This window comes from Diadema antillarum, unplaced genomic scaffold (genome assembly GCF_040938485.1).
Source record: "Diadema antillarum isolate AM-2024a unplaced genomic scaffold, OU_Dant_1.0 seq00001076_RagTag, whole genome shotgun sequence".
Lineage (NCBI taxonomy): Eukaryota > Metazoa > Echinodermata > Echinoidea > Diadematoida > Diadematidae > Diadema > Diadema antillarum.
In genome coordinates, this window is record NW_027271899.1 from 1,438,647 (window position 1) to 1,582,825 (window position 144,179).

The 144,179-nt window shown below is 37.8% G+C and overlaps 5 protein-coding genes across 5 annotated transcripts; all 5 read left to right on the forward strand.

The window, feature by feature from the left end:
• Positions 1–15,031: 15,031 nt before the first annotated feature.
• LOC139743406 (uncharacterized) lies at positions 15,032–21,422 on the forward strand. Its single transcript, XM_071653891.1, has 5 exons — positions 15,032–15,249; positions 17,782–17,889; positions 18,523–18,596; positions 19,597–19,734; positions 21,320–21,422. The coding sequence occupies exons 1-5, from the start codon at positions 15,139–15,141 to the stop codon at positions 21,420–21,422; spliced, it is 534 nt and encodes a 177-aa protein (XP_071509992.1). The 5' UTR covers positions 15,032–15,138.
• A 5,575-nt stretch (positions 21,423–26,997) lies between these two features.
• On the forward strand, positions 26,998–45,187 carry LOC139743407 (acid-sensing ion channel 1C-like). Its single transcript, XM_071653892.1, has 10 exons — positions 26,998–27,254; positions 28,332–28,499; positions 29,410–29,568; positions 32,123–32,244; positions 34,878–35,065; positions 35,578–35,668; positions 36,628–36,795; positions 42,422–42,569; positions 43,797–43,888; positions 45,066–45,187. The coding sequence occupies exons 1-10, from the start codon at positions 26,998–27,000 to the stop codon at positions 45,185–45,187; spliced, it is 1,515 nt and encodes a 504-aa protein (XP_071509993.1).
• A 4,310-nt stretch (positions 45,188–49,497) lies between these two features.
• Positions 49,498–69,244, forward strand: LOC139743408 (acid-sensing ion channel 1C-like). The gene is made up of 11 exons (XM_071653893.1): positions 49,498–49,519; positions 50,311–50,596; positions 53,242–53,409; positions 54,360–54,521; positions 55,852–55,973; positions 58,309–58,496; positions 61,467–61,611; positions 61,982–62,053; positions 63,252–63,399; positions 67,382–67,473; positions 69,123–69,244. Exons 1-11 carry the CDS (start codon positions 49,498–49,500, stop codon positions 69,242–69,244), a joined length of 1,527 nt encoding a protein of 508 aa, XP_071509994.1.
• Positions 69,245–79,155: 9,911 nt separating this feature from the next.
• On the forward strand, positions 79,156–93,536 carry LOC139743379 (acid-sensing ion channel 1C-like). Its single transcript, XM_071653863.1, has 10 exons — positions 79,156–79,409; positions 80,484–80,651; positions 84,102–84,275; positions 84,932–85,056; positions 88,398–88,588; positions 89,142–89,286; positions 89,798–89,854; positions 91,721–91,892; positions 92,589–92,680; positions 93,185–93,536. The coding sequence occupies exons 1-10, from the start codon at positions 79,156–79,158 to the stop codon at positions 93,325–93,327; spliced, it is 1,521 nt and encodes a 506-aa protein (XP_071509964.1). The 3' UTR covers positions 93,328–93,536.
• Positions 93,537–101,362: 7,826 nt separating this feature from the next.
• On the forward strand, positions 101,363–113,765 carry LOC139743409 (acid-sensing ion channel 1B-like). The gene is made up of 10 exons (XM_071653894.1): positions 101,363–101,610; positions 102,169–102,336; positions 103,076–103,258; positions 103,587–103,711; positions 105,943–106,133; positions 107,532–107,676; positions 110,736–110,792; positions 111,396–111,570; positions 112,101–112,192; positions 113,656–113,765. Exons 1-10 carry the CDS (start codon positions 101,363–101,365, stop codon positions 113,763–113,765), a joined length of 1,494 nt encoding a protein of 497 aa, XP_071509995.1.
• Positions 113,766–144,179: the final 30,414 nt, after the last annotated feature.

Sequence of the window (144,179 nt, forward strand, 5' to 3'; positions counted from 1 at the left end):
CATCAAAAATCGGGACAGATGTTGAGAATGGAGAAAGGGAGAAGAAAAGAGAGAGGAAAAATATGTGGCAGAGTCGTTCAGATGCCTGGAACAGGCAATGGCTTCATGATTTAAGAACAAAACTTCATGAATACTAATTATAACAATCCAGAATTACTCGCCTACATTCAAATTTTTATCTATACAATTGCAAAAATATCCACTTCAATTTTCCTTTAATTAACTAATAATGGGACATTTTTGATATTATTACTTAACGCATTCCACATTTCAGACCGTCGTAATACAAACGAATTGTGCTAACGTGGACCACAACAAAGGAAAATGATACTATTCGGACCGTCTGGTGAAGTAACAAATACATAGTGCAGTGAAAAAAAAAATCACTGAACAAAACTTCGAGTGGAGATTATCTGGGTAATGTTTACGTATAAAAACCAGGAAAATATCGGGGCTTGCATGAAAGCAAGCTTGATTGGCTGCTGTACCCGTTGCATATACTTGATGTGGGATTACGGTGATTCTAGACAATCATCCTGACAATCATATAACTTTTCAACTACCAAACTTTCCCTAAAATATGTAGGGGTTCTTAATGGGTGGGTTGGAGTAAGGTTTGTATTTGACAGTCTAACAAACATTGAAGAAGCACAAAAGTTATTGACAGTGAGATTGACAATAAATGTCGGATACCGGTGCAAGCAGGTCAAAAAATCAGAGGACGGAATGCCATTTAATATAGACTTAGACCAAGGTCCAAAGCACTATCTAAACTGGCAAAATATGCATATCAACGTACATGTCTATGGCCTTCGTTTCGCCGTATATAGTTTCATATTTATAGCGTTCTGTATGAACAACAACCGAGCTCTCCGTGCATGGTATATCGAACTTCTCGATGATAAAGCAGCCTTCCTAAACAGTCATCGTTCCTAATTTGGAGTTTCTCTGTGGACAGTAAATTTTCCTCAACATGGCATTGTGCAACTGCGTGACTCTGCTGGTAGAGAACCTGTTACTTCTCGCAGCCCTTGGGGCCTCCCTGGTTACCGGTATCACCGTTAGCCTTCTCGTGGTGAGTATAGGCACGAGACATGACATATCATATAGCTTTCATACGTGATCAAACGAGACCGACACTGCGTAGGGCCTACATTAAGCTCCGTGATGTAATGAGTGTCGGACTCGTGGGCCCTGTTTGCGTACTGTATGTCGGACTCGTGTTAGGCTTCTTTACCTATAGTGTCGAGCTCGTACGCTGTATGACTCGTGGATGTCAGACTCGTGACATGCACCCCTTCAATGAAAGTGATGCCACAAGGTTAAGAACATGTCACTCTCTTTTAGTTAGTCCGGTCAATTTAAACACACTAATTAATGAATCACAATCATTGTAATAACGTTCAACAACATCTAGGTCGATGTGGCATATTTAAATTTATTGGACATTAACAGTAAACCTCGTGTGTAGACATGCACAAGTGTTCTTTGTCTGTGCGTCTATTAATAGAATTGCAACATGAGAGACTGCATTAAAGTATTAAACGAAGATAATAATCACACCAAGTGCATGACTTTGTATTGAAATGGTATTGCATTACAGGGCCTACATGATGAAATTTTATGAAAGCCGAATATCACTTAATTAAATCAGAAATGCACTTCAGATAACCCTTATGTTTTGCTCCTCGACAGCACGACTTTAATGGAGATTGCCCACTTTTCCCGACCATCACTTCAAATGCCATCGTCCTCAATTTCAAGGCAAATGACGTCATCAACTGCAAGTTCGTCTTGGCATTGAACGTGAGTACGATCAATATGCCAGCTAGTCTTCATTCAAGACGTTTGAATGAATGAAGGAATTTTTGTATGTACATTTATCTAATAAGAGCATTTTATTCAATAAACAACTCGACACTGAACCAATGCATGACACAGACTAAAAAAATCCATGTTCAATATACTTCACGTGATATTGGAAAGAAATGAAGTGTGAATAGATAATTGAAAATTATTATTCCCGATTTGCCTTCGAATTAAATTGAGAATAATTGCAGCAATGAAGATCGAGATGTGAATTAAAATGGCATACTCCATGTACAAACGACTCATATAGTGTTTATCATACCAAGTGATATTAGCTGAAATGTTTCAAAGGAGTTTTCTCCTAATTTCTGTTGGGATTTCCTCTAAAGCCCTTCTTTCACGGAATAAAAGAGGACATTGGAAAATGCAATGCGTTCTAATTCTTCAAATTCAATATTGACTATTATGACATCATAGAAAACGATTTGTCAGAAAGAAGAAAATGCGTGACCTAATCTAAATTTCATTAAGTTTTGACACTATTCCATTTTCTTTTCCTTTTTTGAATATGAGCAAACAAAATTTTGGAATGTAACATTATAATGAGTAAGGGAGGAAGAGAGAGAGAGAAAAAAAAATGTCTTATTTCATGTACTTTGTATTTGGAGAGAGTATCCACTATCAGAGAAAGTTTAATTCACTATCATTATAAAGTAAGGAAAATCCCGTTCACAAAGATTTAAAAAACAAACAAACATGCTTTCATACGCGATCAAGAATTGGCTAATTCATGGACAAGATTATTACCTTTGTGACTTTCGACCACCCGGAAATTTAACATTTTGCAATGAATATTACTCTTGTGAAACTCTTTGCAGTATGTTACAGCTGGAAATGCAGTCCTGGCCATGGTCGTGTTGACTATCAGGTTCATACGAAAGAAAGTTGTGCTGTAAGTATTGGTTGTCACTGTAAAAAAAATAAATCAGCTAAATATTAAATTATTACCTTTTTTTAATCAAAAGAATACTTAGAACGAAAGAGTTAAAGGAGGATATTCGCCAATTTTGCAAGCACACGTATTAATTTTCATATGAAAATGTAACAGTTCAGTAATCCTTCTCCTCAGCTACAGTATGTTATTTGGTGTGTCACTTTTTCACATTCAAATTCAAAGGTTTTATTTTCACTTCTTTCAACAGAATGTACAAAAAGTATAAATTCGACATCCGTTTGAAAGAATGATACATTATATTAGATAGCAAAGAATAACATTTGTCAGTAGTCATACAAAGTGAGGCATTTTTGGTACAAACATATTTATACATTCTGCGAAAAAAGTGGAGGTACCCACTCAAAAGACTGTGCTTGTACCATGTGGGCACCTCACAGGGAAAAAATAGGTGAATAACTTAACTACAAGTGTGCGGGAAATGAGAAAAGAAGTGGAAAAGGGAGAGAGAGAGAGGGGGGGGGGGAAAACAGAAATAGCAGTAAAGAGACGAGACAACTAAAAACAAAAAAGCCTAGATCAATCGATACATTAAAGATCATGCCAACAGAGACTATAAGCCATATTAGAAGTGTAGAGCGTTGAAAGCGACCGAGAAAGTAACATAATGGAATTACTGACAGCGGAATGTGTTATCTGTTCTGTGAAGGCACGTATAAAAGTATACAAATTCGCAATAGAATAAGCATGGGATGTGATGTGGAATGCCGCGAAAGATGCGACCTAACATGCCTAAAGAAGAATCAATAGCATAATGCTTACAAAATAAAACCTACATGCTTAAAAAAGATAAACAAACAAACTTAGTTTCTTTCTGTTAAATCATAAGACTTAAGGAGGAATAATTTCAATCTTTTTTTAAACGAATACAATGAAGGAACATTTTTTATGTCTGGACTAAGGGAGTTCCAGAATCTTGGACCTGTATAAATAAATGTCTGCTGAGCTAACACAGTTCTAAGCAAGGACAAATGAAATTCATTTGACTGTCTTATTGGGTAACTACGGTATGTCAGGTTACGAGAAAACATGGAATCAAATATAAACGGGAGACAGTTATTATTATAACTATACATAAATTGTCCTAAATGAAATAAAATCAAATCTGTTTTTTTTCAAAATCTTTTTTTTTTTCAAAATCTTATTTTTAAAAAACAAAAAAGGTGTATGAGAGCAAGGAGCTTAGCGGCATTACAAATGATTCGAAGTGCCTTCTTTTGTAACAGTAAAACTCTATCTGATAATGTTTGATGCGCGTTTCCCCATGCTAAAATTCCTTAATTTAAATAAGGTAGTATCAAAGACAAATACAGTATGAATAATGAGTGTTGGGAAGAAAAAAAAAACAATTTAAGCCCATTAATAACACCTATATATTAGGTGAAATAATTTTACAAACATTATCTATGTGAAATTTCCAAGAAAGTTTATTATCTACTGTAATTCCAAGAAATTTTGTGTATGTAACACTTTCCAAAACAGTATCATCAAAATAAATAAATATCCATATTTAGATTACCAAGAGTGTTACTGAAAAACATATACTTGGTTTTATTGATATTCAGGGACAGCTTATTAGCTCGTATCCAATCACGTAAATTTTGTATCTCAGAATTTACCGTGTGCACAAGAATATTTGGATCTTCATGTGAAAAAACACATTTGAGTCATCGGCGTATGAATGATAACACTTGGGAGGAAGCACAAAAATCATTAATATAAACAATAAACAACAGGTGACCCAATAAACTACTTTGTGGCGCGCCACTTTAATTCTCTCATATCAGAGTTATAATTGTTTATAGAAACATATTGTTTGCGATCAGTTAGATAACTCCTGAACCACTCCAAGGCCTTCCCATGTATACCATAGTGGGACAAATTATAAAGCAATGTATTATAATTTATAGTGTCGAAGGCCTTGGAGAAGTCCAGGAAGATACCGATCAAATAAAATACACACACAAAGAAAAAAAAAACACGCTCACCAGCAACACATACCATGTTTTGCTTTGTTTTGTTTTGTGGGATTTTTTGCCCGTTCGAGCTACGAAAATCATCAGATTTCAATATTTTTTTTGTGGACCGCCAAGGACGTGAATGTTTGTGTTATGATAAAGTGTTTCAAATACCACGTATTGAGATTAAGATCACCATTAGTGGACTTATACATACACCAAGATGTTCTACGCACTCACAGTTTCTTGGCGGCCAGATCGCGCCCCTAGATTTAATATTTCTGAATTCATAGCCCGACATCAATTTCTATACATGGTTACTATGTAAGTGTGTGTTTGTCAATAGGAGAAAATCCCTCTTGCCGCTCTTGGCCCTATCGATCTTTGCTATCACCGGGCTCCTCGTCGCTGCCTCGGCCATTATCGTCTCGATGGGTTTCAAACAGCTTTGTGACGGATTGGAGAACAGCGGACTACTTTCTCTCTGGAGGTAAGAGTAACCATTGAGAAAATAATGTATACGTATGAAATTCAGTGGCTCAATGAAGCCTCGAATGAATATCGGTAAGTAGGCCTACAATGCATTTGACTTCTGTTTGAGAAACTATCAAGACTATAGGCTAATTTATACATTTACGTAATACTATTATTTGAATATCCATTATGTAAATTCTTGGAATAAACAAATAGGCTTCTATCTGGAATTTCAAAGTCTAACCTGGAAATTACCCCGTCTTTGAAGATATCATTTTCATATAATTATGATTATGTATTTGTCTATTCCCTTTCTGTTCCGTTGCTGCATTGTCAAAGACGTTCTCGCATTCGTTCGTTTATTGGTCTTACATAATCCCTACAACTGCGTTTGCCTCAGTGACCATCAAACCTCTTTAGTGTGTGTGTGTCAGTGTGTGGCAGGAGGGGGTATGATGCTAGTGGTTGGGTGAAGGGACAATTTCCCTCCCCCTCCCCCTCCCCCTCCCCCTCCCCCTCCCCCCCCCCCCCCCCCCCATTTGGTGGGGCGAATCTCGGGGAGGAATAGTAAGATGTTTTGCTGTTGCTTTTCTTGCGTTTATTCGATTTTTTCCGGTACCTTTATTAATCCTCCAACCCCCCCCCACCCCACCTTCCCCGAATGTGGGTCCCTGTGCCTTTTATAAGAATGGAAGTAGCTGACATTAAGCCCTAAACGTTCAGGGTGTGAAGTGTTTCGTTTTTTTTTTCCCCTATCTGATATTCCATGATGTGTAGCTGCTCTGATTGGCAAGAATATGTTGGATGGGATTTATTCAACTACAATGGTTCTCACTTCTATGACTACTTGTTCATCGCACAGGTATGAGCGCCTTTGATATTGTTTAGTTAAAAAAAAAAAAAAAACTCCGTAAATTCAAATAATACGTATTCAGTCTGAAAGAAGAAGATAAAGAAAAAATATGACAAAATGTTGTAAGAGCTGAATATTGTTGGCAGTATTAACCAAAATAAAGATAAAATTTTGTTGAGAGATAACAAACAGATTGGCTTGCATATCTTTTGTTTTTATCATGGGGTGCTATGTAGGCCTACATTGACCAAGAGTAAGTGAAGCCTCTGATAATGATATCTTTGGAAAAAGAATATTATCATCTAGCTTTTGATAAACAAATTGTCTCTTAAAAATACGTTGGCCTTTCTGGCATTAGAAGTAACTGAGACTGTAGTAAGAATTTTTTACAATCAGTTCTCATAAAAACAACAACAACAAAAATACCGATTTCGACTGCATAGGGCCTTAAGTTAGAACTCGTGGACGAGAAGCCATTCGTTACAAAGGAACTTATACAGTTGAGTAAAGGGAAAAATATAATGAGGACATGAAAGAATGATTACACTGATAAAATTTATGTACATGTTATCATTATGATTACCGGAATGAATACTCAAATTTATGACATCATTCACGTTATCTTCCAATCTTGAATAGAACGAGTGTTAAAAGCTCGCCCTCTTTTGTCCTGATTTTGTTCACTCAGATCACCGTGTGGCTGAACGCCGTACTATGGATCATTCTGGCAGTGGTAACGGCGATTGTATGGAGATGTCTCCCTCAGGTGGAACAAGATGGCGATGACACTCAGCGCATTGTTTACTAAAATACTGAGGACAGTATTAAGCGAAGTGGGCAAGGCATCAACTCTAGATTGTACATGTAACCAGGTGGTTCCACCTCCCTGATGTAACTACACCTGCTTCTTTCAGTTTGCGATTTCTGTTTTGTGCAAACACACTTATACACATACACCCACACCCATACATACACACACCTTCTCTTCCTCTTTCTCAAGTGCACACACACACACACACACACACATGTATATAATCGCGAGCATCATGCTCATTTTACCGACGGGGAGGGGGGGGGGGGGGAAGTATGACAGTAGAATACCCCCTCCGTTGGTAGAGCCTTTCACACCGCCCCCCCCCCCCAAAAAAAAAAAAAAAAAAAAGTGCTACATTTTACATTTTCATCAGGATTAAACGAACAAAATCCGGACACATGCGCCTTTGAAATAGATGTAGCAATAAGCCACTTCGTATAGTTCGACTTTGAACATGAGCAGAAAAAAGGCAATTTCTCATATACAACAGGTATATTGATTTAGATTCGCTGAGATAAGCATCTGTGATTGATGAATACTTATGTACTCAGTGCTTGCACTTGGCAACATGGCAACAGACATAACAGAGTGTTTGATAAAAACCAGGTGATAAGAGGAATATTTTGTTACGGGATACAACGCATATGAAATTGATGCTTCTCCGCTTGCTGATTAAGAGTCTTCTCTGATCACGTGGTCTATGCAAATTCATTCTTTGTTTGAACATGAATTTAATAAGTTGTGACTGTCGGGAAACATCATGCATTATATCTATTTGAAACAAGTGAAGTGCCTAAAAGCAACTGAGAAAAAAAAGGATGGTCATTTTCAGAAAAGTACACAGAGCTAATTACGAAACGTTTATCCCAGTCTCTCTGCATATTATCTCTATATAACCCATATTTAAATGACAAAGCGGAGCTGTGTGCCTTAAAGCCTGCCATCTGAAATTTTGGTAAGTTAGGGATGCACATGACTAACTTGTTCATTTGAAGTACAGTACTTTAGAATTATGCTTTGTAATAGAGACGTTAATTATCTATATCATTGTATATGCCCTAAGTATATATGCAAAGCCTCGGGAAATAGAGCACTTAAATACTGATGGGGCTAACCTGTTTCCTTGAAGGGTACAATGAATTCAAGACACAATCAACCTATCAACCATTTGGTAAAACAAATGTAGACATTTTGACGAAAGAATAAAAAAAAGCAGGGAAAGAACTCGAAATGAACAGTGATTGATAGATAAGAATATTAATTAGCTGATATGTATCATTTCTACCATTCTTTATAACTTACTGTTTCTATAGATTTTGTCTTTTGATAAGGTCAAATTCTAATATATAATATAAAATAGACATGTAAATACAGAATATCTGATGATCTAACACGATCCCGAAGTTCGATTCAAACATTCAAGAAATGATCTAGCTCACAAGAGATGTAAAAGATATTGTTCTGCGAGCTATACTCAGAGAGATATAATAGTGTGCGCATAACTTACGGTAAACATGTAACCCACTGTCAGGAGTTCAGTAGCAAAATGGATTAAAGCGCCATTTTTAAGCATTACAGAGTTAACACATCATCAAATAGAGCGAAGCAAACCCTTTCCAATTATAAGTTACTTGTTCGATGAAAAAGGAATGCTCTTCATGTTATGATTGATAATCATATTTTATTTTTACTTTTTGTATTAAAGGGTGTGTACAGTTCTGGTTGAGGTGAAGATTTAGCTTTTGCGAGATATTCAGAAACCACTCTAGAAGATGTCAAAGAGCATTCAGTTCTAAGGGGTATCAAAAGTTTATTCGATGAAAATCGGTTTTGAAATGGCGAAGATATCAAAAAACAAGGTGAAACAAAGAGATCATAATAAAGTTGTGGCATGTCACCTTTAATTATTAGCACTTTTTGGGATGTCTCAGCCATTTGAAAACCAATTTTCATCAAATAAACGTTGAATCCTTCTTAAAATTACATGCTCTTTCATATTTCATAAGAGGCTTTTCATTATCTCACTTAGGAATGTTCAAAACCTGAATTGCTACCTCAACCAGTACTGTACAGTCCCTTTAACTTTAGCTGGTTTCTAAAATATCTAAAATTAACAAGAGGATTGCGATCACACTCTGCGTATGATACATTATAATTCCTTTATAGATAACCGGAGATAACTATCTGTTGTGCATCTCTTGTCATCCTTGTAAACTTGAAGAATGTATTATAGCAAACAAATTTAATTTTCGTTTCCTTTTTTTCATTCTTATGCTTATTTTATCTTTATATGCGCTCATTAATCTACATGTACCTACTTTTTGCATTCTGAACTTTGTTTCTGCACCATTTTCTTTCATACATATCGCTGATATCGTTTACATATTGTGATATCATAATTTATGTCCATTGCAAGGGAGTGCTGTATTAGCAGAAGGTCAATTATCATTCCTCTACTTTTTTAAAATAAATTTTATTGATATATTTGACTGTTTCGAATTCAATTCAAATAAGTGAGGCAAAGAATTGTGAAGCAAAACAAAAGCAGAATACAATTAACGTATGTATTTGAACTACATGTAATGTAGATGACGGGTCTGGCATATACAAATAAACGAAAAGAGTTTTCATAGTAGTACGCATGTCAGTTTATTTATTTGTATTTTTTGTTCGACTTACAAATTAGGATATAATTGACTATTCTTATATTATGGAGGCCTATACATAAAATATAATTATGAATGTTAACAAATTATGTAAAGTTTTTGAAGTCGTCATTGGCTCGCCATGATCGTGATTTTAAACTTTAAAAGTTAGAGATCCTTAGAGACTGGTGTGGCCCTTGAGATAGGGTGTGAGACACGCTATATCCCGCCGTCATGGTGGATTGTGTGCTCTGCCCAACAGGTGAAACCACGGTACTCAAAAATGGTTCTGTGGTTGAAACACGGAACTATACAGATAGAATGCCCAAGCCCATTCACAACACAAGCGTAGCGTTATAGCCACTTGCGTGCACACGCCGCCATCTTGGTGAGTCCTGCTCAAAGAGACTTGACCATAATTACACACATGCCTCTGTAAATTTCTATTCCGATATTTTGATAACTCTGAAAGGCCATGCTTCAAAACTGACGTTTGACCGAGAGAATAGTTTGATCCACAAGTAAAAACCAAACAAAAAAGCAAGCAGAGGACTCGCCAAGATGGCGGAGATCACGAGCGAGCGCTGGCTATACTTTGAGACCCAATTCGAGCCTTTTAGGGCTCACACCCGTAAATACAATGGAATGTCCCAGACTCCTTCACAAATTCGTACCAAAGATACCAAAATAAATGAAGGAAAATATTGATTAAAAATCAATGATGTAGTTTGGCAAAAATCTGAATAGCTGTAGATATTAAGCATGAATTCCTCTACAAACTGCATTTTGGTTGGAAGATGAAAGCTTTTCTGATGGAATTTGAGGGGACTATGTTTCATTGGGTACGTGTAAGGAAAATATGTGATTTTTTGAGTGACAAGAACTCGTAGTCTGGCTTTGCGGACCCCTGGACAGAATTTGGACTGAAGAATCCACCACGAAAATTTGATGGATGAAAGGGTATATCTCACTTATCCAGGTTAGTGAAGTTAAAATTCCTAATTTCTCCCAGCTATTTTACAGAATTTTTTTTGAAATTTGATTTTTAACACACATCCCTATGGGGAAATATTTATGGGTGTGAGCCATATATGTGTGTATTTCTGTAGGTTGAAAGGATTCGACAGCGCATGCGTATATCGATGACGTAAAGCCACCAGGGTAACTAGATCTTGTCGCACATCCTTCACTGCAGCTCGAGATTGAGCAGTTACAGGTAGCGTAAAACCTCAAAGCCTTGATCTTATAACCCGCACACTGAATTAAGAGTGTGCTGCTGTACAATATTATAGTCACGAGATACACGAGAATCGTATTCAAATTTGTCAAGAAGATTTACAGCAGGGAGGCGGTTATACTCGAAGTGTGAGCTGAATTATGTGTACTGTGTACAGATTGACGGATGGACGAAATTATCCGCAGTATCCTAGGTCATGATAAATATCTCGACGGTAAATCGAGAACAATTACATTATTGGTTACAATTTCCACGTTCATATTACGTACGTCATACGATTTCACAATGCTGTGTCTCCTCGCGAAAATAGAGAGAAAACCCCTAGTGGTATTAAATTAGAACAATTTCTTTTTAAAAGGACACCAGACTAGTGAGCATAAACGAGGAGCAAAGGGAAAAAAAAAACTGAAAAAGAAGCTAAGTTGATCCCAAAGTAGTGTACATATACATAAGGAATGTTGCTCATGTAGTAGAAGTATGTGAGTGCAATTATCTTAACAAGCTGTTACAATAATCTAGAAATTCCTGTATTGCTTAATTTACGTCATGTCATTTCAAACAGAAGCACAAAAATGTTAATTGCAAAACAAAACGCTTAAAATCTTATCAGCTGAACATACCTCGGAAAAATCAAAACTAGCTAATTAACAAACAAACAATCGATCACACACAAACACACAAAACAGTCTATTTCGTGTGTAGAAAGCAGAGGAAATGCACAATTTCCTAAATGCCTTTTCTGCCCTTGACAAGGTCATCAATACGAAGCTGTCATAGAACAGTGTGAATAAGCAAGACAGGAGATACAGCACATGATACAACGAAACTCTCGATGGCATAATTTATGCCTATTATTCGTTAGAGCAAGAGTCACTTTCTTGGTATAAGTTAGCTCAGTTAGGCGGTGAGTTAGCTCAGTCGGTAGCGCGTCTGCCTCACGATCCTAAGGGCCCCGGTTCGATTCCCGGGTCCCACTGAGCAATCGATGTTGTGTGTTATCATACCGTCGTCTCCTCTAGTAAGAGGGAAAACACTCTGTCCCTGGGATAGGACATGGAAATGTGGAGGTCCCGTGTGTGAGAGAATCACAACTCATACACGTGAAAGATCCCGCTTCATCCCGCAAAGAGCAGGGTGTTTAACCAGGTGAAGTGGTCCCGCCTTACATCCAACTGGACCCCATGGAAGATCTGCTATTGCAGCTGAATATGGGCTTTCCAGCCGTCTTCTCAGTGGAAACAAACAAAACACACTTTGTGGATGTCTTTTGTACTCGTCAGGAGATCATTACGTCTATCGGTACTGATGACAACAATGTCTAATTTGGACAAGCATATTCATAATAACAATAATGTTTCAATTAATTCTTATCCAAGCTGACTTCGTCATAGTACAAGATCTTTGAGAGTGAATTTGCTTTCATTTTTATCCAAAAATTGCCATGTCTCCATCTGTGTGTACTTGTTAAAGTGGTGCCTTATTTTGAAACATCTTGCCCAAAAATGACAGAATGAGAACCCAGAGGCTCCTATTCAAGTGGCCCGAGCCCTTGTTGTTCCGTTTTCACCATAATTGCCCATTGCTCCTATATCAATGAACGTCAAATGAGATCAAGCTTTTATTTGTTTAAGGTATAAAATTGCAGTTTGATTTGACCAAAACTGATGTGGTGCAGAGGAGTGTAAAGAGGAAACGGGTCAGCTGTTCATTCGCGTCAAGTTGTGATTGCTTACCCATGCATGGCGAGATTATGAATAATACGGTATAGTTCATATACTGTAGGTACTATAACAACCCTGACGATTTCTGTTCCTCCGAAACCCAAAGATAGCTTTCCTTAGCAGTTCAATAGCGAAATTCTAATGATCGTATTTTAGCAAAATAACCTTAGGTCTGGTTTCTTTGGAAGAAAGGACTCCCTCAGTAAATCATCAGTGAAAGCTGTAATTTCAGGCCTTTCGAAATACGTCATAATTTATCAATATAGAGGTCTGTATCCCAATGGTGATTTCACATTCAATTCCCCATTTCATGTGCAGGTTTTCAACATAATATGCAACAACAATTGGATATTTCATGCAAGACACTTGCAAGAAAAAAAGAGGGGTGTTAATGGACATGGTTTGGAAGGTAGATCTATATTCACGACGTTTGTCAGTAGCATATGCCGGAGATTTAAAGAAAAACCAATAACCATAAAACAATACTTGAGAGTATCTTTGAATTCAGTCGAATAAACTTCATGCTTTTTCTGTTTGTTTGTTTGTTTGTTTATTTGTTTGTTTGAGGGTAGAGCGAAATGTTGGTATTGTATCATAGGTACGGCAGGAGAGAAAGAAAAGGAAACTAGTCTAGACAGAATAGACTGATAAAACCATGGAGCACAGCACAAAAGTCATCGAAACAACGACCACGCACAACGCACTATTAACTACTGAATTGAATTGAATTGAATTGAATTGAAATTGAACCATGAGGTTGTGTTTCGGTCTCAGTGAATGAAACGCTCGTACATCAAACCCAAATCACACGCAAAACTTACTTGTGACTCGTTGCTTGTCTTTAACTCTTTCTTAACTACAGTGTATATAGGGACTCCAAACATTACACCATGACTGCCAAAAGTTATGACAATAACATATCAACGTGTCAGCAGGTGAACTGGGAAATGATAGAAATAGACTATGCTTTCTATTATGTTTAACGGGATCATACAGCTTTGGTTGAAACCTAACATCAGGTTTCTAGCATTTCTGGGTGAGATAATGAGAAACCGCTTATGAAATGTGAAAGAGCATGTAATTTCAAGAGGAATTCAACGTTTATTACATGGAAATTGGTTTCGAAATGCCCTTGATACCCAAAATAGAGCAATCGTAGTAAAAGGCGGGACCCACCTTTTATTATGATCACTTTATTTAACTTTATTTTTGGATGTCTCAGCCATTCCAAAACTGATTTTCATCAAATAAACTTTGAATTCGTCTTAGAATGGTATGCTCTGTTCTATTTCATAAGTGGTTTCTTGGTATCTCACAAGAAATTAAAAACCTAATCTTCGCCTCCACCAATACTGTACCATCCCTTTAACCTTTTGGTCGGATGGAAATAAACTATGACTTGATTGAAAGTGAAAAGAATTGAACTGCATATTGATTTCGTACACATTCATTCGTATTCATTGTTATACGTTTTCAAACCTGATCGAATATTTCGCAATAGAAAATAAGTCGACTTTTTTTTCAATTCAATTCAATTCAATTCAATTCAATCATAGTTTATTTCCAATCATCGAAAATCAAAAAAACATAGTACAAAGTATACATGTGATGAAATAATATTGTTCAAACGTTTGCAAAAGGTTCGAGACAAATTATAGAACAACATATAACATGTACAATATTTAGGAAAAACACTGTATAAATACTTCGTGGGTGAGCGGAAAATAAATTCGATTATGGAAAATAGTGATCCACTAAAAAGCAAAGCGTGTCGGACGTGGATCGCTAGATAAATAATGAGTAAATGATACACTATTCTATAACAATATACATGTAATTATTTTGAGATACACCGGTTGGGAAAAAAATATAGAATACCAATGCTAGTGCCCGGACACTGCTCACTGAACCACGTGTACCGGGAAAATATGACATTGATTAATAAAAACCTTTACTTCCTTCCCAAGTCAAGTTGTACCTTTATAGTTCCACATATTTGCATTTTTCTTTTGTTTTCATAAAGAAATTGTAGAGATCAATTAATGAACTGAAAGTAAATCTAATGAAGATCTACTTAAATGGTTTGTGGGGAAAAGAGTAATGTTGCCTCAGCGAACATAAGAAGACTCTCTATACTTGAAGCTGAACCTCATCCCATCGGTTTATAAAAACTGATCAATACGTCGAAGGGACCCGGTATACATTGTATAAGCTCGAAAGACTTTGGATCATTATTATGTATCTTAAAAAAATATGTTCAATCATGCAAAGCCTTCTTTGCAACAAACAAGGCAGCGTTCTGCTTGGATAATCTCACAAACATTGAGGTTGCGGAAACGACTTGAAATTAATGTTATGCGCCCACCCTATTATATGCACTGCATGACTTTTGGAATATTGCCACGATTATTGATATTATAATCTGCATAACACTCATGCATCCACATGTATCAAAATACAACGGACACAAATTACACAGGCACACAGGGACATGCGTCGACATGCCGTTTGTGCGATTGGCTGCCTGCGACAACTCACTGAGCAAGAATTGGAAATCTGGTGAACCGCGGGTGAAAAATTGCAATCAGTGGTGAAATTCCCACCAATCACAAAACATGGCGATCGGTGTTCTCGGGGGCTACCTCTGCCGTTTGATAGAATTTGTGCTGCTAGCTGTGAGCATTACACTCTCTGTGACCACAGCACTACTCGTGATTGGTGTGAAGGTAAGTTCTTCTTTATTACCAAGGTGTGCAGCTAATCAGCGATGTAAAAGGTGTAGTTAAAGTGAAGTGGGAGTGGGATCTTCTTTGCGTTCATCCTTACGTTTGTCAGGTTGGGGATAGTCCGCTTGAATACGATCGGTTCGATGGGTTTACCCGTAACGTTTTTGTTAAGCAAAGGGAAATATACCATATACTCGGGGTCTCGCTATTTCAATCTATGCATTAATTCAGGTCCCGCAACTTATACACGTGCTAACGCTTGCTGTAACACGATGTTAAGCTCCTGTGTTTTTGGTTTTGGTTTCGTTGTTTGCTTGTGTGTGTAAGTGTGTGTAACAAACGAGTACGTCGAACGTGTCAAACACACGCTTTATCAAAACAGACTGTGTAGGGATGATGAACGAAATGAAAGTGTACGGTGGCAGCCGATATTTGTTTTTTGTTTTGTTTTGTTTTGTTTTTTGTTTTTGTTGGGGATGGGAGGTGGGTTTAAATGCAATATTCCGCTCCGTGTTCATTATGTTGTCATTGATAAATAGAAGAACATCAACATGCAGACGGTGAAAATTCAATTAAGATTTAGAGAGTTAAGAAATATCAAAGTTCTAAATGTTTTACGAAATACAGCGATGTGTGTCTCATCCGCATGCACGCTGTTTCGGAAACTGTCTGCAGTGGATTTTACTCATTTTATGACTATCAACTGTAAACAGAATAATGTTTCCCTTTAATATCGTTGACCTTGCCAGCCCCGTCGCCGGGGCAGGTGTATCAACTTACAATACTTTAAGTGTGACGTGAAACCACGAAAATCAGAGCAACCGGAAGTTCGCTTCACGCTGGATATGGGATATAATTGATATTGACGTAGTCACGTATAAAGAAGACCAAGGCGACCAAAAGTGTACTCTGACCCTATCTGCAGTCTAATTTAGTGTTTACTGCTTGACGTAGCCTACAACAGCAACTCTTGTCGTACGTTGATAACTGGCGCCTATGCGTATAAACAATGCAGCCTCCCCCCCCCCCCCCCCCGGAAAAAAAAATAGTACCGGTACAAATACAGGTTCTTCTGAACATTGTACCATGGTGAGGGTGGGGGTGACGCTACTATGATATGCATGAGTGTGATTCGCGAAGCTCGAGTGACATGGCCTGCATTCTAAGTTTCAAAAGAGTCCTCAAGCCAGGCATCAGGAAGGATAGAAAGGTGTAGACACAGAGAATCCATCCGTAGTGGTTCTCGATCCGATAGTCGGCATAAATAACCTTTGATCTCTCATAAAACTCACTGTACAGCCAGGGTAACTATAGAAACGTTACCCTGTAATCGTTCTGGACTAGCAAAGTGACTGCTTTTTATAAGCAACGAAACGGCAACAGAGAAACATGCTCTATATCTCGGCACCTCAGCCATTGAGATGGTTAAATGTAGCATGCTTTAGACCTTTGACCTAACATGAAATAGGCAGAAATGGAAACAGAAGGAGAGGCGGAATCATTGTGACGTCATGAGTTCATTATTTAAGCCCCCATTGATATTTATTTTGTTTAAAGCCATCGTAAAAGATAAAATGGCACTTAACAAAAGGGCTCTGCGTGAATGCATGCAGAGGAAGGGGGGGGGGGCGTGGAGGAGGAAAAACGAACCATAAGAGGGGCGTTTATTGAATAGTTATATCTGTTATGTATATCTGTGGAATTTTAGGGCTAATAAATTGAAAAGCTAAAGTCAGGAAGAACAAACAGGATGGTTTATATTTGTGTTCATTTAAACCGTATAAAGTAAGAAAACTACGGAATTCCACTATTTCACATGTTTTCATCCAAGAAGCATACTGGCAATGATGTGGCAAACACATTGGTAAATTACATGAGACAAATATATCCTATTGTATTTACTATGCCATTGATGGATGATTAGCATGACGTTTTGTGCAGTCTTTAAGACATTTGTTAGCAAAGTACGTTTCTAGGAGAAAGAGCTTGTATCTTCCCAACGACATCCGACATCTGTTCTTAATCAACCAATCAGAGACTTAGATGTCGTGATGAAATCATTTTTACTGTTACAAGTTGTCTCCTCTCCCATGCATACTGTTGCAACGTATCAATCACTACTTTGTGAAATAATCTACGTAGAATTTTAGAGTTCCATAACTTTGTTTATATCATCTGTCTGGCTTCGAAGAATCTACAACAACAAGAATATCATTTGATATTACTCAATGTGCTAAAATTGATTTAAATATAAAGTGGATTTCCCTTCAATCTTAATTGTATTCTGCTTAATAGCTCAACTATATCTATATTCTAGAGGAAACGTTGAAACATGCAGTCTTGTTCCCCCGAGAAAGGATTACAATATGTTGTTTGATGACAGTAGCACTAAATTTGTAAGATACTGTACCTACTGGCATTAAGATTCCTGCTCTCCGATAAATGTTCACTGAAATGGTGCTTTCACATCTGTACAGCACCGATACTAACTGTAAAATATTTTCTCTTCTTCTTTGAATATTTCTTGACCAGTCTGATTTCAAAGGGAACTGTCCTCTGTTCCCGACCGTCCCAGACTGGAACTTTTTCGCCATATTTTTCAACGATGTCTCCAACTGCAACTACATCATCGGCATTAGTGTAAGTAGCGTGTCATTGCAAGAGTCATCAACATTTAGGATTGTGGAAGCAACAGCGTTCCACTGGGAAAGTTGGAATTTTTTGTTGAATTCGTTTTGTTCGTTTTTTCGTCATTAATACGTTCACACGTGTATGAAGTGTCTGTATGAAACCGGTGAATTACCACATGAATGAAATCTCTTGTGAATGAGAGTACTATACTTACCATATAACTGTAAAATTGAACATCATACAACTTCTTATGAAGAAGTTGATAACACAAAAGCATTTCAAACTATAGGGCTGAAAAAAAAAAACAACGAAAGGGAAACTACGATCTATAGGGAAACTGAATACATCGATTACATTTTGAAATAGTGGGCAGAAAGCTCAAGAGAATAAGGACATGAATAAAAAAAAAAACCCGGATACGACACGAAAGAAAATCGATCTTGGTATACGCTTGGCAGTTTTCATCCACATGCATATTTTCGTATTCTTTACCTGTCTCCGGTCTTTTAAAGATGTATTCAGCATAATGTTCATAAAATGTATATCCAAGCACTGTAATTATTATGAAAAAAAAAAGCTATTTGAATCATACCAGTCTTTAATTTCTCTAAAATGCAAGCTTCCTTGTTTATCTTTTACCAGGGCGTGGGAGCAATCGTTGCCGCCATAGCCGGGATCTATGTTTTGATAGAATGCATTCGAGGGAAGCATATTTTGTAAGTATATTAGAATGCTACTAGCATTGACAGGGGTATCGTAGCCAAAGGGGCAAGTCAGTAATGGTCACAGCGGGTTGCGCTTAAATTAATGTCATTGGAATTAGGGTTTGAATTCGTTCTCTTTTTTAAAGAAGGGAATGAATTCAGACTAGCGAACTTTGTCAATGGAGAATAAAGCAGGACCAGAGTTTGTCGTTACGCTATGAGCATGAGCACAAAAGAATACATCCATATCTTTTAGAGATCTATTAAACAACACTGAAGTTGATAAGGGCCTTCTGAAAAGTGTCCATGCTGCAAGTCGGGACCAAGTACCTGTCGATATGTTTAGACCTTTGTAAACCACAAAGAGGGGCAGATATTATTCAGTTGATTATTCAACACAGCAGACTATAACTCTTTAGCAACTGAAGATTCCGTACATAGCTTTTTGATCCCTGGAAGATAAAGCAATATCACTCTTATTTCAAAAAAATTCTAAATTATGCAACATACCTCACTGCATGTTTATTTCTGTCTACTATAAGTTAGGCTTATTTGAAAGCCTATTAAGACTTTGCCAAGAGAATGATGTGTCACAGAGGTAATTTTGGCATGGTTTTGTTGACCTTTGACTTCTTTCAAATTACTTCATTATATGAAGAGCTTGCTTCCAAAAGGCACTAAATCCATTGGAAATGATGGATTTAACGCCTTTTCGAAGCAAGCTCTTCATATATCTTATATAGAAAACAATAAAAATGGTAAAGCATAAAACAATATAAAAAAAACGAACGGGCGGTTTAGTTACTGATGGATAAAGTCGAATTCTGTGTTATGATCTTCCTCTTTATTTCCATTAAATGGTATTTTAGATGTCTTTACTAGTGTTTACTACCAGCTTTTACGTCTTTGCAAATATAACCTGGAAAGACAATTTGTGCTTTGTTACAAAGTATTTTTCTGCATTGACTCTCTATCTCATAATCATTGTTCCCCTATACACTTGCTTTGGCAGTTGGGCTGTACCTTTCGTCCAGATGATCGTTTACGCTCTCTTCGGAATGATGATTGGGGGCGCTGCAGCAATTCTCACTGCCGGCTTCAAAGATCTTTGCAACGATCTACTGATGGGTGAATTCAGAACCCATGACAAGTAAGCCACCGTCTTGCAAGTTCCTGTATACCACGTGATATCATACACTGTTAGTATGTTTTGGAATCATCTGAATTATCAGTTCTCTAGGACGTTTCGATGACTCTAGTAAGGAATATCAATAATGCTGAATTAACCCCGTTGGTACCTCCGGCTCCTGTTTGTATCACAGTTATGTTTTATGTTTGTGTTTTTTGAGGCCTTGATTAAAAACAAACAAAACGTTAACTCGAATGCGCATGTCCAGGTTTGCAGTACACTTTCACACACTTAAACCCTTCATCTTCGAATGCATACAGTGAACCTTTGGCGGCAGGCAGTGCCACGCGATGCATGTAGTAATACTTTTAGAGAGGACAGATCTGCAACTAAAGATTTTTAGCAGTCCCCTCCCTCTCCAACAGCCTACTAAATTACCCATTATGTAATATAACGTAATTTTATTCAGTGTTATGACTTTGTTCACTTACAGTATATTACTTTATCATAAACAATTCACAAATTGATGCAGATGTAAATATTTGATATACTTTTTGTTTATACAATCAAGTTGTGCTTACGATTATGTATAATTTTTGATGGAAATATAGAATATAAATGAAATGAATTATAGTTGATTATACACAAAGCAAAATGTGTAGGTAGATATATTTTCTACGTTTTGTACACAGTCATGACAGTCATGTATTAATACAACTAAGGCATCAGATATCTTTTTGTATCGACAGTTGCAAAGCTTGGCAAAACGACTACAGATGGAAACAACAACATCTGGATGGGTCGCGTTTCTACAATTATTTGTTACTCGCTGAGGTAAGATTATAGGTTTATAAGATACAGACAGACAGAGAGGGAGAGAAAGAGTATTGTATCGGTGAATGTCCACTTCTTGTTTGTTATCTGTAATATCTGAAGATCGTTATCAGTGAGAATTTGTAGGGAAAGGAAAGAAAGCTGTGGAATCTTCGAGCTGTACACGTTTCCCCCAGAATAATGATACAAGTTACAGTCACATGATATGCAAATTAGGTGAGATAACAATGAGGTCGTGCTCTATCAATGCAGCCACTCGTCTCTGCTATCAATCTCCCTTTTTAAACTTCAAATAGTTTTAGGAGAAATGGTACACTTCGTAAGTTTTTTTTTTTTTAGTATATACATTTTTTTTTAGTATATACATTTACGTATTATACAAAAATTAGCAACGATTGATTTATGATTGTAGAAGGTTTAATGAAGTATCGACAAGAATAATTTCACTTATGTTCCGTTATGCACCATTCATGGTCGTCCTACTGGTTTCCTTTTTCTTTAAATTAATCTTTTTTTTTTTGGTTTTTCTTTTAGTATACGAAATCTGATTGAATCTGGAGGTACAAATATTTCAATTTAGATAAGATTGACATCTTATCTGTATGAATTCAAGTAATTACTTATTAAGTACTTTATTCAAACCATAGTTACTCACGTTTCTGTCTTGATTTATTTCGATAATGGATAATAATATGAAAGAAAAAGAAATGTCATTCTTAGGAGGTTGTTTCCCCCACAAGGTAAAACTCTTGCATTCTTTTCCCTCGAGCAGGTGTTTTCATGGGCCGGATGCTTCGTTTGGGTCGTTCTGGCTGTCGCCATCGGCGTTAAGAAGAAATTCTGCTCGACTGAGCGACGCGCTGAAGACGATGTGAACCTTATTTTCTAGCTGGTTGAGGAAGAGGATCGCGACAGAGACCATCACAGTGTGAGGGCGCGCTGTGACGTAACGGCCGGATAAGACTCTGGACTTTCCATCCAAGGCCCCGACTTCGAATCCCGTCGTGTGCCTAGATGGACAAGATGCTCTTACCCACCATGTCCCTCTCGATCCAAGTATATGAAAGGGCACCTGGCAAAGCTATAGAGTAATAATAATGGAAGGGCCCTGTGGTATAGATCACTGGCAACGCGGAAGAGGCTACCGCATATAGAGAAGATTTTTGTGTTATTGTTATTGTCATTATTATCATTATTATTATTCCTATTATTATTGCTACTATCATTGTTATTATTATCATCATTATTGTTATTATTATTATTACTATTTTTATCATTATTATTATTGTTATCATCATCATTATTATTATAATTATAGTACAATATTAGTAGTAGTAGTCAAGTAGTAGTATCTCATTGCCATCACCTAATCGCTCTTCAAACGAATACATGTTAAACTATACACAAGACAGAACATTTCAAACAAAACTCGTCAAATCTTGCAAAAAGAAAATGAATTGAAGCACCCTTACATCACAAGGTTAACGACAAAACAATGTACAGGGTATGGAGATAATCATATTATTTATGAACACGTGCACCTCGCACGTTCGTGTATGCTATAGACTATGATTATTACAGTCTCTCTTTAGGGCCCCGCTTCTTCATATCCTAAGGTCGGGGACAAAATTTAATGCAGGGTATATTAACCATTCCTTACGAAATTGTGAGATGTCCATATTCTTTCTGTAGGGTTTCCAAGGGTCCTTGTTGGAAATGGGTTAAAGATTGTATGAAAATCATATGCAATGTATAAGATGAGTGTTACTTCATGTCAGCACGTTACTTCGTATTACAACGTATCTCAAAATCTCTATGGTAAGATAATGGATATACTACTAGTAGCTCTAAGGTCAGATGTCTTACATCAAGGTTTTTACGTTTTGATAATAGTATGTAGCTACAGTTGAGAACTATACTGGCTCAGATATCTGTTCCTGATTCCAAGGTCTATCAGCAGTATGATTAGATATTAGCCCAAGCAAAGGTTTGCAAATGAAAATGTACAGATTTGTGGGGTCATGAAGACGTTGTTATTTAAACTGGAAACCCCCCCAAAAAATATCTAAAAAAAATAAAAAAATAAAGATAATGCAGCAGTGGGCTGAAACCACGTTCCCCTATTAATTGGACGAAGTTGTTTTAGCATGAATAACTATCATCCAAGGGGAAATCTATCTTTTGAGAAAACTGTACTGTATCTGGGACCTACAGTAGAATCATTCTCTCGGTGGATATCTGCTGAAATAGTCGTTACACAATGTATATATGCTGGTTGTTTGTTAAATTGATGTCGTGCATCGCTCAAAGTACATACGATTTTAGGTTTTTTTAAGACATATTTGATTTCTTTTTTTTGGTCATATCTAACACGAACACAGGATCACGCGGAATTGTGTATACAGGGCTCGACATTGGCGATGGTCCGGTGGTCTGGTGGCCCGGTGGCCCGGTGGCCCGGTGGCCCGAAGCCACTAAAATTGGTGTCAGGCCACCAAACTTTCAAGAATCATATCTTTGGGTGGTCCGATCGTGCAACTATACTTGAAAATATATTGCTTTATTTACTTTTATGTAGGTATACAAGTTCAGTACGTTGATAGTGGAGTTGCAGGTCCCTCTTGGGCGTTCACAAAGTTGTGTAACATACACTCGGTTGCACCTTATGCATGTTACACCATTGTGAGTACCCTCGAGTGCACTGAATCTCTACTAACGCCCTCACCGGTGCATTATTTGTTTACTAACCCAAGTCAGAATCTCTGTGTAGTAATTTAATCATGCAAGCTACTTTGTACTACCTAGGTGAGATATTTAAAAATTCTCTCCATACATTGTAGAAAAAGTATAGGTAAACATTTTCACAGTGATGTGTGCACATTGATTATCTTTATTTCATTTTATATTATCTCCAGTTGATTGAACGCACATCAGTGTAACATCCCTGTGAAATGACGATCACTGCAATTAGATAAAGTGCAATTAGAAATCATGTGTTGCATTTACATGTGTTTCTAGTCGTGTGAGCGTTACAACTACGATATTATATTTTACACCTATCCATGCCTTTATGTGACAATTTCGTTTTTGTTTTTTTTTTTAAATCCACTACTACTGGCTTTCATTTTAAACAGCTGATATCATGCATGTGATATGATAAAGTCAGGGCTACCCAACCACGGTCATGCTTGTATCATTGATGTTCATTGTGTTTAAGTACACTGTAGCTGCTTCATTAAATTTCTAATGGAAATTGCTCACAATCACTGATACGTTTTGTATTCGTGGAGAGTATTTATCCCGGGTAATTATATTGGTTACAGCTCGTTATTCCGAAGATTCATTATTCCGAAGGTTCTTTATCCGAAGGTTCGTTATTCCGAAGGTTCGTTAATCCGAAAATGAAACAAAGCTCTTTACTCCGAAGGTTCGTTACGGACCCTATATCATTTCGGATTAACGAACCTTCGGAATAACGAACCCTATTTCATTTTCGGATTATCGAACCTTCGGAATAACGAACCCTCTTTCATTTTCGGATGAACGAGCCTTCGGAATAGCGAACCCTATTTCATTTTCGGATTAACGAACCTTCGAAATAACGAGCCTTCGGAATAGCGAACCTTCGGAATAAAGACCAGCACCCATTCTATTGATAGGAACAGTGTCATCACGCTTTGTTATGCAGTTGTCATGCGTTTATTGGCCATGATCATTCAAGCTACGAATTGTTGTCTACCCTTTGAAAGATAGCCACGTATTGGCACGAAATGTTTGTTTGTTTGTTTGTTTGTTTTTGATGAAAATGGGGCCCCTTGGCTTCTTGCATAATATTTTTTTTTCTTTGTGGTTCAGCAGAATAAACTTAAAAAAAATCAATTCATTTACGGTCACTCATTGCATCAGAGTGAATATAGTGACAACGAAAAGAAAACCAAGAAAGACATTTTTTTTAAAATGCAGCTACTGCTCTGCGTTGGAGTTACGACATATTGATTTCGGCGTTAATACTCTATTGTTAACATCATTGTAATTCACCGCCTTCCGTGAAACAGGCCTATCAATAAGGTACGTACAATAGGAAGAAACAAAACAGCGATTTAAACTTACTAAGTTACATAGCACGCAGGAGAGTGCTTCTATACAGTGTACCAGCACAATGCATTAACGCGGTCACGTTTTTATTAATATGACCACTTTGTTCGACGAGTGGTAATTAGCTATATGCAACCAGCGACAGAGAGAGAGAGAGAGAGAGAGAGAGAGAGAGAGAGAGAGAGAGACGAGGAGGGAGAGATGATATCGCCTTGTCAACGAATTCTCTTAGATGTCATTTACAAACTCACGCGCTAAAAAAGTCATATAGCACGACACTTTCCGACTGAAAGTATTTTATCATTTCCATGACCGTAGGCGTAATGAGATGAATAAACAACAAAGGAACTGGGAAAAGTGTCTTGCATGACGGTAATGATGTGCAGCTTCTTCTGTTGCCGAGATATAAGAAAGACTTGTACAGCAGAATAGGCCTACATCGATCCCAACCAATAAAGCAAAGGTATTTAACATGTTTAACGAACAATATCAGTCACTACTTGTGTGAATAGAAAGAAAAAGATTGAATATACTTTTCTGAAAGTACATGTATAGGCAGGGAACAACGTTAAGGTGACAATGTTACCATTGTTTTGCGTAGGAACCAAATATCTTAGACTTAAAAAGCATCAGAATAAAAGTAAACTTTGTAATATACCCCTCATGAACATATCTACTAACATTTCTTTATAGACAAAAGAAGACTTCGCTTGCACTTGCACTGTGCAAAGTTAAAGGGAGGACATAATTTTGGTTGAGATGGGGCTTCAGGTTTCCAACTTATTTTTGTGAGATAATGAGAAGCCTCTTCTTTAAGTAAAACAAAGTGGTCCTGGTAAAAGGTGGACCCCATCTTTTATTCTGACCTTTTTATTGTTTTTGGATATCTCAGCCCTTTCAAAACCAATTTTCATCAAATAAACTTTGAACTGCTCTTAGAATTGTATGCTCTTTCATATTTCACAAGAGGTATCTCATTATCTCACAAAATAAGTTGGAAACCTGAAACCTGAAGCCTCACCTCAACCAAAACTGTTTTTTATACCATCCCTTTAACTTCGATCAGGGGCCCGCTGCAGCATAGCTAACCGATCTTGCCCAGTTACGGGAACTGTCGTCACGGCGTTTATGGGATCATAATTTGCTTGACCGTAAGCGAACAAAATCTCGACTAAGGTAAGTTGGGGAAAGCCACACCCAAGGTCAGACATTTTTGAGAGTTTGTCAGACATTTTCAAGTTATAGAAATGCGTGCTATCATTGCCAATATTTTGTTAAAAATGGTAATAGGCCTGTCATACTTCACTTAACCTGGAATCATCAGCCTGTGATCATTTTATTCGAGGCAGTTATACCAAGGAGGTACTAGGCAAGCTTGCCTAGTACCTCCTTGGTTATACAGTCATTAGTTTGTGTAATTTGTTATTGTGTGCGTTTGTGTGTGTGTGCGCGCGCGCACGTGTGTGAGTATGCATGTTTATTCTTGTGAATAAACATACATAATTTTGGGCACGCTCCCTGGTTCTGTTCTGTTAAAGGAAGACATCCAAGTTTGCCTCGTGTATGTTGGTGTTGGTCTAGGGCGAAAGCAATAAGAGTTGTGAGGAACAGGAGGATGTCTTCATATTGCGAGAAACCCTGGGTGTCGCTCACCTCACAATTCCCTCATCATGGCAGTCGAAATATAAGTTACAGCAAAAAAAAAAAAAAAAAAAAAATCATTTGTCACCATTTTGTTCGATAGCAGTTTGATATGATTACATTCAAGTGGAGTAAACTCAGAAATCTCTTATCTTTTAGTACATTAATACAAGTGGTCTGCTGTTATGGTCTCACTCTCGCTCTAATGTAAGAGGTTGAAGGTACCATGCACACATCCCTGTATACTGCAATGCCTGTCAAACGCCTCAGCGTATTATTTGGAATTGTCTCAAAATGGGATAGCCCCGTACAAAGATTGAGGTTTGGGAAGGATGTCAAAGTGGAGAAAGACAACATTTGTACAAGTGAAGAATCTCTCCGATTTGTAGAATAATACGATGATGGAAATGGTGGTAGTGGGGGAGGAGGGAGCGGTCACTATGAGGACGAATTCAATAGAGAATCATCGATGTTGGATCTTGTTCACGACCAAATGCTTTCTTGATGTTGCACGTAAAAATATACTATGCTTGATTGAACTGTGAGATTTTACTTCTGTTTCCTTTTATTTCCTTATTTCATGCAGATGCTTGAATGTATAGGGTATTTTCATTCCTTTCAGTGAATTTTTGTTGTGCTGTGAACCTAGAACATTGGTTTGTGTCAAATTATGAACATTTTGCAGCGGACATCGCCCTGAGATCGAACTCCATCATGCCGGTCAATAAGATCGTCGTTGAACCCCTCGACGCGACGAAGACAGACGACCTTCCCAAGACAAGTATGGCGTTGGCCACCGTGAGCGCGTCGACGGACAAGGCGGCCCTGCACCCGAGCAAGCCTCCCGCCTATAGCACCACCTATCGCGATAAAATGTCCTGGCTCGCCATCTTCTACAAGTCTGTCCCCAATGGTATAGGTCTGGCTGGTATTAAGTACGCCTTTAACCCAGCTGAAGTCAGATGGAGGAGGTAGGGATCACATTACACACCGTGATTATTATGTCCATATCTATTCCAAAAACAAACAAATAAACAAACAAACACACAATCACACATCGTACACGCCACATAACTACAAATAAGACTTTTTTCACAAGCAATTAATGCGTTTCATGATAGTTCTCAATTATCACAACATCGTTTATGTATTTTGTGAAGTGAGGTGCAAGGTAAAATTAAAAACATAACTATAATGCCATTCATGCCAAAAAACAAACAAACAAACCTAAAACAAAACAAAACAAAACAAGCCATTCATTCTGCTTCCCAGCCGGTGAAAAGTACAACGACCTGTTCCCTTCCATTCAACAGAAGTGATTATTGACAACATTAGCATCCGCACAATGAACGATGGAAGCAAAACTAATGAGGGTCTTCGTCAAGAGAATTCAGAAGATATTGAATGTCACGTTAGTATTTTACCTTCTTGCAAGTGGGAAACATTCGGAGATGGCGTCTAATGACACATATTGACACATATATGTATTTATGACACATATATGTACTTATGTTTTGTGTGAGGAAAAAATGTATTTTCAAGTTCTGTTGGAGATGAAAAAATGAATGAATGAATGAACGAATGAATGACAGAAGCATCGTATTTAAAACCTAATTTTGCGTCATAACGTGTTTATAATCTGTAGGTGTGTGTCTACGGACACCTGACGGATATGTTTATCAAAATAAACATTTATACGTATGATATGTGTTGAGGCTGCTGAAGTTCTGTTCATTATCGTCTTAAGGAGTCCTATCGAAAACATAGCAGTAGGCCAGTCAGGCAAATCCGAGTTCAGATGCCTTATTCCATAGACTTTTTTTTTCTTCAAAACGTTTTAAAGATACAGAAGAACGTTAAGAAATATCTACATTACGGCTACCACTTGGATGAAGGTACGAGGTATAGTTCTTGATGGATTTTATAAGTGGATCTTTTCTCAGAAATCGCATTATTGATTTATGTATCTGATTACTTACTTGCATATCGGGTTTTAATAAGATAGAATGTTTACAAATCAGATTTTTCTTTTCTTCTTATCTTGGTAGGATGTTTTGGCTGCTTCTTGTTTCCGCCGGATCTGGTGTTCTCTGCTACCAAATCACCGACAGGTGTATATATTACTCCACGTACCCAAAGAATGTCGACGTCTCTGTCGAGTACGTGGATGAGCTCGCATTTCCTACAGTGGCCTTCTGCAATTATAACGCCTTCAGGTGACCGCAACAATCATGAATTTGTTTATATATTTAAAGTGCGATTGTATTGAGATCTCTACATGAATGACATCGTTTCCCTTAAATATTTAACAAATCTGTACGAGTGTATGGACATATTTTGATCGACGATATCAGAATATCTTTGAAAATACCTCTGTACAAGCGAAACGGGAATTACAAAAAAACAAACAAACAAAGAAACACAACATTTACTACCTTTCGGTATCACAGCTATCATGTAGGCCCACTTAATCAAAAGGACTGTATATGGAGTCGGACGCGCAGTTGTTACTGCTCTTTCCCAGCCACCTCCCATATTTCAACAAGGATACCTTCAATAATAGATTTTCTCCCCCCCCCCCAAAAAAAAAAAAATAGGCCTAAATTCTATAGGTTCCATTTCAAATGCGTTTAAGTATAGATAATGGGACGATAAACTTCACTCCACTATACTACTCATTTTGAGAGTAATCTTGATAATGACTGCAACGTTTGGCCTAACTTAACTTTATGTAGGCTTTTACTTTTGGCATTAAAGAAGAAAAAAAAACACACAGAAAAGATGTAATGTTAATTTCACAACAAAAGCCATGACATGAAAATTCCGAAGATTCTTTCAGGGGGAGGGGCAGGGAGGGGAGGCGGTAATACTTGACACTTGATGTCCCCTCGTCCTCAGCCTCCCCTTCTTCTTAAAAAAAAAAAGAAAAAGAAAAAAAATACAACGTTACGCGGCCCTCACACAGAAACGTATCAAATCTTCCCTACGAGTACATACATCAATGCTAGTCTCTATATATCATAGACGTTTTCTCACGTCTAACTTGCTTTAGGGAGCCGTATATTTTACAATTGTAAATGAACAATTTGCAATGACGTACAACCATTTTTATCTCACAAACTATAGGTTTTCACAGATTAATGGAACAGATCTGGACATATTCTTTAACGACATGTACTTCGGTCCCACCTTCAACATGTCCAGCTATTACTCCTACTTGACGTCGGTCAACCTGACTGATCTCTACAACGACTACGGCCACAAAGTCGAGACTTCTGTTTACCGGTAAGTTTGTGATTTTGTTTTGATATCCTTTGAATTTAATTTTAGTCTTCCAGAAAGAGGGCTTGCTAGACACTGACAACTTGATATATGGGATCCTTTTTGACATGATATACTGGCTGAAGGGCTGCCAAAATGATGAAACGAATATGAAATGGATATATCATAGCGAAGAATTTAAATCGTCACATAAGCAATCCTGAAATCTACATTATCCGACCTTTTAAGGATGTACTTCCAAGACTTGTGGAGTACCTTGGTGTAACTGTAACACCTGACTTCCGCTTGGAGTACACACTGCCGTATGCTGAATACTGCCATCATATTCGAAGGAAGTGACGTCCGGAACTCACACCACATCGGTTAGGCCTAAACTGGGGTATGCCTTTGAGGTGTGCAACCCTAACACCTTGACGTCCATTAACAGCCTCGAGCAACCGCAGTAGACAGCGGTTCGGTTTGTTGCTTGTGACTATATAGATGGCATAATATGTCATCTACCCATTTGGTGTCGACACACGGATGGAACACGTTTAACACCACTCCTGGACAAATTATCACTTTGAAAGAGAATACAAAATCCACTGCGGACTGGTAAGCCTAGCAATGTCTTCAGCAGTTAACCCAGCAACTTGCCCTGCAAGGCAGGATCATGACCTGAAGTATATTATGCCTAACACATCCACTGATGCGTTCAAATACGCGTTTTTCTCAAGCACAAATTGGATCTGGAACTGCCTACCTAAGTCAACTTACCAACTCTGGCAGTGACAACATTCAGAGAGGCTGCTCTCCTCACTCTTACAACATTGCCATTTTCTCCTGTGGATCTCTTAATATTCTGTAAAGAAAGATGTTTCCATATTTTACTTGCACAGCACACACTCTTTTAATGTAGAAATAGGTCATCACTGTCACACCTCCCCGCGACACATGTCACGTAGTTTATCCCAGTGTAACTTTATGTAGCTGAGAGAGGGATTTTCTTGTCAAGTATCAAGTCACGTGACCAATCTATCAATGGAAGGGAAAAGGATAGATTGTACACTGTGTTTTTATATTCCACACAATGTTCAAGTCTGATTTGACAATTTGAATGGAATTTGAAAATTTGTATAAGTTTCATCAAAATCGTACTAGAAGTAAGAAGGTCATGAAATCTTAAAACTTGATATTCATTTAATAAACAGTACATAAAACAGATCACTAAATTTTACTTCCGACATGCAATGAAAATAACTCTACCAAGACATATCATGAAACCCTTCACTAAATGCTCATACCTCGGACAAAGCAATTTCAAATTGATGGGACATAGTTTTTTTTTTCTGTGTGTGTGACTCACTCTGTATAATGTCATAATGTACAATGTCATTATGTACAAGTATAGCAACAATTTGCTTCCGTCCATTTTTGATGCTATGTTCCTCAAAAATCAATCATTTCATGAATATCCCACTAGGCGTTCCAATGAATTTCATTTACCCCTTTTACGAACGATCCTTGCTAAAAACACACTCATTCATATAGGCCCAAATTATTGGAATTCTTTGAATCATGATATAAAAAACGCCCCATCCATATATTCTTTCAGGAGACTGAAGTCCTTTCTATTGCAATCGTATGACTCTTTAGCACTGAACTAGCCATTTGGTCTTCTTTCTCACACACTGACTTACTCACTTTTTCTCCTCTTTGAAGAATAAATTGTAATCTTTTGGATGTCTGTTGATGTGATGATCTATGCTATTGCTCAATGTCAAGAGTTGAATTTCCGTCTGTTACTACTGTTCATACGTCCCTCTATTTCATTGTGGTTTTTTTTCTCTTTTCAGGCATTACAATATCACTTTTTTTTTTCTCCACAGCTATCATCTGTTTCTCTTGGCATGCTTCTGCCGAAGATCGCTGTCTCCGTTGCGCGTTTTTGTTTGCTATTTTGTCTTCTGTCTGTTAGTCTTGTCCATTCCGTTTTGTTCCGTACAGCATTTCCTTCAGTAGTTGTTTTGTTGTCTATTCCTGTTTCATGCTTGTTCGCGTTTGTTAGTCTTGTCCATTCCGTTTTGTCCCGTACAGCCTTTTCTTCAGCAGCTGCTTTGTTGTCTAGTCCTGTATCATGTTTGTTCGCGTCTATGAGAGTAAGTGTATTTAGCTGTGAATCTAATTCTCAGTGGGCTTCCGATTTCTTCCTCTTCTTCCTTCTTTCCTTTTGTATTTATGATGCTCCAATTAATCTTCCCATCGATGTTTTTTTTTTCCAGAGGGGCCCACATTCTACAAGCTCTGTCTTTTTAGTGGGTCTCTCCATTTCCGCACTTTAAGCAAGGTTATACATGTACTTCATTTCGACCACTTCTGTTTCTTTTTTTTTCTACAATGTATAATTACTATAAGGTCCTCAATCATTGTACAGTTTTTTCATTGCATAATGCTCTGTTTACCTTATTCTCTGTTGTAAAAGAAGTGTAACACATATTTTGTCGAAAAATGAAATAAACTTGAATTGAATTGAATTGAATAATTGGTTATCTGTTTCTTTCCTCTCGTATTTACAAAGAGTGAGCATGAATCAGGTAGTTCTTCCTATTCAAAATATAACGAGGAAACTCTTCGATTGGGGAACCTGTTTTGTGTTCAACGATGCTGATGGTTCGCCGGGATTCACCGTCAGAGCTGCTGGTAAAATCAATTTTATCTCAATGATTGGTGTGAAAGACAATTATATGTGATTCTGTATGTTCGTTCATTTGTTTTTTTTTACTAGCTTATTTCAATTTTTTCAGCGAAAGGTTAAAATCAAATACGTGTACTAGGCTTGATATCAACGATTTTCCACTCTTCAGTAGAAGCAGTAGAAGCTGTGTTGATATTATATAATTATATGAATAAATAAATGAATGAATGAATAAATGAATGAATATATATATATATTAGATGGCTTAGACAGTTTCTGGTACGTGATTGGTCGAGAGCTCATCACGTGATGCTGTTTGCGAGGATCGCAACTGTTATATTTTCCCAGCTCGTTATATTGACCAACTGGTCAACTGAATATATTTTTTCCATGTGTGTCGCCCTCTTACGGTTGAAAAACAAACAATTACACCAATATAAGGATGTGGGACCACGTCGGTAACTGGGAGGAGCAAACGATTACTATCGATAACTGCAGTCTGGATCGATATAATCTTCTCCCACTCACCCCCCCCCCCCCATCACCACGCACACACACACACACACATACACACACGATGCGCGAGAGAGTAGACTAGACGGCGCGGCGCGGAGTAGCGTCATGCGCTAGGCCTGCCTGGTATACCGTGTACGTGTGGATGGAATTCGGGAAGCTAAACGTTACGTACAGTGAAACATGCTACATAGTAGGCTACCCAATGGGTGATTTCAAGTTCGGTGCTAGTGCTAGTGCTAGTGCTAGTGCTATCTCAGCACTAGCACCGGCAATAAAACCGAACTTGAAATCACGTCGGTGTTGGGAGTTGACCTCAAAATTATGACGTATTTCCGGTTGCTGGTGCTGGGCTTGGTGTTGAATGTCGTCTGCTGAACCGAGCTCCGCCGATTGTGTTAGCGATTTACGTGCTTTTTCGCCATTGACTAACACTAGCCCCTAGGGATTAACATTTTCGTCATTTCAAGTTTGGTGCTGGTGTTAGCGTTGCCGTGCGAGACTCAAATTCACGTCCATAATAGATGCACGTTTTACGTGCAAAGTCTATGCTAATGCAGTGGTCGCCCACGTAACGTACACGAACACTCTCGACATGGCTTCATAAATCTGAGCTTGGGAGCAAAATTAAGATAGTTGTATTTTGGGGAGTGGATGAAATTTGTGGCATTTTAATATTTCTTCCCTACTATGTCCCTAAAACTAAGCAATTTTGGCTACATCTTTTAATATTTAACTGTAATCACGCGCAATCACTTTTTTCGTCGCGCAATTCCCGCGGAGCTCGCGGTGCTGTGATTCCAACACCTAGTGCTGGTGATCGATAATTTTGATCGGTATCGCGTCGTTAATCTGACCGTCGGTGTTGGAGCTCGATTTAACGCTGTTATTCGGGGGCTAGCACTAGCACTAGCACTAGCACCGAACTTGAAATCACCCATTCATTCGGCCCGCGAAGTTTGGATTCACACTTCAAAATGGAGCCCCGTTTTGTCTATAATAAACGACGACGAGGATTTTGGAGGATAAGGAAAACATGGCCCAAACCAAGCGAGTTAATAGTCTAGAGACATTTTGTTCAGTTCAGTTCGTAGAACGAGGGCAATTCATGCATCTTTGTATTGACGTAACTTAACGACGAGTTAGACTTACGTTAGATCCAGGCCTAACGTTACATCGAACAAACCACGGTTGTGGAGGACTATAAACTGTACGACACCGAGCAGACTGGTTTGCAAATCACTGTGTTTCTACAATGTTCATCTCTGCAACAGAGGGGAAAAAAGACTGATTTTGAAATTGCTGCAGATTCCTGATGACAGAAGGTAACGTTAGGCCTACTCTATTACAGTTATAATAGAGTCTATCTAGTGGGCCCTATAACATTTAACAAACATGTAGAGCCTAACTGCTAGTTGTCTAGAAGGTTCTATGTGTTAGACTCAGAGCTAATTAACGTTAGAATCTAGACATAGATAACGTTAGGGCCTACCTGTAGAAACAAAATGTCAAATGATAAAGATTGGCCAGTAGGCCATAACGTTTAAGGCCTAAAGTTAGATTTGCTTTGTGAGTAGACCCTAAAACATCTTTTGGACCTGAGCCTAATTTAACTATATAGGGCCCTAAAGCGTCGTTACTTTGAGCCTAACGTTAACGTTAGTAGACCCTAGGGCCTCTTGTCGTTTATAGAGGACATGAGCCTAGCAACTACACAGTCCAGTCGCCGCTTTACAACTACCAAATCGCGACAGTCTGCGCGCATACAGCGTCTGGTCAGGCTGACATGAGCGTATAATAAACGGTTAGGCTATACGTCGTTAGTGTAGGCTCTTCTGCAAAGCACAATGGAGGGCAAGGCCATCTAATATAATATAATCTAATATAACAGATATCGACTGGTAGGGGGTGGAATGTAACAATCTGCGCGCTTCGGGAAAATATAATCCCTTGGGAAAATATAACTCCCTGGCGGTCCAAAGAATGTTATATTCCACACCGTACCAGTCAATATGAAATGAATTTATATATTATCGTTATCGTTACATTAAACATTTTCGAGTGTCTTGTCCACATGATCAATAAATCGTATCTCGGATCACAATATAATTATTATTGATCCCAGGTAAAAACTACGGTCTGGAAATTGCCATGAGCGTGGAGCAGTACGAGTATTTTTTGGAGCCGAATTATCGCAACACGGCTGGTTTCCATGTTGCTGTGTACGACAGAGAGACCTTCCCCCTCATGGAAGAGACAGGATTCGCCGTACACCCTGGCACACATACACTCGTGGGAATGGACATGCAAGAGGTAATATATGTCCGTCATCACCCTCCTTTTTTATTTTGTTTTGATTTAATGCACAACTAATGATATCGTGTATGTCACATGTCACGTAAAAACCATCCCTTGATTTGATTTGATTTGATATGACTCAGTTTTCAACGAGTTAAAGCGATCCTTCGTGCCATTCCAGGATGACAAATGAACGATATTTTAGATTATCTGTACATACGAGGCGATAGCAAAGCAGGTTTATAGGTCACTGTCATTTAACCTATTTGAAGCAAGCCGAGTTCGAGTTTTGACGTGACTGTGACTTAACAACTGCAGGAAAGAAATCGAAGAGAAAAAAAAGGGGGAGAGACAGCCCAGACATACAGAAAAATGAGTGGAAGACGAAGAAGGAAAAAAGGAGAGGAAAAGAATACACTTTACGATTCAGGATGCACGGAACGTTTGAAAGTTTCGTGTGTGTGTGTGTGTGTGTTTGTTGTGGTTGTTGTTGTTGTTATTGTTGTTGCTCCTGCTTTAATTCTAAGAACCTTCTTCTTCTCGAGTCACTGCACAAGTCCTGTCCAGTGCAGAGCGCAGGATCTGGCTTTGGTGGTGAAAGTCTCCAGATCATTGACGGTGCATTGCTCTGGTAGGAGGGGGCAGACCAAAAGATGTTGCATTGTCTGATCCTGCCCGCAGTTTCAAGCAGTTTCTCCATCCCTATTGTAGCCCCATTTCTGCATGAGGACTTTGCATCGTCCTATTCCTGTCCGTAGGCGATTCAGGCATGACCAGGTGGGTCATGCCTCACTTGAACCCGGAGGGAGTGATTCACTTGGTCCATCCTTCGACCGTGGGCGGTGACATCAAGGGATTCGGTTGAATGGAGAAAACTGCGTCTGGATTTGAGTCTCCTTTTAGCAGGTTCACGATTGTAGAGTGGGTGGCGAGGGTTAACTTCTTGCTTGGTTTTCTCCATCTGTGCTGAGACCTCTCGCCTGATGTGTGGTGGGGCAATACCACACAGTAAGTAAAGGTCATCTACTCTTGTTGGTCGCAGATATCCAGAGATAGCTCTGCAAGCTGCATTCAGGACTGGGTCGATCTTTGCAGCATGAGATGACCTACACCAGACAGGGGCTGCATACTCGGCAGTGGAGAAGCATAGAGCAAGAGCTGTGGTGCGGATAGTTTTGGCATCTGTTCCCCATCTTGTATTAGCAAGCTTCTTCAGTATGCTGTTCCTTGCTCCAGCTTTTGCCTTTGTCTTGGCAATGTGCTCCTTGTAAGTAAGGGAACGATCCAGTGTGACGCCTAGATAGATCGGCTTATTGGTGTGTTTAAGCCATTTTCCATGCCATCTGACCCTCAGTTGTCGGTTAGCATCTCTGTTCTTAGAGGTGGAAGACGCTAAGTTGAGTCTTTTCAGGATTTGCACGTAGGTGATTTGCGGCATAGTAAGGAGTTAGACCTGCCAGCGAACCACTGAGTGTTTTTCCATCTCTTCAAAGGATTGCTTCTGTGAGGCAATGCAGAGATCATCAGCATACAGGTAGCTCCTTGTACTTGGATGGATTGGTTGGTCATTCGTGTAGATGTTGAAAAGAAGCGGGGCAAGGACGCTTCCTTGCGGGAGACCGTTTTTCTGTCTCCGCCATCTCCTGCGGGTACCATTCAGATTCACGTAGAACCGCCGGTTCGAAAGCAGGTTCTGGATCAATTGTGTCAGCTTGACATCCTTGGTCATCTCAAAGACTTTCCTTGTAAGAATCCTATGGTTCACTGTATCGTAGGCCGCAGAGAGGTCAACAAAAGCTGCTCCAGTTATCAGCCCTTCCTCAAACCCATCTTCGATGTACTGTGTGAGATTCAACAGTTGGCCAGTACAGGACTTTCCTGGCCTGAAGCCTGCTTGCTCGGGAATGAGGAGCTCATCTACAAAGGAGGCGATACGGTTGAGTAAGAGCCTTTCAAAGAGCTTGTATGTGTGGCAGAGCAGGGAGATAGGTCTGTAACTCTTTGGGCTGGCTGGGTCTTTGCCTGGTTTGAGTAAGGCGACTACTCTGGATTTCCTCCATAGCTTTGGCAAGGTGTTGTCACTCAGACATTTGTTCAGCATGTCAAGCAGCCACTGGAGTGCAACAGGTCCAAGATGTTTGATCTGCTCACAGAGGATATCATCTAATCCAGCTGCCTTATTACTCTTCATTGCTTTGGTAGCACCACACAGATCATTCATGGTGAAAGGTCTTGTGAAGTCAGATGGCCCTTGGGAAGCTGTCTCAGCATTTTGGGGGAGCTTGGCTCTTCTTGGTTGATGGTTAGGGTTACCCTGGCTGTTCACAAGGAGTTGGGAGCGACTTGGTCAGCAGTAACTTGAGGCCTTGGTTGGGATTTCGTAAAGTCGTTCCCAAGGATCCGAATCGTTTTCCAAGCTTTCCTGCTGCTGTGGGTCATATCTGTTGATTCAATGAATTCAATGAACACTACACAACTACTAGTACATTCTAAGAACCAAAAGTGTGTGTATGTGGGCGGGGTGGCAGTCCAGCGGTTTCCCAGCCCGAATGATCAACATCATGTACTATCCGTTGGTATTTGAAGTGTTTATAATGCAGTGAGTCGGGGAGCAGGAAAGTATGTACGAAAACCTCAAACGCGAGCAGAAACTAAAGTGTACTGATTCTAAACAGAAGTAAAACTGAAGGTAAAAGCAATTTATGTAATGGCGAACTTTGAATCTTGAACAACCTCACGGGCAGTGCAAGAACAAGACGCTAAGATACTTTGATTATTATGGCCACATGGAATGCAAGGCGGAATGTCAGACTGACTTCTTCGTGGATACTTGCGGATGCAAATTTCTCGCAATGCCCGGTAAATAAACTCAGTTCCATTCTGTTGTCGACGTTTAATTCCACTCTTCCCGACATTTGATTTCGTTACGTTCAGACGACAAGCCTTAACCTCGAGCTTAGGAAACATTGAGGTTAAGCTCGTAGTTAGGGACCGTGTAGACACACTCGTAGTTAGCTAACCTCGGGGTTAGCTCGATTTTATAGAAGAGCCACGAGATATCTGAGGGTTAGCGCTCTAACAACGAGCCATGGGGGTCCCCATTCGTAGTTAAGCACCGTGTGGACACAAAAATCAACGAACTCAAAGAGGCAGGAGTTTAACCTCGAGGTTAAGCTTCGTCTAGTGGACACAGGTCGAAATTAGGGGGCAAGAGCTTAACCTCGAAGTTTCCTGACCTCGAGGTTAGGGCTTGTCGTCTGAACGTAACTATTGATAACAGGACAGTTAGAGATACGAGTCAAAACGTTTTTTCATCAATTAGTTATCGTGGCTGTCAATTCCGATACTTACTTACAATTGTCATTATGAGCCACATCGTTGCCATTATCTCTCCTGTAATCATCTTAACTATCATCATCATTATCCTAGTTTCTTTTCCAATCACTTGAAAAACATTTTGAAGGGACTATCATTTGTACTGGTTGCTAAATATTTTTCAGGTGATGCACGGGAATGTACGGCCTGGGCATACTTCACCTGCATACTACCTAATTATTGTAAGTATAAATGCGGTCGTCTTTCTTTTTTTTTTATTTCAATGGATGGGTATGCTCATCCTGATTAAAAAAATTGTCGGGTATACAGTGTGCTCCCGAAAGATAATGAAGTAAAATTCGTCTTGTAATGCCATGAAGCTATAAATTGAATATTTGTGGTATATGGCGCCTGATAATGGAGATGATAATGATGACGATAATAATGATAATAATAATAACAATAATAATAATAATTATTATTATTATTATTATTATCATTATTATTACTATATATTATAACTATTACTGATAAATGATAATGATTGATTTGATTTGATTTGTTTTTATTTCTGCATTCAATCAGGTACAATTTGTATACAAATTTCAATAAGTACAAAGACAAAGAATAGCAAGTGCAGTGAAATGAATCGATAACAGTACACAAATAGATACACATAGGTGATTTCATTGAGCAGTGTACATACACAAAAACATAAAATAAGATATACAGTATTTTTCAGTAAATAACAGCGACCATTGAATGCAGGAGACCACCATCGTAAGCGATTAAGCTTGAAATTGATGGAGGCCTCATGATGATGATGATAATAATAATTTGATAATGATAATAATAATAATTATGGTCATGATGATAATACACTGTATTAGTGGTAACACTGATAACAATAATGATAATAATTGTAGGAAAATTAGTAATACTGGTACTACTAATAATAGATACTTCTTTATCCAGGGTTGCCTCTTTAACGTTGACAATGTTCCACCAGAAGGCATTACATTACTATTCTTATTAATACGGTACTCATTATCACTACTGCCAATATAATCTTTTCATATTTATATGATCACAGCAATGAAAAAAAAATTTCTCTGATTGAATGAAAAAGCTTCAGGTAGCATTTATTTGTAACTTTTTTGGGATTTTGGCATCTTTGACACTCCAGGGGTCGCGGAACATTTTAAGGATGGGGGGGGGGGGGGGGCTTAGGGTCAATGATTACCCCCCACCCCCATCCTACCCCGAACTCAGCAAATGATGCTCAGGTTTAATAACGTGACGTTGATGGAGGCAATGTCGTGCGTGCATGCTGCACCCTGTTAATACTCTCGAGTATGAGGCGCCAGGCGTAGCACCGATAATTCCGTTACGAAATCGCTGCTGTCGCATAAAGCTGGTATCTCACTGAGCGGCGAACGTTTGCGAACGTAGCGAATTTGAGATTCGCCAACTTTTCTGACGAATGTTTGCGAAAAATCAAAGTTCGCTTCTGCCATTAGCGACAGTTAGCGACTTTTAGCGATGTTTAGCGACAATTAGCAACACTTTAGCGAATGTTTGCGAAAGTGTTTGCGAACACAGGTGGCAAATATTAGCGAATGTTAGCAAATGTTAGCGACAATTTTGCAAATGTTAGCGACAATTTTGCAAATGTTAGCAACTGTTTGCAAATCCTTTGCGACAATTTTGCGAATGTTCTTGGACCTAGAAAAGTACCAGGCGATTGTGTATAGTAATACCCATAAAACGACATAAAACCTTCCACTGAATTCAGATCTCTTGTGACAACCGTTCAAGATGGATTTCCAGGATATGGAAATAAATTTCTGCCAAGAAGAGGCTCAAGGTGTTGCTAACCTTGAAGAGCTGCTTTGTCAGGCTGCTGCTACAGATATGTATTGTGCAGCATAAGAGAAATAAAATAAAGAAAAACAAGAAAGGAAGAAGAAAAGAAAGAGAGTCAGAGAGTGCTTGTTGCAGAGGACAGACTTTAGTCATTATGAAAAGCTTTTGAAGCAATTACAATCATGATGGAGATGTCAAGAGCTTCAAGAACTTTCTTAGAGTGGAACCTTGTCTGTTTCAGAAGCTTTTATATAGGAACCATGCGGTTACTTGTTCGCTAGCAGTGGCGAATCATATAAAAATGTTAGCGACACCGTATTACGACCGTTTGCGAATTCTTACGAGTGTTTTGCGAATGTTTGCGAATGTTTGCAACTGTTAGCGAAAATACAAATTCGCAAAGGTTCGCAAAGAAATTTTGAACATGTTCAAAATTTCTTTGCGACAAGAAAAACCGTTTGCGAACTTTCTTGCGAATGTTAACGAACGTTTTGCAACCGTTTACGAACCCTGGCGAATTCCCAAATTCGCTACGTTCGTAAACGTTCGCCGCTCAGTGAGATACCCCCTTAAGGGATTCTGTCACGAAGTCAACCGCTGTAAATAATTTTGTCATGAAATCAATATCTGTATTTCAGTTCGTCACGAAATGAACTACTGCAAGTCAGGAAATGAAATACTAGTAATAATTTGATCAGGAAAACAAATCCTGCCATTCATTTCGTCACGAAATAAACTTCTGCATTTCATTGCATCACGAATTTTACTACTGCAAAAAAAAAAAAAATCGTCATGAAATTGACCTTTGCAAGTCGTTTCATCACAAAATGATATCTGCAAATAATTTAACCATGAAATGAAATACTGCAAATAGATTTGTGCGTGAATTAAAACAAGCGATACACTACCTTAGCGCTGACGTATACCGATACATACAGCGCTACCGTTTTCCCCATTCTCAAGTACACGTAGATTTCGTAAAGAATGAGATTGATTTCCAGACCGATTGAATAAGGGATGTTGATTTCGTGACGTAATCACTTGTGCGACACTTAGTGCCCCATAATCAAGTGCCCTGCATCTCCACTAATGCACCCACACTTGGGTGTTATCCGAACACAGCCACACATGGGCTCAAATTTCACAATATACACAATTACATTTTTATATCATCTGGTCCTGTCACATAATTATGGACACTTTGCGGGCATTCTCACATGGAAGTTAAAGGAGACCTCCGGATGATTTTCAAATTTTTACATTTGAACATATATAAATTAGTTATACTGGGTACAGAGTTTCAGGATTTATAATGATTGGGATGAAAAATATGAATGTTTTCGAAGTTTATAACAAATTGCAATGAACAAAGATGATGACATGGCAGCCTCACCATAAGAATGCATGAGATGTGGCTCAAGGAAGCAGCACAAAAGAAGAAGGCATGCATAGATTACACACAGGTGAGCTTGCAAGCATGCGGTATTGTAATGGAAGGACACTGCTACATTCCTGAGATATGTGAGGCTCCTGTGTCATCATCTTTGTTCAGTGTAATTTGTTTAAGGTTTTTGAAAGTACTGTTTCTCTGCTCAAGAACCACAATAAATTCTACAAATCAATACATGAAGCTGTTGATTTATGTACTACCTGATGTGAAATTATGAAAATCGTCCGGAATGCCCCTTTAATTCATGTCAACCACGTGCACAAACTCACCTGCATAACACACACACATACACACACACACACACAATACCTTCATAAAATAATTATTTATGGTACAGAATTGGAAATAAAAAAAAAATCTCTCTGCATATCAACATGTTTGTATTGAGATCGATCGCCATCCAAGTCAATTCTGCTTATGATTTAGGTTTCAATACCTTAGTGCTTTAAGCCCCTTGTGGCATGCGATATTGTATTTGTGTTATCCAATATGAGGCATAATGATATCAGTCACAGTGCTCACCATGATTTGTAATGTTACAAATTTCCTTTGATTACATACTAAGTATTCATTTTATTTGTTGCTATTCCTGGAGAAAATATAAAGAGAAATTAAACCCAAAACAACAAAAAATTTTCAATCATGATGCTACATTCTGAAATCGATGTCCAACTGCTAACTACTAAAGTGTGACCAACGAAAATTGACTTTTCTACTTAATGGTGTCTATTGCTTTACAGACGTCTTTATCCTGGACATCAAATGTGATTGTCCAGTACCTTGTGCAAGCCGGAACTACGATACGTTTCTCTCATCCGCCATGTACCCTTCCAACTATCATGCGTCCGTACTCGAATTAGAGTATGGTGATGACTCTTCCCTATTTCAGTGAGTGCCCACCGATCCCTCCCTTGTTACCCGTTCCATCTGAGACATATTTTCCCAAGCAGATTTAGATACATTGCAAAACCAGTTCCCGTAAGGTAAATGGATTAATGACCACATTTCAAAAGGATTGAAGAGCGAAAGCGCCGTGCCAATTAGATCCTGCATATAACGACTTCAAGGAGTACAACGTATTAGGCGAACTCTTGAATAGATGCTCTCTTCACTACATTCTATTCAACAATTGAATTCCCGATTACAGAATCAAGGCATTATAAGCCATAATCTATAGCTATCACATTACTTTAAGCTTTTAAATCATTTCTGACTGAGATACGTACACTGTATTGTCCTTCCATTCAAGAATGTCCGGTTTTCTTGCGCATCGTGAAATTTCAGCATCATTAACTCCGTTTTGCTCCGTAGGCATACGTTTTGCTCAAACTCTGAGAGACCAAAATCATATTATGGTGATCATGACTGCATATATGCTTTATCAGATAGCTGAATGTGCATTTTTATTCTCAGATTTTCTCAGATTTTTATTGTATCAATATGCAATCATTATTTTGGAATGCACAGTTAAGGCTTATTTCATAAAAGCTGAAATCGGAAAACTATCACGACTACATTATTACCAATACACTCTCATCATCACGGTAATCACAAGGAGTGGCATTTATTTCATTCATATATTTACTACTAAGTGTGTATCAAATTGATTTTTGACTGAATATATCTTTAACGTTATGGCTAGGCGAGATTATCTAATAGGATTTTTTTCTTTATTCTTGCTGTGATTCCTAGCGCCACCCCTGATATATATATATATATATATATATATATATATAGAGAGAGAGAGAGAGAGAGAGAGAGAGAGAGGAGAGAGAGAGAGAGAGAGATGTATACGTACATTTATAATGAAATCAAACAAAGGGATAATGATTTATTAGTGACAACTTTGAGCAAAGAAAATGGGATTCAAACCCGAGACCTCCAGAATGCTAGACCGGTGCTCTACCAACTGAGCTATATAAAAAGCCCTAGTACAATGTTCGTCCCCTAAACCCTTGATTTTCAGTGCTCGTGCGGTCAGAAGCCATATTATATATATATATATATATATATATATATATATATATATATATAATATATCTATCACGTATCACTGAGAGAGGTTTTTGTTTTTCATTGTGGACACTGATTTTTAATATATTCCCATGTTTACAGAGAAAACATCATCGTGGTAAGCATCTACTTTCGAGATATGAGCGTCCAGAAAATCTCCCAACAAGTCGCCTACAGTTTCTTCAGCTTACTATGTAAGAGCTAGATTATATATCCTCGTTTGTTTTGCTTTTTGTAGAAATTACCCAAAAAATATTTCACTACGCTCTAGATTACACCAACTGTCACAGAATTAAACGAGTTAAATTGGTCAACAGGTGCACTAATTCACAAAAATCTCAACTAATCATAGAGAGAGCAAAAGCATGCTTTCTGTTTGTTTCTATAATATGAAAAAAAAAATGAAAGCCCGAAGGTTTAATGCGTCAGAAACGTTTCTTTCAATTCAATTCAATTCAATCATAGTTTATTTCCAATCAACGAAAATCAAAACATAGCACAAAGTACAAATGTCATGAAATGATATTGTTCAAACATTTGCAGAAGATTAATGTAGTATACAAGTTAAGTTATATAACAGCAACAATAATTAGGAGGAACAATGCATATATACTTCGTGGGCATGCGGAAAATAAATTCGATTATGGAAAATAGTGATCCGCTAAAAAGCAAAGCTTGTTGGACGTGGATCGCTAGATAATTGATGAGTAAACTATGTATCATTCAAGATTCATTATAACTATTGTACCTAATATAAGTTACTCAGTATTTAAGTCATCTGTAAAGATATACATATAGTTATTTTAAGATACGCAGGTCGGGAAAATAAAAAACAAAAATAAAAATAAAGTATCAATGCTAATGCCGAGACACTGTTCATTGAACCGCGTGTACCGGGAAAATATGACAAGGGCAACACACTCGTACACACATTCAATTACCCACACACATATAAGACGCGAAACACTACCGAGAAGAGAGAAGAAGATAACATTACAAGTCTACGAAGAACAAAAGACAGGAAAGGAAGAGGAGAGAAGAAGGAATAGAGGTCTGCATACAGAACACGCCAAGTGCTGCGACATCAGGACAGGTGAAAACTGTTAGCAGAATCAAGGGTTGTAACGAATGCAGGAACACACAGAGTTGTAACTCAGTATTCCTGGATAATTCCTATCATTCTTATTCCAAAGAATTACAATTTTTCAAAAGATAAGGTTTTCTGTGATTAATGCACTTTTTCTTGTTCTTCGAGGTTTTCAAAGAGAAAAAGATAGTAACAGATTTGAAATAATGTTTCATAATAAGCAACATTGGTCGCGCTTAACCTGCTGTGCCAGAGTTAACTTGCCCTTTGACCTTATTTTCTAGGTGACATTGGTGGCGCCCTTGGATTGTGGCTGGGAGGCAGCATTCTTACCGTGTTCGAGGTTTTCGACCTCTTTGGACACTCCGCGTACGTTTTCTTCAGGCGAGGTACGAGACGGAGGTAGCCGCAACCCTGCAGCTCGTCACTTTATTGAAGTTTTAAAGGGACACTTATAATGTTTCTTGTGGTATTGTGCTACCAAGTGTGACCTTTTACATGGCAAACTTAAGCTCTCCTGGGTTATGTAGGCCCGTGTCAAATATGTAGATTTTTCTCCTAAGGATCTTGTTTAGAGCGATTCAGTTTACTTATTCCTTGTTTACACATCTCAATTCATCTTGGACACATTTACGTATATTAAACATCGCAATGTAAAAGATTCGAGACTTATGCACGTAAGGCACACTGTATTCGTGAAATGTAAGTCTCTTCATATGACGGCAACTATCATAAGCTGATGTGGCTTTGAAATTTGGCTGTATGTTTATGCTTCACGAATCAGCATCACTATTCTCTTGCAAGAAATGAAGAGTACGTTTTCAAAAACAGATAAATCCATATTTGCCAAATGGAGATATTTGCGATTAAAGGTCAAGAAAAATAAAGAGAATAATAAGAAAATTTTTGCTTCTTTTGACCATAACTTCAAAAATGTACCTCTATATTATGTAGTGACCAATATATCATTTAAAAGGTATTATTTTGTACTTTTTTGACACAGATCGTACTTCAAAATCTTCAAAAATGGACTTATCGGTTTTTGCGAGCAAACCCTTCAAATATTTACTTATTGTTAAAATGTCAGTTACAAATACGACCAGCAAAAAAAATATTTGTTTTTATTCAATGTTGCGGTAAGACAAATTTCTCTGTAAATAATTACATAACATAGATTTTCTATACTGTATTATATTTATTGATAATATGTACTGTAAACTTACTATTAGTGTATATAGGATACCACTTTTGCGTGAGAACAAGTTCAAGACCGTCCTGTGTGAATTTCTACTATTGATGATCTCATGTTTGTTCACACGCACATTCTGTATGACTTGCCCTATTCCTTCCTTCCCTTCTTGTCTGCTTTCAGTAATTTGTAAGCAAATATTTATGATCATGTTATGGTCAATATGTTGCTCCTATATAAAATATGGATGAAATAAATCTATGTACACATAAAAATGTCCAATGTCGGTATTATTTACCTGACGAGTTTAATTCAGAATTTTCTAGCAACGAACATTCTCTCAGTATATTACACGTTAATGCTCGCAGTCTTCAAAGAAATTTTGAAAATATGCAATTATTGTTGTCTACGATAAATATGAAATTTTCAGTTATTGGTGTCACAGAAACATGGCTTAACGACAAATCTCCCCCTTTATATAACACAAGGATCCATATTGGGACCGTTATTATTTCTAGTGTATGTAAATGATATTTCAAACTCATCTAAGTCACTGCAATATATTATGTTTGCTGATGACACCAATGTATTTTGTTCCCATTCTGATTTTCATTCGCTCCTAAGAACTCTTAACACTGAATTACCGAAATTATCTATGTGGTTTAAGAGTAATAGATTATCACTTAATCTGAAAAAGACAAATTGTATGTATTTCTATAACAAGAAGCACAACAATGAAATGCAACATTTAAATATTATATTGGATGGTGTATTATTGGAACAAAAACAGAGTATTAAATTCCTCGGAATATATATAAATGAAAATATGAAATGGAATGTTCATGTACAATATATCTCTGATAAAGTATCTCGTAATGTTGGTATACTTCAAAAGTTAAAGTATTATGTCCCTCAGAATATTTTATTTATGTTATATAATTCATTGATATTATCGCACATTTCTTATTGCAACATTGTATGGGCAACATCAAAAAGCCACATTGATAGTATATTACTTTTGCAAAAGAAAGCAATACGTATATGCACCAACTCAGGTTATCGAGACCATTCAGATCCTTTATTCGCAGAATTAAGAACACTTAAGGTAAATGACATTAATTTTTTGCAAAACTCACTCTTTATGTTCCGCTTACATAATGGTCAGTTGCCATCTTCTTTTTACTCATTATTTCAATTAAATAAGGAAATACATTCTTATCCAACAAGACAATCTGATAAGTTTCACTTGCACAATCCCAAAACAGTGATGGCTCTGAAATCTGTCAGACACACCGGACCCGATGTTTGGAATTCTCTTCCTTCTGAAATTCGAAGTTTAAAGTCCACGTATTCTTTTAGGAAGGCTGTAAAAACGATGTTGTTATCTGAATGTCAGTAATTCCATTGTCATTGTTATATACACGAAATTCTTTCGTACAAATATCGACATAATTAATATATTATGTAATAATGATTATGTAACCGACCATGACCTGTATCAACTGTCCACCTGTACCTCGTTGAAGAAATATTTTGTCATGTCTTGCTAATCAGTGATACAGGTGATTTTATTTTGTATAAACCTTTAGTGAAAGCAGACAAGCCTCTCCCTTCCCTTTCTCCTTTCAACTATCCTATCTCTATGCAAGTCATCCCTCCCTCCTATTCTCCTTCCGATGTACATTATATATTATGTTATGCTACGGGGGCTGCACGCAAATCAAGCTACGCTTATGCTGTAGCCCCTCTGTATTATTCATTGTAGTATGTTTTGTTGTACTTTTGCTGTACATTGTACACAGGCAATGAACAAGAAAATACTTATATATATTGTGATATTTGTGTTTGTACATGAATGTGTATATGTACAATGATGATACAGAAACCAATAAATCAAATCAAATCAAATCAATGTTTATGCATGAACATATCTACAACTAAATAAAGTGACGAAAATGATAATCATGCATCCAATAATCATTACGTGATGTTTACCTATTACTAAGTAACCTTTAATCACGGCAAAACAATAATTCGATGTCCATTATTATGCATTTAGCGACCACTTACGTTTAGGCTTTCACCTCTTCTTCAATAATTATTACAGCTTATGACCCACTTCGCTTAACAAGTGGTAATTAGCTACATGTCATCATGGACAGACAGACAGAGAGAGAGGGAGAGAGAGAGGGGGGAGGGGGGGGGGGGACAGAGATGATCTTGCCCTGTCAACGGATTCGAATGGATGCCATTAACAAACCTAAACACTGGACGTTCGTATTAGGATCTCGGTCTCGACTAATTAATAGTCATATAGCACGATCGATACTTTCCGACTAATAGTATTGAGTCTTTTCCATAACTGTAGGCCCGACAGATGAATACACACACAAAAAAACCCAAACAAACCAAACGGAACTGGTAAAAAGTGGTTTGCATGGCCTTAATGAGTCGGAGCTGCTTTGGTTGCCTCGAATAAAGGAAGATTATATTGTGCAACAAACGGTGTCAGGCTTCGGTGTCGCCGACAAATAAAGTATTCTACGAACAATTCAGACACTATTATTTTGTGTTGATCTGTTGATTGAGTGACTCAATGTAGGTCTACTTTTCTTAAAGTAGGCAGAACTCAATTTGATGATATTGGTATTGCTAGGAACCAGAGACTTAAAACCATAAAAACCACTACATAATGAGATGTAGACTCTCTAATATGTCATGCAATACGATTCTTCGTAGATGACGATGACTTTGCCTGTAATTTTACCAGAAGCGCTCTCCCAAGGCTTGTACACCATTATGACGTCACAATCTTATTTCGTCACGGTAAAAGCTAACTTCGATCCAGCGCCCGCAGTAGGGTGGCAGGGTGGCAAACCGCTGCTATGCTGCTGAGACCAGTCAACTATGCGCGCAAACGCACAAAACCCCTACATCTACGACAGATCACGCAGGGCGCTTGAGAGTGGACAACCGCTTACACAGTAACATGAACTGTCGTCACGGCGTGGCGGAGATCATTATTTGCTTAGCCATTCTGTCAACCTCAAAAACTTTCACAAGCTAACAAAATCTCGACTGCGGTAAGTTTGCAGAGAAAGCCACTCCAATGGTCAGACATTTTCAAGAACTTGTCAGACATTCATTTTATTAACGTTATGAAAATATGTAGTATTTCATCTACGATGTTTGTTGGAAAGGATATACCTCACTCAACCCTGAATCATTCAGTCTGTGATTTCGAGACTCATTAAATGGTTTGCGTCATTGCTTTTTGTGCTTGTGTGTGTGTGTGTGTGTGTGTGTCCTTGTTTGTGTCTGTTTATTCTTGTAAAAGAATACGGGCATGCACTCTGATTTCGTTCTATAGAAAGAAGACAAGCAAGTTTGTCTTTGTAAAGTGTGTCAGTGTTTGACCAGAGCAATAACAGTCGCGTAGAACAGTTGAGAGTCATCTTAGTGGGCACTGGGCGAAAGCCTTGGTGTCACTTTTCATGTAGAACGCTCAATAGAGCTCACATCACATCATGGAAGTCGACGGCTCGATACGTAAGTTACCGTAAAATTTCTGTTAATGTGTGTTTCTTTTGTCATCATGTTTTTCGATAGCAGTTTGATGCGATTACATTCGTTTGGAGTAAGCTCAAAATCATTTGCGTTTCTTTTTGATGAAAGACATGCCATTCAATGTTATGTTTTCACTCTCGCTCTCGTTCTAGTGTAGGAGCATGGAGCTACTAACTTTAGTAGCTCCATGGTAGGAGGCGGGAGATACCATGAACATATATTCCTGTGCTGTATCTTTTGACAAACGCGTCAGAGTAGACACGGAATTGGCTCTTAAAATGGGATAGCCGCGGGCAAGGATTGAGGCTGGGAAAGAATGATGAAGTGGAGAACAATGATAGTTGAGAAGGTGAAGAATCTAATCGATTTACAAGGTAAAATAGGAAGCAGTGATGGTAATGGTGGCGGGGGGGGGGGGGAGAGGGTGGAGTGGGGCGATGATCAGATGTGAAAGAATAAACGGAGGATCATTAGTACTTATAGCGTGTTCAAATCTAGTGTTTTCATAATTTTGTAGCATTTTTCCTTTTATATTCTTATATCATGCCGTCCTGAAATATGTGAAGGTATATCCTATACATTGTGAATATTACTGTACTGTTGGTTGTTGGGTCAGTACAAGATTAGATAGTTTTAATGCATGTATGCATTCACATGACTCGTTTGACCAGAAAGGCAAAAAGAATCAACAAATCGTAGTATAAATTTGGTAAATTTATGAGTTTATGTCCTATTGGTTATTATTTATCGATTTATCTATTTTTTTTTGGCAGCGGGCGTCGCCCTGAAGTCGAACTACGTCATGCCGATAAATAAGATCGTCGTTGAATCCCTCGACGAGACCAACATGGACGACCTTCCCAAGAAAGATATGGCGTTGCCCACCGTGAGCGCGTCGACGGACAAGGCAGCCCTGCACCCGAGCAAGCCACCCGCCTATAGCACCACTTACCGCGATAAAATGTCCTTGCTCGCCATCTTCTACAAGTCTGTCCCCGATGGTATCGGTCTGGCTGGTATAAAGTACGCCTTTAACCCAGCTGAAGTCAGGTGGAGGAGGTAAGTATCACGTTGAAAACATGATTATCATGGATCGATACACATGATTGTACATGTAATATCTTGTCCATATTGTTCTCCTTTAGAAAACACACTCGTATATACACACACATTGATCTACATACTTATAGGAACATTAATTATCTTTCACTGATGTGTTTTATTAATGTGCTGCATTCGTTATTTATTGTATTATTTATATAGGTGATCTTGTTCTTTCAGTTTGTATATGCATACAATAATACCTGCTCGTCTTAATTTTGTATTTTTAGGGAATGATGTATTCTGATTAATCCTTAACCTGCTTCAACTCTTAGAGTCAAACAATTATTTACTCAGTTCCTTTCTTCACTTGACTTCCTTTTACATACATATGAATGAAGAAACAATGTAATAATAAACCCAATCAATTAATCAATCAATCAATCAGAATTAACAGTTTCCCTATGTAATATTGAATGGGTATGCGTATTCAAAACATAATTAAATGTCATTCAATGTCAGATAATAAATTGCGCTCTAAAAGGAAGAGAAAGCAGAACCTGGATTTTCCCTATTTCTGAACCCCCTCCGGTATTTCGTTGAATCCCGGTATTTTCCAATGCTAACATTGATACATTTCTTCACTTGATCGTAAAACATGTATAGGCCCTAAGATTTCCTCCTATACGAATAGGCAAGTTTCTTTTTATTAGTAGAACTCAAACTCCTATTCAAACCAAAAGTGGCAGTAAGAAGGAACAAATCATCAAGAGCCTTGGCGTAATTGTTACGAAGCTGGTGAGGGTGAAAATGTATCTTAAATCCATTGCACACAACACGATCAGACCGGTCGCACGACTAGAGAGGCGAGACGGGTCATACGACCAGTCGCACGACTCGACACCGCACACTGTACGATCAGACAAGACGGCTATTAAATCTGTGAGACAGTTCTGGCTTCAGTACGTTACACTGTAGCGTGATTTGCTGAAATTCCCCGACCGGTCGTGAAAATTCGACATGTCAAATCTCTACGACTGGCACAATGTTAGATCCAGTCTCACAACAGGAAACTAGCAATGCTGGTGACGTCACACTTCCAGTCTTGAGGTCGTATGACCGGGAAATCGTGGCAAAGTCGTGGTGGATGCGGTGATCTGAAGCAAACCAAAGAGGTACTCGCTCGACAAGTACCTCCTTACTATAAGCGTATTAGTGCTTATAAGTCATGAAGACCTTGTGGCTGTTACCTCATTGTGTTTAACGTTGGGATCAACAGATGTATAGTCAGAAACGAGACCAGGGTCCCGTTTCATAAAACTCATTATCAGCGATAACTGCCACATTTCTGTGACAAGTTTGTTCTTATCCAATCAGATGCAAGGATTTCAGTGGCTTATGACAACTATGCCAACTTGTCACTGATGACAAGTTTTATGAAACGGGGCCCAGATTCAGCTTGATGATTTTTACAACAAAATCTTACCGTTGTCTTATCTCGGATGGATTTTTTTAAGGGGGTGGGGGTGATCACAATTGAAATCTTCTGGAAAGTCCATGAGTTTAAAGTCGTCACCATTAGCTCATCCTTTATAATGAATGCAGCACGGACCAGAAGTACAAACAACATGCCGTACTTCGACTTACTCAAAAATTGTAGGTTCATCTGCGCTCTGAACATTGCATAATACACGATGAGACATAAGTGTGCTCAGGTGCTGTTTAATCCTCCCGCCTCGAGTTTTAAAGGAAGATCGAAACTTTCGAGAGAGCGTTAAGAACAGGTAGAGTAAACAACCAAGCCACATACCCTGAGGGGTAAACCGGCCAACTGTACAAAGACCTGCTCCGTTCCGAGAGAGGTGATTATTGATAACAATAGCGTCCGAACAATGGGAGGGAACTTGGAGGGCATTTGGCCAGAATAATGGGAGAATTCGGGAGATATTGAATGTAACGTCTCTTCGAGAAATCTGCATGACATTCAGAAAAGGCTGCGGATGTAAAAATCTAATTGGTATTGCATTGTGTTCATAGTGTGTATAGTATGTATCTTTATGGATGTATGTACGTGTAATATGTTTTGAGACTGTCTGAGTTTATTAAGTTATAATTTGTTATGAGTGCTAAGAAAACAGAACAGAAAGTCTTTGCCAGTATGAATTCTGATGCCATATACCACAAATTGTGTTCAAAATGTTTTAAAAATAAGCAAAATACGGCATTTTACACAATTAATTTAATTGAACAAAAAGACACTGTCCAGACCTTGACGACTTGATCTAATCCCTGAAAGCAAAATAATAAGTACGCTTTCTTGGACATGAAACGACTTTGATAACAGAAAAAAAGTGATTTATAACAAAAAAAAAAGATCTTCATAATTGCGCACTATGGTAATCAATGAATACGCGTGAGACCATGGAGAAATTTAACACTAATTCGAACGTTTCAATGAAGGTTCAGAGAATATGAACCACTTTTTATGAGTGAACATTTTCTGATAACTCTATCAGTCATTGCTGCAATAATCGGTGTGCAAGGATATATTTCTTGAATGAATCCTATTAAATACATGCTTGACGTGTCTGATTGCTTATTTGCATATAGGGTTTTTAATTAGATCAACATTTATAAACAATGTTATTCTTTTTTCTTGGTAGAACGTTTTGGCTGCTTCTTGTCTCGGCCGGGTTTGGTGTTCTCTGCTACCAAGTCACCGACAGGTGTATATATTACTCCACCTACCCAAAGAGTCTCGACGTCTCCGTCGAGTACGTGGACGAGCTCACTTTCCCCACAGTGGCCTTCTGCAACTATAACTCCTTCAGGTGACTGTAACAATCATGACTTTGGTTGATTACTACTGCATTGCAATCCTTACATGAATGACATCGTTTTCCTCATATCACATATTAAGCAAACCTGTTCGAGTGCATTTCTTTTTGGACATAAGAGCAACACTTTCATTCCTTTCTTAGAAAATATTGCTGTTATAAGTACAATGGGATTGCATAAAACGTATGTGACTTTACCGATCATTTTGTTATCTCACAATTTTCTATTGATCGTGTACACAAACACACACACATACATACACAAGACAAGAATTCAATGCTTCTGTTATCAGAGCGAAATGCGAAAACATGATGTTATTCCTGGTTGAATAACTTCAGAATGATAGATCGGTCAAATACAGTCTGATATCAGTATTTGACATTGGGGCGTAATTGCGATTGATTGAACAACTTGAAATGTAAAAATGTTATGAATTTGGCAAGTTTTCAATGGATGATATCAATAATCAATTTGCATATTCATATCAACTGTTCTAAAACTGTTTCCTGAAGAATAAGTGAAACTTCAAAATGTCATGACTTCCTTATCTTTCTTCCGATTATGATAAAAGATGTTCATCGTTGTGCTAAAAGAAATTTTCCCTTTTCAGACTGACTTTCAATTGCATTGATGTTTCTCCCCTTGAATTGCACTCATATTATGGTAAAAATTGACCTCATTACATTACGTCAGTTGTTTATTTTCATACGGTCGAAACCACTGACTTTTTTCCCAGTTGAAAGCATTGAGCACTTCAATAACCCATATTGTTCTGATTTGAATGAAACTATTGCTGTTCTATTTATTTAATGTCACATTCTAATCTATCAATCAATTTTGGGGTCAGCAGAATTATACTTTTTTTTTGTTCAAGGAAGTGTTCGAAATTTCGACATGATTATTATTTACAATGACTTAAGACAATTTCTGTTTCACACAATAGGTTGTCGCAGATTTATGGGACGGGAATGGATGTATTCTTTGAGGACATGTTCTACACTCCAACCACCTTTAATATGTCTAGCTATTACTCCAACTTGACAGCCGTCAATATGACTGACCTTTACGACGACTTTGGCCACGTAGTCGCGACTTCTGTTTTCCAGTAAGTTTGTCTATGTCTTTCAATTATTTATTCATTTATTCATTTATTCATTCATTCATCTATTTTCCAGTACGCATGACAATTTTTGAGGACGGATAAGGATTTGGGCAAGTTTCGCATGCGTCACCTGCTGGACCCGTTCTATTTACGTTTAACTTCCGTGTGACCTGCGTGCCAGGCGCGTGGGTGGCGAATGAGGGGTGACAACTCGGTGAAGGAATTCCTCTGAAGGAATTGCAGGAGTCCCACAGAATGTCATTATCTTGGTCGCATACGGGGACTGCGAAGTACCTGCCTGGGAGTTGCTTGCGAGGTGCTGCCGCTAAGGGCCTTCTACTAACGTTCTGCGTGGACCTCTGCGGGCAATCCCCGTGACTCATTAAGAAAAAGTTTTGGTCACGCTCAAAACTTTGTTGCGGGTAAATCGAACTTGCGCACCTCCTGGCAACTACGTGCGAGATACGCGCTAGGTTTTGTCAGGTGCGGACCAACTGCTGGGAGGTCCGGGTAGCATTTTTTTTCCCGCAAGTGAATCCACAAGGCTTCCCCAGACACGATGTGACAAGGTCTTGATCATGCTCAAAACTCGTGAGTCGCGGGGTTTGCCCGCAGAGTTTCACTCAGAACACCAGCAGGAGGCCCTTATAGCGACAGAACCTCGTTGGCAACTCCCACGCAGGTACATGGCAGCTGTAACGCAGGTACTTTGCTGTCACCGTATGTCGCTCGTAGCTGAAAATGCTCTCACGCAGGTCACACGGAATACGTCCACGCAAGTAGCAGGAAAATAGCGCGCGTCTAGCCATAAGACGCAAGTGCGTAACTCACCACCATCCTCGTCCGCCCGCAGAAAATTCTCTTGCGTGCTGGAAAACCTCTACTCGCAACAAGCCCGCGTAACTTGCACGGAAAGGTGTGACAGGGCCTTTAGGAATCGCTTGCAACATGTATAGTGCATGAGTGGAAGTGTGCGATGGGGATATTGATGCCACTGGCAGTCTGTTTCTTACTGTACATGTAGTCAATGCCAATTTGAGATGGAAGGGCCTATAAGATTTTAACGACATACACATAAGGGTAGTTTATTCTCAGAATTAGTACTTTTTTATGTGGTTACTGTTGAGTTTTTAGTGTCTTAGAAGGACATAAACACAACATAGATATCATGTTAGGTAAAACCCATGAATACATTTTATACTAGAACAGACTTACCTACACTGTATCTCCTTTGGTATAAAAAAGCTGTGTCATTATTTGATAACACGTTCTACAGTCAATTATTAACTTGATATGATTGTTTACTTGTTTCTTTCCTCTTGTATTTACAAAGAGTGAGAATGAATCAGGTAATACTCCCTCTTCAAAATGTGACGAGGAAAATCTTCGATTGGGGGGCCTGTTTTGTGTTCAACGATGCTGATGGTTCGCCGGGATTCACCGTCAGAGCTGCTGGTAAAAACAAAAAAAATCAATCGCATCTGAATGATTTATGTAAATAATTGTTTTATGTGAGCATGTGTGTGCGTATGCGTATGTGTTTGTGTGTGTGTGTGTGTGTGTGCGTGCGCGCGTGTGTGTGTGTTATAGGTGTGTGGCAATGATGTACTCTCTTAAGAAAAAAACGAGTGAAAACGTTCTCTTTTGAAGGAGTGAATAATAAAATTGAGTGACTTTAAAGTGATTAATTGGAGTGAATTCTGAGTCAAATCATTTATTTTCGCTAAATTTGGATTGACCTCAGGGATCACTTAAAGATTTTTTTAAGTGGTCCTTGAGGTCACTCCAAAATAAGTGAAAAAACAAACAAACATATTTTCACTCCAAATTCAGAACGATTTCACTCGAAATTCAGTATTTTCTAAAATTCACTCTTTCGTGAGTGAACGTTTCCGCTTGTCAGTATGTGGTACGACTGGGTGATTGCGTTTACTATAAGTGCAGAAGTAAGCATTAATTAGATACGTAAAACTTAGTCATCGTTGTGCTTTTTGCACAATTTGAAGTGGAATTACCCAAACCTATAACGGACATTGAATTTTATACTTAAAATGCGTATATTCTGGGAGGCCGCATTCAGAGTCGGTGTCTAAAATTAGTAATGGAAAAGACCTGAGATCTATTGAGTTAACTTAGAGACTTTACATAGTGTGCCAAACAAAGACGAACAAGCGCTACCTGTTTGTACGAGTTGGAAACAACAAGCATAGTAGGAACTGTGTCATCTGTGTCGTAGCTGTATGTAACTGCATCATTCATCATTTGCATTCTGGAAAACTCAAACCTTCTGCTCAAGAACGTGAAAATAAGAAGAAATTTTCATCGTCAACCATGTCATTATAAATCGAGAGCACCTTCTAGAAATGGCGCAGCGAACGATCACGGTTTAGTACAGTCCTTGATAGATTAAACTATGAGATACATCCCACTAATGATTTTAAAAAAAATCATATGCCACTATAAATTTCTTATGCGATGAACTGCTTTGGATTATTGCCGTGTCATGCTGTGATATCCAAATATTTTTAGCACCTGCTGTATGTGTTCAACAAGTGATCATTTCGCCGTTTTGTTTGCCCTTTCTCCGTTCATTCTTGTTTTTTCTTCTTCTGACTTTGGCTGTCCCCTCCGTCTTGTCAGAGAAAAGTTGGCATTAAACACTACACAAAATATCAACGACTTTCCACTCTTAGAAACAGTAGAAGCGTTGGTTATGCTGTGTGTCAGGTTCACAAGATCAATAGGTCATATTCAATATCATAATATGCACTCTGCAAAAAAAAGAAGAAAGTAAACACTTTTTAAAGTTTATATTTCTCATAGAATATTTAAGTAAAAGTTAATGTTTATGTATCATATGAAAGGTAATTTAATTGGCTATCATCCTGGTAGGTCCATAAAAAAGTATAAACTTTATGCACGAGTGAACAGCTTCGTGTTTCTCTTTAAAGGCATTAAAGTAAAAATTGCAAAAATTAACAAGTTGTCATTAATGCGTGCTCTTCATGAGTGCTCTTCCATGTTACAATCAGAACAGAAGACAAATTTAACACAAAAACATTGATTAAGTTGCAAAAAATAAAGGGCTATGATCTTCATAATATCTTTGAAGCCCAAAAGATAAAAAAGGCTAAAATGATAGAGCAAAATTAAGAATCTTCTGTCAAATCTAAATTCAAATGAAATGAGAGAAGAAGCAATATTATCAAAAAAAATTATAGAAATTTGAATTGATTTCTCAAATAGGAATATTGTAAATCATACTTGATTCTTAAATTTTCTCATGAATTCTTAAATTACTACATCAAAAAAATAAATAAAGATATTCTGTTCATTTATTTATCTTTGTGCCCTTGCTCCCAATGTCATCTGAAATTTGAGTTGACAGAAAATTCTGATTTTGCTCCTTTAGTTTTTCAACTTTGATTTCGTTCGAGGTTATAAACAGATAAAGGGAACAAAAACTTCATTCATGTCTCCCACTGCATTAAAGTGATCTTTTGCTATCATTGCTATCTTGAAAGGAATTTCAAAATGAAAGATAACATGTCAATTTCTGCAATTTTTACTTTAATGTGCCTGGAAGACAAAAACAAATGCGTTCATTCATGTGTAAAGTTTCCTTTTTTTATGGACCTGCTATAGTTTGATAGCCAATTGAATTACCTTTAATTTAGTATACAATACATGGATTGTCATCAAAATCTCCTATAAAAATATCAACTCGAAAAAGTGTTTACTTTCTTTTATCATCTTTTGCTAAGTGTATTATATCATACATTTACCCCAGGTAAAAGCTACGGTCTAGAGATCATGTTGAGCGTGGAGCAGTACGAGTATTTTTTGGAGCCAAGGCAACGCAACACGGCTGGTTTCCACGTTGCTGTGTACGACAGAGGGACCTTCCCACTCATCGAGGAGGCAGGCTTTGTGGTACACCCTGGCACACATACACTTGTTGGAATGGACATGCGAGAGGTAATATGTCCAGAATCACCCTCCTTTTTTAATCTTGTATTGATTTGATAATCAGCTAATGATATCGATTATTTCAAAATGCATGTTAGATTGCATCCCTTCATATCACTTGATTTTATTTAATGCGACTTATTTTCCGACAAGCTAAACCAATCCTTCGTTTTAATCAAGGAGAACAAAATTATTGAATGACATTTAGGCTTTTCTGTATAAGAAGCGAATGCAAAGAGAGATTCAGATCATCTATCCATTAATTATCTATTTATCTATTTAGCAACAGTAATTGAATGTTTTCAAAATTTATAACAAATCACAGTGAAGAAGGATGATGGCAGCTTCGCAAAAGAATGCATAATTGCTTGCTCAAGACGCAGAACAAAAGAAGAAAGCATATATAAGTTCTACACAGGAGAACTTGTTAAAGACCTAATAAAATGGTTTAGGCATTTTTTTCTCAATGATGTTATAATATTAAATGTTAAATTCTAAGTAATTCTATGGTTGTGCGGGGTTTTTTACTGTTCTGAATTTTGTTCTATATTTGTTAACATAATGGAGGCAATTTCCTCGGTTTTGGAAAACTTGCTATACTTTCGCCGCATGCGGCGCACTATCACTTCTAAATTGTGATGACGTCTAAGAACGGAGTCGTTCACGACCAGTCTAGCCGTAGCCAGCGAGCTGGCAAGGCTATGCTAGCGCAGCGCAGCGACAGCCGGCCGGCGGCTGCACTGGCTAGCGCTGGCGGGGGAGCGAGCTAGCGAGCGCATAGCAGGTGCTGCGCTGCACTATTGTCATTGGCTAAGCCTTTAGACAAAAGAATATTTAATGAACTGTATCGGATTTAATACCGCCAATAATACAGATTACAACTGTGGTACGCTTGGATATCCATTATTTTCGGCAAACTCGTGAAATAGGCCCCACCACTGCGTGTCTGTACTATTAATAGTAATACTACGGCGACTCGCCTGTTTCAGCCCCACCGTGTGGCGTTCATCTCGGTAGGTAAGCACGGCGGTGGGGCTGCCTTCCACAGTGAATACTCGTGAATGCGGCGAAAATGACTTCATAATATGGCCCTCGACTAATTTAACGGCCAATTTAACCATAAATACAACCCTACCTAACCCTAAACCCAAGGAGGACCTACCCTTGCTTGCTATAAACGCACGGGTACGGTGCACGCGCACTGCGGTGGGGCCTATTTCACGATAGCCCCACCACCACTGCGTGTCTGTACTAATACTACGGCGACTCGCCTGCTTTATAGGCCTAGACCTACTCGTGAATCCAGCCCCACCGTGGCATTCATCGGTAGATAAGCACGGCGTTTGGGCTTCCTTCCACAGTATGATTTTTAGCATAAAACAAAAACTACTCGACCAAAATTGACGATAATTCTTGGTATCGTTTTTCTTAGAAAATGGCGCATCTAAATTACTGATAACAAATATTGCAGAAACTGACTATGGGAAACTGGTTAGGCCTTTTTTTTTTGAGCCACGACCCACCCTGTAACAACATATCCCCCTTTAAACCGTTAGGCGTTAGAGTGTAGCCTCTGTACTACAATGTACTACCAAAGAACTACCAAAGATTCTGCTATTACTACTTGCTAGTCTATACTAGACCTAGTGCCGTAGTGGTAATAGTACTACTACTAGTAGTAGTACTAGTAGACTACTACTACTAGTAGACTACTATAACTACCAGTAGACTGCTACTAGATCTACTAGACTACTACTGGTAGTTTAACTTGTAAGCGAAGGCTGACGGGCCAGGCCACGGCCGGGACGCTCCCGCTTGCTTGCTGCGGCCGAAGTAGCCGCTCACTTTGTGAGCGAGCTGGGCCTGTTCTTCTAATCTACTTACTAGACAAACAGTTACAACTTACAATGTCAATCATGTAGAATACAGTATATCCTTTCTAAGGTTAAACTATATGGGGGCATACCAGACATACCACTCTGTATTTCCCAGGCGATCGTTTCCGTGAGGTCTATTCTCGGGCTTGGTGCCATGTTCATACGCTCATGCACTGGCAGCGGGGGAGATGCAGCTGGTTCATATCGGTAAGGAGCAGCCCCACGATAACGTTCTGGTTCATCGGCTGCCTCTCCCTCCCCATCTTCCCCTTCAACTTCATGTGCCTCCTCTTCTTCTCCGCTATCGTCAGAGCTGCAGTCTTCATCATCATCATCAATGTCGAAGTTTACCCATATAGGGGAAGACATTATGCTCGAGGTACCAGGTATCTGTGCAAGCTAACTTAGTGATATTTGTACGTGGTAATGCGTACATGTCGACAGTCAGTGGGTCGACCGGGAGCGCACATCCCGCGGGGCCCGGGCCTGGCCGGGCTAGCTATCGTGTACGCGCGTGTACCAAGCTAGTAATCTGAGTGCTTGTGCTGAGCGGCGTCTGCTAACTGAGCACAACTCCGTGCTTATACGTCATCAATCGGTTCAGGGGTGTTGGTCACGTGACTATCTTTTTCGCAAAAGCTGCAACGGGGTCCTCCAAAAATGTGATATTTGGGGGAGTTTCTAGAAGCGATAAAAACCGGAACGACACTGACAACATATTTACATTGATAATCATGACATATATTTTACATTTCTTTTGCATATTAAAACATTTTACAAGCATTTTATTAGGTCTTTAAGAAAGTGGTATTGTAATGAAATTACATGGCTCAATTCCTGAAATATGTGAACCTCTATGTCATCATCCTCGTTCAGTGTAATTTTTCATGGCTTTTTTTAGGGTAATTGTTTATCTGCTCAAGGACCATTAAAAAAAAATCCAAAGTGTATACATGGAGCTGCCGATTTATGTACTACACAATTTGAAATTATGAAGAATGTCTCAACTTCCCCTATAACAAAGATAGTCGTAATAGTAGTCAAGGTAATAAGAAGCCATGCAATAACGAGCTTTTTTTTTTTTTTTTTTTTTACTTTATAGGTGACAAATCTCGAACCACCACACGGGGAGTGCAAGAACAAAACGCTGAATTACTTTGATTATTATGGCCACATGGAATGCAGGGCGGAATGTCAGCTCGATTTCTTCGTGAATACTTGCGGCTGCAAAGTGCTCGCAGAGCTCGGTGAGCAGCCTAGACCCAATATCATGCTGTTGTTGACTCTTCCCCCTTTTCATTGATGCATAAACGTTGATGAAATTAATCATGATGGCATTTTTGTATGTTGAAAAGTACAATTAGAGATGATAGTAAAAAACCTTTCAACTGTTATGATGAATGTCAATTTCGATACTCCTTTGCAATCGTCATTATGATACGCCTAATTGTCTTTTTTATTTGTTTTTGCAATAAGTATCTTTACCCTCATTGTCACCATTATTCTATTTTTTTTTCAATTCCCCCAATCGTTGATGGGCAAAAAGCTTTTTCGTCATTTTAATCAAAAAAGCATTTCGAAGGGACCATCATTTGAACTGATCTGCTGATTTTGCAGGTAATGCACGGGAATGTACGGCTTGGGAATACTTCACCTGCATAATACCGAATTTTTGTGAGTATAAATGCGGTTTTCTCTCTCCCTCACACACACACACACACACACACACTCTCTTTAAGGATGGGTATACTGATCATGATTAGACGATTTGTCGTGTATACAGTATGTTCTTGACAACAAGTGTAACACAAGTTATCTTGTTAAGTCATGAATTTCCAGAAATTATATCTGCGGTTTGAAATTTTATCATGATTTTATCACATTTTGGTCACAAAATTCATCCTCTCTTTCATTTCATTTCATGTCATTTATTTTTCGTTGTCAACATAGACTGTCAGTGTACAAAATACGGCATGAAGAAAAGCATTTTACATATTTTACATGCATCGAAATATAACATTGTAAACACAATGAATTGAGAAGACAATAAATTGGTGTATTTACTGCATAATTTTGAAAATATTGAAAATGGAAGGGAAGATAGAAAGGCAGAGATTGTAATATAAATTCCCCTTAAAACCATTATTAATAAGGCACAAAAAAAACCTTATTACCATAAATGGGCAGCGAAAGTATAGATATAGTGACTACAACACATGAGACATTGACAATTTGCTCCTTACCTATCTGTTGGATAGTGATTAAGTGAACTTGAATAAATCTCCACGTCATGATAGGTAATTTCAACTATTTCAGAACGTTGGGAACTTTGACCTTTCACACTTTAATCGTTTGTTTGTTTTTCCTTCTTCTTGTTGTTTGTGTGTTGTTGTTGTTTTTTTTCCTCTTTTTTTTTTTTGGGGGGGGGGGGGGGGTAGGGGGCTGCGGGATCAATACGTAGTACTCCTCCACCCCCCCCCCCCCCACGTGATGTAAGTGGAGATGCCGCGCATTGGCTGGTATTCGCGATTTCGTGCATGTTACACCATTGTAGAAAAATCCTCCAGTGCCATGCATCTCCACTAACGCATTCGCACCTGTGCAAAAATGATTCATATTTGCATGCTATTGAACACAGGCACACAGACGCAAATTTCACATCTTACGCTATCAACTGTTTGCCGGATTTCCTTTGATTGCATATTTTGTATCTTATTTCCTACTGCGCCTGGAGGAAGATATAAGAAGAATAAAGCCTCAAACAATTAAATACTCAATGGAATTTCAATCAAAACGCTGCATTCAAAAATCCATTTGCCGCTTCTTACTTTAAAGTGTGACCAAAGAAAATTGACATTTCTTCTTCATGATTTATATTGCTTTACAGACGTATTTATTCTGGACACCAAATGTGATTGTCCAGTACCATGTGCAAGTCGAAACTACGATCCGTTTCTTTCAGTGGCCAGGTACCCTTCCAACTATTATTCGTCGGTGCTGGCATCCCAGTATAACGTGGACGCCACCCTGTTTCAGTGAGTGCCAATGGATCCCTTTTTTTTTAGGGGGGGGGGGGGTGCACGTCACGAGCTCGGCACCCAGAAGTCATACACCCCACGAGTTATGTAGCTTACGAGTCAGAGCCCTCGAATCATACAGCCCATGTGCTAGACATTAAAATGAACAAGGCCAATGAGTTCGACATCATGGCCACTAGCTATTCGGTCCACCAGCTCGACATTAGACAAACAAGGCCCACGAACTTGACAATAGGCGAAAAAGGCCCACGAAACCGGCATTTATCGAGGGGCTTAGTTTGCGCAGTATCGGTCTCGTGGGCCCTGTTAGCCTAGTGTCGAGCTTGTCGGTCTATCATTTCATGTAATTATTTCTTTTTGTTTCCACTTGGTATTTTCCTTATTTTCCTGGTGTCGAGCTCATAAGCCTTTGAATTGGCCTTGTGCTGAGTTCATTGACCTTATTTGCCAAGCGTTGATGGTGATGGGCTGTATGACTTGTGGGTGTCGGATGACGCCTTTTTTAGCCCATTTCATCTAAGACTGCGCTTCTCAACCTTTTTCAGCTCGAGGATCACTTTGGCTCCTACAAGCCGTTTGGAAGCCCATTGTTACATATGACATGATTCTTCAAGATAATGAATTTCTTCTATTCAATTTTTAGCCGATGTGGCTGCCCAACGGTTAAGAAGGACGGATCTTTGATATGAATCCCCGATGATCTAAATACATGTACATTGCAAACCCAGTCAAGGTATGGATTAATGGGAACATTTCAAAAGGACTTAAAAACATGACTTGCTCATAACAGCCTCATAAGCTCCACGAACGACTTCAACTAGCATAATCGAGGTGAACTCTGAATAATTGCTCTCGTCAAGACATAAAATAATTGAATTTACGATCACAGAATAACAGCATACTAAGCCATAAACTAGCTGTCACAGCAAGCTTTTAAAAAGTTCAAACAGTTACTAATGACGCCTTTAACATTAGGGCAAAACTAGATTATCTACTTGGATTGCTTGGTGATGCTGTTATTCCTAGGGCAACTAACGGTACGCACATATGTACAGAGCTACCAAGTCTCACGCATTCTGCGTAAGACTCAAGCATTTAGGGGCCATCTCACGATCTCACGCATGACACCCATTCTTCTCACGCATCGGCGAAGTCTGCAACTTGGGCCTATAATGATGAGCATAGCTCAAAGATTAAAGTGATTGTTGCAATTGAAGGTATATTTCCCTTTTGTCTTTCAAAATAAGGTAAAAGTTGTCACTTAAGTATGCTAAAAATTGAAAAAGCTCCCTACCGTGAGAGGCCACAGGGGTGAAAAAACCCTCCCACACCCTTGCTCGCGCGCACATTCGCATGCCGAGATGCCGAGTCATAAAAATCTCACTCATACATTTTTTTTTTGAACTTGGCATCCCTGCATGTAACAAAATCTTAAGGCCGTGTCACACCTTTCCGGGCAAGCCTTGCGTGCGACTTGCAAAGATCAATTTTGACTACCCGGAGGTCCCCGTAGATGAGCCGCACATTACAGTACTTAGCACGTATCTCACCCGTAGTCGCCCGGAGGTGCGCACGCAAAACGCTTTACCCGCAACCATGTTTAGGTCCTGTCACACCTTTCCGGGCATGCTACACGGGCTTGTCGTGTGTTGGGATTTCGAGGATACCGGAAATTTCCGAGGACGCACAAGGATTTGGGCGAGTCAGTGCATGTGTCTTACTTGCCGGACGTGTTCTACTTTAATTCTACTTGCGGGTATACTGTGTGACCTGTGTATCAGTCGCGTGGGTGCTGACAACTCAGTGAAGGAATTCCTCTGAAGGAATGGCAGAAATCCCACTGAATGTCATTATCTTGGCTGCATACGGGGTGTCAGGGGGAACTTACTGCGCTCATTCCTACTCTAGTATAAACCACGTAAATAACACAGCGTGAAGATTTTTGTGTTGGATTCAAAATGCAATAAACAGAAATTTAGTTCCTCTGCGGGTTCTATGTTTTCTGACAAATCTCATCATAACGCAATGCAACATAAATAAATTATCTGCTTATATACTTAAATCAAATATTCCACTGAATTCATTAGATTAAATCGACCTCATCAAACTCCCTGTTACAATTACACTACACTTGTACTACTGCCTACGGAGCTCCTGTAACTATCAACTGTCAGGCGTTTTCTTGCCGAGTTCTGTGTCCTATGACGTCGCTGGAGGGCGCCCTCGTGCGTCTTGTAGATCGCTAGGGTGCAGCGTCGGTGCCGACGTCGACCAGTCTGGCCCGGCCAGTGATGACAGCGTCTCTGTTGACGACCGTGACTGTGTCACCGAGCAGCGGCTGGTCCCGGACTCAGCTCGTAGTAGTGCGGCTGTCTCAGCTCGTAGCAATACAAGGATGCAGAGTTATTTCTGCCCTGCACCCGCGCGGAGAGTTGCCGTCTGCCCTCGGAGTGGTCGTCCAGTACCCAGTCTGCCAATTCAGCAGCAGCAGGAATACTTTAGACTCGGAGTATCACAGTTTCAATTTCTCTCTCGTTTTCTCCCTCACAGCCTTTTAGCTCGGATCTCAGCGGAGTCTTATCCTGGATTCCCTCCTATTTCGACGAGCCTGGACCCTTCCTAATGGGCACAAACGGTCTTTCCTCTCTCGCGTCGGATTAGCTTCTCCTCTCTTATTCCTCCTTCACAGCTATTTATCTTCTCTCCCGCTCCCTCTCTCGCTCTTAACCTTGCATACATTATCACTCGCCAATCAGTGCGATTCCCTTAATTCTAACCTTTCACTCCCATACCAATACAATAATAATTAACCTGTAATCTGACTACTCACTGTCACTTACATTCTCTTTATTCAAATACCGGGGTGCGGCCTTTATTGATAACCAAATGAATCATAACAAAATTCGCGGGAAACCCAGCCAAGCATTTCTTACCGTGCTGCGAGAAGGGTGCAGCTTGCAAACCCTCGATCTCGCCAGCTGTTGGCCTAAAAATTCTTTCTACCCAGACAGTAGCCCACCGTAAACAAGAGGGTAGGAGAAAAGGAGAGAGAGAGAGAAAAAAAAAAACTTCCGTGCCGTTTACCTCTGACACGGGGACTGCGAGGTACATGACTATGTGTGGGAGTTGCCTACGAGGTGCTGCCGCTACGGACCTCCTACTGGCGTTGTGCGTGGACCTCTCCGGGCATTCCCGCGACTCACCCGGAACAAAAAAAAATTGGTCAAGCTCAAAACTTGGCTGCGGTTAAATGGGACTTGCGTGGGCACCTCCGGGCAACTACAGGCGAGATACGCGCTAGGTACTGTCAGGTGCGGACCAACTGCGGAGAGCTCCTGGTAACAAATTCGTCAAGCCGCAAAAATTCCCCAGATACAGTATGACAATGCCTTGAGCATGCTTAAAACTTGTTCCGAGTGAGTCGTGGGGTTCGCGCGCAGAGGTACACGCATAACACTAGGAGGAGACCCTTACCGGCAGCACCTCGCAGGCAACTTCAACTTAGGTACTTCTCAGTACCCGTACGTCGTTCGTAACAGAAAACGGATCGGTTTCAAGGCTATCACGCAGGTCATATGGAATACACGCAAGTAGAATGTAAGTAGCACGAGTCTAGCAGGTAAGACACAAGTGCGAAACTCGCAAACGTTCTTGTACGCACGCGGAAAATTATCCTTCGTGCTGGAAAACCCTTCTCGCAACAAGCCCGTGTAGCTTGCCCGGAAAGGTGTGACACGGCCTTTACGGTCTTACAGAGAACGTAAAGAAAGTAGAGTTTCATATTACAAACTCTTTTCAAATAAGCGTTAAAGTTTTGACTCATGTTTTTCCTCATTATATGTAATGTGAATATGTATATGTTTATATGTATGTTCGTGTATATATATTGCACGTCTCATAAACAGTAGGCCCTATATAAAGTGATGGAGTTTTTTTTGTCATCATTGACACTGGTTTGAATTTAATTCCATGTGTACAGAGATAACATCGTATTGGTCAGCATCTTCTTTCGAGATATGAGCGTCCAGAAGGTCTCCCAACAAATTGCCTACAGCTTCTTCAGCTTACTATGTAAGTTTTATCGTGTTATGATTGCTTCTTTACTCTCTCTTATAAAAGAAAAATCAAATAAACACATTTTCCAAAACGGCTCTAGATTTCAACAAAGATTAGATAAATAACAGTGCTGTATTGATCAATGATTGCACTGATTTGCCACAGTTTCGACGTCGTAAAAAGTGAGAAAAAAAAGTGACTCCTACTTGTCGCTCACGAAAAAAAAGAGAAAAAACTAGAAATGTCGCTATGGCGACTGGTATGCCTCCGCCATAATTAACGATTCTTCTAACAGGTCTATAGTACATGTGGACAATGTGTGATTACATTTTCACCAAATTTTCAAAATGTTAAAATGACATGTTTGTCACAAATGTATTGAATGTTCACCTTCCTTGACCTACATGTATGTTTAATTGGATGAATAGGAGAGTATGTATTTGGGGACTTAAGAACTTTAACTTGACTTTGACCCTTTCATAAGTTTATGCACTGAGCAATTTTCAAGGTATGGAGAAAAGTGCAATTTATGTATTGAACAGTAAATTATCATTTCCATCTGGCCTTTGATTTATAAGAGAATCACTGTCAGGCAGAACATACATAAATACGTATTAAGTTTCAAGATAACTTGAGCCACTTCCGAGATATGGAGAAAGAAGTAAGTTCAGCACGTTCACTTGATCTTTGACCTTTTGACCTTTGACCTTCTTGGCCAAAAAAAAAAATCCTAGAGAATCTCTATTGGGTTATACATGCATACATCAAGTTAAAAAAAATAGTCCTGCTGGCATTGCATAAATATAAGGAAAATAGTAAAATTTTGAAGTATTGCCCTTGACCTTTGACCCCTGACCTTTGACCCCATGAGCCCCAATTCCCTAGATAACCACTGCTGGTCAGTACATGCTTATATACTATGTTCCATGAAGATACCTTGAACAATTTCCAGGATCTACAGAGAAAAAAGTGAAATTTCAACATTTTACTTGACCTTTTGACCTTTGACCTTTTGATCTCATGACCCAAACTTTCACCAGAGAATCCTAATTGGGTGATACATGTAAACACTAGGTTTCAAGAAAATATCTTCAGGCATTGCATAGATTTGGTGGATAAAGTGAAATTTTATGTATTTGACCATGACCTTTTGACCTTTGACCTTGAGCATGTGCACCCAAAAGTCGATAGGCTCAACTTTACCCCCTAATACACATACATGTCAAGTTTCATCAGGATACCTCAAAAGGTTTTTATAGTTACCCTGTCCACAAAATTCATTACGGACGGACGGAAGGACGGACGGACGGACAACCCGAAAACATAATGCCTCCGGCACCACTTCGTGGCGGAGGCATAAAAACACAAGAAGAATTAACACGTCAGAAAATAATCATGATCATTTTAACGGCTCCATGTCTATAATGGTCGAATAGATACAAAGGGTTGTAACTGTCGTTCAGTTATAATCAGTGTGCCTTGATAATTCTTAGTAATACTTCCAAAGAAAGTGTGTGTTTTTCGATCGATAATACTTATCACATGCTGATGGTCTTCTGCAAGCAACGTAGTTTTTTATGATAATTAATTTGATATAACAATTTCAGTTTCATAATTAGCTATATTGGTTGAGCTTTTGTCTCCTTTTTGTTCTTATTCTCTAGGTGACATTGGTGGCGCCCTTGGATTGTGGCTGGGAGGCAGCATTCTTACCGTGTTCGAGGTTTTCGACCTCTTTGGACACTCAGCGTACGTGTACTCCAGGCGTGGTACGAGAGGGAGTTAGCCACAACCCTGCTCGTCACTATATTGAAGTTTTAAAACGAACACTTTCAAATGTTACTGGCAGTATTGTGCGACCGATTCTAGTTTTCCTATAATATAGGAACCAGTCAAATTCAAAGATTTCTACCCAGAAAACCCAGCTATGAGCGATTCAATTCACTTGTTTAATTTAGCTTACACACATTTGCCTACATTCACTAGCGCAATGTATCTTTTTTTTTTTAATTCAAGTGTACAAACTTTGCAACCAAGGCAAATCGTATTCATGAAACGCGAGTCTATTAATATATTCCCAACTGTCATAAGCTAATGTGACGGAGCAAATTCATCTAAAAGTATTTCGAATTTGCATTGTTGAATATTTCCACCAATGGAGATTCATCACCTGTTCATTTCAAAGCTTTCTTAAGCGTTGTCTTGGTTGTTGCTATGTGAGGCTAGCCCAAGCATAACTTGCTTTGCTGTCAGGAACTACGTTTGAGTTTGTCAGAAAGTTATACAGGGAAATTTGACATGCCGTGACATCATTCAAAGCTGTATGTACGTCATGATGAAGGACATGGAGCCAGACTTTACTTTGCAATGGTCGATTACCTTTAATGCTTTTTGTTTGCCTGATCATGCGCTGGGTGTGTGTGCTTTAGTCCTAGGTCAAAGAAAATAGCATTCAATTTTGAAATGCTTTCCTATCAATTCCACACGCAGATCAAACAGTTTTTGTGTGAAATAGCCGGTTTTGATTAACGAGACCTAATTACTTTAAGGCGCTCCCCTACAGTCTTCCGTTTCCGTTGAACTTGTATGCCGTCACTATGTGTGTTTGCCTGCATGCAAGAAACATTAAGACTGACCATGGACCAGTACTGGAAAAAAACAAAATATTTCCTTAAATTCCGGAGAATTCCGACAAAAAAAGCATACTATTTGTAACATTTTATACGCGAAAAATTGAGCAAAGAAAATGGGATTCCATCGGGATTCGAACCCGAGACCTCTGGATTGCTAGTCCGGTGCTCTGCCGACTGAGTTATGGAAAGCCCTAGTTCAGTGTTCGTCCCAGAAACCCTAAATTCTCAGTGCTCGGAAGTGAAGTACAATAGAAACGCTAGTTGTAATGTCTTCTACATGTGGAAGGTGTGATACATCTTTAGAATTTACTAGAATATTTTACAATTCAGTGGCATTTTCTCTTTGGCAAGCAATATCAATTACAAGAGTGTATTTTGCTTATTGTTGAAATGACACCTTGTTACCAGTAAAAGATGTAGAACGGACGATTTTTATTGTGATGTATGATGATATGTTATGACATTTGATGTTGCATTCCGACACAATTGTTTTTAGATATGTAACATAGATTATTTGTATTTTTGTAAGCGTATATATTATTTCATTAGCGTACTTATATTTGATATATAGCATATCACTTATCCGTCCTGTGCGCCTTTTAACATTATGCCCTCATGTTTATGCATGAAAGATACACAACTGAATGTAGAACGAAGTGATGACCATGTTTTCAATACTCATTTCAAGATTTGTTTTCACATTACTAAGGTACCTTCAATCACACCGAAGAAAAAAATTGGTATCAAGCTGGTTGTCAAGAAGCAGAAACAGTTTGTTTTCATTAGTTAATTTTGAAAAGATGTGCAAAAGTAGCGTTATGCCTGCAATTTATGGGGCATCTGATGATGGAGTGTTACCGAGATGGCGTCCTTCAGTGCTGATCCAGCATTAAAACTCATTTTTAAAGCAGAAAGTGGTGAAACATACGAGCTGGGTAGAGCCGAAGAACATAATTAGGCTAATGCATGCTTTGAGAAATCACGAAATCAATATTGTAGTAACAAAACTTAATTCGGACAATGCGGAAAATTGTAATAATATCTAAAATATAGTGATTATTTCTTATTTCTTATTCTTATTCTTATTAATTCGTATTGTGATTATGCTACGTAGGCTGCACATTTTGTTTATGTATATTCCTTGTAGATGTACATGTACATGTATGTATGTTCTTTTTTTTCGGAACACCCTTCAGCCCGTAATGGAACAAATCGCTGCACGCCTTTACAAACTCCACATTTTGATGTATATATACACATAATAGTTTTATGGTAATTTTCACTCGCAATTGATAATATGTCAAAATTTGGCAGATGCAAAGATGAAATTGAAACAAGTTTATAACCAAAGATGTATTGTGTATCACCTGTTAAGTCGTTATGTCGAATAAATCGCTCGCCAGTTTTAATTCTCCCACGCCCCAGGAAAATCCGTAATATTGGCCTATATCTGTATTGATGATAGTGTAATGTCAGGTACTGGCTACGTGTATAATCAAAGTTAATTAGGATTTACTTACAGTGCTGTTTTGTCACGCACGAACTGTCCAATACTCCTATCGAGTATGATGTATGACTTAGTAACAATGAATAGATAATATACATATTGTAAATGCATATTGTATACATTCCAAAATATGTTTATTTTTGACGGAATTCGTTCTATCCATTCGAAATAAAAACCATCAAATATGACTAGCTATCATGCGTATTGTTCTTTCATAGCGTCTCAGTGAAAAATCATACAATAAAGTCATGTTAAGTACTTCTTTGCAATATGTTTAGCACGTTCACAATGATACAATAATGTTTCCTTGTCATGTGCACTGCTGTTTGAAACGTTTTACGGAAAATCCTTAGAATAAATGACAGCCTTCGATGCGAATGTATACTAGAATACTACTGTATCTAACAAACTTTAATCACTATAAGAATGGTGTATTGACAAAAACTGTGACTGCCGTAGTGATATTGCTATGTAAAAGACTTAATTTCTTTTTTCAATCGCGTCTTGTTGTGATTTTGATATGCAAATGAAAAGCTTTTAAACACAAACGCATAAAAAGCAACTGAGAATACAAACCTCTCATAGCTGTAGCATGCAAACACAATGTATGTTGCCGGTTGAGATCAATTTCTGATATTAAACTGACAATGATTTCCATGTCTCCCATTATTATATGGCGTTTATTCAATTCTACTTCAATTCCTTGCTTCGGGTTCCAGGTAACAATGAATTTAATAACAGTTATCATAAGAACAACACTGTGAAGAGACAACGGTTCCATTTCACACCATACACTCCACTACCTTCAAATGCCTCTATTGCAGAAAGAAAAAAAAATCAAGCATGAGTACATACCCATTCTCTCTGTTAAAATTAACTTAAGTGGAGGAATTCAGCAAATTGAGCATTAGAGTTCAAATTCACGAGATTCATTTAAGTCCATGGTTTGTACCCCATGGCCGTAACATGCGCAAAATACAGGCTTGCCTTTCACATGCCAGTGTGCGTTCATTACTTTAGTTGCATGTAATCTGTCACTCACATCTGCACATAAAAATAACATAATATATGCACTAAATTTAAACTACCTTTGTGATTCCCAGGTTTTCAGATGGATAAGACTGGGCATATTAGTCATGAGATTAAAAGCGAGCATATTTACACGAAGTAGCGATATCAGTCTCGTCCTAAAATGTTGGCTATCATCTTTGGCAACCCCTTGTAACGTAACGCAAAATTAATATAGACAACCATTGAAATACACTTTGTACACATGATATTCCCATATTCCCATGATATGAATTATTTATTAATAAATAAATAAACAAATATATATATATATATATATATATATATATATATATACTTTCGTGTTTGTTATATTTTGTGCTTGGTTTCAGAAAAATAACATCAATAAGAATTGTTTCTACTTCCCACTTCAAATTTTAGGATCCCCACCTCGGTAATGAAAGTTCTGGTTCCTAAGTTAATCGATGCAAAACAATTCCAATTTAACATTGTTTCAATTTCAAGTGGGGGAAATAGTAGAAGAAGATACCTGACGGGAATCTGAGCAATTAAGAATTAAAAATATTTATTCAATATTCTGAACTAATCCCCGCAATTTGCTCATCCAAGTGAGAGTGTAGGTACTATCCAATTCTATCCCTGGCATCAATTCGTGATTTCTGAATTGGGTCCTTTGTCATTTCTATTGCCCCTTGCAGAGTTATTACCGTTGATGGAGGGTACGTCTAAGCCCCTAATGGATAGGTATTGACTTTCCCATTACATTGGTTCAATCAAGGTAATTTGTTTCCAATTGATAGGCCACAGAGATAATTTATAGGATAGGGCGAGGTGAAATGATGGCGCATCAACGTTAAGCTATGAAGGCGACACAGTTATTTTAATTTCTTTTTTTTTATTTATTTTGTCATTTTGTCATTTTTATTAATTTTGTCAGCAAACGGATGAAGACAGCTCTCACTTTTGCTCGTCCTTGTGTGTTAAGAATGGAAGGCTATTTTTTCGTCCATTTAACAATGCCTGATGCGTTTCCCAAGGCCTACTTCTTTCTGGTTAGAATAATCATAAACCTTCGCTTCCTTGTGCCACTACTATGACAAAATTCAGGTCTTTCTTTTCCTGTCGGATTTTTGTTTTTTGTTTTTGTTTTTTGGCTTAGGTTATCTCTTTTTTGTAATATTCAATGGAACCCTGAAACAACAGCGAGATTCCACTCACGTGACATCGTGGCCGGCGTGAAGCTTACCACATAGAATGGTAGTCCTTGACGATGGGTAGACTGGTAAAGGAAATTTAATTAAATTTCATTTTAAAGATTCACGTGGTTATGTGCCTATGTAGTACATATATATATACATATGATATATATATATATATATATATATATATATATATATATACACAATATATATATATACAATATATATATGTATATATATATATATATATATATATATATACATATATATATATATATATATATATACATATATATATATAGAGAGAAAAAAAACCACGTTAGAATCATCCTCAGAAAAAAAGAGCAAATAATACACATGCAGACATGGGGGCATACATCCTCTACGACATATCAATGAACTATTCAACTGATGGGTAAAAGTAAACGGAGACGACAGTAAATCACAACGAAACAAAGATACCCAGAAATAGCTGTCATTTCAAAGCAGTTATTCTTGTTTTTTAACGTTGGTTGAAGAATTTACCACATTAATTACTAACCCAGAAGTCGCACAGCAGACAGGAAAGGAACCTCTTCTTCTCATCAATTCCATTTGTAATGTTTCTTCATTTACAAAAGAAGCAAACAAAAAAGTAGTAATATATAATAGTTTGGCATTCAATTTGGTGCACACAGTATTCTTTCTCAGTAGGTCCTACAATTAAACATATTCCAGAACTGTATCTTTTCTTTCTCTTGCCAGCAAGCTCAGATTTGGGAATCTTTGGGGATCCATCTGAGATCTCTGATCTGCCTTAACCCTCTCTGTACCATGCAGGGACTTTGGGCAGTTTGTACACATGCTGCTGGATTTTTGTGACACTATTGTGCCAAAAGACAATCCAGCACATAAAGGGTTAAAGGGATGGTACAGTATTGGTGGAGATGAGAATTGGGCTTTTAACTTTTTGAGAGATACCAAGAAAACACTTACAATATAGTACAGAGCATACCATTTTAAGAGGAAACCAAAGTTTATTTGATGAAAATCGGGTTTGGAATAACTGAAACATCCAAAAACAAAGTAAAACAAAGCGATCGTAAGGTGGGTCCCCACACTTTATTACAATCGCTCTGTTTTGGATATGTCAGCCATTTCAAAACCAATTTTCATCAAATAAACGTTGAATTCCTCATAGAATTGCATGTTCTTTCATATTTCATAAGATGTTTCTCATTATCTCACCAAAAATGTTAGAAATCTGAAACTTAGTCTCAACCAAAACTATACGATCCCTTTAGGAGCAATGTCGCGTTGGTCATAGTCGATGAAAGCCAGCGCTGGGATCTATTTGAATGTTTGCAAATGTGATTATCATGCAAGAGGTAAGAGAAGGTGCCACTCATACTGAGTAATTAGCAGTGAATGATTCAGATCAGTAACTGCGACCTATGGAATGGGTAAATTCGCTTAAGAAGGTTTATACATGATAACTTTGAAGCTCTTTGCTTTGCATACCGCCCTATGTATACCTGCAAAATGTATAGACTGCATGGATGACTTCGAAGAGTAGGCTTTGTTGATTGCTTTATTTTTTTGCTACAAAAGCTGGCAGCAAAATTGGTTACTCAAAGACTTCGGTTACAACATTCTAAAGGCCATTTCCTAGGAAATGACTCTCGCTAAGACGCGTTCTCAACGATCGCTGCCCAGCAAGCCACGCCTCACCATTACAATTCCAATGCACGGCGCAATTTCATTGGCCGAAGCCGCGATGTACGCATAGAGAACACTAATCAATGCTTCAGTTGACTTTTAATCTTATGCATAACCTCACGTGACATTGCTAATTGCCCGACGTTTGCATTGCCATTTGCTTTAAGTATACATTCTGAGAATATAATTATATTGTATAACTCCATTACCTCATTTCTCACCCCTCCACGGCTTCTATCGATTGAGTGAGATAAATCATAATGACACTTGCGTGAGAATGTTGAGAAATGTTAATCTAAGGAGATCAAAAAGAGTGGAATATCAACTATAATGAGGAATAGATATGCTTCCTGTGATTCACTTATTTGATCAATAGATCTGAGAGGTAGGAGGAACCCTATAGTGTTTTCACTAGTCACTTCATTGGTTGCCAATAAAGGAACGTGTTATCTTCAAAGTTCTTCTCCTTGTCTACAAAGCTATCCATAACCAAGCCCCTTCATACCTACAGAACTTAATCTCTCTCCGATCCTCACCAACTTCTTCTGCATCTAGACGCCTGCGCTCCCATGCTACTGCCCATCTTCAACTGTTACCCGGACCTCGCACTAAGACACGCTACGGAGAACGCTCATTCGCGGTCATTGCACCCAAGCTTTGGAACAATCTACCCATTCATATACGACAAGCCCCATCAGTAGAATCATTTAAGGCACTTCTTAAAACCCATCTTTTCCCATATTGATTGCTTCCCTAAGTTAATGTGCTGAGTGTAATTCAATTATTGTATGTGTTTAATGACTGGGACACATTGATTTATGTCATGTTATTCTTACTTGTGTTTTGATATGTCTGTTTTCCCTCATTTTCATCTTTCCTTTCGTCCTTTCCCTGTGCGCTTAGAAACATTGTATCAAGCTCTTTACAAATGTAATGTATTATTATTATTATTATTATTTTTCTCTCTCATGTTTTTCTTTCTCATGAATAAAGATCAACTCGGACATCAAAGTATGTGCAGAGTAACACACACTATAAAGTCAAATTACCTTCCGGAAACATTAAAATTTCTATAAAGAAATTTACGTTTTCACTCAAAAGCAATTTGCTTTGATAGTTTATAACAAGTGGACAAAATCATGTTGCAATGTTACCATTAGGCAATGGTGATGACGATTATCTTTTGAGGTAAAATGTTGAAGCATCCTAGTCACGTGGAACGGAAGCAAGCCACCAGCGAGAAACAAGAGGCCTGAGGAGACCACGTTTGAATTCCCTAAAAGAACAACTCTGGACCACTTAGAAGTTTGTCTGAAAAGAAAGATTTACATTTTGTATGCACAACAGTGAAAATTTAGTGAACCGATAAAAAAATCTGGAAGGTAGTACCTCTACTTTTATGGAGTAGACAGCGAGGGTTCTTCCTCTCTTTCTCTCCCCTTTTCTATCAATATCACGAATTGATGAAGGTATATAAACGTATGAAAATGTGACATAAGTTAACGACTTCAATCATCATAAAGACATTTCAAGAATCAACAGTCAGGACAGAAATGAAACCATTGTGACAGGATTTTTACTTTGCAGCTTTAGTGAAGCTCGAAGGACCAAGATATGATGAGTGTGGTGGCGAATCTCATGATTACGGAGGGGAGTATTGAACGTTTGCCGACGAGATGACTTATTCTTTTCGATTAGATGGGACAATGCTCATCTCAAGATGTCAAACGTTGTTTGATGGCTTCTACGAGATGACAGTTTGACAAGACGACACGCCTTTCCAATCAAAATAATGTAACTATGCTTCCGAATAGCCAAGATAAGGGTAAGCTCTAGTAAGACCACCGCACACCCTGCGACTTTGCCACGATTTACTGGTCGTACGACATTAAAACCGGAAGTGTAACGTCACCAGCATTGCCAGTTTCCAGTGACATTGGGTCTTAGTGCCAGTTGTAGAGATTTGACATGTCGAATTGTCGTGCACCCGGTCTGATTGTATCGTGCGCGGCGGGCATAATATTAAAGTCATAAGCCATCAGTCGTGCTGGCATGATCACATGCATACATTATGCTCTTCTTTAACTAATTCCAGTGTATTACGAGCATTATTCCGTGGAGCAATACAGTTTCTTACGGTAAAATATCATAAGGATAATTACCCTGATCAATGCTGATTGTTGTTTGGTGTCAGGGTGATATAATATTTGCACCAGCCGGCATCGGTGTCAGTTCCTTATTCCGTAAGTTCGTTAATACGAAAATGAAATAAGGTCTGTTCGTCCAAATAACAATAGATGGTGATTTCGTTTTGTTTCTGTTTGCAAATCTTCAAACCTTTTCCTTTTCTTAAGTTATACGAATTTTCGAACATCGTGTGTCTCAAACGGCTGGAGGAGGAAACAAAAGTTCAGATAACATTTAATCATAGTACGTTGTAGGCCTACTTAATTGAAGAAGGAAAATCGAGCAATTGAAGAACTTAATTAATTGAAGAAGGAAAATCGAGCAATATAACCAGATAACATTTAATCATAGTACGTTGTAGGCCTACTTAATTGAAGAAGGAAAATCGAGCAATATAACCAAAGCATATGGTGTCTCGGTGTGTTTCGTCATTTCATTAGTCATGTCTTCACAAACAAGAGTATGAATGTTTATGTGATTTATGCTTAAATGAAACCAAGCAGGAAATCTAATTTTTCTTCCGTTGTCGGATATGGTATTCCCATAACTACAAGCATAGTTTCCCTTGGTATATGCTCAACACTTCGTTCTCACAAATTACTCAGTTTCTGATCTATCATGAATGCTTACATGCATGTAGTGCAATCTGTGAGCAACGTGAGAAAAACGCACAACAGTCATACGTATGTGTCGAAATGACCGCAAAAGGTGCAGGCTACAAATGAATGGCTAATGGATTCCTTCTCTAATCACCACTTAATAGGCAAGCCAAGTGAGGTCTCGTGTAAAAAAGAAAAAAGAGGGGAATGGTTTTAGCGAGCCCGATCATCCGGCTACATCGCTGACGCATTTGGAACTGGGTAAACAGAGGATAAAACGCCAGAGAGATCAATACATCACGTTGCCTTGGTGGCAGAAATACAGCAAAATGGACCAATCAGCGTCGAGGTCAAACGCCAAAGCATATCCCTCAAACACCGTGGTTAATCACAAGGGAATTGGTGATGATTTTCGATTGCGGCCCAGTTAGAGGTGATCGTGTGATTTCATATTTGCTTCAGGAGAAGAATGGAATTTAGGATCACTTTCTGAGCCAATGAGAGAATTTAATATCAACGACGTAGATGCAAAATCTAAATTCTAGCTGCCCTTTCATTTGGTACGTAACTCGGACATTCTTTTTACCTGCATTTTGTTCAAAATTGCCTCTTATATTATGTTAGAGAGGTATACTACCTGCCACGATTACGTAGAAAGCCCGGCCGATGTGACGAAAGATTGTACTTCAGTTATGGACCGGTATTGCTATGTCATGACACTTACAAAGGAATGAACGGGTGTTTACCAAAGAATGCCGACTCGGAAACATTGTTCCGATATGACATGAATGAAGAAAAGCCAATACGGATTGTTTTGACGCGTGGTAAACACAGACGACATCAGGATGCCTTCCCGGACAATCCATGTTGCCGAGGCGTTGGAGGAATCAGTGCCGAGGATGACATACTTGGATAGGGATTTGGAGAAGGGCGTGGTGGCAACGGCTTTGAAGCAGGCCGGACCTCTTCCAATCAAATCCTTCCCCCGCTACAGAGACCGGGTAACGTGGCTCGCCGTACTATCCAAAGGGTTACCAGACACGGTTAGCGTCTCAGGGTTGAAATACCTGTTCAACGGTCACGAGAATAAGAGCAGAAGGTGAGGATAGTGGCATCATCCAAGTTTACCTTTGGTGAAAAGACACAAACTCTTTCAGTGTAAAAAATAGTACGTCTCTCATTCATGATTTTCATATAAACTGCGATGTATTACATCCCTTGACTTGTTCAAATCTTCAAGTGATGTGAAAACGAAATAATAATGAATTCATGGTGTCTTTATTAGTTGCGTGTCCTTTCATTGAAAGCTTTTTGAAGCTGTATCCACCAATTACATTTGTTATGACAAAGTACAAAAACAAAATGCTTCTCGATCATCAGAAACAAAGTGGTATTGATAAAAAATGCTAAAAATAGGATAGGAATACACATGAAATGAACAGCTGACAGGTGATGAGATTTGCAGGTTGCCGTACATAGGCCCTAATTTATTATATACTAAATCTTAATTTGGCATTAGCATGGACCAGACGTTCTCCTTTACGCTATGAAATAGATGAAAGACGTTTGGTATTAGGTATTATCATTTGTTATGATATTTATCTGGCTAACAATGTACAACAGAAACAATAGCAAATGAGTGTTTGAATACCATTAATTCATAATGTTTTTGTTCAATGTTACGGATGAATCTCAAAACCTAACCATATAGTGTTTTACGCTTTCTGCACTTGACTTGTGACCAATTTAACTCCCACCCCCTCCCCCGACCCCCCCCCCCAAAAAAAAAAAAACCAAACAAACACACACACACACACACACACACGCACTTTGGTCGTTCTTTCTCGCTACCTTATTGCATCATAACTGCTTTTACATTGTCAATCATATAAAAACAATGAATAATACCCTTTGGCTAGAACTTTTTTTTTCAATATTACCACAGACTTTTCTGTTCAAATTATAACACTACCGTGTCATTTCACGTTTAATGAATCTTATTATGTTTTAGCATAGCAGCGAGACATTCTTACTCTGAAATAAAAGAAGAAATGATGTGTATTGAGATGACATTACATCCAAGTAAATCAAATCAAATCAAATAAAAATCAAGTCAAATCAAGTCAAATCAAATCAAATCAAATCAAATCGTTGTATTCTTCTGTCGTACAAGAATGGTGTGGCTTGTCGTTCTGTTGGCTGCTATGGGGGTTATGGGTTATCAGATCTTCGACAGATGTCGGTACTTCGCCGGGCACCCGAAGAGTGTAGACGTGGAGATTAACTACGTCACTGAGCTCACGTTTCCAACAGTCGCACTTTGCAATTACAATAATTTCAGGTAGGGAAGATAGTCCAAAGGTATGTATCATAACAGTGATGTAAAAATTCTTATAAAACGCTCATAACTTTATTAACATCATCATTGTCATTATTATCTTTATCCCTATGCAATCATTGTAATTGTGACCCTGGATCACAAAATCAACAAACAGTCGACAGACATGGATTCTTAGTTGAGGGCAGAGTCTTGGAGAGCAGACTTTTAGCTTTAAAATGATGTATTACTCAATTCGAATGGACTCCCCTAACCCATCTAAATACTAGAAAGAAAGCACACACTCTGGAAATATGTGAACTTAGAAAAGAGGTTGTGAAGTACAGGGTCTGTTCGAGCGTTTAATCTTTACCAAGCCGTGCTAGCTGTGCAATGAAAGGGACAAAACACAGGATGAAATTGAGCATGTTTTATTAACACATTCTGTCCATGATCAATGCCAACTTTCAAAGCAGTAGAGTTATCTTTTCAAAACTTATTATACTCGAAAGTGAAGAATGTGTAAAGAATTTCAAGAAATGAAAAGGGGACTCTCAGACATACCTGATCATTCTATTCTCCCCCCCCCCCCAAAAAAAAAAACAGAAACAAAACGGTTGTAGAAGAACTGCTGAAAATGCTCTGTCCCATTCATGTTATAATTTTAAACTAAAGAATAATGTACAAGAAGGATATGAAAAACTCAAGATTGACTCGGTTGACCGATTTCACCTTTTTTGAGTCCTCACATAAAATCAAGGGGTGGGACTTTTTGATCGTTTTGTGATGCACGGTCACAATTAGTACCAGTATTAGTATAAGTATTAGTGTTAGTATTAGTGTTAATATCGGTATTAGTATTATTCAAAAGACGACGAATGATAACTTTCTTTCTGTAGAGAAATTAGATGCGTTCATATCAATTTGCACATGCGCCTTCTTTAAAGTGTGTCTGGGAATTCATGAATATGTATCATTTCACCAACCAATTTCGCATGGTAATCCTCTCAGTTTCCATGTGCAATAGGTATCGTTTCTTGTCTTTTGATTGTATAATCTCGTGATAATTATTTACTTACTTTGTGAGCCTTGAGATATCATGGAGGGGCTCTATTCTGATCCAGCCAGGATTCAAAAGAAGCCGAATAAATGGCTACAGCTCGTTATTCCGAAGGCTCTTTGGTCCGAAGATTCGCTATTCCGAAGGATCGTTTTTCCGAATTTCATTTTCGGATTAACGAATCTTCGGAAAAACGAACCTTCGGAATAATGAACAGCACCCGAATAAATAATGATAACAATAATGATAATACAGACGTTTATAACGCGCAACATTTCCACTCAAAGGTGCTCAAGGCGCTCACAATTAAAGGAAACCCGAACCCAAAGAGCTATGCAGATTGAGGTGAAAGGAGCAACATAAGTAGAACACCTCAGTAAAAGTTTGAGGAAAAGCGGACAATCTAATCAAAAGTTATGAATTTTTAAAGTTTTGGTGTTGGAACCGTTGGATGAGGAGACTACAAGAGGTTGTGGCGTATAAGTGGACAACAATATAAAGAAAATGTTTAAAAATCCACAAAAATTCATTTTTGTAGCACATATGAAAGAGCATTTGACTGGCCGCTTTCAGAAAGCAGGGGGAATGATTGTTACCCTTAACATAATATGTCAGTATCAAGTAGATGGAATGTGTAACTTCATGAAAAATGATTTTTTTTTTTCCGGGGGGGGGGATACTCTTTATATTTCTTTATATTGTTGTCCATTCATACGTTGTTGTTGTTTTGTGTTCAGTGGCGTTTCCATTCTCTTTAGAATATTTACGCCAAACACTGCTCCATAAATTTCTTTTCCTTACGCCATAACCTCTAGTACGTCATAACCTCTAGTAGTCTCCTCATCTAGCGGTTCCAACACCGAAACTTTAAAAATTCATAACTTTTGCATCGATTGTCTGATTTTCCTAATGTTGCTGCTTTCACTCAATCCACAGTGCTCTTTGGGTTTGGGTTCCATTTAATGTTAATAACCAAATACAAAATCAGACGGTATATTACATATCTAAGTTCCTCATTAACTCATGGTGCCATAATCAATTTCGAAAATAAAATTCTGTTACAGTTTACTCCAAACGTTGAAAGAAATGAAAAAATGTAACATATAATGGTATCTCGGCCATTTTTATTATAATTAATGTTCGCGTTTATTAGAGTCAGGATTCCAAGGCCCTTTTCTAATGAATCAACATTATGGTCTGAAACTGCACACCGTTTCCTCTTTGTGCACATCCAATATGATTATTATTTTGAAGGTCACTGATGTTAGGTGATTGCAACTCGGATGTTGGTTTTTGCTCTCTTTGAATTCTTCGCTAGGTGACTCCAAATATAATAAGTATACTGCCTTTAGGCACTCTACTTTTGATTAGTGAATATCAATCGCAATATTTTCAATTGCTGCTATCTTTGCACGGCTTTGTGGACAATTAAAGATATGAACACTTTTCTATCTCTGCTTTAACAAAGAAATAGTCACACAAAATCGGTTTCAAATTGATATTTTGTACGCGATATCAAACGGTAAACCAAGCTCTATCGGCTTGATTGCACCGAGTTAATAGAAATAGAAGTTGAAATCAAATCAATACATGACAGTTCTAAAGCTGTTTCTTTTCGGGAACCCAATCGTCGGTACCACTATACATGCTGTAGAGTAGATTTTGTAGATGTTTGACATCCTGCCCGATAGAGACTGAAAGAGAATATACATTGTGCTCATGAATTAATTTTGAGGAAATTAATTGAATTTATTGTGTGCTTTCTTTCCTTTACCTTTTATGATGATATCTGCATGTCATACCACCTTCGAGAAATTATCATAGATATTCTCGTGTATACCATAGGAGGGTACGATGTACTTACAAAAGCCATAATCCCTAGATCCATTTTACCTCCTTCTATCTACACTCAACCGCTCTCCTGCATTTGACCTGCATGAACACAGCATGAACCCGCACCGCCTCCAAACCTGCACCCGCACCAAGCCTTCTTCGCAAGGTATACTGCCGCACCAGCAGCACTGATTTCCTCTGTAACCACGACCAGCACCCCGCACCAGCTCCGCATCCACACCTCCACTTCCACCCGCATCCCAGATTCCAACACCTTTCCATCCCGTCGCTTTCCCTGACTCTACCTTTACTCTCCCTTTCTGTGGTCAGGAAATCTGTAGTGGAAAAGAATCCGGATATGGCAGACTTTCTGCAAGATCTCTATGTCAGGTCCTCAGTTGAAGGGTTCAACGCCTCGAAGTACTATTCTCCTTTGGGCCATATTAACTCCACAGAGTTCTTTATCGAAGCTGCCCATTCAATTTCGACATCCTTTATTTAGTAAGTGCATGAGAAAGGTGGGAACAATTACCATTTTCATTGTATTGTTTTTGTTATCTCTTCTCGCATCATCATCGCAGGAGGACTGAATTAGAGGATCATGTCGACTTTTTGTCTCTCCTGATGGAAACGTACAATGCAAACTATGGATTTAATCGCGTGAATTATACAAAGTACCTGACCACTCTTGGCAACGTTAACTCTTCCGAATTATACTACAATCTATCCCATAAAATTGAAGACTCATTTGTATAGTAAGTCCTTGTTCTACATTATCGTACCCTCTTAACACTTGCGGCGGTTTACATATCGGCATAGCTTAACTTTGTGAATCATTTTAAAGGATATTGTATAAAAATTTTAAAGTGCTCGGTGGATCCCAATACTAAGTTGATTACTGACTGCGTGTTAATTCGGTATGGCTGTGATATGAATTCAGAGAAGACTTCTGTTCTTTTTTCTTTTTTAACATATCTCATCATGCTATTTGTATTCCTCCAAACATTTTTTTTTTTTGCTTCTAATTTGTCGAAATGAAACAACGTAGACATGGTAGTAGTCTTAAAAACACCGTGTCTTCAAGAAAAATATAAATGTGTTGTAATATTTAATAATGAAATGAACCTATACGAACTTAAATGTTATGTGGGCATTAATAGCAGAAAAGTGTAGAATATTTGTTTGAAAATTATACTTTACTTGCGTCAGAGTTCATTTTTACCACCCGATTGCATTTCCTTTTACAATCTAAGTTTTTAGAAATTTTGATGTCATGCTTACGCGGTGTAATGTTCACCGGAATATGTAAATGTTAAGTGAAATAAAAAAGAAAGAAAAGAAAACACCATAACCTATGAAAATGATTGTTCAGAATAAATTCGGCTAACCTTTTATTGATTTTGATCTACAGTGGATTCTGGGGAACAGAACTTCTTACCCCCCAAAATTTTTCCTTCGACATCTTCGATTTTGGAGTCTGCTTCACGTTTAACACTGGCACAAACGGAGTTGAACCCTTAAAGATTGACACGTCAGGTATGAATTTAAAGAGTAACTATGACTACCCTGGTATAATCTTCAGCTAACACGTCATTTTCTTCTTCATAGTTTGCAAAACTTGATTTTCAGCAGATGTTTCGAAATATGCTTGGCTCTGACTGTAATGATAAATGAAGTTGGATTCTTCTTCACGCAAAATAGCTTTGATCACTCCATAACTTATCAATATGTTTACATCTATTCAGTTCAATTAAATTCCACATTAGTATTCCCACTATTCACACATAACGTGACACAAAAATAAAGGGTAATGAATAATTCATCGGTGCAGTCGCAAACGAGTAACAAGGATATGTTATATATAATTATGTTATGTATATATATATATGAATATACATACATATACAGTGTGTATATATATATATATACAAAAAGATAATTTTTGACAAACTTTCTTGAACTCTTGAGAGTTGAACTATGGTCAGTTTGATGCACATGATGAATTTCTATTTATGCATGTGGAATGCTACTAAATGATTTAAGATGGATCTAGACTACCCCCTTTGTTTTTGCAAATGAACTCTTCATAATGTAGATAAAGTGAATGAGACATTACAAAAAGGGAACCCCATGCACTACATTTCTTTTTTTCTCTTTTTTTAGTGAAAAAGCGCACACTCCCTCGACTTGTTATGCTAAAGGTGATATTATTCGCTCTGCTTTCTGGAAGCGGCAAGTTAAGTAGTCTTTCATTTGATACTAGAAAGGTGAAAAAAACGTTGATTCTCATGTTAAATTATCTTTCTTATCGTTGTCCTGTCGTGATTTCACGAACTGTTATGTTCTTCTCATCTAGGAACGGCAGCCTCGAAGCTCAAATATTCATTGCTTTGATTGTCCGCTTTTCCTCACTTTTTACTGATACGTTCTACGAGCATTAGTGCACTTGCTCAGCAACATATAAAGTATGTTTGTGTTTTATTCTTCCGTAGGATTGTCAGTTTAATTGAATTTAAATCCAAATGGATTCAGTCTGAAATGTATGACATTTAATTTATTATATGGGGGGGGGGGGGGACAGATGATAATGTGTCATTTTTAAGGAACCTGCTGAAATAAAAAAGAAATGATATTTTTCTTGTATTGAGTGAGTCCCTCAGAGAGTAGAGAGAAATATAAAGCCAAGATGACACCTTTCATTCTCTTTATACACGTATCTTTTTATTTAATGGGTTGCAGAAACGAAGCAAGAAGTTTTCGATGTCAGTCTTATACACATTGTGTTTTTCTATACTATTAGATCAGTCTACATACTACAGTCAGTTTTGCACTTGTAACTCAATCTTACACCCTAAAAAACAAATAGTAAATTAACATCTTACATGTTGTCACTCCTCCACGGTTTTGTAAATGTCAAAAATGTAGCACTCAAAATGTTGAAATTACCACTTCTGAAATGAAGTCCAATAGTTTTGAGTGGTAAGTCTAACATTTTGAATATTGAATTCAACATTTAATAGAAGGCTGGAGAAAACATTTAAAATGTTAACATATTGTTTCATTTTTTAGAGTGTATGGATGTAATAATTCCGGTAAATCTTGGGTATGTATAGGAAGGCATCAACAGCAAATCTTCTATTTCATTGTCAATGGCATGGTACTGGAGTACAAAGATAGCTTTTGCTTTTGCTGGATAGCTTTGAAATTCCAATCATCAAATTATCCTGACTCTATGTATTCATTCACTACTTATCATTATTTCTGCCACGGCAAATACTTGCATCGGACTGACTTGCCACAATTTATAGTGGATACAGGCTCTGGATGGTAATGGGATATCTCCACACTGGCGACCTTTGGGATTAATCATGTTGATGCCTGTGTAAACACATTGCAGGTTGATCCAATCATGGACTATGGTCCATGATCCAATGAACAACGATGAAGCGACTGAAAGCGCCATCAAGTCGAGCTTTTTTTCCCCAAATGCAAACATGATGATATATACATCACAGCATAATATTAATCAACGCCCTTAATTATTCTCGGTTATAATCACAGTGCCAATCATGCAATATCAGTATATCTTCATGTTGATACTTGTCATCTCTGTTATAAGGAACAAAACTATCATTTCTTTCCTTATAATTATTGATTTTTGCATTAGTCTATGTCTTGTATTAATTTGACCCCAAGCCAGAACCCAAATAGTTTCATGACTGGATGTAATAACGGTCTCGATGATAAACGTTAATGTTAGTTTCATGAGTCTATGTCGGCATTGGGGAATTAGTTTTAGAAACTAGACAGAGTCTCATATTATTGTAGCACTTTAAACCAAAACAGCAACTGTAGGTGACAGTACTCGCCTTTGTATATAATAAGAGTACTGTCAGCCACTACTCAGTAAATGTGTCATTATATCTCTGATGCTTATTGGTTGAGGAAGATAAATACACGGCGCCAAAATGCTGGCTCCATTAACTTCATCTGCTGCTCATGCAAACTTAATGAAACTCAGTAATCGGTTCGCTTTCTATGTACGCCTTACGCACCGAGGAAATAATTGATGAGCATTGTTCAATAATCTCCAAAATACATGTGACAGACGTTATTCAGGACATCGCTCGATGCGTGTGCAATCGACTGGGAACATCAGTTACCGGCCAATAATGCCTTTAAAGATGTTTATGAATCGTATTGCCTATATAGGTTGCAATTAGCTATCACAAAAACTTTACTTTAATGGTTTGCTGTTGTTGCTGCTGTTGCTAGTCAAGTTAGATAAACTTCATACAAATATGACTGATGCCTCTCACATGATATACCAAACTTTGACAAAAACAATCAGTTGTTTTGATCGTAAAATATATAGTTCGGGCAATTAGCTGCAAACATTATTGAAATACTCGAACTATTTGATAATGTGATGTTCAGAGTTTCAAGCACCGTCGTCATACCGACAGCTCTGATAATAATATCAGGGAGGTGTCAAATACTTGGTACGGTTATACCGTAAAAATAAAAAAAAAAAAGGCCTACAATGTAGTTTCTCATCACATACTGCTGTAAGTTCCGTTTTAACAGTTTATTGTTTTCGTTGTGTTTGACTCATCTGTTATTAATGCTGCACTATAAAGTACACATGTCCTTTGTTATCATGACTTTCTCACGGGAAAATTTAAAAGTTTGTCATTTTTATACATTATCTTTTTTGTCTAGATTTTATCATTAATTTCTATCAAACACCACACGTCAGGGTGGTAATTGTCATATAGAACAGCCTCACTAATACAACTGAATTTAATGCATTTCAGCAAAAGTTTGAGAATGGGCACAAACCTCATTTGTTATATGACATTCTGCAATCCGCGCAGGAAAGACATACGGTCTTGGCTTGATACTGGACGCACAACAGTGGGACTATTATTACTCTAGCGACTTCCATCGCGTGTCCAGCGGGTTCCAAGTGATGGTCTATGACAGAAACGAAGTGCCTTTGGTTTCAGAGCTCGGATTCGCCGTGGGTCCAGGCACGGAAAATCTAGTCGGTCTCGAAATAAGAGAGGTAATTGCATGAATTGAAATGCAACACAGTGATGTGTGACAGATGGTTTATATTTTATTTACCTTCATTATGGCCACCATCGTTTATAGTCATTCTTCGGATATATGATGGCACTTCTTCAGATTTTGTCCTTTCATATGAGGTGAAATCAAAGTGTCATTGTCGATTCCCATTTCAAATGCCCTTAAAATAGTTGTGAAATATGAATTTACATAATATACATTACATAAGACCTGTTTTCTTTGGACTTAATTTGTCAAAACAATTATTTGCATGCCATTTAATTGTATTTTTATTCATAATTGTGCGGGTTTTTTTTTTAAATTAGTAATCAAAGTATCCACAATTGTTTGTGTGTTAGTATGTGAGTATCTGAAAAACGATACCCTCGTCATTATTTCTCGTTTGACTCCAATGCATATGGATCTACAATGAGAGCAGTAATGCCTTATATTTTTCCATTTGTGTCATCAAGACCAAACCTTTAGAATGAAGAAATCGAAAGATTTTATGCAAAACTTTAAAAAATACTACTGCGTGATGATCCTTACAGGTGAACAACCTACCACCTCCTCACGGAGTGTGTGGCAGCAAGCCACTGAAGTATTACTCCCATTACACGTCGAGCGGTTGTAGGGAAGAATGCCAGACGGACTTTGTCGTGAGGGAGTGTGGATGCAGAGAGCCACATATGCCAGGTGAGATGTTACCTTTAGGGACGGAGGAGACTCCAGCGAAAAGATCGAGTGGAGTAACATGTTATGTACCCAATATGTTTACTGGACTTTTACCCTTATTACCCTCTTATGACGGACATTGCTTTTTTTGTTCCATTTCATTCATTCTTATTTATGTTTACTATTCATTTTACTGCGATGTGATCCTCCTCCCATTTTGTGCATTATACAGTGGTAAAATGTTGTACGTTATATTTGTATGCCGATAAATGTAATATAAATCGATAAGTATGTTTATATATAGCATATATATATATACATATGTATATACTATAATCTATATACATTGTATGTACGCTACATTTATATATGTCTAAATAGATATATGTATATGTATATATATGTATTATATGTATGTATACACACATATATATATATATATATATATATGTATATATATATATATATATATATATATACATATATATGCATAGGGTCAATGCTGACCAGTACATTTTTACTTTTATTTCAGGCCACGCTAAAGTGTGTAATCCTGTGGATCTTTACACATGTGCAGCAACAGCAAGAGGTAAAATGCTATGAAATGATAGGAAAAATGTCTATGATAGTATAGTAATAAGCCCATATTCAAACTCAGTAGGAATCAATTTCAGACATGTCGACATGAGTTAATGACGTCCTTCTTTCATAGACTATGTCACGGTAGAATTCCGATCAATCATGCTAACGTTGGCCGGATTATTTTTTTTTCTAACCCTTAATTTCTGCGAGGCCCACTGGATGACAACTGGCATTGAGATCCATCATCTCGAAACTGTGTTTCTGAGTATTAAAATGATAGTCACTGATTTATTGACGACCTACGTTGCATTCGTCATTTTCAGATCAGCAGGCTCTGCTGCCAAATGAAATTCGACGAACGCAACACGTCATAAAAGTCTATCAATATCGCATTAGCAGGTCCACTGACGAGGACTTGCTGTAGCAAAAATCCTTAATTTCCGGAAAGTGCCTCACTGGGCAATTGGATTCCCGAGTATTTTCGACCTCGAATCATTTTGACTGATTATCAACATTCACATTAGGTAATGGTAAAAGGGGTTATGCAGGGCTATAATAATCGCCGTCATTTCACAGGGTAATTAAGTGGACTTTAAAGACTGACGTGAAGTTGTCCACCAGAGGGGGGAAACAGCAGCAGCAACAACAACAACAAACGAGTTTCCGTGAAATAAATCATTAGTCAGTTAGTGTAAGCAGGTACGATTATGGCGTTTTTTTTTTATTTTGTCACTTTATCATAAGAACGAGACGTTTAAAACAAAATGATATTTCCTTTTACTTGTTGTATTCTATGAATTATTTATGTTTTTGGTTGTTTGTTGTGTTTTCCCTCTATTTGTTTCTGTGTTGTTGTTTTTTGTATGTTTGCCTATGTTTTTGCTTCTGCGCTGGGGACTATATTATGTTGTTCCTTTAACTCCTGGGTAATGCTGTTTCTTTGAAACTATTTACCTTGAACCGGTTCAGCTTAAATTACCATTTGTATAGTGACAAATATCATCGCAATGAAATCTGCAATGTACCCATAAACACAGAGACAAAAAGCAGCGTGCCCTATCGAATCAGTACATGTGTAAAAGGAAAAGGTTGCTCTTGCTTTTGATTTTGATTACTCATGTGATTTATTCCCTCATACATATTTTTAGTCAATGAGATGTTCATTCTTTTTTTATTATCCATTCGTCCATTTGAGAGCGTTTCGATCACTAGAATTGCTGAAAGCATATGAAACGAAGACATTAACCTTGTGACAAACGCGTATCGAGCGATCATTGAGTCAACATTCTGTCAAGTGGATTATTGAAGACATAGGCATTCTAAGAAATAAAGGGCAATTTTATGTAATTGACCATCGGCCCTCTCAATCATGAAAGGTAAATGTTTAAAGAGGCTATGAGTGTGGTTGATTTGCCAATGAGATAGAGGAAGTATCAGGTTTGTTCGAGTACTTGTACTCTCTTGAGTACACATATTATATTATGTCTTGTTTGCTCAGCTAATGGCCGAGAGCAAATCTAAACTAGAGAGAATAATTCTGAACTAATTGCCGTTGATTCATCTCCTTGTTAATAAATGGGTGATGTGTATACACTATGACCAATAGATGTAATCAAAGTGAATTCATAAGAACGAAATGCCGGTAGCTGAACTAATTTCCTTGATTAAGCTCTCTCTCTTTCTCCTTCTTTCCCTCTCTTTCTCTTCATGAATATATGCACATTTGTCTATCTGTGTAATATGTGTAACTTTCTAACATCTCAAAGCATAATTATAAATTCTAATTGCGTTTATAAAGACGTAGAGAAAAAAAATACAAATATTTTTTGTTCACTCAGTGACACCACTTTCCCTTATTTTGTCTAACTCGCAGCAAATTTTATTTCCACCGAGTCGCACAACTGCGAATGCCCAGTTCCTTGTTACTCTCTCACGTACGAGCCTGTGCTATCTCAGGCACATTTTCCATCGAGCTTTTGGGCGTCGAGCCTTTCGGAACTCTACCGCCAGTCCTTGAACATCACGGTGGATTCCACTTATTTCGGGTGAGTCCATCAGGTTGCAGTAAACACGTGGCGACACATTGGAAGGACTGACGCACTCACAATCATGTGAGTGCGTTTGAGTGTGTGTGCCTGTATCTGCGAATTCTTCTGTTACAATCTCATCCCGCTTAGTGTAAACAAAAGAGCATTTTGACTTACGAAGTTGGGATATGTTGCTGTTGATGACATTAAATAGTAGGCTCCAGGGACGTTTACGCAATCTATTTAGAATTGAAAAGACAAAGAAGGTTTTCATCCCTCTCAAAGAAGGGATGAAGAAAAGGAACTTTTGCATTTCAGGGAGGAAAATTAATGGGATTTCTATTTCATGAAAGAATTTCAGGAAATTCTGCAGTACTTTCCATGCCTGACAATCAACAGTTTCTCGTACGTGAACGTGGACTTCTGAATATTGCTTTCGAATTATGTACTTTGGTATGGATTCTGTTGAGTACATGGTTATCATTAATGATCAATTAAGTATACCCGCGTAAAAGATATGTGGATGTGGTCATAACTAGTGTAGTAGATAAATGAATTTGGACATAAATTGAAGTGTGAATAAAGTTAACCTATGAATGAAAAGCCACGTTATAATCTGACCTTCCTAAATAAACAGACAAAGAAAAGAAAGCATAAACGTTAATGGATATGTGATAAACTGATATGCTTCTTGTTTGTACTCTCCTCTGACAGAAATAACATGGTCTTCATCAATCTCTTCTTCAAGGAGCTCAGCATCGAAAAGATTACCCAGCAAGAAGCCTATCCTTTCTTCAGCTTGCTCTGTAAGCCTCCTCGGTTGTTCACCTTTCTCGACTTAAGCCTTAGAATATCAGATTATAGACATATAGAGGATCCATCCTTTAATTCCCAAACCAGTACTTTGAATACAGTGTCATTGTGAGAACAATGTCTACTTTAATAAAACAAAGGCAGGTGCAAAGAATTCAAGGACATGGCATATCAGGGAAAAGATTATTACTTCGGCGTGTATACTCTCTAATTAAATCAATCTATCTATGTCAAACAATCTTTATAAATCTATCAATAGATATCTACAGGACTAATTGTCCCTCTCTTTGTCTCACATACATAAAACCATAAACACGCAATTAAATCGCATTATTGTGTTTAATAGAAGTGAAGATACTGACCATAAAAAAAACCCAAGCCGAATGTCGCACAGTGACTGGCCATTTTATTACTGTCCATCTAAATAAAAACCGCCTTTACTTTTTGATTTTGTAACTGTCGCTATTCAAACAACTCTTTCTCATGATTCTTGTTAGGCGACATCGGAGGAGCCATGGGACTCTGGCTAGGGGGAAGCATTCTGACTGTCTTCGAGGTCTTTGACCTTTTCAGTCACTCCACATACTTCTACTATACTCGACTTGCAAGAAGGCGCCCCAAAACTCTGTTCTCCAAATAGAGAGAGCCGAAACTTATATGAACTCAGTCATCAAATGAAGAGTCAACACGAGAGAGGACAATGAGACCAAGAAATAATGTTCCGTTCAGCGAGGTACCCTTCAGAAATGGTGCAAAGTAATGCATGTGCCTTACGAAAGTAATGACATGTGTACGTACACTGTTTCATTGACGAGGTGATATCAACAGGGTCATCAAGCGAGTCATACAACCCACGAGTTCGACACTAGGAAATAAGGCCCACTATGGTCCAACACTAGGTAAAAACAGCCCACGAGTTTGACATTACAGCACGGGGCTTTCTTAATGTGTTGGTCTCGTAGGCCTTCCCCCATCTCACTAGACGGCGATTCCGCTGCGATCATCAACCCCCATCTCACCAGACCGCGATTCCGCTACGATCATCAAAAATCGACAAAGCGCGGCGAATCGCCGTCTAGTGAGATGGGGGTACCCTAGTGTCGAACTCATGTGCTGTACGACTCAAAGGCTGTATTGAATTCGTGGGCTGTATGACTCATGGGCTGTATCACTCCTGGGCTCTATGATTCGTGGGTGTCGATCTCGTGACGTGCAGTCATATCAACTGTCCTTCCCTGTCATTCACCTGAGATTTCGTCTTCTACGATATCTTGCTAACTGACTCCACGTAGGACATCGTGAGTGGCAGATCAGAACGTTTCTTATTTGTATTCTCTAGAAACTGATTAAAAAGTGTGGGTTTTTTTCCATAGAAATGATGTTCTCTCATCGTTAGATATTCTGTTATTATTCTGTTGACTGTTAAATTCCCTGCTATAGGTTTTCTTCTTTTTTAGGTTTATCAAAACTGTGTGTATGGTGAAACCACCACATCATTCCATAACTTAAGTTGAACTGTTGAAAGCAATCTTAATGATGTCAACAATAATTTAATGGTAAAATTTTTGTATTAACGTGTCATTAAACATTTTGATAAATAAAAACAATGAAATGTTGCTACTGAAATAAAAAATGATTAAATTAATTGTGTCATACACTCTGGCTTTCATGACAGTTAGAATGGACACTGTCCTTTGGAGTCATTAGTTTGTCCACAGGCTGCCCACGGGGTCTTCCAGTCGCAAAAGGTGACAAAAATATAATCTGTCGAAAGTGGAAATATAAGATACCATCTAGCATGACTCTGAGGTTTTGTAAGGTTGATCGAGCACTCATTATTTCAAAATGTGATGAACTGATATATTTATTCTCCGTTTTATTTTATTTTGTTTAAGATTCATCTGAATGAACAAACTGAATCATTTGAGGCATACATGGTATACCATTTAGTATGAATCTGAGGTTATGTAAAGTTGAATGAGCACTCATTATTTCAGAGTGTGATGAACTGATATATTTATTCTCCCTTTTATTTTCTTGTTTAAAATTCACCTGAATGAACAAACTGAATCATTTGAGGCATACATGGTATACTGTAGTCATAGTATACCTGGAATTCGAGTGATACGCTATCAATTATGATTTTACAGCGTCTGATTTCATATACACAATCATCCAAATTTAGAAGGATCATTAAAGTTTGTATAAGTCAAGGTCGAGTGAGGCAGTTATTTATCGAGATTATGAACATGGCTTTCAATGTGGAATTATTTTACGTACGCTAAAGGCACAAATCTAGTGGCACTGCGTAGTCTTAATAATTTTGTATGATTGCTTGTAAATAGACTTGTAGTTATCGTACTTTTCTTAACAATGCAAGACTTGAATATTTTGTACAGACAGCTGTATATCATCGACCTTTGTATGTGTTAAACCGTTGAAGACGAGTCCCGAGAATACTCGGGCAGTTGTCTATGAGAAATGCGTGTTATAGCAAAATTAATCAACTGTCTTGATTGTTCCACTGAGAACGGAACCGCTTAGGTATTTCACACGCTACTGAAATCTACTGTCAAAAACGGAGCATTCTACATTTGATACGTAAGATGCTGAGTGCAGCCGCACCTTTAATTGACGCCGCATAATTTCGCCCTGTCAAATGGTAATTATTCATGGTGGTATTTGCGTAATTCGTAAAGCTTAACCGTTGCATTGTCCTTTCTAATATCCGACTTAGCCTGGTGGATGAGGTTGCTTAGCAACAGTTCGTAACAAGTCTCGGGTCTCGATCGCTCAAAGTTGCTTTGTCATTTGACTATAGTGACTCAGAACGGTAACGAGTATGAGTATCTCATTGTCTCAACCTAAAGTTATTGGATAAATATATTTAAAAATATATATTTTTGGAGCTCAATCTTGAAACTTGTCGATTTTTGTTGACACTCAAGCATGCTAATATCTTTAAAAAAAATAGGAGGTCACTGGGAAAATATATGATATAAATATATGTTCGTGAACAGTTTCAAAATTGCTCATTCTGACACTATACTGCCTTTGGAAGCATCTGATGTGGTACTGTAAGTCATTTCATTCAGATACTCGTGGCATCAAACGAATATATTATGCAACCAATTTCGTCATATCAGACACACTAGTGTGGTATAGGACGAGGTAGTATGATCTTTTCAGATAAACTGTAAACATTGCTAGATAATACTCTAGATACCAGAATATCGTGATATTTGTCATCCGATCATGTCAGTACAGACTGTGCACGAATGGCATGCCAGGCTAGGAAATCTTCCCAGAGCCAGATGGCATGAATTTTGAAGTCGATAGAAAACTGTCATTGTCGACCCTGAGGAAGACGTATGTATTCGTCGAAGATTTGGTCTGAATAAATACCACTGTTGGACTGAAATGCATTACCACCCTACTTCTTCATCTTTTCTATACTGATACCAACACGCGGACTACGAGCCTCATATATGTAATATAAATTTATATATATATTGACAGCAAATCTTGCACATATAGACGTGGCTGGTGTTGGGTAGCACCCCTTGAAGCTTTCGGGCGAAATGCGCTTCTTCAGGATCCACACAGTCAATGACAACAACGTATAGGCAAAATCAACCTAGATATAAAATCATACTAAACTTAATTAACCTTCAATATTATACATTTCAAAATATACTCAACATATCAATAAATACAAAACATACCTCAATACAGCGCATTTTATAACAAAAAAAAAAACCAACATACTATTATCAAATACAATCTCAGAGCAAAACTTACTGTGTTGGTGCTGAGTGTGGTTTTGTAATGTTGTCTGTGTGAAAGTTATGGTCGGGTGTATCTTATATGTGTTTGTGTATATGAGGGGGGGGGGGGGGCGTTTCTGTACTGAGACTCGTTCTCATTTAATCAATCATAAACTACCAATACTCAAATTTTTTCACCATCCAACAATATAAAAAAACCTTCCAATTTACAATTACTATTTCTACATATTATTGCACTTCTTATAATACATACGAACATACACATCCGCGTACATAAATAATTCATACACATAGATTTATTTATCCAAATACTTACATACATACATACAAACATACATCTATTTATCCAAATACATACATACATACACAGCCACGCCTATATGTGCAAGATTTGCTGTCAATAGATTTACTGTCCTTGCACCGCACCGCCATGTTGTGGTTAAGTCCTTTGATGTCAGTATATATATATATATATATATATACATCATATATATTGAGAAAGGGCGAATCGTTCGAAAATTTGTGTGTCGTAATAAACTGTTGGTAATGACAGCAAGACTTTGGTTTCTGTTTTATCATAATAATATGAATTATATAATATATGTTTATAATTGAGGCATTGAATACAGTATAAGTGTTGAGTAGACTTTTGTTTATTTCATTTGTTTGTTTGTTGTTGTGTCTTTTTTCCTTCATGATTAAGGCTACGTAAAGAACTTTACTTGCAGGTTTACTTTTGAACTTTGTAATTTGCTATTCTCTTTTGAATTCTTTCTGAATCGCTTGCATGTAGTCCATCTTGTCTTGTGTGTCCAAGATAGCTTAACTCAATTTGAGTATGAGAGGAGACGATGAGGGGATCCCCTTTAAATAAGAAAAAAATAATAACTCATACACCCGTCTTTTGTATCGTAAGTTGGACAGTAAACAAGAGAAGATGATATTTACATAATGTGTTTGACGGGACCAGACATTCGTCACCAGCGGACGCATTTAATGATAAAAATCGATAGGCATCGTTCGTGAACAAATAAAAAAAAGATAATTTAAAAGCATTTGATAATGGGTGAAGAGGATGATGGGATGGGAAGGTGATGCAACAAATACTATTGCCTCTCACCAACAATGAAAGCAAAACAAATTTAAAAAAAAAACCCGCAAAAATCTGACGTACTTGTTTAAAGGGATGGTACAGTATTTGTTGAGATGAGAATTGGGTTTTTCAACTTTTTGTAAGATATCAAGAAAACACTAATGACACAGTACAGAGCATAACATTTTAAGAGGAATTCAAAGTTGTTTTCATGAAAATCGGGTTTGGAATCACTGAAATATCCAAAAATAAAGTAAAACAAAGCAATGGTAATAAAGTGTCGGTCCCACACTTTATCAGAATTGCTCTTTTTTGGATATCTCAGCAATCTCAGAACCAATTTTCATCAAATAAAAGTTGAAATCCTCATAGAATTACATGCTATTTCATATTTCATAAGAGGTTTCTCATTATCTATAACCAAAAAAATATTAGAAACCTGAAATTAGGTCTTAACCAAAACTATACGATCCCATAACAAGCTATAGTCATAAGGTTACAATCGTTTGCAGCGTTAAAGACATCACATGCAGCACCATATACGAATACCATGACGTCAAGAACCTGTTGATTTTACAAAACGTACCAAAAACACGGCTTTTCTTTGCCCATTTGGACAGTCACAGGTGTGATACATTGAGTATGGATATAAATTATATAAATTCTGCCTTATTCGATTTTCTTTTTAAGAACTGTTCATTGGAAGGATCACAAAAGGCAAGTACACTTTAAACTGAATCACATGAGAAGTAAAATGTAAATCGGTCTTTCTTACGACAAATGGTCAATACGATATAGGCCTACGTCAATGATTATGCGGACACAAAGACAAAGATAACATAAAAATTGGACACAAATTGACACGGCTTTTATTCACCCATTTGGACAGTCACTATAGGTGTGATACATGTGTATGCACATGATATGAATTCTGCCTTATGTGATTTCCTTTTTAAGAATTGTTCATCAAAGGATCACCAAAGGCAAGTACACTTTAAACTGAATCACTAAGAAGTAAAATGTGAATCGGTCTTTCTTACGAAGAATCGTCAATACGATATATGTCAATTATGTAGGCACAAAAACAGAAATAAGACAAAATTTGGACACAAATAGACTAAAGAAGAGGAAAGCCCCCCCCCCAAAAAAAAAAAATAAATAAATAAATGAATAGATAAAAAAATACGCGTATGGCTCATGAAAAATAAACTTTTGGATTAGCTTTCGATACGGTAACTCTTTCAAATGTTACACCAATTTAATACACTTTTATATCTTCCGTCACCAAACCAATGATTTCAACGTGAGATGGGTCCCACCATATCACTCTATAATTCATATTATTACGTATTATTACGACTCTCTCTTTGAACAACATCAATGAAATATAGCTTGTGATATATATCCAGACCAAGTTTGTAAAACTCGAATGTAGAACATTAGGTTAGTTCGTAAGTGCATAAATTATATAATTACATAATATACAATCTCATGGTACTTTGTAATGTGTGCCTCTCATAAATTGGAGAATTTGGATGTTGATTAAACGTGCAAATGGTTGAAAAATGAACTGAGCGTTTAGTGTTTTCTGTCCTGTTCGGACTAATGACGTGTTCTGTAACTTTACGTGTTGAACTGAGTGGTATTTGATACATGGCTCTTTCAAAAGTTTCTCATTATTCTTCGATCAGACATTTTTACGATACCAGCATTTTACCGCGCCATAAAAATCAGACTGACGTCCGGCGATGCTGCATGCAGCCCGTATTTGCTTTGGCTTTCTAGTTATTAAATGTTTGCACTGGCTAAAAGCCCCGAATCCCACCACTAGTACCATTCACTCTGGGAATATCAAACTAAAAGAAACAATAACAACAACAAAACCATGTAGGTTTGTGTATAGCATCGTCAAACTCCAAGACGATACGCCTTTAACATTACATGACTGGTTGTTAATATTCCTAGATTTGCACCTTGGCAAAGAGACGAATAAAACATGTGCAATGATATAGAGAACAAATTCCGCGAAGACGAAGGGAAAAGTGAGCTTTATTTTGTCCCAGACTGTAGTGCGGTCTCTAGAAAACTACCATAAAGCAGCACTTGTATGATTACAAGAGCGGCAGTGAGGGGATTTTTACTATCTCGAAAACAGAGCGGTTACGCAAGCTCTGTCATCATCCGAAACTATAGATAACTTCATGTTGTTGGGTTGTTGCTGTTTTTTGTATTTGTTATTTGTGTGTGTGTGTGTGTGTGTGTGTGTGTGTGTGTGTGTGTGTGTACAAAAAGTATAAAGAATAAGGACATGACTCATTGCCACTTGGGCAAAATTAAAGATAGTATTACATAAAAATTGGCAAAACATTAGATGTTATGGAATTACAATACAATAACAAATTATACAATACAATAAAAACAACAGAAATGCAGGTATAACAGTTTACTGTCAAGGTTAATACGATGCTTGTCACGCAAGTTATCAATGTCAGACATATCAACATGGAAAGTATGCAACTTCGATATCAAGTGTAGATGCTTTTACCTGTTCTACGCCCGTGATGAGTTTGTAAGGCACCACTTGAGTCATCCACATCTAACTTTTTTTTTTTTTTTTTTTTGGGGGGGGGGGGGGAATGTTCCCAAATATTCCCCTACCACACCCAACACCCCCCCCCCCCACACACACACACACGTACAAACAAACACGACATGACAGTAAATGAGGCATGACAGCCCTCTGATAGTTATCTCACTTTAGAAACCATGTTTCGTCAATCTGTACATGGAGAGGGAGTCAAGAGCAATCCTTTCATTTACCTCCCTCTTGTGATTTGTACCTACGCACACTCCCTTTGTAACGCCATCACTCGAAAATGATTAGGTGTTATTCCGTAAACTGGATAGAATGAGCCGTGTTCACCGTGTACGTCTCTCAACTGGCCATAAAAGCGGACAGTCGAGGCAGGGAGGTGTTACAGAGATGGAGTGGAACTCTTAGTGATTCATGCAAATACATGTTTGGGTTCAAGGCGTTATAATGGGATGTCTAGCATTCCACTACGCTTTGAAGTCATGCTCGGCACCGCTCTAATTGCAAGACGAAGTTCGGAGACGAAGAACGCATTTCACCTTTCGTTGAATTACAAGCTTTATTTCACCGTAAAATTTTAAATGAAATACTCGAATTGATTTAGAATAGTTTAGGAAAGAATTCAATGTTATAAACATGTATTTCTAGTTTCTTCGTAATGCGCAAATCAAAATGAAATGAAAATTAGGCCCTCTTAAAAACCTAACATTTTTCTATAATGCGTACATTTCTGCATGTCAGTTTTCTATCTTTTAAACTGGTATATTCTGATCTTTCAAATAAAAGTATTCCGCTAAAGCGTGTTCCAGCGTGCTTTTGAATTATTTCCTGTTAAAATTGTCAGTTTTACACTGCATATTGATTCGCTGCTCCAATTCAAGGTACACAAAATCATTGTTGCCGTCACATTGAAAGAGAGAGCGAATTGCAATAGGGGAAGTATTTCTAGATGTCCCGATTATTGATGCTCTCTTTTGTCAAAGCACATGGGTAATACCTGCAGTTGAACGCATAACTTCTCGGCGGTGCCGCGCATGACTTCAAAGGAGAGCAGCAGTTGTCTCTCCTTCTCTAGCACCTCCCTGCTCGAGGCAGTTAAACGGCTAAACGCCTTCTAGATACCTGCAGAAACAAGATGATTTCATAATAGACGAGCTTGCAAGAAGATTCAGCGTGTAACTCTTCTCTGCTCGTATTCAATATGGCGACCGAGAGTGGCATGGTCTTCCTCTCGATAGATCGGGAGGGGGATCCAGGAAATTATTTAGGTAGTGAGAATGGGCAGAAGATCACTTCCTCGCGGGATCATGAAGTGGAAATGAGTGACAGAGATCAACCCCAACAGAATGCCCCAAATTGGTTGGCGGCGATGTACAGCAATATTCCCGACTCGATCGGTTTATCGGGAGTGAAATACGTCTGCAGGCCGAGGGAAAAAAGAACCAGACGGTGAGAGTAAACGACAAAACGGGTTTTTATTTATTATATAGAAGCCGCAATAGATTTGAAGATTTGTAATGATAATAGTGACATTACACGATTCGATGTACTTAGTACAGGTCTCTATTCCCTTTTCTATTTAGGCATTATTAGTAGGATGCCATTTTGTAAAAGTTATTTTACAAGGTCAACTATTTAAAGCCTGTCTTTTAATTTACAAAAAATTAAGCAAAACAAAGCGCGATGCCATGTACATTATCCATTTAGGCGTTTATTACTAGAATGCCATTTTAAGAGATTTAATACAGCGGAATGAGCCCAAGGACATGAATAGGTTTGCTCGCTTCGAACTACATGTATTAGTACATTTTTATGACTCGTCAGTACAAACTACTTACAGACGCTTAAAATTTCTATAAGAAGATGCAGCAACTTAATGTAGCTTATCAGATTATGATAACGCCACAATGAATACAAATTCTTTCTTTTCTTGCATCCTGTTATACAAACTGTGTATCTTGTGTTTTGTTTTTAGTTATTTGTTTGTAATTTGTTTCGTCCTGTCAGGTATGGCTGGCTTGTTATTCTTTCCTGTGTAATGGTCGCGATGACGGTGCATGTAGGATTCAGAATATGGTACTTCTACTCCCGGCCTTCGACTGTGGACATAGGTATCACTTATGCCGACGAGCTAGTTTTTCCAAAGATCATCATTTGCAATCATAACAGGTTCATGTGAGCATCATTCTTTTTCTCTCTCTCTTTTTTTTTCCATTTTGTGTCGAACAATATTTTTACGTTCTGCATTCGGTTATTTTTTTCCGATTTTGAACCATCTAAGAACCTATATTATCCACTTGTGTGTTCGTTCCATCATGTTTTGTTGCTTTAGCTTGATTTGTTACCATGCAACGTCGTATTGCTTTAATTCACTCTATAAATAGGCTTACGAATTTCTTCCGACCCAATGTCGTAAAATTTGTAACTACTCATGAGAGTTATTGATATTCCCCCCTTTTTTTTGTTATGAGGAAAATTACTTGAATTACTTTAATTTGTAGTGTAATGATACTACCCTTCATGTGTGAGAGTAACAATTTGAGGGAATGTGTGCTTTTCATAAAAGTGAGATTTGTAGTGTTTTCTGTATGTTTATATCGTTCTACCATCCTGACTTTAATCATTGCTGTAGTTTTCCCGTCTAGCGATGGTGGCATTTTGGACCTATTTCAAAACATTAGGAATTCGCACGGCTTTCCAAAATTTCTTCAAACTTCGCTGAAGTTTTAATGAAATCCACATATCTGCAGTGAATTCCCTCGGTCTTTGAACTCCTAGGTTTCTGTTACGCTCCGGATAAATATCGTTTCAGGTGTTTATCACTGCATTGCTAAAAGGCAACTACCAACTCGCTTATTCGTTATACTATACCGAGCCACTGAAAGCGTTGCTTTCCATTCTCTTGAAATTTTAGGAGGTCAAGGACGGAACAATTGCCGGCTATAGACATCCTTCTCAGAGATTTCGCACACTGGGAGAAACCTTTCATCAATGCAACACGAAATCTAACTGAGGAAGAAAGACAGGAATTACGCGGAATGAACACGACTGAGCTTTATCTGGACCTCGCACATCAGGCGAATGACACATTCTTAATGTAAGTGATCACTGATCAGTGTATCTTTATAGAAACATCGAGGTGAGAATATGGTCAAGTGATGTCCAACATACTTCAAACATCTAATTTTTGAAGTCAAGCGAACATCCTTGGAGACGCTGTTAGGGATTCAAGGAAGAACAATTCAAATACAGGAAGCGTGCACTAAGCTTCCAGGGCTTCCGAGTCCAGTTATTTTAGGTAGGTAAATTATGCACCAGTCACACAGTACAATCATTATGTCCGACTAGTTATACACAAGTCATAAATATTACATATGCAAATAGCATGACCCAAAATTGAGTCTGTTGATGTTTGTATCATGTAGGATTACATGGGCTGGTAGTGGGCTCAACGTTGCCAACGTGACATCCATACTGACTGCCAGTGGCGTGTGCTTCCAACTCAACGCCGACCCAGACCCAACAAAGGTTCTAAAAACAAAAGTAGCTGGTAAGCACAAAAAAAATATACGGTAAGAAATGTCTCTCAGTCTGCGCTGTCTTCCACAAACCCGGTGGAGCTGCAACAATGCCTATCAAAATTATGGTTGCTGTTCGTTATTCCGAAGGATCGTTATTCCGAAGGTTCGTTATTCCGAAGGTTAATCCGAAACACACAAATTCCCTATACCTAGAGGTTCGTAAATCCGAAAATGAAAAAGGGTTCGTTAATCCAAACATTTGTGGCGTTATTCCGAAGGTTCGTTATTCCGAAGGTTCGTTAATCCGAAAACGAAATACGGTTCGACATTCCGAAGGCTCGTTTATCAGAAAATGAAATAGGGTTCGTTATTCCGAAGGTTCGTTAATCCGAAAATGAAATAGGGTTCGTTATTCCGAAGGTTCGTTGATCCGAAATGGTATGGGGTCCGTAACGAACCTTCGGAATAACGAGCTTTGTTTCATTTTCGGATTAACGAACCTTCGGAATAACGAACCTTATTTCATCTTCCTTATCACAGTTTCGGATTAACGAACCTTCGGAATAACGAATCTTCGGAACAACGAACCTTTGGAATAACGAACCTTCGGACTAAAGAACCTTCGGAATAACGAGCCTCCGGAATAACGAGCTGTACCCAAAATTATCACCTTACTGAGGCTATACAATCAGGTGCACTGTATGGGCGAGCCTATCTGAACATAATTCATCGCGCTATACAGCGTTTCGTTCGTAATCTGAATGAATGAATGAATATCTTGAGAAGGTTGATAAAGTGCTTGCAGATAAAGAATTGACCTTTGAGTTATATTGATCAAAACCCACAGGAACTGATATCCTCACCGTTGACATTGGATGGTTTCTATGAAGGAAGTCACACATTTCCGCGGAAATTAACATGTAGAATAGATACTGTAAGCTTGCAAGTAATCAATGGAGGAAATTTTGCCGTCATCACTGCATTATTAATGAAATACTGGTATATTGTGATTGGTCTACATAACGTCATGTAACCACATGCATTTGCTAAATATGATGTTGATGACGCTGAAAACAACATTTCACTTGAAAATATATATTATATGCTTTACTGTCATGGCACTCAGAAAGTGCACTATATGCCATGATTTTGTCGTCATGCATTTTCTATCTATGCAATCTATACTATCTGTCGTCTGCGCTGCAATATGTAAACATTCTATTGATAACTTTACTATCATTTTTAAAGATTCTTCGTAGGGGTATGAAACAGAGTATTATAGCATGTACTTTTTCGAACAACTATTAAATTTGCAGATTCCTCGGGGACAGAAGTTGCATTTTTTTTTCTACAGAAATACGCCCTCAGCAAATAGTGTTATTCCTGCCCCCTCGAAATCCATAATTTTGATTATAGGGCCTCTCAGTCTATTATATTATTTTTGTCACCTACAGATCTCTTGCACATGATAAACACTTTCTATACGTGTACACGACACGCCAGCAGAAACTGGTTGCGATGTCAATTTATTCAAATAAACTGGCTGGTGTCTTGAACCGGAAATCTGCCTGACAAGAAATATCTCCATCAGCAACGATGTTTGGTTTATAGTTTTTTTTTTTTTTTTTTTTAAGTTATTGATTGATTCAGTCTGCTTGAAAGATAAGATTCTAAAGTGCCTGGGTGCCTAGATATATGCTTCAATCATAATGTATATCTGTACTCATATAACTGTGCTTTCACACGTACCGAGAGTGCTTGATTTGAATGCTCAATTGAACACACGATTGCAATTCCGATTCGAATCATCGCTCGTTCACACGGCAGAGGTAAGCTTCACGGCTTCTGCGATTTTGAATTTCAGAGCGAGGACTCGGAGGTTCGGCTTCTTTCCAAGTTCCCATCAAACACTCTTGGACCGTCTTTCTGCTGGAGTGTGGAAGGTCACAGTAATATCCGCCCCCAAACACGATTGGATTTCAGTTATGTTCACACAGTCTTTTTGTTGCTTAATTCTGGCGAAACGTGATTGGAAAACATCTCTGGACCGTCACTTGAAACACGATTGAAATTACCTGTGGAATCAGCCTCGGCGATTCTAGTTTGCATTCACGACTCTAGTGATGCTTCATTACACTCGTGTTTCAAATTAAGCAAGCTAGTGAGCTAGGTTAATCTGTTCCCATCTTATACATAAATACAGTACATACTCACGTAGTCATATTCTGACAACGTATATGAATGTACTTGATGTTCAAAGGACAGACCAATGGAATGAGACTAATATTGGATACCAAGCAGAGTGAATATTACTACGGATCGGTGTCAAGATTCGCCGCGGGATTTGACCTGTACCTGTTACCACAGGACGAGACAGAAAGCAACAATGCAGTAGTGGGTTTGAACATCAATCCGGGCACTCTGAGCTCTATCGGTATCACCAGCAAGCGGGTAAGTCAAATCTGAAAAAAAAAATAAAGCCCACATGCCGTATTTCACACACTAAACTTTATTACATTGAAGGTATTTATCCACATCTTTCTCTCTGTCTCTGTCTCTCTATTATTTTGTATATATGTATATATATATATATATATATATATATATATATATATATATATATATATATATATATATATATAGAGAGAGAGAGAGAGAGAGCGAGAGAGAGAGAGAGAGAGAGACATAGATATACTTACATTTCTATCTATGTGACTGTACACTGTACAGAATGTACCTATGTAAATGTGCCGACGTACCACGAGTCTGAAATTGCCTGACACACTGACACACAGCCAAATGGAAAAGAGTGCCAAATTTCCTTCATGCATTCAAATACTAGTACAAAGGTATCGGCTGACTCGAAGTTACCGAGTCAAATATCGAGTTAGTCGCAACAAAAATCGAGTCGCTTTCACCTGAAATACATGTACATGGCAATTTAATCGCCTAATTCTAAGTGGCCGAGTCATCCCTGGATCTAAAATAACGGAGTACACATAGACAGCACCGTATATGTGCCTGGCACTACCCACAATTCCAATGCGCTTTCCTCGTTCTTTGCTCAGGAACGCTTCTGTTTAGGCCAAGATATCAGTTCAGATAGGGAGTCAAAAGAAGTTTTGTGCAGATTTGCTTTCGTGTGCCACAATATAAATGAGTGAAGTTCACGCCAAAGCATTACAATAATTATTGTTGGGGTGTATTCAGTATTTTTGTCTGGTGTATGTTTGTGTAATTCTCTCACTTTAATCAATGAACGAGGTCCAGATGGTTGTGATGACAGCAGGTAGATTATGAGGACTATAATACATAGCTACATATGTACGCCCCCTTCTTAATTTAACCTTGACTCGTGAAATAGAAGCGATCCGCAATTAAAAACGTGATAACCCTCACGTGCACAAACATAAGTATGCTAGACTTTTGTTAACTATTCTACATTAATTATATTTTCATGTAATGCCCCAGCATCAATAATAATTCAGTGTGAAATGCAAGCAAATTCTGGATTAGGCCCACGTTAAAGTAGACAACAACACACATCAGAAAGACATGAATAGCCTCAAGTACACACATATATTCATGTAATGATGGCATAAACATGTCTAGAAAAAACAAACAAGTGAGTAAAGTCGGAAAAAAATGAATTTCGACTTTGATCAAGGGAGGCCAATATCGCTGAAGATGAAGCGACTTCTCCAGCTTCAACGACTTCAACTCATGCAAAGAATAATGTACGCTTACAATGTTTGTTTGTTTGTTTGTTTGTTTGTTTGTTTTTTTCATTTTCGTACATCATAAACATTTCCATTTCTCTCTCCATCATCACATTTTCAATCCTTCCAGTCGAACTATTTACGGCCTCCGTATGGAGTGTGTGGCGAGCACGAGCTCAAGTATTTCGATACGTACTCCCGCACGAAATGTCAACTGGAGTGCCAGACCGACCTTGTGTTGGAAAAATGTCGCTGCAAACCTCCGTTTATGCCGGGTAAGAAAGTCAGGGGGTATCTCGAGAGATGGCATCAAAGTTTGACTTAATCACTATATTCCAGACATTGTTGCAAAAAGAAGTGAGGGGATGAGGTCCATTATATAGGCTGTCGACGAATATGTAATAGTGTGTAAAGAATTACCGGACATCTCAAGCAAGTGTCTGGATTGTTTGTGAGATCCTGTGTTTGCAGAAGTGCGAGTGATGAGATAAAGTCATGACATTCGACAAGCCGTGCTGCGTAATAATAATGGTATTATTATCTTTGTCACTCACACAAACTTTGCCAGACTCTTACAAACCTATGTCAACCATGATATTGAATTGGATTTATTTTTGATATTTCACAAGAGCAAAATATACATATCACAAGGAAAATACAATATCATTGCAGTATAACCATAATATGGTTTCTAGTTTCAAGCAATGTTATACATATTTGCAATAAAAATTATATAATACAACATTGTTATCACAATTTGATTATAGCTAGTTACAACGTATTATATGTGATAGGAAATGATAACATGAATATCATAATCTGTCAGACACACCGGACCCGATGTTTGGAATTCTCTTCCTTCTGAAATTCGAAGTTTAAAGTCCATGTATTCTTTTAGGAAGGCTGTAAAAACAATGTTATCTGAATATCAGTAATTCCATTGCCATTGTTATATATACGAAATTCTTTCGTACAAATATCGACACAATTAATCTATTATGTAATAATGATTATGTAACCGACCATGATCTGTATCAACTGTCCACCTGCATACTTCGGTGAGGAAATATTTTGTCATGTCTTGCTAATCAGTGATACAGGTGACTTTACTTTGTATAACCTTTAGTGAAAGCAGACAAACCTCTCCTTTCCTTTTCTCCTTTCAACTATCCTATCTCTATGCAAGTCATCCCTCCCTCCTATACTCCTTCCGATGTACATTATAATATGAAGGCCGTGTCACACCAGCCTTGCGTGCGACTTGCAAAGAACAATTTTGACTACCCGGAGGTCCCCGTAGATATCCGCACATGACAGTACCTAGCATGTATCTCAAAAGTAGTCGCCCGGAGGTGTGCACGCATACTTTTTTACCCGCAACCGTGTTTAGGCCCTGTCACACCTTTCCGGGCAAGCTACTCGGGCTTGTTACGTGTAGGGATTTTCTAACATACCGGACATTCCTGAGGGCGGAAAAGGATTTGTGCGAGTCAGCGCATGTGTCTTACTTGCTGGACGCGTTATACTTGCGAGTATACTGTGTGACCTTTGTACCAGTCGCGTGGGGGCTGACAACTCAGTGAAGGAATTCCTCTAATGGAATGGCTGAAATCTCACAGAATTTCATTATCTTGGCTGCATACGGGACTGCGAAGTACTTGCGTGGGAATTGCCTGGGAAGTACTGCCGCTAAGGGTCTCCTACTGGCGTTCTGCGTGGACCTCTACGTGCATTCCCGCGACTCACCCGGAAAAAGTTTTGGTCATGCTCAAAACTTGGCTGCGGTTAAATCGGACTTGCGTGAGCACCTCCGGGCAACTACGCGCTTATAGATACTGCCAGGTGCGGACCAACTGCGGAGAGCTCCTTGGAGTAAATTTGTTTCCCCGCAAGTCAAGCCGCAGAAGTTCCCCCGTACGGTATGACAAGGCATGAATGAAAAATTACAAACATTCTTGTTCGCCCGCTGAAAATCTTCTACGTGCTGGAAACTACCTCCTCGCCACAAGCCCACGTTATGGTGTGACACGGCCTTTATGTTATGCTATGGGGGCTGCACGCAAATCAAGTTACGCTTATGCTGTAGCCCCTCTGTATTATTCATTGTAGTATGTTTTGTTGTACTTTTGCTGTACATTGTACACAGGCAATGAACAAGAAAATACTTATATGTATTATCATATTTATGTTTGTACATGAATGTGTATATGTACAATGATGATACAGAAACCAATAAATCAAATCAAATCAAATCAAATCAAATCAAATAATATATCATCATATAATATAATATAATAAATGTAATATAATATAATATAATACAATATAATAATATAATATAATATGATATAATATATGATGTAATATAATTTGAGAATAATAGAATTAGCAAAATAGAATGAAATGTAATATAAACATATAATGGACTTATAAAAAAGCCGGAAATTAAACACTGATAAAAAGAGTGATTATCAAAGGATCACGCATATTAAATACGGAAAAAAGTACTTGCTTATTGTACAAAACAAATATGACATATCAAAACGAAGTTGGCAAATCATGAAATGTCAGTGTTGATACTCCGATTACGTTATCTCTTGGACCTCAATTCTATTTAAGTCGCATCTCATATCTAGCAGGTATATGAAAACAAACAAACTGACAAATTCATAGAAATGATCATCACAAAATAACCCACAAAACATTATCTTGATGTATCTTTTCAAGTTCATCTTAAAGAAATCAACATATTGGAGGAACACGAGGACTGTAAACTATTATAAAAAATGACTTGAACGAGAAACAAAATCAAACAAAATAGGCCACAAAACAAGCAAGTTTACAAACACTACACAATGGAATGTTTATGTAAACATATGACACAGTTCCTTCAGATGATTTAGTTAATATTAATTCGTAGCAACCCCTTTTTCACATAGACAGAGTCCTCTATTGTCTTTCCAGTAATCAGTGGTAATCAAAAGGTGTGTCTGGTATCTATGACAATATCTTCAAAGAAGCAACTGTTACTCAAAGCTGAAACACACCTACAACAAATCACTGTCACAAATACACAAACAAACACACTCATGCAACATACTCACATACGAGCGCGCGAACACACACACACACACACACACACACACACACACACACACACAGAAACGTATACACTAATCCCGTTAACTTCTTTGGATCATTAAAAGGTGCCTCTAAAATTCCATTAAAACTTTCAGACATAAGCCTAGCGAGGACACTGAAGCTGGGAAACATAAGTTTCTTGTGTACAATGTTATTTTGACATTTGCAAGTTTTCTCTCGTTTTTCTCTATAGGACAATTTCCAGTCTGCGATCCTCTTACATACGAAGAATGCGGATATCCAGCTATTGGTAAGTAATAATAGACCCGTTTTAACACTGACATAGTTATTCAGATTCTAAGCAAACCCTCATGACCATACTATACAATCGTGGCAATGGATTTGCCAAATCCACGGTAACATCCAGAGTCTTCACTATCATACGTTCATACTTATCATCAGCCCATTCGCTAAATATGGAATACCTGTTTTTATGGGGGTCGAACAGAAGTTGACAACTTAGACCTTAAAAGTAACTACGCAGGAGCGAGATATGTCAAGTGTGGAATGTTAGCCAATCGATGATACGTGTGTACTATGATTCACTCGATGTCACTCTTAATTATTATTATCAATTATTGTATGTTTGTTTGTTTGTTTTTCCTCTGGAATCCAACTCCTCCTACCATTTGATTTTAATTTTCCTTTTTCGTTTTTGCTTTTTCATTTTTTCCCTTTTTCCACTTTTCTTATTCTTCCTTGCTCTTTGAGTTGTTCTTCCTTCTTTCTTTCATGTTAATTGCGATTGCTCTTCTTGGCTTCCTCCTCCTCTTCGTTTTCTTTACACCTTCTTGTCTCTATTCTTCGTCTATTTCATCTTCCTCGTCGTCTTCTTCTCCATGTATCTTCACAGAAAACGTACAACGTCGACTGAACGAATGCGACTGCCCCGTGAACTGCGAAACTCTGGCGTACTCGTATTTGCTTTCCTCGTCCAAGTTTCCTGCTCTCTTTTGGGCCGATATACTGGTGGACAAAGGCATAGTCAAACATTCGGGTCAGGGACGAGTGGACAGGACGTTTCTCGAGTAAGTGCCAATCAACAAAGAATGAAATCCCAACCCACTTAGTGATAGGTATGATATTCAAGAAAAGTGGAGGAAAATCAGAGAAATAGGTTGAGAGAGATTATTTTCGTCGACAACCTAGAAAAGCAGCCGCGTTACTAGACATAACACCCTTTGGAAAATGTCTATAACAAGCTAGAAAAGATGCATAGTGCATGTTTTCACGTTTAGATGATAACTTTAGCTGATAAGATTCTGAACAGAATATTGGTGATTATGATTTCGATGCTGACACTGACGGTGGTTATTGTCATAATGACGGTTGCACTAGCAATACTAATGATAACTATGACACTACCGAGGGAGAGAATGTCTCCTGCACAAAAGATTGAAATTACAAATAAAATACAGTAACTGCATGGAATCCCTGTTTATGGATCATTTGAATTACACGGGGGGGGGGGGCATTTGCTTGACCTTTGCTTGCTTGTTCGTTTGCTTGATTGCTTGCTTTGTATCTAACACAACTGCTTTGTTCATTTCCAATTCAGGGATAACGTTTGCGCCATCGATATATACTTCACGAGCATGGAATTGACAACAATTAAGCAACAAGCAGCCTATACCCCCCTTGCCTTGCTCAGTAAGTATGACCTTCTTATCACTGTTTATACACTGTATATGGTATCAATCCATGTCTGTTTGTTCAACTCAACAAAAATCATTCAAATTCAACTAAAATTGTTTTTGATAATTAAAAAGGGCAGACTTACGAAACACCAAGTGGTGACATGCATCCATAATCAGTTCATCCACTTTATCCACAGCTACTTTATGCTAGCGCACCGCGGGGTACACCATCCGTTCACCTGCACTGATTATAAGAACGCAATAAGTGAGACCCCTTGTTCAATATGTACATTAGTTTGAATCGAACCACAGAGTAGAGCCGAGGGTACATGGTATAAGTCCACAGATCCAAGAAATAACACAGCCGCTCTACATTACCATTTTTAGCCATTTGAAGGTGCCTTGATGACAGTACATTCAAGATGACAGAGAGTGTGCATATTTCTGCGTTGTTTTATCAGGCATAGGCAAGGTAGAAGTCACACTGTGATTCTTGTGCTCACAGAAACAGTTGATCGCTGCAATATCGTCATTTGTAAATATATTCAAACCTGATAGGTGACGTTGCAGACATTCCTCTGCTAACATTAGAGGACTAGTAGTTAAATTGTTTGCTTTCACTGGTTTCTTTGATAACGTCAAAACTACTACGTCAACATGATGCCACTATGATTTTTGTGCCGACCTCAAAGAAGTGATGTTTAGATGATTAGGCCTACACCTTTGCTCTCAGTCATAACATCTGACAAAGTGGGGGGGGGGGGGGGACGACCTTTCTCTTACGTCGGGTCTTCTTTATTGAACTCACTCCCTCAATTCATTAAGAATAGTAATCCTGTTGAAGTATTTACGAATAATCCCCAGAAGCATTTGTTTGATTTGGTTTATGATAATTGATTATCATTATTTCGTATGTCCTGTATTGTTTCACTTTGTCGTTTACTTTCTCTTTTGTACCTGGATGCCATTCGTATGTTGCACATGGTTGCAAATTGCTACAAATATGTTCTGTTAATGCATTGTTTATAATTTTCCCTGTTTATTCAATGGAAATGAAAATAAAGTTGAAGTTGAAGTTGAAGTTTAAGCCTTGATCATTTAGTTATCAAATGGATTTGGCGCCCTATACGTCCCATAATGATATAATTGTTATCATTAGTATAATAATAATAATGATAATAATAATAATAATAATTATTATTATTATCATTAGTATAATAATAATAATAACTATTATTATCATTATTATTATCATTATTACTATCATTATCATTATTATTATTATTGTTTTAATAATAATTACTATTATCATTATTATTATTTTTTATTGTGGTCATCATCATCATCATTATGGCATGAATTACATTAAAAACATAGACGTTGCAATGTTTACAAAGTGGTTCTGTTGTGATGACATGAAACAAATGACATTCACCTTTATAGAACGTTCTAATCTTTACTTTGGCGTCTGTATAGGTGACATTGGCGGTGCAATGGGCCTGTGGTTAGGAGGAAGCCTACTCACGATCTACGAAGTCTTCGACCTCCTTGCCGATTCCTGCTTGCTTTACAGAAGACTTGGGTGATTGACATTAGCGACAGCAGTCGCTGTTGACCTACCAATCCACCACTTTATCGGAGGTCTCGGGTTCGAATCCCGATGGAATCCCATTTTCTTTGCTCAATTTTCCACTAATAGATAATATTCATTTCTGGTCAGTTTTTCTGTTTGCGTTTGTTACATACTCAAAATGCTGCATCGCTTCGGTGATCCCTCGCATTTATCCCCAAGTTGAATTATCCTTCGAGTTTATGCCAGGTTTAAGTGTGTACGTGTGTGTCACACACAAACACACTGCTATAGCTTCTGACCATTCGAGCATTGAGAATTAAGGGTTTCTGGGACGAACACTGAACTAAGGTTATCTATAGCTCAGTCGGTAGATTACCGGGCTAGCATCCGGAGATCTCGGGTTCGAATCCCGATGGAATCCCATTTTCTTTGCTAAATTTTCCCCTTTATCTTTATCTTAATTGATTATTGTGATGTTGTGTGGTCAAACATGATTATAGTTGTATTAAGCGTCTTCAAATTCTCCAAAGTCGGTTTCTAAAAACAGTGTTGCGGGTAAATTAGAGATATCAAACTGATTTGTTATACTGCCTAATCAATAAAAGCATACTTGAGATGAGAAAAATTCAATTGGATTCGATTCAAATTAGATTTTCCTATTTCCAATAGGATATCTTTATTGATACAAGTTCTTGTCAAAAAGTACAACATATACAAATACATATATATGTATATATTAGTCCCTCATGTGAAACAAATTTTTAAAATATTTGTGTCATTGGAAAAGAGAGGCCTATGTAAAAGACAATTTTGTAGAAATGTGGGCCAACTCGCAATACAGACAGAATAAAAACACGTAAGTTTTGCACAATGCATAAGATTGCTTATAATTGAACTCATAAATGCAGATAAGTGAGATGTTTCAGTGGAAAAAAAAGAAAAAAGTATACATATCATAATTCAAGGAATGCAACATCGATATTCACATTACCATGTGTCAAGACCTGCTGTAAGCAAAGGAATTTAAATCATCAAGGTCCAAATTGTTGAATGCATTGCCTACATGCATGAAACAAACAAATTTCAGCAGTTATAAACAGAGTTTGATATTGTATCTGACACCACAATTATTTTGTTACCCCTTCCTTATTTTGGGTGACTCTGAGTATGATTTTTTTTTTTGCCGTAAACATATAATGTGCATTATAATATATTCGAGACAATGTGATGATGGCAAAAGATGTTGCAGGAAGCCGGCTGTTAGGAAGCTTTCGACCTTTGGTCTTCTTCAGCTTTATTGTCTGTTTATGAAATGAAAGAGATGTTTTGAGCATGGCGGATCATAATGGAGTAATGAACATAATACATTAAATGCAATTTCAGCATGAGTTAACAGCTTCAGAGCATATTTGGCAACATATTTGGCAATTGCAAAACATTCAACAATGTATAACTGTAAGTAGATATATAATGGGTATATGTATATATATATACACACACATATAAAGATATATATATATATATATATATATATATATATATATATATATGTATATATGATAAACTTTGCTCTGTTTTGTTTAATCTAATTCTGTGTTGTATATTCTATGTTTTTAAGTACATGTATACATGGTTTGAAATAAGTTTATGTCATTTTCATGTCATGACATGAGGTAAAACAGCTGAATGTTGACTGAATCATGCTAAAATAAATGAAAGAAATCAAATCAAATCAACAACATTATTTTGGATTTTGCTGCAATTTTTCATCGAAGAAAGATAAGACGGAATTTAGTCAAATGCATCATTACCGTGCAAAAGAAGAACAAGTTAGCAGTCAAACAAAACATTTATTGCAGATCTGAGGGAAGAACAGTAACTTTGATTTTCAGAAATGTGTTGCCAAAAAAGAAGAAGAAAGAAATGGGTTCCAAGTTTATCAAGTGAATATCACAACCAAAACAGTAAGAGGGGTGTAGGAACGAATACAAAACCCCCCGACTTTATAATGAATTTGCACAGTAAAATTAAAAATTCTTAGCACTCAGCCGCGAAATATGGTGATTGGGTTCTTGCTGGGTTATCGTCAGCATTGCCATTTGGTAATTGTGTGGGAAAAAGACCAAACAATTAGATTTACACAAAAATCTTGATTGTAAATTATTATGCCTTTGCTAATAATGATAAACGAAGAGAAGCATGGTAATATTCAATCTTTAAGGACAAATCTTCTGATCTCCAAAGTAAATGAAGATAATAATATGGTAATTGATAAAAGGATTCAAGAGATCCTTTAGCTCCTCCAACCTAATAATAATTTTCTGGCAACTGACTTTCATATCACATCAAACAATTGGTGTTGGATAATTCGATAAAACACATCAATGAAAATTGATATATATTCTAATTAACAAAAAGAAAATATAACACAACCGCTTTGTTTGAAAGGGATCGACCGATTAAAATGCTGCATCTTCGAATGATCCAAATCAATATGTTATTATGGTGTCTATATTTTGATTGCACGGTTGTTCTCTCAGAATTTACTCTCGTACCACCGTTTATTTCCACTGCAATGTTAACTAGAGAGGGGCCGTCAAAGGCGGCAGACCCACGCCTTGTACAAAGTCGGGGTAAACATACTGTGCATTCGGTCATCTACCAGAATTCGGTCACTTAATTGCCAGTGTCCTTTATCACCAGCCAGTGCGTTCTACCAAAGATCGTACACTGAAGTGTACGATCTTTGGTTCTACAGTCACATCACACGCAAATCACATCATTTCACATACGGTAACACTCATTCACCACAGGAAAGTCCTTAAGTCTCCTCCAAAAATCCATCGAAAATCCCAAATTCCACCGTCAAAAGTGCAGATTCGGAACTTTTCCAAGCGCGCGCGAATTAAGTCCAGTTTTAAGAGTATTGTCTACGCGACGGGTCGCCGAAAAAGCGCTAAAAATCGAGAAATACGCCGTTTTCTTGCGGGATATTTTGCTTATAGCAAGCCGAGAGTGTGTTGATATCAAAGGTCGTATGAGTGTACGATCTTTGATGGTATCCACAAAAGCGCAAAAGAAAAACAAAATTTACGTACCCCCTAGGCAATTACCCCTATGATTAGTGTCTACGGGAATTATTCAATGCAAGGGTTAAATGCAAAGATAAATGTCTACTGCACCAGTATTCGGTCACCAACGAGCGCCGCAACGTCCCCGATGCTATTTTGCACCAACAGGGTAGAGCGCGATGCATTTTCAGCGGCCTTGCACACGCATAGACATTGAGCGCGCATATCGTGCAGTGTGACTGCGACCGAGCAAATGCTCCTCCAACGAAAAAAACAATCAATTTTAATTTGAAAAATCATCAAAATACGGGCCAGTTTGTGACGACGGAGAACGAACTTTCATAAATCCAGAAGGACATAGTCCTTCAAATAGGCCTAAACGTAAATTTCGGAATTCTTACGAACATTTGAGCAGCGAAGTCCGATCGTTTGGGAGTTTATGTTTTCGTATGGTAGCGGAAAATCGCAAAGTGAGAAACGGGAAATTTTCGGAGTGGTCACTATACCATGGGGTCAAAACTTAAAGGTCGCACAGAATTTGCAAGGGTCAACCGATTATCACCAAAATCTAATGGATTCTTTCCTGTCATTATCCAGACATCCCCTGAACATTTCGTGCAAATCCGTTTACCCGTTCTCTTGTTATCTTGTACACAAACAAACAAACAAACAAACAAACAAACAAACATACAAACAAACAAACAAACAAACAAACAAACAAACAAACAAACAAACATACGGAACCCTTTACATAACCCCCTGCCGATTTTCATCGGCGTGGGTAATAAAAGTGGCGCAAGTATCTTATACTAGGTGTTACAAAAAACATTTCCCACTTTCGATTCTTAATAGTTCGAAAACTATAACCGTTATTGATATGAGTGATGGCTGAATAGTGTACAATTTAGTTGAAAGTGACTTGAATATGAGAGCATGAATCAGTTTCAATAAACCCATGAATAATTTCAAAGTTAAGTTCCAGATTATGGTCAAATTTTAACCCATTGCACAAAACTGAACTTTACACAGGAACCAATGATGTGTGTGTGAGTGTGTGCTTACAATGATCCTGAACAATAGACATGAATACTACGAATACCACCTTTTCAGAGCTCTGCTTACTGGGCTTCTAGTCTCTTGCTCCAACGCACATGAATGCTTTATTAATAATTCATGAGGGATTACCCTGGGCACAACTAGTCTGAATTCATGGCAAAGGGTAAATGGATACACATGAAAAAGTAAGCACATGTTTTCATGTGCTTGCATACTCTTACATTTCAGGATGTATAATGACCAGCTGTGATTGCGGAATTTTTCATGAATATGTAATAGAGCATCCTAATCCTGGCCATTGTTCAGGACCATTGTCTGGGTGTTACGGTTCCATAATACAAAGATCGCCAACCTGACAGAAATGAGATCGTGTTAAGGCCGTGTCACACCAGCCTTGCGTGCGACTTGCAAAGAACAATTTTGACTACCCGGAGGTCCCCGTAGATGATCCGCACATGACAGTACCTAGCATGTATCTCAAAAGTAGTCGCCCGGAGGTGGACACGCATATTTTTTTACCCGCAACCGTGTTTAGGCCCTGTCACACCTTTCCGGGCAAGCTACTCGGGCTTGTTACGTGTAGGGATTTTCTAGCATACCGGTCATTCCTGAGGGCGGAAAAGGATTTGTGCAAGTCAGCGCATGTGTCTTACTTGCTGGACGCGTTATACTTGCGAGTATACTGTGTGACCTTTGTACCAGTCGCGTGGGGGCTGACAACTCAGTGAAGGAATTCCTCTAATGGAATGGCTGAAATCTCACAGAATTTCATTATCTTGTCTGCATACGGGACTGCGAAGTACCTGCGTGGGAACTGCCTGGGAAGTACTGCCGCTAAGGGTCTCCTACTGGCGTTCTGCGTGGACCTCTACGGGCATTCCCGCGACTCACCCGGAAAAAGTTTTGTTCATGCTCAAAACTTGGCTGCGGTTAAATCGGACATGCGTGAGCACCTCCGGGCAACTACGCGCTAGATACTGTCAGGTGCGGACCAACTGCGGAGAGCTCCGGGGAGTAAATTTGTTTCCCCGCAAGTCAAGCCGCAGAAGTTCCCCCGTACGGTATGACAAGGCATGAATGAAAATTGCAAACATTCTAGTTCGCCCGCTGAAAATCTTCTACGTGCTGGAAACTACCTCCTCGCCACAAGCCCGCGTAGCTTGCCCGGAATGGTGTGACACGGCCTTTAGAGTGCGTTTATCAACTCCTTTTCTTGGCAGAAACAGGTTTTCCAAACAGCTTTCAAGGAATTTTAACGAGTTGATAAACGCAAAGCTGTTTTGAAAGCCCTTTCGGAAAGCCTTTTCGAAAGACGCAAATTTGTGGCTTTCCAAACAGGTTTCCTAAACAGGTTTTCAGAAACCTGTTTGTAAATGCCTTTTGAAGTTGATAAACGCAAAGCTGTTTTGAAACGGCTTCGTAGTATTGTACTGCAGTTACGAACAATGTACGCCTTATATGACCTCTTCTCCTCGGGTCGAATTGCGCAATTGCGCTGTGCAGTGACAGGCCAGTTATCGTGTTCGCGAAGAGAGTTGATAAACGCAACTACTTTGGAAGCCGTTTCTAAGGCTGCGTTCACATAGAATTATTCGGTATTCGGTATTCGGTATTCCCTATTCGCTATTCGCTATTCGGTATTCGGCACCGAATACACCATCACCCGCACCGTCAACTCATCATCCCATGCAGTGAGGATTTCTTCCTCTTACATCCCAGCAAATCTTATTAATAATTTCTAAACTGCATCAGAATGTCAGTCTACATGCTTATTTTTGCTAAAGGACAAATCCAGACCAAAAGTGTCATTATTTCATAAACGAGAGACGGTATACGCTGCAAGAAAATCGAACAAGCTCGATTCCCACTTTGCTATACTTTTCGCAGCTATTCGGTACTTTCGAAAAGTGCCCTCCTATGTGAACCGCTGTGAGGAAATCCTATCGTTCGATTCAAGCTATTCGCGTGCCCTCGAAAAACGAGCCCGAATACCCGAATAGTATACTTCTATGTGAACGCAGCCTAAAGGGCTTTGGAAAGGGCTTACGAAAGCCGTTTAAACAGGGGAAAGTTGATAAACGCAGCCAAAGTCTCATGCCGCCACTAAGAAATATTTGAAGTATGTGCTGAACTGGAGCTGCCTCACAGATAGGAAGACAATTGATTCATGTGGCATTGCATCATGACTCGTCACTCTCAAAGGAAGATATGTCTTTATGATGGTTATTGCTTTTCGCCGTCCCTTCTTAGAAAACAAGCGGCACATTAATAGTACAGGGCTTTGGAAAGGGCTTTGGAAAGGGCTTTGGAAAGCCGTTTAAACAGGGGAAAATTGATAAACGCAGCCTCAGATTAGTAAAAATTGTGCACTCAAATGGGACAATCCATTGGGGGTTCTAGAGAATGGAGTCACAACCGTCTTATTTCCTTTGCTAGATGTTTGAAGCCGCCGCTCAAAATATTTGAAGCATGTGCCAAACAGGATCTGCCGCGCAGATACGAAGACAATTGACTCGTGTCTCATTGCATAATCACCAGCCACTTTCAAAGGAAGATATGTATTTGTGATGGTAATTACTTTTCGCTTTCCCTTCTTATAAAAGGTAGGTGGTACAGACACGAGGATGCGCGAATAGAAATTGAGCAAAAAAAAAAAAAATGCTGAAATAAAGATGAAAATCACTCGACTGGGCATACCCGGGCACCAATCTGATATATCTATCAATAAAGTATTATACTTGAAGATTATTCCATATTAGTTTCATTTGTGGACATTAAGCGGAAGAGTGATAAAACCAGTTTTCCAGGATTGCACAGTTTTAAACATTTCCACATGATACAACTCTGATTTACACTTTTGCGCAAATTTCTGGACGGTATTGACTTTTGTTTTACATGCTTTATCATTAAGTGAAATTTCATTTCATTTGATAAATAAATAAGCAAAATATGGTCAACGTAATGATGACGTTCAAAATGAATCTTCAGATTGCTCAGCAAGACGGCGGCGTCGAACATCGATTATCAAAGGCACAAGTGCACCTGTGGAATTCTTTTGTTCATCAGTAGAAATCTGACAACTGTTTGAATAATTGCAGCCAGTTGGAACTCCATGTATAAAACCTCCTTGGACAATCCTAGTACTTGCGGGTATACTGTGTTACCTGTGTGCCAGGCGCGTAGGGGCTGACAACACAGTGAAGGAATTCCTCTGAAGGAATGGCATAAGTCCCACAGAATGTCATTATCTTGGCCGCATACGGGGACTGCGAAGTACCTGCAACGCCATCAATGGATGGGTATTATTCTGTAAGCTGGATAAAGTGAGCCGTACATACGTCTCCCAACTGGCCATGAAAGTGGACACTCGAGGCAGTAAAACGGCTAAACGCCTTCTGGATACCTGCAGAAAGAAGATGATTTCATAATAGACGAGCTTGCAAGAAGATCCAGCATGTAACTCTTCTCTGCTCACATTCAATATGGCGACCGACGTTGGCGTGGTCTTTCTCTCAATAGATCCGGAGGGGGATCCAGGAAGTTATTTAGGTAGTGAGAATGGGCAGAAGATCACTTCTGCGCGGGATCATGAAGTGGAAATTAGTGACAGAGAACAACCCCAACAGAATGCCTCAAATTGGTGGGCGGCGATGTACAGCAATATTCCCGACTCGATCGGTTTATCGGGAGTGAAATACGTCTGCAGACCGAGGGAGAAAAGAACCAGACGGTGAGAGTAAACGTCATAACGGTTTTTTTTTTTATTAGATGCCGCAATAGATTTGAAGATTTGTAATGATAACAGCAACAGGACACGGTTTGATGTGCTTAGTACAGGTCTGTTTTCTATTTAGGCATTTATAAGTAGGGTGCCATTTTGTAAAAGTTATTTTACAATGTCAACCATTTAAAGCCTGTCTCAATAAAAACAAAAAACAAAGCAAAAGATTGGCAAAGCGTGGTGCCATGTACATTATCCATTTAAGCGTTTATTACTAGAATGCCATTTTAAGAGATTTAATACAGCGAAATGAGCCCAAGGACATGAATGGGTTTGCTCGCTTCGAACTACATGACGTATTAGTACATTTGTATGACTCGTCAGTACAGAATACTTTGTACGGACACTTAAAAATCCTAGGAAGATGCAGCAACTTACAGCTTATCAGATTATGATAACGCCACAATGAATACAAATTCTTTCTTTTCTTGAATCCTTTTAAAGCTGTGGTTAATCTTATGTTCAAATTTTAGTTGTGTTTTAGTTTTTGGTAATTTGTTTTGTCCTCCTGTCAGGTATGGCTGGCTTGTTATTCTTTCCTGTGTAATGGTCGCGATGACGGTGCATGTAGGACTCAGAATATGGTACTTCTACTCGCGACCTTCGACTGTGGACCTAGCTATCACTTATGCCGACGAGCTAGTTTTTCCAAAGATCATCATTTGTAATCATAACAGCTTCATGTAAGTATCATTCTTTATTTCTTTTTCTTCCCATATTATGTCGAACAACATTTATGCGCTCCCTGTTCGATTATTTTTCTCCGATCTGTAAACATCATGAAACCTGTATTATCCACTTTTGTGTATAAACTTTCCGTCATGTGTTGTTGCTTTAGCTTGATTTGTTACCATGCAACCTCGTATTGCTACAATACAACCATAATAAATAGGATTACGAATTTCTTCCAAACCGATGTCGTAAAATTTGTAAGTACTTATGAGAGTAACTGATATTTTGCCTTTTTTTGTCATCAGGAAAATAACTTGAATTATTTCCTTCTGTAGGCATTGTGAAGATACTAACCTTTATTTGTGCCAGTAACAATTCCAAGGAATGTGTGCTCTTTTAAGTGATATATGTAGGATTCCCTGTATATTTATAGTGTATAACTGTACTATATTGTCCTCCCGTCAAGTGATGGTAGCATCCGAACCTAATAACAAAAAATAGGAAGTCATGACTTTTGCACGGCTCTACCAAATGTCTTCAATCTTCACTGAAATTTTCATGAAATCCGCATGTTCGTTAATTTGATTCACCTGATATCTGGAGTTAATTCTCTCGTTGTTTCAACTCCTAGGTTTTTGTTACGCCCCGGATAAATGTTGTTTCGGGTGTTTTTCACTGCATCGCTACAAAGCAACTACAAATTCGCTTATTCGTTCATACACTTTACCAAACCACTGAAAGCGTTTCTTTCCATTCTCTTGGAATTTTAGGAGGTCAAGGACGGAAAAATTGCCGACGGTAGATATCCTTGTCAGAAACTATGCATACTTAGAAGCACCCTTCATCAATGCAACGCGACCTTTAACTGAGGAAGAAAGACAGGAATTACGCGGAATGAACGCGACTGAGCTTTATCTGGACCTCGCACATCAGGCGAATGACACGTTCTTAATGTAAGTGATCAGTGTATCTCTATAGAAACATCGAGGTGAGAATATGGTCAAGTGATGTTCAACATACTTCAAACATCTAATTGTGAACTTGGCTTCGAAGGTTTCTGACATCAGTTATTTTAGGTAGTTCACCTAGTGTCCATGTATTACTGTATAATCATTGGGCCGAATTCACAAAGGTGGTATAATCTGTGGACAAAGACCGTAGTTTTGTATGGGGCGCCAAGTGTCGCAAATGTTCAAATTTCATTACGAAATCAGTCAATTCGTTACGAAATTCTAACAATTCATCGAAGAATGATGATTTCGTAACGAAATAGGCCGTATGCGACACTTGGCGCCCCATACAAACTAAGGCCTTTGTCCAGCGTTCCAACCATGGACACGATCGTATAGCAACTTCGTGAATTCGATTAAAGTCATACACAAGTCATTAACATTACATAATGCAAACATCATGATATGAAATTGAATCTGCTCATGTTTCTCTATTGTAGGATTACATGGGCTGGTAGGGAGCTCAGCGTTGCCAACGTGACACCAATACTAGCAACCAGTGGCGTGTGCTACCAACTCAACGCCGACCCCGACCCAACAAAAGTTCTAAAAACAAAAGTAGCTGGTAAGAACGAAAAATGTACGGGTAAGAAATGTACAGGCTCCCCCCCCCCCCCACTCTCTCTCTCTCTCTCTCTCTCTCTCTCTTCACTGTCTTCCACAAACCTAGCGGAGCATCGCCATAGGAAAATAGTGTCATTCCTGATACCTCGAAATTCATGATTTTGATAAGGTCCTCTAAGTCCATCTTATTTTTGTGTACATTATATTTTGCTTTTGTTTTCTTCGTCCATTTTTCATACTTGTAGTCTCAATCCGTTCCCATCTCTCATTATCTTTTATTTATCATACTATAATATTACAATGTATAAATGTATTCGCTATTCAAAGGACAGACCAATGGAATGAGACTGATATTGGATACCCAGCAGAGTGAGTATTACTACGGATCGGTGTCAAGCTTCGCTGCGGGATTTGATCTGTACCTGTTACCACAGAATGAGACAGAAGGCAACACTGCAGTAGTGGGTGTAGATATCAATCCAGGAACCCTTAATTCTATCGGTATCACCACTACGCGGGTAAGTCAAATCTAAAACACACTTGGCGTATTCCACAATCTACTTTTAATATAGGTAGCCATCGACATCTCCCCTCTCGTTCTCCCCCCCCCCCCCCCTCTCTCTCTCTCTCTCCCCGACTCACAGCTGGCAGAAAAAGAGTGCCAATTTTCCCAATGTATTCAGTACAATAATATCGGCTGAGTTGCCGAGTCGGATATCTGGTTAGTCGCAACAAAAAATCTACTCTCTTTCACTTGAAATATATAGCAATTTCATCGCTTAAGTGACCGGAGTCATCCCTGTTCCCTGGATCTTCTGTGTAGGCCAACACATCAGTCCCGATAAGGAGCCAAAAGAAGAGTGTGTGGAATCGTTTTGTGTGCCACAATATAAATGAGTGAAGTTCATAGATAGCGCCAACCGGCCAAAACATGACAATAATTATCAGTGGAGTGTGTTCGATATTTTTGTCTATACAGGGCGTATCCAAAAAAAGTTACACTTTTGAAAAAATTGCCTAAATTATATTTCAAAGTATATTGAAGATTTTTTTTTTCATATTTATGGATGCCCAATAGTCTCATCTATCAAGTGCAATCAACAAAACAAATTTTTGTCCACGCTTGGCTGAACACTGACGCTCTTTGTCCAGAGTGTGAAAAATGACTTGCGCCAAATTGAAAGAAGATGGAAAATTCAGCCAGCAGTCCAAATAAGTGCTCCCATTCAAACAAATTGCTCTTTTGCTTGAAGCTTTGATTATGCTATGATAGTCTGAGATTTTTTTGACAGCTTTATCGTAATTTTGATGATTTCATTTCTAAACTAATTGGTGAGACTTAGAGTGTGTAATTACTTCAAGATCTTTAAAGCACAGTTTTCACAATACACGGCCACATCAATACCATATGCCAGTCATTAATGTGGTAGTGGTACCAAATTAATCAACGTTCAAATCAATCAATCAATCAATCAATCAATCAACCCATCAGTACATGGGTAAAGGGGCTTGTGGTGGAAACAACAAGGGAAGAGAGCAGTTGCCATTTTGGATGAAGAAAATACCAAAAACCTAAACAAAAAAAAAGAGCCTTTAAGCCACGAGGGTGGGGGAGGTTTTTTTTTCCCTATGTCGATCTGCCACTTTAAACATGCATATAATTGTGGCTGACTGATTGATTGATTGATTGATTCATTGATTGATTGATTAATTGATTGATTGAATGATTGATTACTTGCCTGATTGATTAATTGCTTGATTGATTGATCGATTGATTTATTGATTGGATTGATTGACTGATTGATTGATTGATTGACTGATTGATTGATTGATTGATTGATTGACTGATTGATTGATTGATTGATTGGTTGATTGGATTGATTGATTGATTGATTGGGTTGGATTGATTGATTGGATTGGATTGATTGATCGATTGAATGAATGATCTAAGGATGCATTAATTTTGTGCTTTTCTTCTTGACTGAGCGACTGACACGTGGGTTCGATATGTCTCGCATGATATGTGATAACTGTGCTTAACCCGTTGAGGACGAGTCCCGAGTATACTCGGGCAGGTGTCTGTGGGAAATGCGTGTTGTAGCAAAATCAGTCCGTCCTCAACGGGTTAAAAGATTTTGATGTTGTTAATCAACCTTCCATAACACAATGGAATAATTTAAAACGTGACAGAAAATCGCCAGAAAATTGCTAAACTATCATAACATAATAAAAACTGTGAGCAAAAGACCAATTTGTTTGAATGAGAACACTTATTTGGACTGCTGGCTGAATTTTCCATCTTCTTTCAATTTGGCGCAAGTCATTTTTCACACTCTGGACAGAGAGCGTCAGTGTTCAGCCAAGTGTGAACAAAAATTTGTTTTGTTGATTGCACTTGATAGATGAGACTATTGGGCATCCATGGATATGAAAAAAAAAATCTTCTATATATTTAGAGATATAATTTAGACTTTTTTTTCAAAAGTATAACGCTTTTTTTATACGCCCTTCATCAGGAAATGAAAGAGGTCGAGATGACTGTTATGACAACAGGTGAAGCATGTGGACTATATGGTATTGAACATTGGCAAGTAAAATAGAAGTGATCCCTAACAACTTAAAGATGGTCCATCCCTTTTGAATTCCTCCCCAAATAGCACAGAACATGATATATTTCGCCAGAATGACAAGACTATTGTAAAGCTATAACATTTCTGTGATGTTTGACGATTGTTAGCCGTTAAAATTCAAATAATGCACCAAACTCTCACCGTAACGTATTCTGTGTACTAGGCACAGCTGCACACATTAATCGTCCTGTGGTTGTATTATGATACTTATACTTCGAACAAAACATATGCGTGTTAAAGCTGTCAGAAAAGAAGAATTCACTAGCTTCTTTTCGATGGAACGTAACAAAACTGCTGGAGTGAGGTAGGCTCTATACCTGGAGTATGCCTAGAGGGGGAAGTGTTGATGCGGTGGTACGGATGAGCGATAAAGGGGTAATGTTTTATAGGTATGGATTATGTACAGACATTGATCATGTAGATTTGTCAAGCTTTTGAATGTATGTGTGTACATGGGTATGGAGGCATACTGTTGACCCCTTACATAGATATGTAGGCCTTTTGTTGACCCCTTAACAATAATTGATTTCATTATCTAATAATTACGGTTGTGACGAGCATACGGACGCAGTTAGTGGGTATATTTTGTATTGTGTATTGTACATACACATTGGTTTTGCTGACCCATTATTAGAAAATGATCTTATAATTATTGCGGTTTACAATGACTATATTTGTGAAGCAGTTACTGTGTATTGTATAGTGGAATAATCAGAAATTGACAGAATGACAGTCCTAAGAATTCTTTTGTTATATTCTGATATGTTTGAAATGTCACGCAGCTAGCAACAACAACTAAATTTTGAATTGTAATCAAGGATGGATGACGGAATCGAAATGAAATATTGTTTCAAACACACCACTTTCATGAAATACATGTGCAACTAAGTACATCACACAGGCCTGTAAAACTAGACTAGTAGTTAAGATTTGTAAGTTTTTTGTAGTACGAAAAAATTATTCAAATCTTAACTGTCAATAAATGAACTAACAAATAAAGATCATCTTGAGTTCAAGGTGTTCTCCTTCAATACCTAAGTGTTCTCACCAATTTTTCAAAAAAAAAAATGCATGCAACAAGGATTGGCTGTCTTTAAACGTGCACAAACATAAGTACGTTTACTTTTACGAATTTTCCATTTTCCCGATTATTTGTAACCACCATCACATTTTCAATCCTTCCAGTCGAACTACTTAAAGCCTCCGTATGGAGTGTGTGGCGAGCACGAGCTCAAGTATTTCGACACGTACTCCCGCTTGAAATGTCGACTAGAGTGCCAGACCGACATTGTGCTGAGAAAATGTCGCTGCAAACCTCCTTTTATGCCGGGTAAGAATGCCTGGGGGTGCATCCAGAGGTGGCATCAAGGTTTGATTTTATCATTATAAAATCCCAATAGGCGTTTTCACATCAGCCCGATGTTTCGAAATAGCGCGCTATTTTCTGACTTGGGAAATTAAAAAATATCTCGAGCTTGGATTTTTATCGGGCTGACGTGAAAACGCCTATTGTTGTAAAAGGCGTTTTCACATCAGCCCGATGTTTCGAAATAGCGCGATATTTTCTGACTTGGGAAATAGCGCGATGCATCCCATCATGCCTAGCGTGTGTGACCCGATCGGTCGAGGCAAACTGCACACAAATCATGAGGAATTTTTGAGAGGGCACACACATTACTGATGCTGTCTGCACATACTCAGCTGTCGAATTAGCTCGAAAAAAATTCGGGCTAATTCTCTTCGGGCTGATGTGAATAAGAAATGAAATAGCGCGCTAATTCGCAATCGCGAAAAATATCTCGAGCTTGGATTTTTATCGGACTGATGTGAAAACCCCTCATGACACCTGTGGGTCTTTTTTTTTTTATCCCTCTCTAGGAAGATTTCCAGTCTGCGATCCTCTGACATACAAAGAATGCGGATATCCAGCCATCAGTAAGTAATAATAGACCAGTTTTAGTACCGACATCTACGTTATATACATCATTGTAATATATCACAAACATGAATTCTTTGATATTGTAATGACCATATCTTGTATATGTGTTGTACTCTCATACCCCGGAATGGGGTCGGAAGAGTCAAATAAAATGTAAATCTAAATCTAAATCTAATCAAGTTATTCATATTTTATGCAAACCATTATTCTTGACAACCAAAATGTTGCCCGAGGTTTGCAACAGCTAATGTAAGCTAAGTGCTATCCATTTGATGAATGGCGTTGATTACAAAACAGCATGTACTACGTACATCAGGCCAGCGAAATGGCCTACAGAAATAGTACAAAGAGTCACTGGGATGAAGTTATGGGAGAACCGATACGAGGCAGTTTTCTTTTCTCCAGCATCGTTTTCAGTTTCCAGGGGTGAACCGTCGTATTTTCCGACTAAGAAGCGGTTTTGTCGAGAGTCATGATAACATGGACACCTGTAATCAGAGTAAAAAAGGATTAGTCTATCTTTAATATGAAAATAACAAATATCATCTTGCCTACTCGTGCTGTGTTGAGTACTCGTCTAGAAACTATGATGAAAAAATGTCTTTTCTGAGCAAAAGAACAAAGAATTACAAACTCCATAATAACACCCAGAATGTTCGCTATAAGTTGAAAGTCTCAACCCATTCGTAAAATATCACCCGTTTTTATGGCGTTGAATATAAATTGACAACTTCAAGACCTTAAAGTAACTATACAGGAGCGACATTGTATGTCAAGCGTTAGCCTATCGATGATATGAACTATGATTTCCTCTCATAAATCAATTATTGTTGCTTTGTTTTTTTTTTCTGGAATCCAACTCCTTTTACCGTGAATTCTATTTCTCCATGCTTCTTTTGTCTCGTCTGTTCCCTATCTCTATACTGTATGTCCTCTTTTCTTATTCTCTCCCGTTCTTTGAGTTATTTATCTTCGTTTCTTTTATGTTAATTGAGATTGTTCTTCTCTGCCTCTTTCTCCTCTTTTTTTTACACTTTCTTTTTCTCTGTTTTTCGTCTCCTTCATCTTCTTCGTCGTTTCCTTCTCCACGTATCCTCGCAGAAAAGGCACAACATCAACTGAACGAGTGCGACTGCCCGGTGAACTGCGAAACTCTGCTGTACTCGTATACGCTTTCGTCGTCCAAGTTTCCTTCTCTCTTTTGGGACGACATTCTGGCGAGCAGAATCAAACGTCATGGCCAAGGACTTGTGGACAGGGCGTATCTCGAGTAAGTGTCAATCAACAAACAAACAAGCAAATCCAAACCCACATAGTGATAGGTATAACAATAAAGAAAAAATGAACAGAAATAAAGGAAACGACTTTAGGGAGATTATTTACGTCGATAACATAAAATACGTGTAGCAGCCGCGTTATACGAGGCATTGCACTTTTTTGGGAATGTCTGTAGTAAGCAGGAGAAGATACATGCTCCATGTCTACATATTCTGTTATGTTTAGATAATGACTTTAGAAGATAAGTTATTGAATAGCACATTGGCGATCATGATTTCGACGATGACATCGACAGCGGCCATTGTCAAAATAACGATTAGTAATACTGTATATATATATATATATATATATATATATGTATACATATATATGTATGTATTATGTATATATATAGTATATATGAATATATATATATATAAACATATATACTTATATATTTTTTCTTTGCTCAAAGTTTTCGCTATATATATATATATATATATATATTCATCATAACTATTACTAATGCAATCGTTATTTTGTCCCCTGTACAAAAGATTGAAGTTACAAATACTAATGCAATAACTGGAGTCCCTGTTTATGGATCAATTCAATAACTTGGTGCGGCTATACCAAGAGCCCCCTGGTAGCCATTTGCTTGCTTGTTCGTTTGCATGATCGGTTGAGTTTACCTTTTCAATTTCATTTTTCAAAGTTTATTTCATTTTTGGACAAAGCATATATTATTTCACTTCTTTGATAACAAAGCGAATGTAACCTACAATACTGCTACGTTGAATTCCAATTCAGGGAAAACGTTTGCGCCATCGATGTATACTTCACGAGCATGGAATTGACGACGATTAAGCAACAGGCAGCATATACCCCCCTTGCCTTGCTCAGTAAGTACTTATCGTTGATTATAGTATCAATCCACATCTGGTTGTGCAACTCAGCCAGAATGGTTTTTGATAATTTAAGGGCAATCTCACGAAACACCTTTATGGTGGCATCCATAATTAGTTTACCCGTATTATTCTAGCCAGTTTAGGCAAGCTCACAGCAGGTAAACCATTAGTACACCTGCGCTCATGAGAACATAAGTGAAACTGATAGTTCAATTTGCGCAGAGTAGAGCCAAGGGTACATGGTATACCTCTACGGATCAAAGAAATAAACACAAATAATAAACAACTACGATACTTTAGCCATCAAAGGCATCATTTACCATTTGCAGATAAAACCGTTTAAAAATCCAGCAGTAGTGCTTCAAAATAGTTCTAACATGTGAGTTAGAGGTAGAAACAACCGATGTAAAAATTTGAAACAGTATGATTGATGTTAAGTGTATGATTATGAAGTATTGTTAAATATACAAAATGTGAACAATAGTTATGATAAAAATGTTTCCAGACTAAACCGTCTACAGTTATGGTTTAATGAGAAAAATGTGATATCTTCTTGCATTTTACGCTTTACAAAGTTTTACATGGTAGGATGCTTTGTGATACAACTGGCCTACACATATGCATCAAATGTGATATATTGAACATTTTTTAAAATTACTGCTCCCAAAGGTAAACACTTAACTTTGAAGTATCTTAATGACAGTTCATTAATGCCGTTTTTCAAAGATCAAAAAGATTATACAGCACAATCAAATTCAAGCACTTTGCTCCATACTACTGCGCTGTTTTATCAAGCATATGCAAGGTGGCTATTATAGAAACAGTTGATCGACGTAATATCATCATTTTTTGATATATTTAAACATAATACGTGACGTTGCATTCATGATTGCTCTGCTAAGATCAAATAGCTAGTGTGGAAACTTTTTTTTTTGCTTCTTAGATAGCGTCAAACGGACTCTACGTAAACATGATGACACTATAGTTTCTGTGTTGACGTCAAAGAAGTGGGGTTCAGATGATTTCACCCTTGTTCTCAGTAATGATAAAATAATGATAATAGTGGCTACTTGTATAGCGCACAGGTCCACTTTTCAGTGCTCATGGCGCTTCAAAAATGAAAAGATATATATTTACATGCATATACATATTCAAACATTTCAACAAAGAAGAAAATGGTTAACAAAAACAAATATATAACAAATAAAGAATACAACATATACCAATTAAAAATACATTATTGATCCAACATCAATGACAAACAGCAATTACAGTCCTCAGTATGAAAGGAACAGATAAGTTTTAAGTTTGGATTTGAATGACTCTGTAGATGACAGTTCTCTTAACTGAAGAAGTAACTGATTCCATAATTTTGGTCCCATAACGGAAAAAGCACGATCACCATACCCATGTTTTACTCTGGGTGTTTGGAGTAAGAATGTATCTGATTATGAACTTAGCCTTCGTGTCATAATATATCGGACATATGACATCAAACATAGACGCTGCAGTGTTCACAAAGTGGTTCTGATGCGATGACATGAAACAGACGACATTCACCTTAAAGGAAACCAAAACCCAAAAGAAAATGTGGATTGAGTGAAAGCAGCAACACTATTGTACAGTGCAATACATCAGTGAAAGTTTGAGGTGAATCGGATAATCGAGGCAAAAGCTTTGAATCTTTAATGTTTTGGTGCTGGAACCGCTGGATGAGGAGACTACTAGACTTCCTGACGTCATGTGTACGTACAACTATATGAGAAGATATAAAGGGAATTCCACAAATATTCATTTTTCATGAAAACTATACATTCTATCTATTTGCTACTAACATAAGTAAGTTTAAAGTAGCAATTACTCCTCCTGATTTCTGAAAGTGATAAGTCAAGTGCTCTTTCATTATGCTACAAAAGTGAAAGCATGTTGAATTTTCTTTATGTTTTCTTTATGATTGTTGTCATCACATAGTGTCATAAACTCAAGTAGTCTCCTCATTAAGCGGTTCCAACATCAAAACTGTAAAAATTCATAACTTTTGCATCGATTGTCAGATTTTCCTCAAAGTTTCACTGATGTGTTGTACCATTGTTGCTGCTTTCACTAAATCCACATTTCTCTTTGTGTTTTGGTTTCCTTCTGATTTTTACATTGGCGTCTGTATAGGTGACATTGGCGGTGCAATGGGCCTGTGGTTAGGAGGAAGCCTACTCACGATCTACGAAGTCTTCGACCTCCTTGCCGACTCCTGCTTGCTTTACAGACGACTTGGGTGAATGACATCAACGACAGCAGTCACTGTTGACCTACCAATCCACCACTATATCTTTATCTTAATTTTGATTATTGTGATGTTGTGTGGTCAAACATTATTATATAGTTGTATTAAGCGTCTTCAAATTATCCAAAGTCGGTTTCTAGGAACAGCGTTGCGGGTAAATTGGAGATATCCAACTAATTTGTTATACTCACAAATCAATATTGACACACTTGAGATGAGAAAAATTCAAGTGGATTCAATTCAAATGAGATTTTATTTCCAATAGGATATTCTTATTGATACGAGTTCAAGGGGATAAAAGTACAATGTATACAACATTATATGTATAAATATATATATATATATATATATATATATATATTCATGTGAAACAATATATATATATATATATATATATATATATATATATATATCATGTGAAACTGATTTTCAAAATAATTGGGTTATTGGAAAAGAGAGGACCACGTAAAAGACAAGTGTGTAGAAATGTGGGCCAACTCGCAATGCAGACAGAAAGAAAACAAACAAACATAAGTTTTGCACAATGCATAAATTTGCTTAAAATTGAACCCCAAAATACAGATATGTGAGATGTTTCAGTTATATATATATATATATATATATATATACATAGATATACATATATATATATATATGTACATATATATATAGATATATATATATATATATATATATATATATATATATACAATTCAAGGAATGTAACATTGATATTCAAATTACCATGTATCAAGACCTGCTATAAGCAAATGAGTTTTAATCATCAAGGTCCAAATTATTGAATGCATTGTCAACATGCATGAAACAATAAATAACTTTTAGCAGTTATAAATAGAGTTTAATTATTCTATTTGACACCATAATCACTTTTTACCCCTCCCTCATTTTTGATAAATCTCAGTATGAATTCATTTTTTTTTCTGTAAAAATATAACGTACATTATATATCGTATATATAATATATATATTATATTTATACTATATATATATATATATGTATATATATCTTACATGATATATATATTATATATGTATATATCATATATATAATATATATATTATATGTATATATTATATAATATGTATATCATATATATATATATATATATAATTATATATATATATATATATATACATTGGTCTGTTTTGTTTCATCTAATTCTATGTTGTATATTCTATGTTTTCAAGTACATGTATACATGGTTTGAAATGAGTTTAGGTCATTTTTATGTCATGACATGAGGTAGAACAGCCGTGTTGGCTGAATCATGCTGAAATAAATGAAAGAAATCAAATGAAATGAAATCAGCAACATTACTTTGGATTTTTCTGCAATTTTATTATCAAAGAAAGATAAGACGGAATTTAGTCAAATGCATCATTACCGTGCAAAAGAAGAACAAGTGAACAGCCAAACAAAACGTTTATTTGTAGATTTGAGGGAAGAACAGTCACTTTGATTTTCCGAAATGTGTTGCCAAAACAAAGAAATGGGTTCCAAGTTTATCAAATGAATTTCACGACCAAAACAGTAAGAGGGGTATAGGAACAAATACAAAAGATTCGACCTTATATGAATTTGCATAGTAAAATGAAATAATATAGCACTCAGCCGCGCAATGTGGTGATTGGGTTTTTGCAGGATTTACATGAGCATTGTCATGTGATAATAGTGTGTGGGGAAAAAAGACCAAACAATACGATTTTTATAGAAATCTTAGTTGTAAATTATTATGCCTTTGCTAATAATGATAAACGAAGAGAACCATGGTAAGATTCATCTTTATGGAAGTCTTCTGATCTCCAAAGTAAATGAAGAAAATAGAATGGTAATTGACGCAAGGATTCAAGAGATCCTTCAGTTCCTCCAACCTATAATTTTCTGGCAACTGACTTTCATACCACATTAAAAAAATTTCCTGCATTCCATGGTGCTGAATAATTCCATAAAACACATCAATTAAAATGGATCTATACTCTATTAACAAAAATAAAATACAAGACAACCACTTTGTTTGACAGGGATCTACCAATTATAATGCTGCTACTTCGAATGATCCAAATGAATATGTATATGATATGGTGTCTATATTTTGATTGCAAGGCTGTTCTCTCAGAATTTACTCTCGTACAACCATTTTATTTCCACTGCAATGCTATAGTGAAAGTGGCGCAAGTGTCTTATATTTCCGTACAGTGCCCTGTTTAAAATCGTGTAGTAACTTTTCAAACCATTCTAAATAATATCATTGAAAAGGATACAACAGCTTCCAGCTTTGAGGTATGACAGAAATAACATCTCCCAGTTGTTACAGTTATAAACGCCGATTTGTGGCTGAAAACAATCTGAAATTGCAGAAGCAAAGAATATCATGATATAATATGATATAATATGAATAGATATAATATAATATAATATAATATAATATAATATAATATAATATAATATAATATAATATAATATAATATAACATAATATAATATAATGTGATAAAATATAACGTAGTATATGTTTTTCCGGCCAATTTCGAAAAATGTCATTTTCTTTCATCTTATGTGCATTCAAATTAGTACTATTGCTTCGATAAGCATATTTTAGGCAAGCGATTTTCACAATTTTCTCAATTTCGTAATGCGCGTATACCCATAAATAGGCAAGAGTGACTATGTCCAGTTAATCTTTGAATGTGTCTTTTACTTTTAATCTTACATTTCATTATCATGATCAGTACTTGTTTATTTGAACATCCAGATTGTTTTCTTTTGTAAAACATGCTATGTAAACTTCAATATAAGCTCCTCATGTCGTCATGTCATCTCATGGCTGTCTTGAAAGACCTCGGCACACCGAGCACGGTAACGGCGGCAACGGTCCGGTTTTTAGCTATGGTGCGCCAAAAGTAACCATGTGTGATTCTGTTACAATATCATTTCCCCGCTGATAGTTTTGTTGCAAAATAAATCTTCAACTCAGTCTACAACGCATGTACTGTAATTATGTAACAGATGCATGCGTAATGAAAATTGTTGAAATTGTAGGAACTGGCTATAGTGAGTATCGCCTTTGTATGTATTATGCTTGATTTATTGCTAAAAAATGAAAATGATGCAATACAGAGATAGATAAATTAAATCAAATCAAATAAATCAAATCACGCAGCTTTCTAATCTTCATCTTATATACTTATTTGCATCATCATGTATGATCCACATGTAGACATTTTCAACATTTGATTTAAAACGCAGTAAATTTAATGTACTTTTTAATGGGAATTGTATAAGTTTAACTTTGAATGCTCCTTTTACGGACTTGTTTGCCCATGTCCGAACTTTAATACTCGGAAAGAGCTGGCGACAGGTGGAGACGAAATCGAATAGCCATTGCCGAAAATGTATACGCATTCAACGAATTAGAATGCGCAAATGCGAAATCGGTTGCCAAATTAGTCAATTTGAACGAAGAAAAATGATTTTTAATTACCGAATTTGATGCCTGAGCATATCTGACGAAAATGAATGCTTATAATATGAAACTGAATGACAAAATGATAAAAATGGCCAGGAAAACCTTCAGTCGATAGCTTTTTGTTTTCTGTCCACAGAAAAGCAAAGACACTTTTTGTACATATTATCAAAGATTGCTCCACGTAGATGTTCTTTAATTATCAGAAGTTTTAGTTTGTTTGTTTCTCTCTGCGTCTCCTTCGAAACCATTAACAATATAACAAACTTTACATGTGTCAAAATATGCAGGAAATATGCACAACATGGTATCAAGTAACAGGCTGGCCTTCGATCTGTGCGTGTATTTTAATACGAGGCCGAGCCACATTAGAAATAATAACACCAAAGTACACGTAGCACGAAATCAAGACGGAATAGAGGGTACTTACATTACGTTTCTCAGAGCCCGCATTTATAAATTACAGTCATGTCGGCCCGGGGATGGGTTGCGGGGGGAGGGGGGGGGGGGGCAGGGGTGGGCAATATGACAAACTAATGCCTTGACACAATTTGCATTTTGAGACTAACCTTGTGCAACATACTATGACATGAAATCAGTCCATTGTACGTTTCTTTCCACTTCATGCATCCTGACCTATACAGATTCCTTTCTGAATGTGGTTTTGTTGATCTCAATAAGCCAACATTTTGGGTTGTATAAACTTCATAAATGAAAAATTCATGTTAAATATGTGAAGAAATATGAATATGATAATAGAAATAAATGTGTATATATGAATCAATAAATCAATATATATATATATATATATATATATATATATATATATATATATGTATATATAACAGCAATAGGTTTCTGCTCGGAGTCCAAGAAAGTATTAATTCACAACAGTAGTTCAATATGAAAACTCCGTGAGAGACGCAGTTTTGACTAATTTTCGCCCATAGTGTTTGACTTGACAAAGCCCTATGGGCGAAAATTCGTCAAAACTACGTCTCTCACGGAGTTTCCATATTGAACTATATATATATATATGCATACATATATATATATATACATATATTGTGTACATACATATATTTATATCCATATACATATACAGACACATCAATATCAAAGTAATGTGTATATACAATGTATATGTATAAAATGTATAAATAGGAGCTTAAAGATACAGATATACAATCTATATTTTATCATCTGACGATAATACCATGTCGCTAACGATTGCTTTGTGCCTCCTTCTCTAGTCACTCTTATCAATCAAGAAAAGGTCACCGAACTTTACGCTTCTGATAATGATGACCATAAAACACCCATTCACTATCAGATACACACTAGTCATTGTCACACAACTTCTTCACACCTTGGCATCATGCACTGCACTTAGATTATCTTTATATTTTTTTTCTTTTCCGGTGAGTGGTGACGTGATTATTCAATCGTTTCTTTGTATTTTTCTACAATGTGTATTTCTGAGGCCGATATCCTGGTCAAGCGCTTGCTCATAGTAATGTAGTCTCCTGCATTTCTGTTCTAAACATTACGTTGAAGTACATGTACGCATTCCTGGCAATACTGAGTTCAATTTCAATTCAATTTCAATTTCAATTTATTTCCATATTTCTCGATGAAAATAATACATCAAATATAACAAAATTACAAGAAATACATGATATCAAGCTGGAGAAATACATAGAGTACTGCAAATATATACAACATATAGTGGTCGATCTATGAAGTTTGGAATCACTGTGAATGAATGCTAAAAAAATATGAAGGAACCTACTTAAAAGCGAGCTTGTTGAGCGTAGGTCCCTGTTAATATCGAGTTAAAGATTAAGATGGGGAGCACGGGAACAAGAATGACCGAAACATAGAGAAAAAAATACAATTATACAGTTATATAGCAAATTCTTCTCCAATGCAGGTTTGGGGTCGAATAAGCCACATGCTGTAGGCGGATGAACCATCGTCGTTCTGGCAATAATAACAATATGAGTTAATATAATTTTATAATAACAATGATACGGTTTAGACAGTATTAGAAATTTATACATTGCATGTATTAAGAAGGGAACACATGGACCTTGAGTTGATTCAAGGCCGATTCGTTTGTAGCTTGCACCAGATAAATTGAAATCTCTTCCGGATGCACGTGTTCGTTCGAACCCAAGAGCCTTACAGCCCATGAACTCAACACTAGGTTAATAATGCCCATGAGTCTGACAGAAGGGGGAAAAGGCCCATGGGACCGACATTTTTCATGGGCCTTCTTTGCTTAGTGTCGGACTGGTGGACCGTGTTTGCCTATAGGGTAGGATTCATTGGCCACCTTCAATAGTATCGAGCTCGTCGGCTGTATGAGTTGTTGGCTGCATCCGGAAGAGGTATGAATTTATCTGGTGCAAACTACATGCGAATCGGTCTGAAATCAACACAGCATTGCCATGGATACATTTACTTCAACGTACATGTAGTGAACTGGGTATGTCTTTTTGCATGACCTAAGAATGCATGGTTTGGATATGTCTGACATTTAACGTGAATAAAATACCAGTAACTACTGGCATAGTCAATAATACCAACCTGCACCATCCAATAATTAACAAGCAATAACGCCACACTAAAATCATACATCAGCATGAAGTGAGGGTGAATAAACGCACAACCATACACATTTATATATAGAGATAGTAATGGGAAATAGTTATAATAATACAATGTCAACTCAGTCTCAGCTTTTCTTTAGCTTTATCTCAGCCAGTGACACATCAATTTTCCTACTGGAGATAATGAACAACAGGAGGCACTTATCCATGGAAGACGAGTTTGTTAGCCACATCATAACACACATCAAATTCCTTATTCTGGAGTTACATGGAACTCAAGACACAGGCCCGTAGCCGGGGAGGGGGGGGGGGGTGCGTCGGGTGCGTACGCACCCCCCCCCCAAATTCTGAAAGGTCCACTTTTTCATAATAACGGTTTTTAGCAATTCTCAAGATAACAATCCAAATAAATATAAAGACACATTATATGCTAATTAAATGTGGAAGAGTACGTTTAACAATGTTAAAAATAATTGTACAAAACCCTTCTGTTGTATGAACCATCGGATCGTCCCCATGCACACAAACACAAATGTTATGTATCAATTTGTGCGAGCTATTATTATATTGGCACTGCATGCCATGGCCCTTGGCGCGTGTGACCGGTGGTTTTTTTTTCTCCACTGGCCGCCCGAGTACGTGCGATTCGTGGATGACATTGAGGTTGACACTTGCATTTTTTCACAGGAACAGAGGTAAGTGGATGAAAATCTAATAGCCTCAAGTTTACATATATGATACAAATTAAAGAAATTTCCTCGAAATTACTATAATCGAAAACCTGAGACATTTTATATCTACGTCTCACAAAGATATAGTACATGTATATATAAGTACATGTTGGCATGATAATGCCTGGGGATATATTATTATGTCAACTATTTTCCATTATGAATGCATGCTCCAATCAAATTGTGAAAAGGTGGTCATGAATTAGCATTTCTTACGAACGATCAGGAGAGACAAAACAAAATGAAAGGCCTGTCTTACTCCAGTTCTCTTGTAACACTCATTGGGCCATTATGCATGCCTAACGAATTATAACAGCTGCTTTTTCTAGCCCTTTTGCTAGTACCAACATTCGAGAAAAGATCATCTATCAAGTAACTGCACGATCTCCGTGCATAATCTAATGCTTTTAAACACACACTTATTCATATTTTTTCATAAAAAACACAGGTAATGAGCCGGATTTGGTTAAAATTCTCACTTACAGCTTTGTAGAAGTCTGAGTCAACAGTATCACACAGTACTTCAAGACGTATTAGTACAAACGATTTCTTGAGCCTGCACCGTTTCAGGCTCTGTTCTGGATACGGCGGTAGAAACTCATTCTTTTTTGTTTATATTATCATTATTTACTAATCTCTTTTCTAACTTACAGGTAGCGGATTTCTTTGCAGGCCAAATTCGGAAATGTAGTGTTGATTATTACTTATACATTTTCTCATGTTGTGACAGTTCTATCGGTTCTCATTTTAAAGTGAGCCAAAACCTAAGAACATTCTCACTTATAATTTCCAAAGAGTATTATGCAGGCACGCAAACTCATTTTAGTTGTATTTCATTTAAATGTAGTGGGTAAGAGGGTATGAGAGAGAATGGAAAGTGCTGAGCTATGAAGTAAAATTAAAGTAAAAAGTTTGTCAGATAGTATTACAAAAGCCTGAATATTGCAAGAGCTCCGGAGTAAAAACAGTCAGTGAAAAACCCTATGTATGATAGCATTGTGAGAGCGTTAGACTGCATTGTGACGCATCGTTATTTAATTTACATTCTTTATTGATATATTTTCATAAATATCTCAGGTAATGAGTCGGATTGGATTACAATTCTCACTTACAGCTTTGTAGAAGTCTGAGTCAACAGTATCACACAGTACTTCAAGACGTATTATAGTATAAACGATTTCTTGAGCCTGCACCGTTTCAGGCTCTGTTCTGGATACGGCGGTAGAAACTCATTCTTTTTTGTTGTTTATTTTATCATTATTTACTAATCTCTTTTCTAACTTACAGGTAGCGGATTTCTTTGCAGCCCAAATTCGAAAATGCCTAGAGACAGCTAGTAACCAAATATGCTACTATAATTTAATAAATAAGAAATAACCATTCCAGTATGTATCTTAGTGTGCACAGTAAGACAGATCAAATCAAATAGGAAAACATCTGAGCACTAAGCCTGAGGTCTGAATTTGCACTCAACTTCTTCCAATGGCTAACGGATGTTTAATTTTTGAATTTCACTGACCTCCAAATTTCACAAAGAAAACCTTCTTAGCATGATGGTTAATATGACATTTGACTGATATTGGAGATGTTTGCGAATCGGATCTACTACCTTTAATATTATTAAATCTAAAATGATTATTTGAAAGTTCGGAAATGCTGGAAATATCCTACCACAAGGAGGCAAAATATAAATGGTTCACATTTATAATTCATTTTGTTTTAAAAATTTTCTTATTTATTTTCGTTTTTGACAAACTCGCATACCAACGGCTGATATACTGTATAGTAAAGTGAATGTTTCATCTTCCAAACAGCATCCAATGGGATGGAAAACTCCAACTGAAAGGTGGACACCGTGACCATACTCGCTAAAGAAAACGCGTAATAGGGGTCGTTTTTTCTCACGGATTAGATGGAAAGTGTGATGTACGAGCGTATATAATCAAAGGGTATCAAAAAGGCCGAAATTTGGGAAAATGGTATATTGTTCAATCATGATGAAGTACTTCTTTAGGGTGCAGGAAACATTTAAGGAATACTTGTTTTTAAGGCCCGAAAAAATCATATGATCATTACTCGTTTAGGGGCCATTTTGAAAGTCCATGTATGAGCATGGTGTCCACCTTTTAATTGTCGCTACCCCTCCCGGGACAGTATCAAAGGACCGTTTTGTTAATTAACGCAATCCCCCCTTCCTTTAAAAATCCTGGCTTCAGGCCTGTTAACGCGGGTATACAATAGAAAAAATAAAAGTTAAAACAACACCAGGAAAATCACTATTCTCAATTTTGCGGCGCGCTACGCGCGCAGAGTCTCGAACACAATTAAACTTTGCAACTTCATGGAAAAAATGAGTTTTTACTATTTCCTAGATGAAATACCGTAACGCGATTGCATGCAACAGACAAAAATACAAATTTCCTCGAGACTTTAAAACGTCATTAAAACAGTCAAAATTCACAATTTGCGGCGCGCTTCGCGCGCAAATTCTTATACAACTTTTGTAGTTCGGTCGTCCAAAGAATATATATATATATATATATATATATATATATATATAATTGTGTGTGTGTGTGTGTGTATGTGTGTGTCATCATTGGTATTGGTACCGAAGGTCCGTTTTTTTAGTGACCGCACCCCCCCTTGAAAAATCCTGGCTACGGGCCTGAGACATCAATTTTTTTTTTTGGTTTTTTTTGGCGGAATTGAAGAAGAACCCCGCACATTTTAGGGCTGAAGTGAAAGAAGCTGGTTTAATGAGACATAGCACAAGAAAGTATTGAATTTTTCGTGTTTTGTATTCGATCTTTGAGAATTTAATTTCAGTTCACGTGTGCTTACGTCAGACACGTCTTTGTTCGGACTTTACTTACCAGACAACTACTGCCAGGCTACCACTGACGTGACTTACACGGGCCAGTGGAGTATTAGACTCGCGCCATCTATTGACGGCCAGTAAAATGATGAAACATTCCATTTGAATTTATTTGATTTGAATTGATTTATTAGTTTCTGCATTATCATTGTGCTTGTACATAGAATATCGATAATACATATACATACTCTTTGATTAAAAGATAACTTTGGTTCCAATGGATTTACATGGCTGAGAAAGAATACCTTATGATCTATGTTAGAAGAGTCAGCACAATTGAAAGTGTTTGCTTCATTTTTTCAGTAGTTTACAAAACGTTAATCAAATCAACTTATAATCACTAAAGCTGCATTACTTGCGATACCCCCGTTTGAGTCTGAAAGGCATGTAGGCAAAGTATACAACATACACGATGTTTTTTCGCAGCTTATATACAGATCTAAAGACAAACATTTCTTCTTCTTCTTTTTTTTTCAAAACAAATCTGAACACATCTAAAAATTGTGAAAAATCCGAAATCCCAGACATTTTTTTTTTTCAGCAGGCATGACAGAGTGTTACACATTTCTTGATTCCTCATCTCTCTATGATGATACAGGATTTCCTGATTCACTTCAATTACTCTAATCAAGAAGGCAACAAGGAAGGAAAATGAAAATGACGAGAACAAAATGAAAAATAAATAAAATGAAAAGAGCTGGAGTGGAGTTAACCTTTGGAGTGAGCGCATGCAGGCTGCCTTAGTATCATCTCTAATGCTGATACTGTTTCATGTGGCTCAAGTAGCCCGATGGTTAGGGGGCCACTGAGAATTGATGTAGGACCACCAAATTTTCAAAAAGGCTATCTTTTGGTGAACTGATTGAGCAGCTAAAATTCAGAGATAATCTGTATCAATTTTTTTCCTTTATTTGGGGGCCCCTAAAATTTCAGATTCAAAGAAATTAGTGGCCCAAAGAAAGAATGTGGTGTTAGCCTTGTTACATACGTATAATTATGTATTTCATTGTATCCTAAGGTTTACATGTGTACAGAGACCATTATCAATATTCCAATCAATTCTCTTTGTACTGGGATATGCCATGACCTGTGGGTGATATGCGCGTCATATAATTCTCCTGTATTTCTAACTGACAGAATAAAACACATACATAGATAAACAACTTGAGATTTCGAGTACTTTCAGTATCATCTGGCAGAGAAGAACAACACAGGGAACTATCCCAAGATATAAACGCATTTATGGGACAAAAAAGAATACCTGATCAGGAAAAGTTGATAGATGAGAAGCAATGTATAAGTAGACCTACATTGTTGTAGTTTGGAGCTCTGATATATGCAAGAAATAAAACTATTATAGGTTTTCCCGGTCAATTTCATACTTTTGTCACTCAAATTCATTAATGTGCATTCAAATTCACGCAGCGTATGCACGCAAAAATATTCGGGCATTCAAATTCAGAATCCGAGCGATCAATTTCATTTATGGGCGTTCTATTTCGTTTTCGTGAAATCAAATTCATGATTGGGCATTCAATTTCAAAATGCGAGCA

Coding starts and splice junctions, on each gene's coding strand:
- LOC139743406 (XM_071653891.1), top strand. CDS start 15,139: ATGGCGATCGGTGTTCTCGGGGGCTACCTCTGCCGTTTGATAGAATTT. Junction 17,890..18,522: donor ACTACATCATCGGCATTAGT/GTAAGTAGCGTG, acceptor ATCTTTTACCAG/GGCGTGGGAGCAATCGTTGC. Junction 18,597..19,596: donor ATTCGAGGGAAGCATATTTT/GTAAGTATATTA, acceptor TTGCTTTGGCAG/TTGGGCTGTACCTTTCGTCC.
- LOC139743407 (XM_071653892.1), top strand. CDS start 26,998: ATGCCGGTCAATAAGATCGTCGTTGAACCCCTCGACGCGACGAAGACA. Junction 35,669..36,627: donor AAGTCTCCAGATCATTGACG/GTGCATTGCTCT, acceptor TCATTCGTGTAG/ATGTTGAAAAGAAGCGGGGC. Junction 36,796..42,421: donor TCATCTCAAAGACTTTCCTT/GTAAGAATCCTA, acceptor ATTGCTTTACAG/ACGTCTTTATCCTGGACATC.
- LOC139743408 (XM_071653893.1), top strand. CDS start 49,498: ATGGAAGTCGACGGCTCGATAC. Junction 53,410..54,359: donor TGCAACTATAACTCCTTCAG/GTGACTGTAACA, acceptor TTCACACAATAG/GTTGTCGCAGATTTATGGGA. Junction 62,054..63,251: donor TTTTTGTGAGTATAAATGCG/GTTTTCTCTCTC, acceptor ATTGCTTTACAG/ACGTATTTATTCTGGACACC.
- LOC139743379 (XM_071653863.1), top strand. CDS start 79,156: ATGCCTTCCCGGACAATCCATGTTGCCGAGGCGTTGGAGGAATCAGTG. Junction 80,652..84,101: donor TGCAATTACAATAATTTCAG/GTAGGGAAGATA, acceptor TCATCATCGCAG/GAGGACTGAATTAGAGGATC. Junction 92,681..93,184: donor TCCTTTCTTCAGCTTGCTCT/GTAAGCCTCCTC, acceptor GATTCTTGTTAG/GCGACATCGGAGGAGCCATG.
- LOC139743409 (XM_071653894.1), top strand. CDS start 101,363: ATGGCGACCGAGAGTGGCATGGTCTTCCTCTCGATAGATCGGGAGGGG. Junction 107,677..110,735: donor CAAACCTCCGTTTATGCCGG/GTAAGAAAGTCA, acceptor TTTTCTCTATAG/GACAATTTCCAGTCTGCGAT. Junction 111,571..112,100: donor GTGGACAGGACGTTTCTCGA/GTAAGTGCCAAT, acceptor TTTCCAATTCAG/GGATAACGTTTGCGCCATCG.